At 38.3% G+C, this 144,179-nt stretch overlaps 3 protein-coding genes across 6 annotated transcripts; all 3 read right to left on the reverse strand.

Moving 5' to 3' along the window:
• Positions 1-205: 205 nt before the first annotated feature.
• SLC35E3 (solute carrier family 35 member E3) lies at positions 206-17,086 on the reverse strand. 3 transcript variants are annotated; one of them, XM_084876989.1, is made up of 6 exons: positions 16,462-17,086; positions 15,499-15,609; positions 10,788-10,946; positions 5,475-5,557; positions 1,464-2,935; positions 206-1,391 (listed from the first exon to the last, which is right to left on the reverse strand). In XM_084876989.1, the coding sequence occupies exons 1-5, from the start codon at positions 16,861-16,863 to the stop codon at positions 2,749-2,751; spliced, it is 942 nt and encodes a 313-aa protein (XP_084733115.1). In that variant the 5' UTR covers positions 16,864-17,086; the 3' UTR covers positions 206-1,391; positions 1,464-2,748. The 3 variants fall into 3 exon arrangements, with proteins under 3 accessions (XP_084733115.1, XP_084733114.1, XP_084733116.1); XM_084876988.1 differs by having other exon boundaries at positions 206-1,395; XM_084876990.1 differs by lacking the exon at positions 10,788-10,946 and having other exon boundaries at positions 206-1,395; positions 16,462-17,079.
• A 4,713-nt stretch (positions 17,087-21,799) lies between these two features.
• On the reverse strand, positions 21,800-69,722 carry NUP107 (nucleoporin 107). The gene is made up of 28 exons (XM_084878879.1): positions 69,602-69,722; positions 67,864-67,955; positions 67,038-67,124; positions 66,298-66,413; positions 62,445-62,589; positions 59,776-59,879; positions 55,901-56,028; positions 52,040-52,088; positions 44,622-44,693; positions 44,130-44,218; positions 42,135-42,210; positions 39,762-39,875; positions 36,606-36,696; positions 36,380-36,456; positions 34,800-34,859; positions 33,470-33,615; positions 33,306-33,354; positions 31,139-31,208; positions 30,705-30,823; positions 30,004-30,042; positions 29,543-29,693; positions 29,116-29,228; positions 28,185-28,287; positions 27,558-27,718; positions 26,414-26,539; positions 24,269-24,382; positions 22,480-22,647; positions 21,800-22,159 (listed from the first exon to the last, which is right to left on the reverse strand). The coding sequence occupies exons 1-28, from the start codon at positions 69,607-69,609 to the stop codon at positions 22,052-22,054; spliced, it is 2,775 nt and encodes a 924-aa protein (XP_084735005.1). The 5' UTR covers positions 69,610-69,722; the 3' UTR covers positions 21,800-22,051.
• Positions 69,723-86,260: 16,538 nt separating this feature from the next.
• On the reverse strand, positions 86,261-132,130 carry RAP1B (RAP1B, member of RAS oncogene family). Of its 2 annotated transcripts, none has more exons than XM_084878929.1 (8): positions 131,933-132,130; positions 95,891-95,973; positions 94,822-94,890; positions 93,557-93,613; positions 92,726-92,866; positions 90,883-91,026; positions 89,078-89,194; positions 86,261-86,706 (listed from the first exon to the last, which is right to left on the reverse strand). In XM_084878929.1, exons 2-7 carry the CDS (start codon positions 95,945-95,947, stop codon positions 89,108-89,110), a joined length of 555 nt encoding a protein of 184 aa, XP_084735055.1. In that variant the 5' UTR covers positions 95,948-95,973; positions 131,933-132,130; the 3' UTR covers positions 86,261-86,706; positions 89,078-89,107. The 2 variants fall into 2 exon arrangements, with proteins under 2 accessions (XP_084735055.1, XP_084735056.1); XM_084878930.1 differs by lacking the exon at positions 131,933-132,130 and adding an exon at positions 121,740-121,762.
• Positions 132,131-144,179: the final 12,049 nt, after the last annotated feature.

The raw sequence follows: 144,179 nt of genomic DNA on the forward strand, positions 1-144,179 counted from the left end.
AAAAAATGAAACAAGAGAAAGCTTGGCTCACTTTAGAGAGAGATTCCTCCTTTCAGTTATTTTAAAAGGGACAAGGGGATTTTTTGCTTCATTACATTCTGAATATTTGGGAGCTGGACTGGTCAGCGTTCCCACTGCACGAACACAGTGTGCGATGCTATCGTTCTTCCACTGGTTCTAATAGGCAAAATAGGCAACATGAAAGTAAAAGCATCAGGTTCTCTTTATTTTACAGGTAAAAACGGAACTTCAGTCATGTAACAGAGGATAAGAAACAAGTGCAATTATATCTGTAACAGGACGGGGGGTGAACTCCACAGCACCGAGCTTCCGGCGTGCCTCTGGGCTGGTCCTGGGCATCTGGAACATTTCCCCCGGAATTTCCTTCCTTGTCGATGGGAAGACATCCTCAGGGTCAAACCTGTTTACCAGCCTTTAGGTCCAGGAGCACATATTTTATTCAATTACATACTAGTATATGGACCCCACCCTGTCTTGCTCCAACTTTCTCACTGCATTCCTCCTGACACCAGTCATTCATTATAACCCTCCCCCAGCATTTACTATACCTCCCGCCCCAACGTGTATTTACAATTTTGGAGAATGTGTACATGGCACAGGTTAACTCAGCTGCTAGTGCACAGACATCACATGATCCTCACTGTGCTGGGATATTTTCCTCCAGCTTTGGGGAAATAATTATGTACACTGAGAACCGCAGTAGACAAACAATGCTTGACGCTCATCTGCTAAGACAAATTGTTCTGTACTTCTTAGCACAGTAAGATATGTTTTTAGAAACTGAGAACCAAAGATCATTTAAAACACAAGCGGAAAAATCACACATACCAATCATACAACAGATTGACCGATACACTGAAATTCTGTCAAAAATAGATTTTCCTCGAGGCTTTCATTTCAAACAAGTCAGGAAAAAAATCCTAAAAAACCCACATGGCTCTTTGTCCTCTTAAGAGTTGCTTTCTTATTTAAAGTTTAAAAATAGTATTTAGAAAAAGAATTATTTATTACAAGAGGGTTTAGCTGTCTCAGTCAACTTATTGTGAGATGTTAACAACAATTGCTTTTAATGTACTAATGTCAAGAAGTTGGGAGGCAGAAATAAATTTTGCAAGTAAATACATGGCACTATGTATCTCCTAGGGTGGGACTTTTGTATTTCCCGTATAGTCTAAGAAAAAACAATTATTCCTGTTCTGGCTGGTATGGCTCAGTTAGTTAAGCATTGTCCTGTGCACCAAAAAAGTGGCAGTTCGATTCCTGGTCAGGGCACATATCAAGGTTCTGGGTTCGACCCCTGGACAGGGTGTGTATGGAAAGCAACTGATCAATGTTTCTCTGTCACAATGTTTCTCTCTCTCTCCCTCTCCCTCTCTCTCTCTCTCTCTCTCTCTCTCTCTCTCTCTCTCTCTCTCTCTCTCTCTCTCTCTCTCTCTCCCCACCCCCCATTCCTCTCTTTAAAAGTCAATAACATTTAAGGAAAAAAAATTAAAGTTAAAAATTGATTCCTTTAAAAACTCATAGATCTAAACATTGATCCTTTTTCTACTTCTCTTTCAAATATTTCCTAACAATTCACTCAAATCCTCAATGCCAAAGAAAGGCCCGCTAATGCCTCCAATGGGGGCGGGGTGATCGGGGCAGTAGGGAGTAATAGCAGAGGGGTGGTATTAAGAAATTACTAACATGAGCCCTGGCCGGGTCGCTCAGCTGGCTGGAGCATCATTCTGTACAGAGGAAGGCTGTGGGTTTGATTCCTGGTTAGGGTACATACCTGGGTTGTAGGTTTGGTCCCTGGGGTGCATATGGGAGGCAACCAATTGATGTTTATCTTGTACATCAATGTCCCCCCCCCCCCCCCTCTCTCCTTCCTCTCTAAAATCAATGAAAACCATATCCTTAGGTGAGGATTTAAAAAGAAGAAAAAAGAAATTGCCAACATGAAAGGCTCAAAGAGACCAGGAGAACAGTTACCAAGATAATAAGAAACCTGTCCAGTTCCAACTATAGTCTTTTTTTGGGGCCATTTGAACATGGAACTATTTTGTTCTTTAACTTCACATATATTGGTAGAGTTCACTGAGAGCTCAAAAACAAGAGACTGCAGGGTTTTTTGGATAATGTATAACTTTTTACATCAATTTTCCACTGGAAAAACAGTACACTGGAATTCAATTTTGTTTTATGGTTTTCTGTCCTACACTTTGTTTTATATAAATTATATTTCATTTCTACAAATGAATTAAGCAGGAAGTTACACTAAACCAACTAAAACAGAAATGATAGATTTAAATTCTGACTTGAATGCTGGCCAAAATGATAAGAGAGCTCACACTGGAGACCATCCACAAGCAAGGAGAGAAGTCCTATGTGTCTTCTTCGGAAGAGTATGAACACTTCAATACCAGGACACACCTGTAGTTTAGTGACATGAAGTCCTCTGTCACTATTACAAAACTTTAATTCATTTCATGTACTTCATTTGGTATAACCAAACCATCCTACATACTTCATACAAGTGTGACCTTTCAAAAGAGTCATGAGTTGAGTTCTTAAAAATAAAAGTACTCTAACTGAAAAAGCCATATAAAATTCCCTTTGTGTTACTTCTTGTAAACCATCATTCAATGAATTCTGCAGTGTAATTCTTTTTCTTCTTTGAAAGCAACTTGCAGGTTTGACATTTTTTAATCTTGGGATGGTTTTCTTTTCTCCACAAAAACCCAATTAAGGACGTTGTACCAATTTACTCTTACTTCCTTCCTGTTCACTGAGCTTAAAGTGGGTATAGGCGAGGATGCCAAATAATGTACACAACATGCCAAGACACTGATTAACTGACAGCGGGTCCTTAAATAAAACATAGCCTCCAAATAAAGTGATGCAGAACTTGAAGTGTCCAAACATGTTGTAGCTGAGGTTTTGGGATAAGGATAAAAAGGAGTAACAAGCTAGGAGCTATATTCACTCACACACACACACACACACACACACACACACACACACGTGTGCGGAGCAACAGCTTCCTTTCTCAGTTGGTTGGGCGTCTTCCTGCGCACTGAAAGGTCAATGGTTCAATTCCCAGTGAGGACACATGCCCTGGTTAAGGGCTCAATGCCTGGTAGGGGTTGTGCAGGAGGCAGTCAATTGGTATTCTGCTCTCACATCAATATTTCTCTCTCTCCCTCTCCTTTCCTCTCTCTCTAAGGAAAAAAAAAAAAATGTTTTAAGAAATACCCAGAATCCAATACCTTCTCACTGTACCCACTGCTACCATCTTGGAACCAAACCACTGCTATTTCCAAATTAGAATATTACAATGGCCTTGGCAATTTCCTTTCCTGCCTTGCTTCATGTAGTCCAGTGGTTTGGCTGCAGGATGGAAGCAGTGGATCTAGTGAGGGGTGGATTCTGCCACCTAGACAAGGTCTGATACATGACTGGGGACAGGGAGTGCTACTGGTATCTACAGAGGTCAGGGATGCTGCCAAACATTTTATGATGCCTAGGATGGGCCCCTGCAACAAAGAACTGTCTGGCCAAAAAGGTCAATAGCACTGATTTGGGAAACCCTGCTTTATTCTTGACACAGTGGACCAGAGTGACTCTATCTATCTATCTATCTATCTATCTATCTATCTATCTATCAAAGCCTAATATGCTAAGTGTCCTCTGACCATTCGACCAGTTGCTCTGATGTGCACTGACCACCAGGGAGCAGACGTTCCGACCAGTAGGTTAGCTTGCTGCTGGGGTCCAGCTGATCGGGATTGGGCGAGACAGGCTGGACATGCCCTGGCGCCCTCTCACTGTCTCTCCCCTGTTGGCCAATCTCTTACAGTCCCTCCCCAGCCTCTAAAATATTTCTTCTAATTAACTTCCTTTCAATGTGCATGAATCTGTGCACTGGGCCTCTAGCTAGAACATAAGTAAAATCATGTCATTTCTCTGCTCAAAACTCCAGCGGCTTCCCTTCTCACTCAGAGGAACAGTCCTCTGTAAGAGCTCTGCCCACCTGGCTCCCTGGCTCCTCTCAGTCCTACTCCACATCTCCCCCTGCACTTCCTGCTCCAACCACGAGAGCTCCCTTGTTCCTTAGGGCTCCTCACCTACCCTTCTTTCGTTCCCTCGCCTGGAATGCTATTCATCCTGATCTGCCTGGAGTTATTCTTTCCCTCAGGTCTTTACTCAAAAGTCCCCTTCTTACAGAGGCCTTCCTGACTTCTCTCCCTAAAATTTCACTCTGTCCACAACATTTCATATCCTCATCCCTGCTTTATTTTTCCTCCCTGGCACTTAACACAAATCTGTATATTTTCTTTTTGTGTTTTGTTGATAGCCTGTTTAAGCCCATGAGAACCAAGTTGGGTTTTTTTTTGTCTATTTCATTATAGCTCCAGTAGATATTCAATATGTAAATATTAAGTCATTGAACAGTTTACAGTGGGTGTTCAATAAATGTCTGTTGAATGCATAAGGGCACACACTGGATGCCTTGACGTGGCAGCATGGTGCATGAGTTTGGGGACCAGGCTGCATGGTTTGAAATCTAGATGCAACACTTCTCAGTTACTCGACCTCGGGTTATTGACATTCTCTGCACCTCAACTTCCTCCTCTGCAAAATAAAGTTAACAGAATTTACCTCACAGAGCTGCTGTGGGAACTAAATGCCTAACATACCCAAGGTGACTGGAAAAGTACCTGGCACAAAAAAACATTTCTCTATTTTTTTTAAAATTATTATTATTGCTGTTATTTATTGATAGTTGGCTAGTAGGATGCTTTTTTACTTTGATGACATCAGTATATGATGACATGACATTACTAAACTACCTCTCTGATATAAAAAAAAATCCATTCTTTGCATTTGCCTAAGAGTGGAATAAAGTGAAATGAGAAAAGAAACAGAATGACAAGCAGAATGTTAAGAGTTTGATTCAGACATTCAGGGTATGACTTCATTTCTTAAATACTGAGAAAAACAGGCACACCCATATCCACATAAGGTTAAAAACATATGATGAAATTCAGAGGTCACATGCCAATTTCAGAAGCCTGGTTATATTTTGTTATATGTATAACCCCACCTCTACTTTATTACTATAGATAACTGAGAATTGACTGACCACCCAAGCATCCATCCCATATTCAACCGCAAATATTCATTTAACCCCTCTGTGCAAAAAATGGTTTTTCTATGCTAATTTTTACAAGGGAAATGGTCATCTATGACTTGAGAAAATGAAAAAATGTTCATGATACAGAAGGCTAATCCATTTTCCCAGATTACATTTCTTTAAATTTCTATAGACTTTAGTGTGGAATGAGATAATTAAAGATTAAAATAACTCACTCTACTCAATTCAGGCCATGCAGTAAAGGAAGTTAATGTGATGGTGTATTAGAAAATATAAAAGACTATGCATTTGTAAGTCATTAGGAAAAGGATACGTGACTGGTGAAGTGTTCCCAATGATCCAATAAATTGATAAGTTCACCATGAAAGCTATTACTCCAGATAGAAGCACCATAAGCTACAAATAAAACAAAAGAATCATTAATGCAGCTTCAATCATTATAATCTTCCAGGGAAAATACATTTCATTAGGCATTTCTAAAAACTCAAATATCAACCATTATAAACCAAATTTTTAAAAAGAATCAATTTATACCCTGGCTGATGTGGCTCAGTTGGTTGGGCATTGTCCCTTCACCAGGAAGTTGCCGGTTTGATTCCTCGTCAAGGGCACATGCTTAGATTTGGGGCTCGATCCCCAGTAGGGGGTGTGTAAGAGGCAGCTGATCATCGATGTTGTGCTCTCACATTGATGTTTCTCTCTATCTCCCTCTCCCTTCCTCTCTCTAAAAATCAATAAACTATTCTTTAAAAAAAAAAAAAAAAGAATTAATTTGAAAGACAACAAGAATTGAAGGTAAAAGAATAAAATGAATAATGTTCAGAAATGTAATTTTGTCTAGAAAACTCAAAGGAAAATTCTCCAATAATATCCTGCCTCTGAATGTGAATATCCAGGTTCATTTTCTTATCCATCTAAAGAAAAATTACTTTTAAAAAATTTATTATTATTAAAAAATCAGAAAATAAATATAAACATAAAATAATTCTTATAACCCCAACCATCAACCACTATTAATACTTTAGCATACATCCTTCCAGATCTCTCTTCTATTGAATTGATCATATTTGTTCTTATTTACAATAAATCAATATGTATTCATTGGATATCTACAAAACAAGGCTATGCCTTGTGAGGAACACAGTATGTTCTTGTTCTCAAAGAGCTTAGAAAACACTTAAGGACACAAAGTCATGGTAATCATAGCTTATACTTACATAGACATTATTACGTGCCAAGAATCGTTCTAAATGTTTGACATATATTAATTCACTTAATCCTCACAAACCACACAAGGTAGTAACATATTATCCCTTTTTATCGATGAGAAAACAGAACACAGTGAAATGAAGTGATCTGCCTGAGATCACAGAGCCAAGAAGTGGCAGGGCTGAGATTAAAATCCGGCAATCTGCAGGCCCAGAACAGCAGTAGCCAAGCCCGGAGCATCCAGGCTGGGAGCGGCCAGACTCGGAGCGGCCAGGCCCGGGGCAGCCGGGCCCAGAGCAGCAGGGTCTGGTGCGGCCAGACCCGGAGCAGCAGCTGCCAGGCTGAGAGCGGCCAGCCCCAGAGCAGCGGCTGCCAGGCTGGGAGTAGCCAGGCCCGGAGCGGCCGGGCCCGGAGCAGCAGCAGCCAGGTCCAGAGCAACTAGGTAGGGAGCGGCAGTGACCAGACCCGGAGCAGCTGGTTGTGGAACGAACCAGAGCAACAGAGGCCAGGCCCGGAGCAGCCAGGCCCCGAACAGCTCGCTCCTCGCCTGCCCCTGCCCCACGGCTGCCTCTCAGACATGGCTGGAAACTTTTGTGGGAACTTGAGGGTCTGCTGAATCAAGTGATGAAGGCTTAGATCTGGATGTGTTGAGTTAGTATAGGGCTGGGGTGTTGATCTGTGAGTGCCTTGGGTGGGGCCTGGATGAGGCTGGTTGACCTATTTGGAAATGTCTTTTGTGTGAAATGTATCATTGGGCATGTGATGGTATTATTGATATGAGAAAATGCTAAGTAACTGATTTACTATCTAAAAAGGGATTTACTATCGGGGAAAGAGAGGGAGGAAGAGACTGAACATAAGCTGCACCTATGGATGAGGACAATGGGGGATGGGGAGGGGGCGGAGGGTGGGGTGGGAACCTGGTGGAGGGGGGAAGAAATGAGGAACCTTTGTAACAATATGAACAATAAAGATTGATTTAAAATAAATAAATAAATAAATAAAAATATTTTTATTAAAAAAATAAATAAATAAATAAAATAAAATCCGGCAATCTGGTAATGGAAATCCTGCTCTTAGCCCACTCTGCTACGCTACCTCTTAGCCACATGACAGTGAGAGTGCAACGCAAGATTTCTGGCTCAGGCAATAAAAGAATATGAGCTACCTCATTTATAGGCAAACAGATAATATATGATCTATATGAATCTCTAGGTAAGACATGCCGTTTGGATCTGGAATAATGAGAAAAGTCTTTGGATTTCAAATATATGTGTCCATTAAAGAAAAAAGAGGGGGCAGGGTTTCAAGCAGAGAGAACAGTATGGGCCAAAGCATGGATGCAGGAAAACAAAAGGTACAGACATAGGACAGTGAATAAGACAAACTTGGCTGAGGACTGGGGAACAAAGTGAGCTGAACCACTGTGTACATACACAACATTCTGTTCAAACCTACCTCACAATTTTACTTTAAAAGTTATAAAGTTATTTGCTATTTCTAAAATAAGAGAGTTTAGATAAAATATCAGTTATGATTTTAATTAGTAAGAAGTTTACATTCCAAAGAGATGAGTAAGTCATATTTGAAGATTCTTTTGTCCCATGTGGGTTTTTTCAGTTTCAGATCAGCACAGCCATAAGAGGCCTAGTGGAGTTGGATTTGTGTCTTATTTAGGTAAAGAGAGTAAGCCATCATTTGTTTTACAAAAGTGAGGCCCCTTACATTTTCTTTCTTTATTTTATCTTATTTTTTTAAATTAAATTGATTGGGATGACACTGGTCATAAATTTTTAATTAAGGGAAACTTGATCCTTAAATATTTAAAAAATATATATATTTTATTGACTTTTACAGAGAGAAAGGGAGAGGAATAGAGAGTTAAAAACATTGATGACAAACATCAATCAGCTGCCTCCTATACGCCCCCTACTGGGGATCGAGCCAGCAACTAAGGTACATGCCCTTGACCAGAATAGAACCCTGGACTTTTCAGTCTAAGGGCCGACATTCTATACTCTGAGCCAAACTGGTTAGGGCAACTCCTTGAAGGTTTTAAAAACTGCTAGTAGAAATATATCATTGTTAATTTTATTGAGTTCACAGAATATTACATACCTATTTTTGATGACTTAGCATTAAAAATACAATTACAAGCTCTACTTTGAGGCAATGATGCCCTCTAGGGACATTAAAGAAGGAAGGTGACTTTAATTTAAATGGCCTTAGACCTGCTGTGCACTGTTTCTTTGACTTGCCCTTATGGCCTTTCTGCTGGGATAATGCCCTCTTCTTTCAAATCTGTCAGAGGACCTATGGCAAAAAACCTCTCCCTTTCTAATGTAAGATGTCTAAGCTGCAATGGTTTGAAGACCAGATCATTATTTATCACTTTTGTAAAATTAATAGAAAATATCTGACAGAGGGGACAGCCATTTCTACTTTGGAAAAAAGGGTTTAATGTCGGTGGGGCTTACTCGGGGTGGGAATGGCTGGGGAGGGGGGAGTCAAGCGGGGCAAAAAGGAGACATGTAAAATTTTAGATAATAAAAAAAAAAAAAAGGGTTTATGTCTAAGCACATGAATTTAAGACAACTATCAATCTGCTTACAGGCAGCATAGTGGATTGGTTAAGAATATGGACTTTGGAGCCAGAAAACATCGATTCAAATTCTAGCTCTGCTTTCTAGCATAGGATCTCAAGTCAGTTACTTAACTCTGTCCGTTTCCTCATCAGTCAATATAGGGAGAAAATAGCATGGATCCGCACAATAACATTGTTGTAAGTAAGTTAATATTTGCAAAATGCTTAGAAAAGAGCCTAAAATAGACTAAGGGTTAAGTAAGTTTGATAAGTTAACACCACTAACAAAAATCATTCCTACTGACTGTGTTCCAAAGGTTACATGGGAAGCAGACATTCCTTCCCTAAGTGGGGATTATACTTTCTAGCTTAAAATGTCACCAAAGTACATATCCCTTTGATCTGCAATTCTACTCTTAGGATTCTAACTTAATTAAAAGAGGTACCAGTTCACCCTAGCCAGTTTGGCTCAGTGGCTAGAGCATCGGCCTATGGACTGAAGGGTCGCCGGTTCTGATTCTGGTCAAGGGCACATGCCTGGGTTGCAGGCTTGATCCCCAGTAGGGGGCGTGCAGGAGGCAGCCAATCAATGATTCCCAATTATCATTGATGTTTTTGTCTCTCTCTCTCTTCCCCTTCCTCTCTGAAATTAATAAAATATATATACATTTTTTTTTTAAAAAAGAATTGCTTTAAAAAAAAAGATACTTTCATGAGATATTACGTGAGAAAAGTTATATACAGAAAATCATGTGATATAATGCCATTTCTGTAACAAAACAAATGTTTATTTCATATAAATACATGTGTGCTTTGTGTATGTTGATATATGGGTGTGTATACCAAGGAGAAAAATATGAAAGAACAAATACTAAATGTTGACATGACTTACTTCAAGGAACAGGAATAGGATAATGAGATGTGGAAGTGTGCATGGGTAGGAGTACTAGGGAAAAGGAATCTATGATTTTTAAAAAAAAGCATATATAGTAAGGATCCATGCATATAAAATTATACATCCACACATACCAACACACATACGTGTGTGTTTATGTATCTGAAAAATAGATACATGAAATAATCACAAAAATAATAAATGTGATTATCTTAGTTCTAGAGGACCTTTACTTTCTTTATATTTTTATGTATGTTCAAAACCTATACAATGACCGTGTACTATTTTATATTATCAAAACAAAGCCAAGCAGCAAGTGAAAGTTAACTATAAGGGAGCTCCCATAAGAGTGTCAGCTGATTTCTCAACAGAAACATTTCAGGCCAGAAGAGAATGGCATGAAATATTCAAAGTGATGAAAAGCAAGGATCTACAACCAAGTCTACTCCAACCAAGGCTATTGTTTAAAATTGAAGGAGAAATAAAGAGCTTTCCAAATAAGAAAAAGTTAAAGGAGTTCATTATCACTAAACCAACCTTATAAGAAATGTTAATGGACTTCTTTAAGAAGAAAGAAGATAACAAAAACAAAATCAGTAAGCCTATATTTTCACTGTAAAAAAGTAAAATAAAAATAGATGCCTGAATTATTTGTGGGCTATGGCTTTGAGTGGTCAGAACGGTAATCAGGAATCAGCAGACCTGAATTTTAGGCCTGGTTTTGTCACTATCTGTCTGACCCTAAGCAAATCCCTTAACCTTCATGCCTCAGCTTCTTCATCTAAAAAAATAATCCTTAGTTTGCTTCCCTGAGAGGATAATGAATATTAAATGTGAGAATGGATCTGAAATAGTGCTCTGAACATTAAAATTGCATTAATAATAGAGGGATTGTTATCATCTTGTTTCTTTGACACAGAAAAACCATCAGAACTCACCAAAGCAGAGACTGACCAGGGGCTGAAGAGTCCTCCTTCTCCAAACAGGGGCTCAAAGAAGGGCACAGCGACCAGCAGCATGCCCGATGACATGGGAGCCTGGTAGTACAGCAGCTGCATCGAGTTAACTTGCAATTCATGCTGTTTGGCTCCTACCCACTGAAAATTAGGAGATAAAACCAGTTAGGCAGAAAAAAAATAGCATTACTCACTATAAAGCAAAGATGCAACTCTAGCCACAAAGATGGGAATGTGGGGCACAGGGGAAGAGGAAATGCCTGATCATTCTACAAGATTTTAAAGGTCAATAACATATACAAATGTTCTTAAAGCACCTTGGATGGGAGGAACTTTATTAATTCAGTGTCTGATCATGTATTTTTTTCCTGGAGAAAGCAAGTCCCTTACTTTCTCGTCTATTAACACAAGTGGACTCCGGGAATTATTTTCTTCTTTTTCTCATTTTAGTTTTTCTTTGCTTTCTTTCTTTTGATCACCTATTTTCTTCTGAATTATAGAGAAGAAGAAAAAGATCCTCTCTCCCCTTCTTATTCTAGTAAATGGGGAAGTCCATGCATACATGAGCTCACAAGCATAAGAAATCTCAGGAAAATATGGTAGGAATGGAAATTTTAGTCATTAGTAGGAATACAGATGCAGTGTCTGACTTCATTTCTTTCTAAAAAAAAAAAAAAAAACAACAACTGGGGGACAGGGAAAACTAATTAGAGACAGACAGGAACCTCAGTTACCCCATGTGGCTGCCAATGTAATGTGACTAGAAAGGTGTGTGAGGTCTTTCAATTCACGTTAAAAAGCCTAGTCAATGGGAAAAGGAATCTTTCTCTTTATGGATGACTTTTCTGTGGGTAATCTCCCAATAATACATGTCAAGAAATGAGATGGATCACAAACCCTAAACTATATCATTCAGCAGAACCAACGCTTCAAAGCCAAATCCCACCAGTCCTCTAAATGCTTCGCAATTATAACTGTTTAAGAAAGCTTGATAGGACCATTTGAATAAGATTTGGCAAAAACCGCCGAAACCAGTTTGGCTCAGTGGATAGAGAGTCAGCCTGTGGACTGAAGGGTCCCGGATTCAATTCTGGTCAAAGACATGTACCTTGGTTATGGGCACATCCCCAGTAGGGGGTGTGCAAGAGGCAGCTGATGGATGATTCTCTCTCATCGATGTTTCTAACTCTCTATTCCTCTCTCTTTCTCTCTGTAAAAAAAATCAATTATATATATATAAAAGATTTGGCAAAAACAGCCAGGCCTTTGAAAACCACTCCTACATAATTCTTTTTCCTGTTGGTCTGGGTATCCTATTACATACACTCTAAGTCTTTAGAAATTCACCAACACAAAAATAAAAGAGCAGGAAATCCAACACATACTCCTGCCAGCCTTAACTAACAGTCTTCTGTGACGATGAAGGACAAAGAATTGATTCTGCAGCTGCTGGCTCCTTGGGGCACCGCAGTGGGCAAAACGAATGCAGAGTGTACGCTGTCCTGCTGGCAGCCTCGCCAGGCAGCTGGGCATCTCTGGCACAGAACCGCCTGGTGAGTCAGGGCCTCTACTTCCTCTTCTTGAAACTGCTCCCTCAAAGGGCACCATCACTCCAACAGCTACATCCAAAGGGCTCCCTTCCAGTCTCCTCCTGCTGGAGCTCTCTGCAGAACCTGAAAAGTTCTCTTGGAAGAACCTGACCTCTGGTTCGCACTGCTTCCTTCCTCACCTCTTCCTTCACTTACTGTTTTTAAGGTTGGTGTCTGGCCTTCCTCTTTGAACTCCCTAACTGATTTCTATTACTATCTGCTGACATCTATAGCTCTGACCTCTTTCCTAGAGCATCCTTACACTTACATCTTCAATGGTTTATGAGTCATCTTCACCCACAAGCTTGTCAAACTCACGGCTGGTGGGCCGCATGCCTCATTTATTTAAAGAGGAAAATTCCTTTTACCATTGCCTGGGCTTTTTAAAGTGAACTGAAAGACCTCACACACCTTTCTAGCCACATTTATTTAAAAGAGGCATGAGGCCCGCCTGTCGCGAGTTTGACATGCTTGAGTCAGGACTTGTTTAAGATCAAGCTCATTTCTTCCTTCCCTAAATCAATTCCTCTTGTGTTGCTCCAATAATTGATATAATCTCCTCCGAGAATCAGCCTCCTTGCTTTCCTTACTCTTCAGATTCAATCAGGTCCCACTAATTCTTTCTTTAAAAGGTTTCTGGAGTGTTTTTCCTGACCTATTATTCTACCACCACTATGCTTGTTCAGCGCCCTCCTGTCTTCGCCTTGAACCACGGAGAGCTATGAACTGTCACCCTTCCTTCCCTCTCTTATTCATTCTTCACTACCACGAGTTATTTTTCTAAAACACAGGGAATGATCAAGTGACTCTCCTCTCCACACTCCGCTCCCAGTGCCTGCAGGATGAAGAGCACACTTCCTTCTCAGGACAGCTAAGACTCTGCCTCTGTTCCCACCCACCCCTCAGCCTCGTCCTTCCTCAAGGCCACTACAGTCTCACCAAACAAATCAAGTCCTCCAAGAATGCCCCCATCATCGCAAAGAAAGACCTCTGCTATACTTATTTGCTAAGCAAACTGTTCACTTTTCCATGAAGACTTAACTCACCACCTTCTGGGTAGAACTGCCACTTCCTCCCTGGTGTACCTCAGAACTTTCCTCATCCCCTGAGCTATCCTACTTGTGATTAGCTGTGCACACGTGTTTCTACCATACTGAATTGTAGCTGCTTTTCATCTTTGTATCCTCAAGGCGAAGCATAAAGCAGAGGAAATGTCTACTGAAGGAATGAATGACAGTCTTTCTACAACCGTCTTTCTATAAAGCTCATCACTCATCTTTTAACTCCTTTTAATGCTCCAGCAGAAAATAACTGAGAAATTACACCTGGTTACAATTTTCTTTAAAATGAATTTCTGGGAAACACATCTATTTTGTAACAGTACTTTTACCACCTACTAATAATGGAGAACTCTGCCCATTTGTTAGTCTACAATCATTCCTTGGTCAAGCTCATTTCAAATATCCACCTAAGGGATATCGAACCCTTTGATTTTAATCTATAACATGTTGGGACTTGTGTGAACAAAAATGTTCGTATTGGCATGAACAGTCAGTGCTCTGAATTTAAATGATATATAATGCATATAAAAAAGCATAATGTCCAACAAATAAAAGTTCTTGCCATAACTAATAAATATTTAATCCACACTGGGCTAAAAAAAAAAAAAAAAGTTCATTTAGCAGAAAAGAATGCTCATTTATTTTATCTAAAACAAAATTTAAACTCTCTGAAGTACACCCGGTATGATTTTCTTAAAGCACAAAGCTGAGCTTCCTCTGGTTATTCTCTGCAGGAAAAGACAATTTCTGGGAGCCAAGTGACAAGACTGAGTGGGTGCTCATCCTTTCATGCCTGTGGTGTACTTTTTTTTTTTTTTTTTTATAGTATTGCCTTTAAAAAAAAAAAAAAAAAAATATATATATATATATATATATATATATATATATATATATATATATTATTGATTTTTTACAGAGAGGAAGAGAGAGGGATAGAGAGTTAGAAACATTGATGAGAGAGAATCATTGATCAGCTGCCTCTTGCACACCCCCTACTGGGTATGTGCCCGCAACCAAGGCACATGCCTTTGACCGGAACAGAACCCGGGACCTTTCAGTCCACAGGCCGACGCTCTATCCACTGAGCCAAACCGGTTTCGGCTGGTGTCTTTTTTATATACTGCTTCTCTATCACTAAAATACGTATTCAACCCCAGAATGTTTACATAACAATGTTTCTGAGTGATCAGTTTTATAAAGTTTAAGATGCTAAGGCTGTCTCATTAAACTCCTAACACTCAGTAAGAATGCCTTAGTTTATAACTAGTGGATGCTTGCAAGAAAAGTAAAATTGGTTACGCATTTTTTACTCTAATTTCCCCATGCAGGCACACCCAGAATTTTCAGTCCAAGGTTTTCAGTATAGAGAAAATACTGTTTCACTGTCTCCTACACCAAGTTACTTCCCGCCCAATATGAAAAACAAAAAATATGCTTGTTCAGATTTTATGGTAATGAAGTAAGTGGATCCCTGAACAAATTTTTAATGAATGCCTTGCTATATAGGCAAGACACTGTGCCAGTACAAGAAGTGAAATACCCATTGCTATAAAACATTATATAGATAAATTATTCGAAGCCAATATACAAGTTGTAACCGTAGCATATTTTTTGAGGCAAAGATTTATAAATCTGCAATTTTCCTTTTCCATTCAAATTTTTGAAAGTGTACTCACTCCTTTCATAATGTTATAATTAAAGAGTAAATGATACATGTAACCAATGAACTCAGTCCTCAAGCAAAAAGTCTTATTACTTGTTTTGTGGAGACTTCCCAGAAAATAGTGTAACACCACCCCAAACTCAAACTGTTAAGCATGGGTATCATACACTTACAAACAGGTGGGTAGGTATTTGGTGAGCATCACACACCCAAGTTTCTCTGTCTCCTTTCTTCTCTTCACCTTGAGTCAGACAATTTAGGCAATGATGCTTTCTTCCTAACAGTCTATTGTCTCTATACTGTATTTTATAAACCTTGGGATACAGCTTCAATTATGAAATCTGCTAAAAAGGCACATAAAGAAAAAGAAAATTACCAACCACTTGGTAAAGGGATGTAACTAAAACACCAAGAGCAGCAAACACCATTCCAAGGAAATTAAACTTCACATCGTAATAAGAATTTAGGATTACACCTAAAGTTATAGGAATCTGTAAAGAAAAAGAGGTAAATGTTGTTCAGATTAAGTTCAAGAGTATTCCTTTCATGGTGTCTTACAAAGTTAACTTTTTTTTAAAAAAACATCCCTAGGAAACAATGAACCTCTATACATTTTTCTTTTCTATTTGAAAACATTGTTAATCCTGTTTCCTCAAAGTTAAATATGATAGTTCTCATTGTGTTACCTTTAATTCTATTTAAAGATTTGGGTAATGAGTTCATGCATTGACTTTGTAAGAAATGGAAACCAAATGCAGGGACACAGGTGGAAAAGAACCCCCAAATTGGTGTCTAAACAACATATAAACATAAACATATAAAAACAGCATTTGGATCTTAAATATTGTAAATTATTAAGTGTTAAAATTATTTTAGTCTATTTCCTTATATGTATAGATGCAGAAATCAATGCAGAATGTGGCTGCTGACATAGTCTGAGACATATTTTATCTTAAACCTTTAACGTTTATCGTACATGGTTTGGTTCCCCTGGGGGAGATGGGCAGTTTCTGGTTTGAGATTTTGCAAATATCTGATTCACTGACTTGCATTACCCAATACAGCTTTCCTTTCTTACCGATCCCAGCATTTAAGGATATTAACAAACAGTAGTTATTAAAATGCAGAAGCACACTTCTAGGCTAAGAGCCCAATGGAGTGTCAGGATGGCTTTTTTTCCATCTCCCCCAAATCAGCCTTAAACTGACATGCTCACACCTGTGTGGATTTCAAGATGATGGAAAAAAGCGTGGCCAGAGTTTAACATTCAAAATTCCCGGTGAAAAGGACAGTCCAGGAGGTGGGATGTTGGAGGAGCGCCTTGCGACGTTGAAGCTACTCACCAGCGTGAGCTGTATTTTGGTGGAAAAGGTTTTCTTGTAGCAGAGGGTCTGGATCACTATGATCACCGGCGTGGTCATGGCCTTGGCCAGCTGGTAGGTGCCTATGGTGTTGTTCTGCAGAGAAAGGTTGGTGAAGACCACGAAACCACAGAAGCTGAGGGCCAGGAGGAGGAGCTTGGAGGGCGGCAGGCTCTTGGGGGCAAAGATGTTCAGCTTCTGGCAGAGGTACAAGCCCAGCCAGGTGACCACAAAGTGCACCAGGGTCAGGCTCATGTTGGGGAAGCCGTGGTGCACGTAGATCCATTTGTTGAGGAACACGATGCAGATGGACACCAGCAGGTTGAGCAGGAGCCCGGCGGCGATGCGCCCGTTGCCCCTCACTCTCTCCGCCAGCGATGCCATGACCCCCGCGAAGCCGGGGCCCTTCGGTCCCCGAGAGGGACGCCCGGCCTGCCTCCGGCTGCCCTGGCCCTCCTCCTCCGCGGCCGTGGTCCCGCAGCCGCCGGCTTCAGCTTCTGGCCGCCTAGAGGGTCTCCGGCGAGCCACAGCAGAGTACACATGCTCCGCCGCCGCCCATGGAGCCCGAGGCGACGCGACAGCACGTCCCGCGCGACCCGCCCCCTGCCACGTGACTCGGGGCGCCGGCGATTCCGCCCCCAGCTGGGAGCCGAGCAGCCGCTACCCTGCGCAGCCGCATTGGGCTCTGGGTGCGCAGAGCTGCTTTCTTCGTTCTCTGTTCCTTCTTAGTCGCCTAATCTGGACCCATCTGAGTTTCTTAAGATGTTTGGTATTTTCTGTGTGTCAGTTAACTCCACTTGCTTGAGACTGCTACTCTCAAGCTGAGGGAATGGGCTGTGCACACGGTTGGTCAGCTTTATGTCTGAGACAGATGCTGAGCAATTTTAGTCCTCCAACTATACAGATTAGTCAGTATGATGAAACTTCATATATTCATCATGGTTCGTAAACAATGCAGGTTTTCTTTTTGTTTGCCCTTTTATCATTCTAGAAAAGTGTCCATTTTACTTAAGTGTTTTAATATACTTGGTTAAAGTAGTAGATAATATTCTATCATATTTTAAATTTATTTAATCTGTTGTTATATCACTTTACTTATTCTAAACATTATGCATTTGGGATTTCTCTATCCCTTGAATAGCCTTGTCAGTGATCTGTCTATTTATGGGTCTTTTCAAAAATTACTTCTACTGATTTTGTTTCAACACACTACAAATTCCAACTTTCCTCCCCTAATCTCTTGAATATGAATGTTCAGTTTGTTTAAAGGATTCAAAGCTGTGTGTTTTCCCCTAAAGAATAGCTTTGCCTGCAGTCCTCCGGATAATGTAATATTCTCACTGTCCTTATTTCCTAAGTCTGAATTTTAATTTAAGAATTATTCAGATATTGAGCACCTGCTTTGTGCCAAGCACTGTATTTGGCACTTGGAGATAATGGAGAGTAAAACCAATCCAGACCCTTTCTTACAGAACTTAGGGAGAGAAACCTGGTACCAACAATTATAAGCCATAATAAATGAATGTTGTGAACAAAATATGGTCCTATGAATGTATGAGAATTTGATCTAAACTTGGGGAGGCAAAGGTGGTCAAAGTCTTCCCCCAAGAAATGACTCAAACTAACATTTGAGAATGAGCGTAGTTAATTAGGCAAAGTCTAAAGTATAGCTTTCTTAACATGATTTTTCTGATATGCTTTTTTCCCTATCAAATCACCAAACTCTGTCATCATACTGTGTTATGTGCTTTTCCATTGTATATTTATATTGCCATCCTCCCTTCCGGTTTGGACCTACAGACCACTACCTGATCAAGGATTTATCATGTTTACCCTCACCTGCTTTCCAATTAAAAGCCTAGGCTTTAATTAGCCTATCTTGGTTGTCTCCTAGTGATTATAGATTTGGACTGATAATCTTAGCAGGATGGTAAGTTATATTTTTATCATTCTTCTGTTTCTCTTATACTGTATTTTAAAAAGTTTATGAACTCATAGTTTAACATATCCAGTTAACCCAATTTGACACATTCAATGAGTTCCATGCCCTTTTCACTCCCCCAAAAATGATAGTTTATAAGAACCAGAGTGTTGTTTCCCAGGGAAATCATGTGTCATCAGGCTAAAAATAATAACAGTAATTTTTAAAGTCCACTTATTTGTTCTGTCCTTAGTGAAATTTTATTATATGTTTCTAAGTTAACTATTAACAATATAAGTAACTCGACATCATTAAATAAAGTTAAAAATATCTTGCAGATTCCAGCTGCCTGTCAAGGCCTCCCTTAGTCTGATGCCATCTTTGACCTCCATCCAGTTTCCCACTATTTCAGACTTGTTCTCCAGGCTGGTTTAGTTGGTTAAGTGGCTTTCTTTATTTCCTTCAGCAAAGCACAGACCCCCTAACTCTTATCAACCTGACATGTGATTATTTTACTCTCATTTTTACATGTTGAAAATAGAGGTTCATGGATGTTTCCTTGCAGCTAAAATGGGATGAGGATAAGGTCCAAACCCAAATTTCTCTGGCTCCCTAACCCATTTTCTTCCTTTTTGTTATGGAAAAACTTGTGCAAAGTTAAAACAGTATGGTAAGCTCCCCTACCGGCTGATTGCCCCTAACTGCTCCTTTGCTGACCTGATCGCCGCTAACCGCCTCTGCCTCGCCCTGCACCCAGAACCCAGGATTCCCTCCTCTGGCTGGCCATAGGCACCCAGGACCCAGGCCGGTCTCACTAGGGCTGGCCACAGCCACAGGGGACCATCTGTGGATGGCTTCACCTGGGCTGCAGCCACAGGTGCTGGTGCCCAGGATCGTGGGATGGGTGGCTTGTCCCTCTCCTTGGCCGCAGCCTGGCTGGCTCCCATTCCTCTCCCCAGTGTTGAGTGTATGAGTCATTATGGCATGAGGGCGTGACAACTATTTGCATATTAGCTCGCAATTATTTAGGATACCACAATTTGTTTAGTCATTCTCCTAGGGACAGTTATGGTATAAAGTGGGGGTCAAGTTTATTTTCCATATAGATATTCTATTCTGTCACAATTTCTCAAACTCCACCCAAATTTTTCATTTAGAAAAATTTTAAATCTATAGGAAAGTTAAGACTAGTATAATAAACATTCTTGTGCCCTTTCTGTAGATTCACTAGTAAGCATTTGGCTGTATTTGTTTTATCTTTGTAAACTTATATATTACAGCCTAAACCATTTAGAATTAAAGTGCAGACTTCATGACCTTTCATTGATATTTCAGCATGTATCTCTCCTACTTAGCTACAATACCATTATTATACCTAAGAAAATTAATATTAATTGAATCATCCCAACTAATATGCACTCTATTTTCTTGCTGGACTATTGATGGGAATTATGTTAAATCTGAATGTCAACTTGAGAAGGGATATCTTTACCATGTTGTCTTCTAGTTAATGAACATGGCATGTCTCTCCATTTATTTTACACTTCTTTGGTTTCGTTCATCAGTATTTTGTAGTTTTCAACATACAAATCCTATACATGTTTTGTTAGATTTACTCTTGCTTATCATTTCATATGGCTCTACCTCATTTTATTTATTTTTTAAAAATATATTTTTTATTGATTTTTTACAGAGAGGAAGGGAGAGAGAGAGCTAGAAACGTCGATGAGAGAGAAACATCGACCAGCTGCCTCTTGCACACCCCCTACCGGGGATGTGCCCACAACCAACGTACATGCCCCTGACCAGAATCAAACCCGGGACCTTTCAGTCCACAGGCCGACGCTCTACCACTGAGCCAAACCGGTTTTGGCTCTACCTCATTTTAAAATGGATAAATAGTAAGATATAAAAATTAAAGAGGTTTGGATAAGTAAATATTTCATCTTTGAATCGCTTTAGCTAGATAATGAGGCAGAGGCCATGCCTCTATTATAATCAACAGTATACTGCTGTCTGCTTTAGGCTCAGGAGGACCAATACCCATTTCTGATGTAAGCCAGTGTGACTCAAACTTAACTATTTAGAAATCACCCATAGCTTATTACAAAATACAAATTCTATGACGCCATTCCAGGCCTCCCAAGCAGGCCCCCCATCTCTAGAGGTGGCATCAATAAATACATATTTAACAATTCCAATTATTATATAATAGCCAGTTTGGGGAGTTATTGACCTGGACCATGTTTCCTATTAGATTCCTATTGTCTCTTCCCATTTATAAATCCTACACTATAGTCAATGTGGCATATTTGCTGATTCATAAACATACAGTACTATTTTGTGGCCTTGCTCACCCTTCTTGTGCTTTAACTTTGCTTTCGCAAATTGAGTGCATTACTCAAATCCCAGCACAAATTCAACTTCCTCAGAGACCTTTTAGCTGGAAATAGTTTCTTCCTGCTCAGACTGATGGCATTTACAATATATATTGACTAAAGTCTGATGCATGAAGATTCGTGCTAGAACGGGCTTTTCATTCCCTGGCTGCCAGCACCCTTTCCACTCCGGCCCAGCCCCTTTCTGCTCCAGCCTGGAACTTCCTCTTTCTGCTCTGGGGACCCGTCTTCCCACTCTGCCCAGAGGCCCTGAGAGACCTGCCCACCTGCCCCATCATTTGGCACCTGTGTATGCAAATTAACTGCCATCTTTGTTGGGTTAATTTGTATATCACTCCTGATTGCCTGTGGGCATAGCAGAGGTACAATTTACATGTTTGGCTATTATTATTATTATTATTTTTTAAATATATTTTATTGATTTTTTACAGAGAGGATGAGAGAGAATCATCGACCAGCTGCCTCTTGCACACACCCTACTGGGGATATGCCCGCAACCAAGGTACATGCCCCTGACCAGAATTGAACTTGGGACCTTCCAGTCCACAGGCTGACGTGCTATCCACTGAGCCAAACCGGTTTTGGCAACATGTTTGTCTATTATTAGGTAAGATAGTATTTCCCCTCCTAAAAGGATGGATTAGATTTCACTTGTTTTGCATTCCTAAAGTTATTCAGTTTACTCTGTGTCGGGTCTCACACCTAGTCTGCATACGTGCCATTTCAGTGGCAGGTTTGCTGAGAGTTAATAAACTAGAAATGCTTCAAAATAAAGAAAATAATAGCTTAATGTTATTTTAGAAAACATTCTTCCTATATTCATCTTCTTATCTGTAATATTTTTAAAAATACTAAATTTTATTATGAGAAATTACATACCTGGCTTAAATCTACTTTCCATTCTCTTCATAATTTTAAGGTACCAGAGTACTTATGATCATAGGAAAAAAGTGAAATAATAGGAATTTTAATTACTTATTACATAACAGAAACAATCTTGGAATTTGTAAGAAAAGAAAATTTTTATTTTTATATAATTTTATTAATAAACACAGAGAAATACTGATATAATACACTAGAATTCAGTGTCACCATAATATTGTGAAAAGTACAAAATTCAAATGTGTACATTTTAAAAACATTTCTCACCATGATAATGCAAAAGAAAACCCCCAGTAATTACAAAAATGTATATTTTACAAAAAACTCCCATTTATGATGGAAATTAGTAATATTACACAGAATAGATTAATTATGACTGAATTTCATATCCCAATGGATCAAGTCCCTGATCAAGAAGCATCAAAGAGGATTCTCTTAACTTCTGTAGCAATTTCCTTAATTCTTCCTTAGAAAATACCTGATTTTTAAAAAAGAGAAAAATGTTAAAAATGAGAACAAAGAAGAGTAGGAACTTATAGTTAACTAATCAACCTGATTAGGTTAATACAAGAATAAATTATTTTTTAATATTTATGTAGCCAGAGACCAATATGTTAGCATGGTTAGGAATTTTCAAAGCTATTTCTCTGAGCCAGTATATATACTTCTACCTGCTTAGGAATGTATACATATTTTGAAAAACAAAACAAAAATCATTAAAATGAGATTATTTAAGAAAATCTAAGTATAGCTGACCAAATTACTAAAACATAAAAGCGCAAATGCAATAGAACTTACCAGATACAGTTTGTGGCGCTCAGAGGATACCATATCGGCTAACTGCAAGCATTCCTGATATTGACCCGTATTATGCAAAATGGTGTGAAGCAGAAAACACAACATTGGCAGACAAAGCTTTCTCAGTAGAACCATCTGATGTGTTCTTTCATGGTCTTCTTCAGCATCCTACAGACAGACATAAATATAGCCACAAAGTTGTTAAAAATGATTACCTTTCAAGCATCCTGTCCAGATATCTTCCAGGTAGAAGTAACCTTTTTATTTCTGGAATTTACAGAATACTCAATATGTGTGTTTCTCATGGCATTTAGTACTTTCATAACTGATTCTCAACCCCGCCTACACATTAAAACTCTAGGCAGTTAAAAAAACAAAACGAAACAAAAACCCAGCCCTACCTTAGACTAATCAAACTAGAAACTGTGGGTGTAGAACTGAGTATTTTTTAAAAGCTTCCCAGGTCATTTAAATGGACAGCTCAGAGGTGAGAGTCACTGCTTTATATATGTACTAGAGGCCAGGTGCACAAAAATAGTGCACTGCAGAGGAGTGGAGGGGTGGAGAGTGTGGTGGAGGGGTGGAGAGTGTGGTGGTGGAGGGGTGGAGAGTGTGGTCCCCTCAGCCAGGCCTGCACCCTCTAGCAGTCTGGGAGCCTGGCTTCTGGCTGAGCAGCACTCCCCCTGTGGGAGCTCACTGACCACCAGGGAGCAACTCCTGTGTTGAGCATCTGCCCCCGGTGGTCAGTGTGAGTCATAGCACTGGTCATTCCAACGTTTGGTTGATTTGCATGTTAGCATTTTATTATATAGGGTTATTCATGCTACTAAAACTTATCTTCATATCCCTAAACTGAGTTGAACACATGTGTAATTAAAAATTTAGGTGCAGGCCCTGGCCAGGTGGCTCAGTTGGTTAGAGTGTTATCCTGATATGCCAAGTTTTGGGTTCAATCCCTAGTCAGGACATATAAAAGAATCAACCAATGAATGCATAAATAAGGTGAACAACAAATCAAAGTTTTTCTCTTCCCTACCCCTTCCTCTCTCTCTCAAAAACCAGTAAATTAAATAAAAAAAATTTAAAAAAAATTTAGGTATAGAATTTTTAAAAGTTAGATTTTAGTATCCTGAGTGAACATATTAAATCTAAAGAAATACACTGAGTGGTCAGATTATTATAATCTCTGAATGCATAATAATCTGGCCACTCAGTGTACATTCTATATAATAAAAGGCTAATGTGCAAATTGTCCCCAACCGCCCTTGTCCCCTCCCCCTGGCCATGCACGAATTCATGCACCGAGTCTCTAAAACACACACACACACACACACACACACACAGAGTAGCTAGATTATTATGCGTTCAGAGATCATAATAATCTGGCCACTCAGTGTAGTTTACCCAAGAGTCGAATATTTTCATTTTCTAGCTAATTTAAATTATGGGATGTTCAGTTATAAGAATAAAGGTTATATCAGAAGTATAGATGCTCCTATTCAGAAAAAAAACAAAAAAACAAAAACCAACCCTAAGAAAAAACCTAAAAAAACCCCCAACCAGGATGGCTCAGTGGTTGAACGTTAACCTATGAACGAGGAGATCATGATTCCATTCCTGGTCAGGGCACATGCCTGAGTTGCAGGCTCAATCCAGGAGGTAGGCAATTAAGGATTCTCTCTATTATTCATGTTTCTATCTCTCTCTCCCTCTCTGAAATTAATAAAAATGTATTTTAAAAAACAAACTTGTTTTTTGCTTTTAGCTACAAACAATACATACAGCTTACCTCTCTAACATCTACCATCCAGCCTCCATCAACAAATAACAGGACATTATACATTTTTTCCTTCACATCCGCAGTTAGGGCGTCCAAATGCCCTTTCCAAATACTATAATCCATCTGCAAAACAAACATAAGGCAAATATATCATGGATGAAAACCGCTAAATAATGTATTTGTATAGACAGGAACATATATGTGGATCATTTTTTTTTTTTTTTTTAAATAAGGTATTATATGTGTACATATCTTTCCATTGCCCCCCCTGGAACATCATTTTTAAGCAGCGATTTTCAACCTTTTCATCTCATGGCACACATAAACCAATTACTAAAATCCTATAGCACACCAAAACTATAGTTTTGCCCATCTGACAAAAAAAGAGTACAACTTTTATTGATTTACCAAAAAAGAAAGTTATTACTACTTTTTAAAATTTTTTAAATATATTTTTTATTGATTTTTCACAGAGAGGAAGAGAGAGGGATAGAGAGTTAGAAACATCGATGAGAGAGAATCATCGATCAGCTGCCTCTTGCACACCCCCTACTGGGGATGTACCCACAACCACGGTACATGCCCTTGACTGGAATTGAACCCGGGACCTTTCAGTCCGCAGGCCGACGCTCTATCCATTGAGCCAAACCAGTCCCGGCAGTTATTACTATTTTTGCTCCAAAGTGACTTTTAAAAAAATCAAGTGCCTAGCCTGGCCAGCGTGCTCAGTTGTTGACTGTCGACCTAGGAACTAGGTCACCACTCTAGTCCCGGTCAGGGCACATGCAGGCTTGATTCCCTGCCTCCTGTAGGGTGTGCAGGAGGTAGCCAATCAATGATTCTCTCTCATCATTGAAATTTCTAGCTCTCTCTCCCTCTCTATATTTTATTTTTATTTTTTATTTTTTTAAAAATATTTTATTGATTTTTTACAGAGAGGAAGGGAGAGAGCGAGCTAGAAACGTCGATGAGAGAGAAACATCCGACCAGCTGCCTCCTGCACACTCCCCACCAGGGATGTGCCCGCAACCACAGTACATGCCCTTGACCGGAATCGAACCCGGGACCTTCCAGTCCGCAGGCCAACACTCTATCCACTGAGCCAAACCGGTTTCGGCTCCCTCTCTATATTTTAAAGAAGTCAGATGCCTATACTTGTATAAGAGGATTTCTGATACCAAGTATTAACCAATCAGTCTGAGCTGGTGTGGCTCAGTTGGTTGGAACATCATCTTGTATACCAAAAATGGCTTCAGGTTTGATTCATGGTCAAGGCCCATACCTAGGTTGTGGATTCTGTCTCTTGTTGGGGCACGTACAAGAGACAACCAATCGATGTTTCTCTCTCTCTCTCTCTCAAATTAATAAACATATCCTCAGGATGAGATTAAAAAAAAAGAATTATCCAATCAGATGCAACCTTATTATGCAACATGATCAATAAGATACAACTCTATTATATGATCTATATTAGGGGTGTCGAACTCAATCAGAGAAGGGGCCAAAATCTAAAATCCAGCCTAAATCGAGGGCCGAATGGTTCACTGAACCATAAACTGACAATGTCATAAACTGACAGCGGAGTGCAGTGATGACAGCGCGGTGCGGGCCACATTGCAAGGCCTGGCGGGCTGGATTTGGCCCGCGGGCCTTGTGTTTGACACATGTGATCTATATGATTCAAGATAGGGCATTCACACCTCATGGCCATTGTTGTGTTGGCTGTTGTCATTTTTTTATTTGACAATTTAAGGAAAAAGAGGTCAGTGCCCCTGACTAAATAGTCAGGTATTACATGTTTTTAAAATTCTTGTGGCACACCTGTTGAAAAATCACTGTTTTAAAGTGTGGATATTCAGTTAGCCAAATATAAAAATAAACATCAACAGACTATATTTACTAACTGCAATAAACACTAAAATATTAGCTTTGTACATGAATATTACTATCACCTGAAGGCAGATTTTAGGTCTAATTAATTCTCTACAGAAAAATAACTAATGAACAGAAAGTTGTTTTTTCTTTTTCAAAGTAGAACACAAACAGCAAGATCACCTGTTATAATAGGAATATAGCTGCTGAAAAATGACCTCTTAAAGTATACAGCATGTATGTTAAGGTGCAATACACAGGTTTTAGCTAAATTCAACTTACTTCATATTTCTTTTCTTTGTGTTCATGAGCTACTTTCTCAGTAAAGGTTGCTTGAGGTATCAAACTAGGTTTTTGTGGAGCTGAATTCATATGTTTGAACCACTCATTAAAGGTTTCATGGGCTTCCTAAAAATGAAATAAAATAGAAAAATACAAAAAAAGAAAAGTTTTCACATATGTTCAACAGTTTTTCAAATTTGGTTCTTAGAAATAATTTTGTAGCATCAAGAAATAAAACTTTAATATTTTGTTTTTATGCAAAATAATCATTGGAATAAATGTTTTGTTGAGTGACAAACACCAGTAAGGTTTATATTATATAGTAGAGGCCTGGTGCACGAATTCATACACCGGAGAGGGGGGGTGGTGGTGGTGATGGTGATGGTGGTGGTGGTGGTGGTGTCTCTCAGCCTGGCTGGTGATTGGAGCCGATCAAAACCTCGGGAAGTTGGCTGGGAGTGGGTGGGAAGTTGGCTGTGGGAGCGCACTGACCTGCATTGAGCATCTACCCCTGGTGGCCAGTTTGCGTTATAGCTACTGGCCTGTCATCTGGTCAGAATGGTAACACGTATGCTTTTATATATATATAGATATGTATTTTCTGGCACTTATTCCTATCTTAGCATCCTGATCACATGTGTACTTACATTTGTCACTCTGTAATGTTATTACTCGGTGATGTATATATGCTTACTGTCTTTTTTATTGGTTTATTAGTTTTTAGAAGCAAGGACAGAAAGTCATCCATAGATTTAGCCCTAGAACATAGCCCACTGTAATCAGTTCATTATTTGTTGAATGGATTTTGAATGAGCTTGTTATTATTTTAGTCATAACAAATAGAGAATATATTGCTTTCCTCAGTTATTGCCAAAAACAGAAATATTAAAGTCAAGACAAAACATTCAAAGAATCTTAAGAAAACTTAAGTTACAGATATCACATACACTATGTGCTATGTGAGATGTTCTTAATTAGCAGCTCATGCTAATGAAAACAAGGTCATGACTTCAATGCCCATGTGGGTCAGTCAGTACCACAGTCTCAAGAGCCAATTACCATTTCTGGAAACAGTTCAAAGTCTGAGAGTAAATCAGAAAAATCATCATGAAGATAGGCACATTTGTCTTCTTTACAAACTCACCAAATAAGCTCTAATGCACAAATATTCTCTGATAGCATTATCATCTTCAGGGGGAAGTGGACTTTCCATTCCTTGTTCTTCCCACTGATTATAGATTTCTGCTATAGAATCCTGAGGAATTTTCACAAATACTTCTTTTGCAGCTTCATGCTTTTTTGATGCTGTGAAAAAGATACAAACATTTTCAATATATGTAGATTTCTGTACAATGGTTTATAAAAGGAAGTCTAAAAATTAGTTTTCAGCTTTTACAGTGAGCTGTAACTATTGTATTTCAGGTACCAACATATTTAAAGGTCTGGGTGATCTTTCTATCTAATGGCAGGAATTTTTCCTTACTTCAATGACATAATTACAAAAGGATTTATTAAATACAGTTATTTTTACATACTTCTGTGTCTTAAAAAAAAGGATTACATTTTTCAAAGCCTTGAGATTATATGCAGAATTGAGTAGGATGTTGAAATTCACTGTAAACATTTTGTTTCATAACATCAGGTACAGGAGAGGCTGTTTTGTACCCTCCCTTATTGGAAGGGTTAGAAAAATAAAACACAAAATTCAAGAATATATAAATTTAAACAAATACTTCAAAAATAAAAAAAGAATATAAAAAATATAGCATACCCAAGAATTTTCTCATTATTGCATTGCCTTGTTTTAATGCCTCTGCCCTTTGTGCTGGGTCAAATACCAACCAGTCAATTACATCAATTTTTAAACGGTCCTCCTATTCATTTAATTGAAAAAGAAAAAACAAAACATCAACTTTATTATTTTCTAAGATATTCTGCAAATTAGTAAAATTAACTTATACCTGCACTTTAGTGAACATCATTTTCCCTCCTGTTATACAAAAATGTATATTTTCACATTTAATAGCTTTTTATTAAATTACAGAAAAAATTACTGGACTGAGAACCTGGAATTATATATTATATAACCCACCAACTTGACAGTGATTCCTTTACATATTACTCTAAACTTATTTTCTTTCCTAGACAAAACTTTCATTCCTTTCTGAAAATAGTAATAAGAAAGCTACATAAGGGTTAGTATCTAGAATAGCCTGATGAGCAAAAATTCAATGCTCAGCTGAAACCGGTTTGGCTCAGTGGATAGAGCATCAGCCTGCGGACTGAAAGGTCCCAGGTTCGATTCCGGTCAAGGGTATGTACCTTGGTTGCGGGCATATCCCCAGTAGCAGGTGTGCAAGAGGCAGCTGATTGATGATTCTCTCTCATCGATGTTTCTAACTCTCTATCTCTCTCTCTTCCTCTCTGTAAAAAAAATCAATAATATATATATATATATATATATATATATATATATATATATATATATCTCCAATGCTGAGGTTTTTTCTATTAAGCTTCCTGTAATATACTAATAATACAAGTAAGCCCTTACATAAGACCTTAAGCTTGCTCCCAATTTTTATAATTTAAAAGGCTTGGCTGACAAAACAAAATTCTTTAGGAAAAAAAAAAAAAAAAGCCAGAATATTTTAAGGTAGAAGTTCACCAAAGCACAGCACTTCCCTTCCACCTCATATTACCTCAGTAGTGCCAGTATCCAGGGCTGGGGCCAGGTCATGATGACTAAATTCACCATTATCTTTCTTTCGAATATTCTCAACTACAGTTTTTGTTATAGTAGCAATATCCAGATCTAAAGAATTTTTTGAAGAAACAAAAGCAAGAATTAATTATTCTCACTAACATTCTCTAAACAGATACATTAATTTGGTAAATTTGGGATAACAATTTTTAAAAAATATAACATAAAATGAAACATATTATTTTTAAAATGCCAAAATTAAAAGATGTTTTATACATGAGTTACAATGTATCTTATTCCTAAAAAAGAATTTCACTGAAATTCTCTCAAGAGAAATAAAATTTTAAAGTAGAAGGATAAATGTTACTAAAATCAAAATAATTTGCCTACAAAGTCCAATACATGAAGTTCTCAATCATTCTTACCTGCTTCTTTAGCCAGCTCCAGGCAATGATGGCGCTGCTCAAATTCTGTAACTCCTTCCAAAAATAATGCATACTGGGCAACAGCGAGGTCTTGAGGCAAATGACTGGTATAAAATGCTACAAGATTTGTATGTTTCTCATTTATTAAAAGCTAAAAAACAGAAAAAGATCAAAGTTTGTAACCAGTTAAACAAAAGTTTTAGGATCAATTGTACTTTTCTTAAAAGTTCGTTTCAAACAAACAAACAAACAAGTTCGTTTCAGAATTTCAAACATATTTAGGAGAAATTCATACAAACATAGATTTGTGCTGCTAAACATAATAATTTTGAACTCTAATTTCTTATGGATTCTAATGAATTTCCTGCGACTGGGTATTAAAATATTGTCATTCTTTTTCATTAAAATAGTAAAAAGTAAAAATAAAAAAAGAACCATATTGTGGATTTTTAAAGTTTTACCTGTATGTATGTCTTTAAGACCTCAATGGAAACTTCTTCCTTCATAGGAAAAAAAGATATAATTCAATTATAAACATAACTGCCTATGTGTATCAGCAATATATCTAATAAAAATTCTGCTACTTCATGACTTAATGATTCAATAGTGCTTAGTAAAGCTCATTGCCTGACTTAACCATACCATATTCTTTGTGAGTAGTTACTATTATTCACATTTTACAGAGGAAGAAACTAATACCTATGGAGGTTTTATTTTCTCAGAATTATAAAACTGTAAGCTGCTGGGTAAGGCTGTAAACCCGGGATTCTTACTCTAAAACCCAAGCTTTTAACTACTGTATCATTCTGCCTCCTACATGTACTCTAACCAAAATGTTATTAATCTTTTAGGAAAAGAGAAAAAGAAAACAAAGTTTACAGTCTCATGTAGAATTTAGTCTGGTTCAGCTAGCTTAGCTGGTTGATTCAGAGCTGGGTATTCCTGAGGATTAAAGTTCCGAATTTACCAGAAACCAGATGAACATCAGCATCCTGCGCCACAGATTAGAACCCTAAGGGGTCACCCACAGGGAGACTGTACAGAAGACTCTGGCACCCCCATCACCAATTCTAGAAAACCACAACAAAAAGCAGTGTTTTCCTGATGACAGGTGTAAAGCGTCAGCCTTCCAGAGAAGGGTAAGTGGTTCACTTTTACTTACTTTTGTCTGCAGTCCCAGCGAGCGAAAAAACAAAATGAGATGAGTCATGAAGCGGAGGAGGTGTCCAGGTAGATTATTTCTGCTTTTGGTAAGCCATTTGCTAAACTCATCCATCAAACCTACAAACCATCAAAGCAAAGATTCAAAAATAGGCATAAAAACAAAACAAAAAATAATGCTAAGAACATTTACCACATCCCTCTAGTACTATGAAGTCACAATCTCATTGTTAATAACCATCACATAACACAGTCACTGTATGAAATCCAAACTTGATCTTATAACAATTAAGTAGATAGTTGCATTTAAATAGACTGACATTTCTACAGATTAAAAGATGAGGTAAGTCATATGCATTGCTTTGACAACTTTTAAAACATTATTGTAAGAAAACAAGAAATTCATACAAAGTAAAATAAATTATATTATCTTACCATCAATGTCTCCCAGAATAAGGAATTTTTGAACTATATGGTAATGCTCTTGATTCTCTTCCAGAACTCTCTGAAAAAATTTTTACATTTTTCATAAATCTTCTAGTGGTCATTCTGTAGTATGTACTCAATGTTAAACTAAAAATGTCAAACTTCTGAAGATAGATATATTAAGAAAAAGTTGGAAATGAAAGATTTTAGGAAATTAAAACAAAATAAGATATGGGATGAATTCTGCCTTTGAATATATTTAAGACTTATAAATCTAGAACTGAACAGTATTTCTGAAAGCAGAGAACTATGATAAAACAACTTAATCTCTGTGAATGCTATTATTAAACTTTTATTTTTATATTTTACTACTATTTTCCTTGGCACTCCATGGTGGACCAGAAAGGAAGGGCCTTAGTGAAATAAATTATAAAAGATTTCTATCAACATGAACAGCATTCTTTGGGTAGTCTCTTCAGCACATGGCATTAAGAGTAATTAAAAAACAAACAAACATCAAAATAGTGATTAGAAAACAGAGGAGGAAAAAACATTTACAGATCACTGGGAGATGGATTTCTTATAGTAAATAGTTATTTTTTTGTCAAATATCTAAAATTTTTATTTAGTTGTCCACATTTTCTTTCAGTATTTATTCTTTTTACATTTGAACTACTGTTTCATCTAGAATTTATTTTAATACGTGGCATTAGGTAGGGATCTTTCTTTGTTTTCTGTTTGGATGGAAAGTCAATCATGCCCATACTGTGAATCTAAATAAACTATCCATTTTTCTCTAATATGAAAGGACACCAATATCATTTAAGTTCTCATCTACACTTGGATTTCATATGAACTTTTATGTTCCTGTGTCAATGCTATACGGTTTTCCTTTTAAAAAAAATCTTTATTGTTGAAAGTATTACATATGTCCCCCTTTCTTTCCTCATTGACCCCCTCCAGCCTGTCCCTGCACCCCACACCACTATTGTCTGTTTTGCTGTTATCTCTACATTTTTATTATGAAGAAAACTATCCCATAACTATTGTTCTTTTCTAATCTTTCTTCTTTTTCTTATTCTTCTATTTGGAAAATTTCTGTCTGGAAATAATCTCCTAAAACAATAGCTTTCTATTTTGGAATGAATGACATTTATTAATGATTAAGTCTTCTCTAGGAATGTGGTATATCTATTTATCTGTGTTTTTTTTTTAAATTTCTATTTACTTATTTCATAGGGGTGTTTGGGGGGGCGGGGGAGAGAGAACAGGGAGCAACACTGATCTATTGTTCCACTTATTTATGCATTCATTGGCTGCTTTATATATGTGCCCTGACTGGGGACTGAACCTGCAACCTTGGCATATTGGGATGACGCTCTAATCATGTTTTTCAATCAGATTCTATAGTTGTCTTTAGGAAGGTTCTCAAACCTTTGGTTAACTTTTATTTTTAGGTATCTTATAGTTTCAGTCAATAATTTAAATGGCACTATTGGGAAGGAAAGCTATATCCTTTTCTAACTAGTTGTAACTAGTATAGAAAGGCTATGATTTTTTTGTAAGTTTTTCTTGAATTTTAGATGAACAAATTTTTATTTTATTAATTATATGGAGTTTTGAGTTTCTATATTAACCCTTTTATCCATGAAAAATTTCCCTCCTTTCCAATATTTAAATCTATTTGTTGACTTTTTTGTTTTATTTTCATTTAGCTGGTATCTCCAAAATAATAAACTGGCAATAATCCTTTGACAGAAAAAGCATTAATTTTCTTACTAACTATACAAAGAACTCATTATACAATAAGGAAAAGACAAAACACAATAGAAAATAGGTAAAACATCTGAGCAGGAAATTCACAGATGGTCAATAAACAGGAAAACTGAGCACAGCAGTTATTGTTTCCTATTTTAGTTAATGTAAACTATTCATATTTTTTTAAAAATATATTTTATTGATTTTGTAAAGAGAGGAAGGGAGAGAGATAGAGAGCCAGAAACATCGATGAGAGAGAGTCATCGATCAGCTGCCTCTTGCACACCCCCTACTGGGGATATGCCCGCAACCAAGGTACATGCCCTTGACTGGAATCAAACCCGGGACCCTTCAGTCCCCAAGCTGACGCTCTATCCATTGAGCCAAACCGGTCCCGGCTATTCATATTAATATTTACCTTTTTATCAGTAGCCTGAAGTTCTTCAAAAACCTTTTCTAAGGTCCAACTTCAAGAGAAAGAACAGGAAAGGGATAAAATAATATTAATATGAACAAGGAATACAAAATAAAACTTTAGAATATACTAAAAATCACCATGACTACAACAAACCAACAACTCACTTTGCTTCCAAATATTCTCTAGGGAGTTCTTCTGTTTCATCCAGAGTTATTACTGATGTCCGGATCTCCTGTTCCACCAGACTGTCCACCATCACTCGAAAGTAGGCCCACACTGTGTCTTCCCAGGTATCACAGACAGGAAGAAGCTTTTCCCCCAATCCAAAACAAAAACATGTAGACATAGTCAACACAAAAAGCAAGGAAAGCACAAGAAACTAGAAACACCAATCAGAAAGGATATATGCACCCCTATGTTTATAGCAGCACAATCTACAATAGCTAGAATCTGGAAACACCCTAGATGCCCATCAGCAGATGATTGGATCCAAAAACTATGGTACATCTACACAATGGAATACTATGCTGCCATAAAAAAGAAGGAATTCTCATCATTTGCAGCAACCTGGATAGAACTAGAGAACATCATGCTGAGTGAAATAAGCCAGTCAATGAAAGAGAAATACCACATGGCCTCACTCATTTATGGATATTAAAAAACATTATAAACTGACAAACCAAAAGATAGATATAAAGACAGTAAAGCAACAAGCAGACTGTAAAATTACAGCAGGGAGAGTAGGGAGATCTGGGGGAGATAAGAGATCAACCGAAGGACTTGTATACATGCACATAAGTACAACCAATGGTCACAAAACTCTGAGGAGGAAGGGTATGTATGGGGGGGGGGGCCAATGTTAAAATACGTACACAGATAATAATTTAATAAATAAAAAAATAGGAAAAAAAAAAAAAAAGCAAGGAAAGCAGTTACATCCATTGATATGGACTATAAGGTCACTACAGTCACAAAATATTGTAGATTGTAATATAAAATAGCATAACAAACAACCCACCCACTCCCTGCCAAACCACTTCTTCTAAGTTTGAACTATTAAGATTTTTCCATACTGAGTTCACCATTTCCCATACTGCTATATGACAGAATTCCCACTAATATAGCATAGCTCAAAATGGCTGTAAAATGCATGGGGTAATGGGGTTACACACAGGATTGTTAGACAATTCAGTCACTGTGCCTCAGCGGTACATTCTGCATAAAGCTATGCATACTATAAGTCATCAGTAAATGTAGATTGTAATCAAACTTATAATTCTTAGAAACTGAAATCTGATTTCATGTATTAAAGCATTATTTAGAGTATGGGATACATCATATCAAGCAGCTTGAGTCATTCTACTGCATGATTATTTTTATCATTGCTACTCTTAAAAAAGTAGCTTAAGTTTATAATTTATTAATATAATTATTAGAATATTTCATATATCTGATTTCATTAGATAGGAAAAAAAATTAAAATAGATTGCATACCTGTTTGAGATTCCCACTTAAAGCAGCATAAATTGCTCTCTCATATCTATTAAAAAGCTCCTGAAATACAATAGAAATAAATTTGGAAAACTTATTTTTCTTAACATGTCAGTTTCTTTCATAATCAAGTATGGCAATGTCTTCTAAACTGAACTTACTTGATAGTTTCTAAACTTCAGTGAAAGATCTGATGGGGTAATAAGAGAAAGGATCCTGCCCAGGTGTGCCTCAGTGGTTGAGCGTCGACATGTGAACCAGGAGGTCACAGTTCGATTCCCAGTCAGGACACATGCCTGGGTGCAGACTCAATGCTTGGGGGCCTACAAGAGGCAGCCAATCAATGATTCTGTCTCATCATTGATATTTCTATCTCTCTCCCTCTCCTTTCTTCTCTGAAATCAATAAAAAAAATATATATATATATTAAAAAAAAGAGAGGATCCCTTAGTCTAATGATATAGTCAATGCTGAAATCTTCAAGAAAAGACAAACATCTGAACTTTCAAATACAGGGTAAAAGCAGAACCAAGTCTAATGGATTCCAAATTTAATCCAAATAGAATGTGTATAAGTGTTGTCAGCTAGAAAGTTTCTAAATATCTAATACTACCTGATACTGACCTAAGAACATCAAAACAAAGCACTTGGAACCTCATCAGTTTGTATCAAATTTCTAAACAGAATTCATTATATTCATTAAATGATTCCATTTTACTTCCAGAATCTATTAATGGCACTTCCAGTTTTATCATCCACACAAGAGACTTTAGAGACTCACTATCTGAGTCCTCCTTTGCCTCTGTCTCCAATTACTTGTCCTGACCATTTTTGCTCCCTCCTTTTCCACTTTCAATATTATTCTAGGACAGGTCCTTATTACTGAGTACCCGAATAATTCTGACAGGCTCCTAACTAGTTTCTTGGCCTTTAGTCCAACCAATTATAAACATATTTTCTCACTGCCAAACTACCTTAAAACTGCTGCCATTTGTCCTCAAGGTTTCAATGGTTCACCACTCTCTATAAAAGGGTAATATGCAAATTGATTAGGGCTCCCTCACAGTAATGACTGAACAACAGGCTGAGTGGGGAGACAAGGCTGGCAGGGGGGTTAGTGAGGGATGACCAAACAACTGAACAGCAGGCTGAGTGGGGTGATCAGGCCAGCAGGGGGGGGCAGTGAGGGGTGACCAGGCCAGCAGAGGGGGGCAGTGAGGGGTAACCTGGACAGTAGGATGGGGGGGACAGTTGGGGGCAACCAGGCTGGCAGGTGGGCAGTTGGGGGCGATAAGGTTGGTAGGCAGGTGAGCAGTTAGGAGCCAGTGGTCCCAGATTGTGAGAGAGACGTCAAGCTGCCAGTTTAGTCCCGATCCCTCGCCTACAAATAGATGAATTATATCTATTTTTAATCCTTATTACTTAGTGCCTGAATAATTCTAATTAGTACTTAATTCTGCCAATTCCTCAATATGAGTGGGAGTTCTTGAAAGCAAGAACCTTACACTATTGTGAGCATATCACAGCACCTTCGATTGATTAGAGTAAAAAGCAGTAAGAGTAAATGTTTTATTATATCTTACATCTTCTGCCATTCTCCAACAGCTTATTTTCCAAATACATCTATATGGATTCCCTTCAACAGGCTCTAATTCTGTTCCTGTAAAACAGTTAAAGAAATAAAACACATAGTTTAAAATTAAATCTTTCTGTGATTTCTAAAAACAAAAGCTATATTTCACAAAGAATGGCATTTAGAGCTAAGAAACTGTATGTCCCCACCTCTTAGAATAAAATCTACTAAAATACCTCCATTAACATTAGGGTCGTGATAGAGCTTCCAGCCTTCAAGCGTTGCAGCTCTCCATGCCTGACCACAACGCTTACAGAGCCGCTGTGCCTTCAGAAACAAGAAGAGCAGTTAGTCATATAACCAGTGCAGTGCTGGCACAGTCCTAATGCTTCATAGAAAAGTGTAAGCTATGTATGATAAGTTTAAGTAACTTATGACATGTTACAAAGGATAATGTGGATCTCATTTTATCACCATATGCATGACTTACTATTTTCTCTGCCTTTCTTTTCTTAATTATCCCTTTGCTCTGATTTTGGACTTATCAACAGGTTTCCATGGAGCCCTTGGTTTATGTAAAAGTATTATAAAAACATTGTTTCTAGAATGACAGGGTGCTATTGTTCATTCACCCTATTGACAATATTTCTTTATGTTAAATGTGGCCAAATGAGCTTACAATGACAGGAGGATAGATAGGTGTTTGTTGTTCCATCACCTCTTTAGGAACTTTCTCTTCCCCATTCTAACTTAGCTTATACGGTTTGAGCAGGCCTAATCCCATGTCTGAACTCTTTGGTTAGGCATGTGATCTAACAAGAACCACCCAGGGCTCTTGCTTAAGATATTGAGAAAAAGATACACTCCTTCTGCTGGATTGCTAGCTGGCAGGAAGATGTAAACTGCTGGCGGCCATCAGAGATGCTAGGAGTGACTTCTTGGAATGAGGTCAGAGAAGAAGGCAGAGCCAAGAGACAGTATCCTCATGACATCTTCTGAGTCCCTGAATCCTGCTTAAGCCAGACTTAACCCTCTGTACCTCCCTGTCCTGTGAGCCAATTAATTTCCCTCTTGTAAGTAACTGAGTTGGGTTTCTTGAACCTAAAAAACCCAATGAATACAACCCATTAAAGAAAATCTCAAACATTACTCTGGATTGGTGACTTTAAAAGATTATGAAATAAATACTAATAAATTATAAAAGCTATGTAGAAACATAGAAAAATGTTTTGATATGCTATATAAAAATGAGATTAAAAATTGAATCTAAAACCTTGAAAACATTCTAAATGAAATAGGCCAAACATAAAAGGGCAAATATTACATGATTCCACTTATATGTAACTAGAGGCCTGATGCACGAAATTTGTGCAAGAGTAAACCTTCCTTCCCCCAGCTGCTGGCACTGGCTTCCCTCGCAGTCCCAGCTTCTTCCGGAAGGATGTCCAATCTAATTAGCATATTACACTTTTATTATTATAGATATCTAGATGAGGTAAATTCATAGAGACAGAAAGTGGGTTAGAGATTACCAGGCACTGGGGGAAGAGGGAAATGGGGAGTTATTGCATAATAGTTAATAGAGTTTCTGCTTAGGGTGATGAAAACTTTTGGGTATAGAGGCAATGGTTTCACAATGTTGTGAATGTAATTAATGCCACTGAAATGCACACTTAAAAATAGTTAAAAGGACAAATTTTGTTATATATATATATATATTGTATATATTATATATATATATACAATATATATATATATTATATATAGCCTCAATAAAAAAAATATTATACTAAAATCATTCAAGTGTGTACCTTAAATGGGTGAATTATATCTCAATAAAGATGTTAAAAGAAAAACAAACGCTGAATGTATACTATGATTACAATTATGTTAAACAGAGTTATACAGCCCTGATCAGTTTGGCTCAGTGGATAGAGCATAGGCCTGCAGACTCAAGGGTCCCGGTTCAATTCCAATCAAGGGCATGTACCTTGGTTGTGGAAATATCCCCAGTGGGGGGTGTGCAGGAGGCAGCTGATCGATATTTCTCTCTCATCGATGTTTCTAACTCTCTATCCCTCTCCCTTTCTCTCTGTAAAAAATCAATAATATATATATAAAAAAACAAAAAAAACCTTTGGGGAAAAAAAAAGTTATACAGAAAAAGAGCTTTAAGTAAATACAAAAACCTATGAACTGGGGTAATATGAATGCAGAGGGGCCTGAAAAGTTTTTGTTTCTCATGCCTTCAGTAATGTGATCATTTTCTGTTTTCTGCTTTTTGTTTGCCCTTACATTTCCTAGTATCTTACACACCCCTGGCAGAATGGCTGGGACTTAAATATTTTCTGAGTAAATGATGTATGATATCACCTTTTATTAATTAAAAAAATAATGCTTAATAACCCAAGACTACTAATATAAGAAGTTAATATATGCTAATGATTTATAACCCAGAACAAATAACAATATGAATTCAAAAAGGCCATCACCAAGAGTGCTGCAAAAGATACACAACATAATATCTAAAGCTTGAAGCTCCCATGCATCAGACTGCCTCATCTAGTAAGCTGTCTGATTAGATACTTAACATTCTACACGCATACCTCATTATACTGTGCTTCACTTTACCACACACTTCATAGATGTCACATCTTTTACAAATTGAAGGCAAGACCCTCTAACAGCAATAAGATTACCACTCGCTTTATTGTCGGTTCTGGAATGGAACCTGCAATCTCTCAGAGGTATGCCTATACATACAAGATCTTAAAAAGCACAAGAGAGATCGATTTTAAAGAGGTGAGATTAAAAGGAGGAAGTCTGAGGGTCGTGGTGGTCTTCAAATGCATAAACAGTATCCCTGAAAGAGCAATTTTGGTCAGACTTGTTCTCAACTCTTAAAAATCAGAACTGGAAATATGCCTAGGGAGGCGAAGGCTGACTTTTTAAAAATTTTTTCTATTAAGACCTGTGGCCGGGACCGGTTTGGCTCAACGGATAGAGCGTCGGCTTGGGGACTGAAGGGTCCCGGGTTCGATTCCGGTCAAGGGCATGTACCTTGGTTGCGGGCATATCCCCAGTAGGGGGTGTGCAAGAGGCAGCTGATCGATGACTCTCTCTCATCGATGTTTCTGGCTCTCTATCTCTCTCCCTTCCTCTCTGTACAAAATCAATAAAATATATTAAAAAAAAAAAAAAAAAAAAAAAAAAAAAAGACCTGTGCAAACTAAGAGTGCAGTGTCCGCTGAGGCAATGTGTTTCCTATCACTGAAAATGTTCAATAGCAGTTAGATCTAGATACACTGACTAGGTGGTCACAAAGTTCCCTTTCAACTTAAGAAGAGTCTATGCCTTTTTACAATTGGACAAGCACAGAGTACACAACGTACCTCTTCTGTCATTCCAGCACGGATTAGAGTGAAAAGATATTTGAGTAATCTAACTTCATCTTCTCTATCCAGATCATCAAGGGGCATTTTCTGTCTTATGGGAGCATCAGGGTCCTATAAAAAAAAAAAATCACCAACTGTAAGTCCTTTGTAGACACATACATTTAAACACATCAAAAAATGATAAGCCAAAACCGGTTTGGCTCAGTGGATAGACCGCAGGCCTGTGGACTGAAAGGTCCCAGGTTCGATTCCGGTCAAGGGCATGTACCTTGGTTGCGGGCACATCCCCAGTAGGAGGCGTGCAGGAAGCACCTGATTGATGTTTCTCTCTCATAGATGTTTCTAACTCTCTATCCCTCTCCCTTCCTCTCTGTGAAAAATCAATAATATATATATATGTGTGTGTGTGTGTGTGTGTGTGTGTGTGTGTGTGTGTGTGTATATATATATATATATATATATATATATATATATGTATATATATATGTGAGAGATGATAAATCTTTCCTGAATATATTACTGAAATGAAATAAATTTACTTACAATTTAGTTAATTAACAACAGGAATGAAAGTGTCACAAGTATTCCAAATGGCCACACAACTGCCTACTGCCCATTTCAAATAGACTCCTTTGGCCCACAAAGGTGTATGCCTAGGTCAGGAAAAGAGGAAATACCACTAGCTTAACCCAGCCCAAACAAGTAACTCTAGGATGATACTCATAACTCAAAATGACTTGATCTTTACCTTGATATAGTAGCAACTACATGGACAAGTTAATTCTAAAAAATGGGCACAGAGGAGAAACTGAAGGAATCTCAATCTATTTTGTGACTAGAAAAGGCTAGTTGGTAGTTTCTAATAACCTATGTGAAGAGAGCCCATAATGGGGCTCGTTCTAGATAAAATACACCAACACCGAAAGAAACAGATTTTGAATAAATAACCACCCCCCCCAAAAAAACACCACACAATCCATCAGTTATTCCTTTCACAGATAGAAAAAAATGTACTTTTTAACATTTGAAATAATATAATCTCACTTTTAAGCAAAGAGCACTATGATCTGCAGGTTGAATTTTAAATAAAAATTATTTTAATGTGACTTAAAAAAGGAAATAATTCTTATTCCAATGCTACTGTTTATGGCGATATAAATATATAGAAAATGGAATGCATAAGTTTGGCTATTTTCACAAATATTTTGCAGACAGATATAATCATTCAATTTTGGAATATAGTCTCCTTCTAGAAAAAGGTAACCACTACTTTCCAGACAAGAGGAAATGACTTTCAGTTGCCTGCTACTAACTAGTTCAGCTATAATTTATTCCAAACTCTTCTAATAGTTTCCAAACAATTTTCGTTAAAAATCACTTTTGTGCCTGACTGATGTGGCTCCGTGGTTGAGCGTTAACTATGAATCAGTGGTCATGGTTCGATTCCTGGTCAGGGCACATGTTGGGGTTACAGGCTTGATCTCTAGTTGGGGATAGAGGGAGAAAGTTGATCAATGATTCTCTCTCATCGACACTTCTTTCTCTCCCTCTCCCTCCCTTTTGTTACCAAGTACAATGTTAACAATTTTTTCAACTGTTACTTATTTCTCCAACTGTTCACTATCAATATTTATCACATGCTGCCTCTTGTCACAAAGCTCTATTCCTTTATTTCTATGGTCTCCTGTTCTTTTAAATCTAGTTATTCATGTCCAAGAATGACCTTTCTAACCTCAAGCTAACTCACGAAGTTTTATTTTTCCTCCTGCTTTCTATACGAAAGAACTTTCATAGGTCACCATCAAATAGTTCAAGAGTCAAACCTTGCTATCAGATCAAAATTAATTTATTTTTTATTTATTTATTTTAAAATATATTTTATTGATATTTTACAGAGAGGAAGAGAGAGGGATAGAGAGTTAGAAATATCGATGAGAGAGAATCATCAATCAGCTGCCTCTTGCACACCCCCTACTGGGGATGTGCCCGCAACCAAAATACATGCCCTTGACCAGAATTGAACCCGGGACCTTTCAAAGTCCGCAGACCAACGCTCTATCCATTGAGACAAACCGGTTTTGGCCAAAATTAATTTATTTTTAATGCTCAAAAATCAGGAACACTTTCTATACCTTCTTTTAAAATTTATAATTCATAGGTCAGAGAAATGTTCAAATACATGTCATCAAATTTAAAAGCAACTTAGTAGTTTTAGAGTTAAATAGTTTGTGCAAATCTTCTGGAAACAAAAACAAAGTTCCAAGTCTTAAAAAAAAATCATCTAATTTTGAAAACAAATTTTCTTGCTTTTTTTTGTTTTGTTTTTTTTGTTATTTTTTGAAGAGAACTTTCATTTCAAAGAGCACTTACCAATTCAGTGACAAGAGTACGGACACTTCCTATATAAGACAGCTGCCGCTGTTTCAAGGTGTGCAGAGTATTTTCCCTGACAGAAAAAGAACAATTTTTTTTAAAGGAGCAATTCTCATAGTAGGTTTATTTAAAAAACAAATCAAGTCAAAGTTAAAAAGAGTATAAACTCAGAAAAACAAGCAAAAATGCTAAGTATGAAAGGGCATTTTATATTTTAGCACAGATTACTAATGATAGTGAGCATTTTCATGTCTTTATTGGCCATTCATCTATATGCTTTTGTGAGGTATCCAACCAAATCTTTACTCTTTTTATTACTGGGTTATCATTTATTACTGTTACAGTTCTTTATGAACTATGGGTTCTATGTTTCTTCCAGTCTGTGGCTTACCACTAATTCATTTTCTCAATGATGTTTTTTAGTGAGAAGTTTTAGTTGATGAAGTCAAATCAATTTTTGACCCCTGATTATTGCTTTCTATGACCTAAGGAACACTTGCCTATCCCTTAGTCATAAAGATGTCCTATATTTTCTTCTAAAAGCTTTATGGTTTTGATTTTTACATTTAGTACTCTGATCCATCTTGAATTAATAGTTCAGTATGATGCAAGAGAAGTGTCAATATCAATCTTTTTTTCACACAGATATTCAAATTTTTCTCAGTTTGTTGAACAGACAGTCCTTTCCTTATCTGACTGTTTTGTTGAAAACAAAATGACCTTATAAGTGTGTCTATTTTGGGGTTTTCTATTCTGTATTTATTTAAAACTTGTGAAGACCTTAACAGGGCATTTTAACATTTTTTTTTTTCTTTTCTGAGAATGAAAATTCCAGTTTTGCTCAGAAAAATCACAAATATTGAAGATTTAATTTTAAATAAACATTCAGTAACACTAATTTCCTAGTTAACCAGAGAAAAGATATAATTGACTTGCAGACTTTGTACATATAATATTACTGAATTCAAAGGCAATCTGAACTTTTTCTTTAAATCTTGAAATAAAATGTACCTTTAACCTAATGGTGCTTTCTGGTTTCAAGGGCATACAATAACTTAAAAGTATTGAAGAATATGGGGGAAAGAAAATTTAAAAAAAAATTACACATAGCTAGAAACATGGTACAAAGTGACTTAAGAAAACACACAAAACACTTGTTTAAAATTGATTTCAGAGAGGAAGGTAGAGGGAGAGATAAAAACATGAGAGAGAATCATTGATTGGCTGCCCCCTGCACGCCCGCTTCTGGGGATCGAGCCTGCAATCCCGGTATGTGTCCTTGACCGGAATGGAGGAATGAAGTCAGAACCTTGCAGTCAGTAGACTGACAATCTACCCACTGAGCAAACCTAGCTAGGGCCAAAGTGTCTTTTGATCAAATTATGATTATTAAGAAAATACAGCAGGTGATTGCTTGAAAACGTGAATCAAACCATGTCACATTTTTTTATTCTCAAGTTTTCTTATCACATTTAAAAGTTCCAAACACTTACCTTTGCCTGCCTGTAAAAGTCCTACGTGAGCTGGCTCTCTTCTATCTCATTTATTATTCTTTTCTTTGCCATGTTCATACTGGCCTCCTTGTGAACAAACATTTTATCTTCCCAGGGTCTTGGCAGTTTCTGTTCTCAACCAGGATGCTTGGCCCCCATATTTTTGCATAGCTCACCACCTTTATTTCTTAAAAGCCTCTTGCTCTTAACTACCTGTTTCTTCCTCAGAAAGGCCATCCCTGATCACTTCTACTTAAAAGTAGAACCCACTATTATCCTTTATCCAGCAACTCTTGATTCTTTTTTTCCAAAGCTCTTAATACCTAACGTGATACGCATCTGCTTTTCCTCTTAAACAATTACAAATCCCATAAAAGGGTTTTTATCTACTTTGCTCACTGATTAAAGAAGTAATAAGTGAATATTCATCCTTCAGTTTTACTGAAAGAATAAACAAAACCAACTTTACTATTTTGGAATAAAAGTTTTAATAACTTACCAATATACTGATTTTGCATAAAACTCAATATTATCAGAAAAATCTCCAATCTCATCTTTGGCAATGCTCTCTAACCAATCCACCACCAACTAGGAAAGTTAAAAAAAAAAAAAAAAAAAGAGTATTAACTATAAAATCTGTTAGTATTTTATTTGTAGTACTCTTACTCTTAATTCAAAAAACATTTGATACAAAATACAAGTAACAATTTTTCTAATTGCTATTTTTACTTTTTAAAGACATATAAATTTATGGCAAAAGAATGAAATTTTCCACAGGAATAATACAGTTTTTAATAGGTTTTCCTGGAAATACTAGGGTTATTATTTGAAAACCAAAAATAAGGTTCTTAATTCCTGTTAATTAAAAATAAAAAGATCAAAAAGAAAAAAATTAAGAAATAAAAATTTTAAATTAAAATACCTTCATTTATTTTATCATTTACCTTTCTTTCTATGTTTCATAAAATATATTTAAAAATTTTAGTCATACCTGACATTGTCGGACAAGTGAATCTCTCTGAAATAACGCCTCCACAACTGCTTTTTCACTAGCATTAAGAGCCTATTAAAAAAGTATTAAAGGAAAGGGAAAAAAAAGATGATCTAAGAATATTATTTCAACAGGAAGGTAAAAACATACCTGAAATAAGAATATTCAACCACTACAAACATCTTACTATATAGCAAACTGGTATATTTTTCTAAGAAAAGTTCTTGTAAATAAATTTCAAACTGTTATATCAATATGTGATTGCTTTTACTTGATATTTTAGTTCTTTAGCTTTACTTGGAGTTTAAAATATCTATTTTTCCCCAGAGATATTGTTTTAGGGGAAAATAAAATATAGAACAAAATGAAACAAACAATAAAGCATAATAAAGAGGATTCAGTTATGTAACATGTTAGAAAATTAACATCTAGAAACTTAAAAATCTACTACTCTACACAGCAGAAATTGACAGGTGATAACTTAACAATCCAAAGCTCTTAAGACCAACTTTAAGAGCAACTTGAAAAAAATATGAGTAAGTTATATTAAACACTATATTAAAAGAATAATAGTCCAACTGATGTGGCTCAGTGTTTGAGCACCAACCCATGCACCAAGAGGTCGCTGGTTCGATTCCCAGTCAGGGCACATGCCAGGATTTTGGGCTCTATCCCTAGCAGAGGACAAGCAGGAGGCAGCTGACCGATGATTTCTCTCTCTCTCATTGATGTTTCTATCCCTCCCTCCCTCTCTCTTCCTCTCTCTCTAAAACACCAATAAAAAAAAAAAACATACTTTTTAGAAAAGGATAATATGTAGTGATGGAAACTATTATCAATCTTATTCAAAGATTCAAGGAGAAAAGCCATAGGAATATCTGGATAGATGACAAAATGTCATTTGATAAAGATTATTTTCATAAATTACAAATAGAAGAATATTTTCCAACATGATAGACTACTATCTAGCTAAAGCCTAGAGCAATTTTTACACTTATCTCTAAAACCAGAAAAAAACAACCCACAAAAACCTAAATAGTAGTAAATACAGAAGAACACAAGTTGTCACTATTTTTAGTTAATAGGATTGCCTACCAGAAAACCAAGACAATCAGTGGAGAACTATTAAAACTAATAAGTTCATTAAATAGCCACAAGTAAGATAAATAATCTTCCTAGACATGTATACCATTTCATTGGCATAAAATAAGTATCTGCAGAAAAAAATAAATTAAAAGATTGAGAGAGCAACAAATGAAAAAATAAATAAACAAAAATTCATAAACAGACAACAGTATAGTGGTTACGAGAGGGAAGGGGGTGGGGAATAGTAAAAGGTAAAGGGGTTAAGTAAATGGAGACTGAAGATGATGACTTTGGATGGTGGACACACAATGCAGTATCAGATGATGTATCACAGAAATATACACTTGAAACCTCACCCAATAATTGTCACCCAATAATTTTAGTTTAAAAAGTTAAATTAAAATGAAGGGTCCTGGGTTCAATTCCAGTCAAGGACATATGCCCAGGTTGAAGGCTCAATCCCTAGTAGGGGGTGTGCAGAAGGCAGCCGATCAATGATTCTCTCTCATCATCGATGTTTCTCCCTTCCTCTCTGAAATCAATAAAAACAGATTTAAAATATATTTTTTAAACCTTAATAACAAAAAAAAGAGTGCTTGAAAGCCAAAAAATAAGTAAGTAAATAAGCAAATAATAAACAGAGTGAAAAGATAGTAAAAAATATTTTAGGTGAAAAGGCACATTAACAGGCATGAAAGAATCCTATCTAATAAAGAGGAAATATATTAATTGACCCTCTCGCCATTGCAAAGGTGGTGGCGCCCACAGCCAATAAGGAGGGGATATGCTAATTGACTGACCCACCCTCAAAGATGGTGGAACCCACAGCCAATAAGGAGGGAATATGCTAATTGACTGCCATGCCTTCAAAGATGGCGGTGCCCAGTCCCTCAGCTCCGCCGGGGCATTTGCCTCCGGAGTCCCCCAATCCCCTCAGATCCCCAGCTGTCCAGGGCTGGCCCAAGGCACAGGCAAGCCTCAGCTGTCGGCTGCCCAGCCACCCAGGGCTGGCCTGAGGCACAGGCAAGGCTGGGATGATGGCCACCCAGCTGCCCAGGGCCACCCAAGGCTCAGGTAACCAGGGATGGCCAAGGCTTGCGCAGCTGGCAGTGGCAGCAGCAAAGGTATGATGGAGGCGTCAACTTTCCCTGATCACCAGGTCACCTCCTACCCCTGAGGGCTCCTGGACAGCTGACAGGGAGAGGGCAGGCCGGGCTGAGGGACCACCCCCACTTCCAATGCGTGAATTTTCATGTAACAGGCCTCTAGTTTATTATAAAAATGTGTACTTATTTTCTCCTTTTTTCATTATAGTTGCTTCAAACATGAATTACTTTTGTAATCAGAAAATAAAACGTAATTAAACCCACAGAGAGCATCTTGTCTTTATGGTTTTAAAGGCATATTTTTACTAAGCCTTCAAAGAACAGGTAATTCCTACATTCCTTAATCAGTACAAAAAATGATAGAAGATTTATGCACTTGTCTTGGAGAGCTAACACAATCCTAGATACCAAAAAATGAATCAGGCAAGTCTCAAAATAAAGACAATATGTTTGGGAAAGTTCTAAATAAAATATTAACTAAGAAAATGTAGTAGTATATTAAGGAATATATCATGCCTCTTTTTATTCTATTTGAGGATAATTCAATATTAGGAAAATTGTTAGTGCAAGCTATTACAATTAAAAATTAAAATATAACTATAGAAGCTAAAAATTAGCTATAGAAGCTAATAAATTAAAGCAGATATTATAGAAGCTAAAGAAAACATTTGGCTGAAACCAGTTTGGCTCAGTGGTAGAGCGTCGGTCTGCGGACTGAAAGGTCCCAGGTTCGATTCTAGTCAAGGGCATGTACGTTGGTTGCAGGCACATTCCCGGAAGGGAGTGTGCAAGAGGCAGCTGTTCGATGTTTCTCTCTCATTGACGTTTCTAGCTTTCTATCTCTCTCCCTTCCTCTCTGTAAAAAAATCAATAAAATATATATAAAAAAAAATTAAAAAAAAAAACATTTGACTGCATTCAACATCTATCCTAACTCTTAGCTAGTTAGGAAAAAAAAAAAAATCCTTAATCTGTAGTAAAAAAAACTCAGTCAAACTAACTGATATAATTTTATGGATGCTCCTAGTCAATGGACTAAAGAAGGAAAAGAAGTAAGAGATTAGGAAGGATTAAGGAAAACTATTTGTAAATTACTGCCAACATAGAAAGTCCAATAAAATCAATGAAAAATTGACTAGAGCTAATAAAAGCTCCAAAAAATGGCCAATTGCAAGTTTTACACATAAACCACTGAGCTATTTGACAATTATAACTAATTATAAGATGTAATAGGAAAGAGAATCCACTTACAATAGGATTTATATACTTCCATAAAGAGCACAAATCTATGTAAACTATATAAGGTCTAAATAAATGGGGAGACATGCAATGATCATAAACAGGAAAATTCAACATAAAATGTCATATCTCCTCAAATTAATTTACAAATTCAATATTACTGCAATAAATATCCAAATTAACTTTAAAAAAAATGGAAATTGTAATGTTCACCTGAAAAAAAAGTGTGCAAAAACAACCAAACATGTTTTTTAAAATGAAGGAAACTAACCATTTGAGATACAAAAATTTCTAGCTGGAGTGACTCAGGTGAGTAGTACCATCTTTCAAATGAATCATTTAATAAAACAGGAAAGATCCATGCATAAATATGACAAATATATTTGTTTGATAAATAGTGTTGGGATAAATGACTTTCCATATGAAAAAGTTAAATCCCTTACTTCTTTTTTTTTTTTTTTAAATATTTTTATGATTTCAGAGAGGAAAGGAGGATCATTGATGGGCTCTCCTGCACGCCTCCACTGGAGATTGAGTCCACAACCTGGGCATGTGCCCTGACTGGGAATTGAACCAGGACCTCCTGGTTCTTAGGTCAATGCTCAACCACTAAGCCATGCCAGCTGGGCTAAATCCTTTGCTTTTTCAGAGACAAACTTATTCCAGATGAATTCAAGAGCTTATTATATAGAAAATAAGATTTAGATCTGGAAGAAAACATTGGAGAAAATATATATATATATATATATATATATATATATATATATATATATGTATTTTTATATTGATTTTGGAAGAAAACATTGGAGAATATATATATATATATTTATATTGATTTTGTACAGAGAGGAAGGGAGAGAGAGATAGAGAGCTAGAAACATCGATGAGAGAGAGTCATTGATCAGCTGCCTCTTGCACACCCCCTACTGGGGATGTGCCCGCAACCAAGGTACATGCCCTTGACCGGAATCGAACCCGGGTCCCTTCAGTCCCCAAGCCGAAGCTCTATCCATTGAGCCAAACCGGTTTCGGCGGAAAATATTTTTTTAAGTAGATAGCAGAGGCCTTCTTTAACAAGACAAAAGATAGTGAATGACAAGGAAAATATGACAAATGTGATCAGTTAGATATGGAAATGTCAGCTTCACAAAGACCCCTTAAACAAAGTTGAAAGACAAGTGACAGAAGGAGATGATTATCTTTAATATATATAAGAAAAGAATTTCTAGGAAAACAAGTTAAGGATATGAATATAGAATTTATATAATATAAATCCTTAAGAATGACAAATATCCCACCTCACCACTAATGGTCAATGATTAGGTATCTTAAAATAATGAGGTACCGTCCCTCCAATTGGCAAATTGAAATGATTACTATCAGAGTAAACATTTTCACACACTGCAAGAGTGTATGTAAATTGGTACATTCCATTATGAAGGTAATATAACAATTTCTACCAAACTCTGACCCAACAATTTCACTTCTAGAAATATAGAAAATACTCAAATACATAAGTATGTAGAAGAATGTTCATTGCATTATTGATTGCTATGGCAAAAAATACTGAAAACAACATATATGTCTGAAAAAAATTATGGTACATTTGTGCTCTGATATACTATAAAAAGCATATAAATTTAAGTAAATGAACATGAAAAGCAACTAAAAATACTGATAAATAAAAACTCCCAGTATAATATACAAATTCAATCATACCATATGTTAAAAAAAAAACATCTGTGTGAATAGAATCTGGGAGACTAGATGAAAGCTACTGCCATAATCCCTGCAAAAAATCATGATGGCTTCAGGCTGAAGTGGTGGCAACAGAAACAGAGATGAGTGGTCACAGTTGGGACTGAAGAGATAGAAGAGAGTCAACACGACTTGATAATGGATCACATTTTGGAGAGGTGACAGAGACCAGGATCTACACTCTTGCTACTCCTAGTGTAGTATATAGAACAGCAGCATCAGCATCACCTGGGAGCTTATTAAAAATGCATATCTGCTCTAGCCAGTTTGGCTCTGTGAATAGAGCATCGATGTGCAGAATGAAGGGTCCCGGGTTCGATTCCAGTCAAGGGCACATGCCCGGGTTGCGGGCTTGATCCCCTGAAGGGGGGTTGCAGGAGGCAGCTGATCAATGATTCTCTCTCACCACTAATGTTTCTCTCTCTCTCCCTCTCCCTCTCCCTTCTTCTCTGAAATCAATAAAAAAATATTTTTTTAAAGAAATGCAGAATGTATGCCCTGACAGGTGTGGCTCAGTTGGTTGGAGGTCCCGAGCACCAAAAGGTTGCCAGTTCAATTCCCAGTCAGGGCACAAGCCTGGGGTTGCAGGCTCAATCCCTGGTAGAGAGTTGTGCAGGAGGCAACTGATCCATATTTCTTTCTTTCCCTCTCCCTTATTCTCTAAAAAAATAAAATCATTAAAAAAAAAAATCCTTTAAAAAAAAAAATGCAGAACTTAGGCCCCACACCAGAACTAGTCAATCAGAATCTACATTTTAACAAGATACCCAGGTGACTCATGTGCAGAAAACAGTTTGAGAAATACTGATTTAGAGAACATTCAGGTTCCTTGGAAAACTGGCTATGGTGCTGTCCAGTGAAAGACAAAATTGGGCCCTAACCGGTTTGGCTCAGTGGATAGAGCATCAGCCTGTGGACTGAAAGGTCCCGGGTTCAATTCCAATCAAGGGCATGTACCTTGGTTGCTGGCACATCCCCGGTAGGAGGTGTGCAAGAGGCAGCTGATCAATGTCTCTCTCATTGATGTTTCTAACTCTCTATCCCTCTCCCTTCCTCTCTGTAAAAAATAAAAATATATTTAAAAAAAAAAACAAACAAAAAACGACAAAATTGGGCTTGACTTTTGGCAAGTTTGAGTAATAATGCTTGAATAGAAAAGACTAGACTAGACTAAAGTAGAATTTTAAAAACGGTGCTTGCTCTTGAAGGGAGCAGTTTATAAGTTCCTCTGAGTCTACTAGGAGGCAGAAAAGAAAAATATGGGGAAACTATTTCTAGAATGAAACAGAGCTAGGGGACACATTCCTTTCAGGCTCTATCTTCTTTCTGCTTGGAGTCAAGAAAGGAATACATTCCAGCACTGCTGAGGAATCTGCACAATTTAACTTAATACCCTTCCTAGGAACCAAGTCAAGACACTGAATCCTGCAACACTTTACCCAGATTGTATAAGAAATAAGCCCTTGAGCTTCTGCTAAACAGCCTGAGGGGCAACCCCCCTTAAATTTTCTAGAGGTTCAATGTTTGATAGAGAAGAAAGTGAAACATGCCTCTCTTCACCTTTGAGGGCCCTGTCTGAAGGAAGAGATCTCTAGAGCATCACAGTGGCTCTTTTCAAGAGTTAACCAAGCATTTCACAGCGAAACTCTCATCTTTGTCTTTTAAAAAATCCCAAAACAATCACAACAAAAAAGCAAACTATGTTTGTATATATCCTATTTAATAAAAGAGTAATATGCAAATCAACTGAACAGTGGAACGGCTGGTGGCTATGGCACGCAACTGTACAGGCAGGCAGGCAGAGCAGTTAGGGGTTATCAGGCAGGTGAGTGGTTAGGAGCCAGCGGTCCCAGATTTCAAGAGGGATCCCTGACTGCCAGTTCAGGCCTGATCCCCGAGGGGTCCCAGACTGTGAGAATGCGCAGGCTGGGCTGAGGATCCCCTACCCCCACGTACAAACTTGGTGCACTGGGCCTCTAGTGTATGTATAAAAATGCATAGAAAAATATCTGGTAGGCTACAATACCATACTCTTAGACTGAACAGTAAAAAAAATAAAGTGGACTTTTACCTTTTATTCTATAATATAAGTAAATATTTGATTATTTTTATCTTTTACTATATCTTTTATTTACTTGAAAAAAATTTTAAAGAAACTCAAAAATCAAATTCTACTAAAAACATTTTAATTTTAAGCATATATGAAGAAAAAATTAATATAAAACTTACAGTAACTGCAAACATATTTTCATCTTCTAAGGCAGACTGTATCCTGTCTCTGGGGGAAAATAACACAAAATTTCACATACGTATACAAAATCACCTTTTAAGCTATATGCATGCACAAACCTACAATCTAAAAAGTGGGTTTCAATTACCTTAGCCATCATGCTTTAAACACAAGATGCAAGTAGTAAATGCCTTCTGAATTTTACCTGAATAAAACTGATATTTCTTAAAAATACACCCCACAGCAAGCATATCAAATTCGCAGCCCAATAAATATTTTTTGCAGCCCAGCCAATATAACGGTATGTAAGAAACATTTTAATAAAAATTTCATAACTTAATTTTTACAATATCCTGTTATACATAATTATTAATAACAAACTACAATGTTTGCTAATGACAATTACTATAATCGTGTTGCATTCACTTCCCTTACATGCCTTATGTGCAGGCACACCATATCTCTCCACTAATACCAGCAGCGAATATTTTAGCAGCCGACTGCCACATCATTAGTTTGACTTGTTGGTTGTGCGCAACAAAAAATATTTCGCTTTCAGAGAACAAGAAAAATAGGTTTATTTGTGTTATGTTTATTAATTTGTGCAGTTATTCAGTGTCTGGTAAGTTAATGTTCAAGAAAAATATTAAGAGAGAATCCAAGATGGCGGCATAGGTAACACCTAACTGCAGCCTCACACAACAATTTCAATAAAATACAACTAAAATATAAAATAGACATTACCCAGAACTACAGGAAAGTAGACTGACTGGAAATTCTACAACAAGAAGGAAAGAGAAAACCAGAAGGAAAATCAGAGCAGCTGTAAAAGCCTAAGGTACAGAGATACACTGGGTGTGCTGAGAGAACACAGCTGGCTAAGTGCCTGGCTGGTGTTCCCTAGCGGGAAGGAGATAAAAGCTCTGGACTGTGCTGAACCCCAGATCCGACAGCACTGAACCCCAGTTCTAGGCCAGACGTGGGGACCCAGACACATAAGGAGGGAGTCTGGGCTGTAAGGCGGCATCTCAGGGGAGCGGCGAAAGGCAGTCCTGGAGGCGCACACATTTCAAGCAGAGGACGGACTGTCAACTCTGCTGCTAGATTGCCCTAGCGGGAAGGAGATAAAAGCTCCGGACTGTGCTGAACCCCAGTTCCGACAGCACTGAACCCCAGTTCTAGGCCAGACCCTGGGGACCCAGGCTCATACAGAGGAAGGTGGGCTGTAAGGCGGAAACCCAGGGGAGCGGCGAAAGGAAGTCCCAGAGGCGCACACATTGCCCGCAGAGAATGGGCGGTTTACTGTGCCGCTGGATTGCCCTGGCGGGAGGGAGACAGGAGCTCCAGACTGCTTTGAACTCCACTTCCAACTCCATTGCCAACTGAACTGAACCCCAGATCCAGGCTCATTGAGGGAGAGCCTAGACTGTTTGATAGCAGGCGAAACTCGAGGGCACCTTTCTCTCAGAGGTGCTTGCAATGAATACTGAAGGACCCTGAGGAACACTGAGACTCAGGAGCCTCCTAGGGCATGGCTGATGGAAGCCAAAGCTGTAGGCTCCACCCTGAAACTCCACCCCATCCAAGCTGAACACAGAAACTTTTAAGGCTACCAACTCAGGGACGTTGCGAAAATGCTGAAGACAAGGAAACAGATCACAAACGAAAAAAATGGAGGACAAAAAGCGACTGGATATAGAGTTCAAAAGCATGCTTATAAGGTTTTTCAAGAATTTCCTAGAAAAGGTTGATAAGACCTATGAGGATATGAAAAGGGATCAACTAGAAATAATAAAGGATCAACAAGAAATAATAAGGGATCAACAAGAAATAAAGAATACATTGTCTGAAATAAAAAATATTATATAGAGTCCTAAAAACAGAATAGAAGATCGCAAGAATCAAGTCAAAGATTTGGAACATAAAGAGCCAGAAGACACTCCTCCGCAGAAGCAAGAAGGCAAGAGAATCCAGAAAGTTGAAGATAATATGAGAAACCTCTGGGACAACTTCAAGCGAACCAACATCAGAATTATGGGGGTCCCAGAAGAAGAAAGAGAGCAAGATACCAAAAACATACTGAAATAAATAGTGACAGAAAACTTCCCCCCCTGGTGAAAGAATTAGACTTACAAGTTCAGGAAGCACACAGAACTCCAAACAAAAGGAATCCAAAGAAGACCACACCAAGACAAATCATAATTAAAATTCCAAGAGCAAAAGACAAAGAGAAAATTAAAAGCAGTAAGAGCAAAGCAGGTAGTTACCTATAAAGGAGCATCCATATGATTGTCAGCTGATTTCTCACCAGAAACCATGCAGGCCAGACGGGAATGGCAAGAAATATTCAAGGTGATGAATAGTAAGAACCTACAGCCAAAAATAATCTATCTAGCAAAACTATCACTCAGAATTGAAGGCCAGATAAAGAGCTTCACTAATAAAAAAAAGCTAAAGGAGTTCATCACCACCAAACCAGAATTATATGAATTGCTGAAGGGGGTTCTTTCGGCAGAGAAAGTAAATAAAGATAAAAATTATGAACAACAAATACGTAACTATCAACAAGTGAATCTAAAAACCAAGGAAATTAAAAAAAAAAAATCTGATAAACAATATTAACTGGTGAATGTAATAAAATCAGAGGTATGGAAGGGGAGTGAACTGACAATTATTGGGGATAAAGGGAGAGGGGAGTGGGGGAAGAGACTGAACATAAACTGTGCACCTATGGATGAGGACAATGGAGGGAAGGGAAAGGGCAGAGGGTGGGGTGGGAACCTGGTGGAGGAGAGCAACGGAGAGGAGGAAAAAAAGAGGAACATTTGTAATAATATGAATAAAGATTTATTAAAAAAATAATAATAAAAAAATTAAGATAAAAATTATGAACAACAAATACCTAACTATCAACAAGTGAATCTAAAAACCAAGGGAATTAAAAAACCTGATGAACAATATTAACTGTTGAATATAATAGAATCAGAGGTATGAAAGGGGAGTGGACTGATGATTCTCAGGGAAAAGAGGAGTGGGGTATGCGGGAAGAGATTGAACATAAACTGTGCACCTATGGATGAGGACAATGGGGGGTGGGGAAAGGGCAGAGAGTGGGGTAGGAACCTGGTGAGGGCGGGGAAATGAGGAACTTTTGTAATAATATGAACAATAAAGGTTTATTAAAAAATATATATATATTAATTTTTATTAAAATGTTCTATTATTTTATGTTAAGAAGTACTCATTTATTTCAGCCGTTTGTATTCAGCATGTCTCTGTCGAAATAAACATACATTTCTATGAAAATTGAAGCTTTAGTTTTTTTGCAGGCCACATAAACTTAAACCTTGTTTATTTGGCCCATGTTAGCTTTTGAGTTTGACATGCTTACCCTATAGTCTTTAACAACCTGCTAATGCATATACCTAACTTTTAAATATAATGTTTTCACATGATAAAAATAATGATTTTCTTTCAAGATTTTCTCACAAGGATGAGAAAGTAACAGAATGAATTGAAAGCAATGAGCACTGAGGGAAGGAAAATTTGGTTTACTTCTTTCAAACATCCACATTACATAAATCCTCTTTCAGTTTTTTCTTTTAATCTATTCTCTCCCAAGTTTTACAGTATTTTTTAGCACTTTCCTTAAGTCTTTATAAATATCCAATATTTAGTAGCCACCAGCTTTCCGACCTCATATTCACCTCCTCCCTAACTCCCTCCTAACAACTAAGGCATCAGAAACGATAAGCATAAAAATAGCAGAACCTATTTCCAAACACATCCTACTCTAACTTTTAAATTAATATTCCAGTTGGTTTGTGTTTATTTTATTCACGACTTGTACACCACTTTACCTGTACAAAGAAGCCAGCAGCCTCCACGTGACCATCTCCTGTTGAAGAAGCCAGAGCATACTTGCCGTTTTTGAAAATTTTTGAAGACCAGGTGTTGCTCGGTTCACTATTTTACTCAGCATATTCACCTGGATTATAAACACAGACATAAGGAAGTTTTCTATAATCCTGAGTAACAACTTTGTATTCTTCAAGTACATTGTGCTAAAACTCATTACATAACTAGTATGTATGTACATAACTATATTATAAATGTGTCCTGCCTATCTACAGTCTTTTTTAACTGAATGTAATACAACATTTCCACTAGAAATGGCCTTAAAGTAAGGTGTGTTTATGTGAGTTACATGTAAAATTTTAACATAACCTACACTCAACAAGAACAGCTTGGGGTACATTTTTCTCTCTCTGTATACTACCCAGAAGATAAGCTAAATTTAACCTACACCTGACAAAATTATAACTTGAACCAATGAGTAGCAATAAGATATCTTCAAATTATGTTTGATAAATTTATACCATATAACAAATCAAGAAAAATGTTTTCTTAAGGTTGGCACCAAAACAATGCCTTTTCTAGCCAAAACTTCAAAGTAAGTCCCTCCTTGTTCTAAACAGTTCTTAACCTTCTGGGACTGAGGCATGTGTGAAAAACTAATGAAAAATATGCATGTTCTGTCCAGAAACACACACAAAATTTGTTTATCAGGAGGTTTAAGTACTCTGGGCGAAGGAAATTTTTCTCAAAGGTATTGATGAGCTGGCACAATAAGAATACCCCCTTATCTTATCAAGGGGAATAAAGAAACATGATTATTCTCATTCAAAACTTGAAGAACCACTACCATAACAGGTTTCCCTCCCTTTGAAAAGTATTCACAAGGTAATGTTACTTCCGTCTTAAGGCCAGTTTTTAATAAAAGTGTTATCTATACTCTCATTCATTAAATTCTTTTTTTCATTTTCATGAATTTATTGGGGTGACACTGGTTAACAAAATTATACAGGTTTCAGGTGTACAATTCCACAATATATCATCTGTTCACTATAGTGTGTGTTCACAAGCAAGTCTCCTTCCATTACCATTTATTTCCTCTACTAGAGGCCTGGTACATAAAATTCGTGCACTTGAGGGGGTAGGGGGTCTCCTCAGCCTGGCCTGCACCCTCTCACAGTCCGGGAGCCCTCAGGGGATGTCTGACTGATGGTTAGGCCTGCCCCACAGGGATGTCAGTTGGACATCCTTAGTGCTGCTGCAGAGGCAGGAGAGGCTCCCACCACTGCCACTGTGCTTGCCAGCCATGAGCCCAGCTTCTGGCTGAACAGCACTTCCCCAGTGGGAGTGCAGTGACCACCAGGGGGCAGCTCCTGTGTTGAGCATCTGCCCCTGATGGTCAGTGCATGTCATAGCAACCATTTGTTCCACCATTCGGTCTATTTGCATATTAGCCTTTTATTATATAGGATAATAAAGAAGTAACCTGCAAATTGACCCTCACACCCTTGCACCAGATGGCCACCCCTATGTGGTCAAAGATGGCTGCTACAAAATGGCCTGCAGGGAGGACAATTGGGGACAACTGGGCCTCCAGGAGAGGGCAGTTGTGAGGGACCAGGCCTACAGGGGAGGGCAGTTGGGGGCAACCAGACCTCCAAGGGGGGGTAGGTGGGGGCGACCAGGTTGGTAGGGGAAGGCAATAAGGGGTAACCAGGCCAGGAGGGAAGTTGGGGCGTTTGGGCTGGCAGGGGAGGGCAGCTGGGGGCAATCAGGTTGTCAGGGGAGCAGTTAGGTGTCCACCAGGCTGACAGGTGAGCGGTTAGGGGGTGGTCAGGCAGGTAAGCAGTTGGGAGCCAGCAGTCCCAGATTGTGAGAGGGATCTCCCCTGAGGGGACCCAGATTGAAGAGAATACAGGTTGGGCTGAAGGATAACCCCCTCAGTGCATGAATTTTTGTGCATCAGGCCTCTAGTATAGGATAACACCCTCCACCTCCCCCAACCCCTACCCTCAGCAATCACCACTGTTGTCCATCAGTGTTCTTGAGTTTTCTTTTTCTTAATCCTCCCAACGCTCTTGTCTCTTTATGGCATGATAGGCTTTTAACACTGAATACTACTCTATTGTTTGGATGTACCACAGTTGATTTATCCATTCATCTACCTATTGCAGGGGTGGGGAATGTCCTGCCTGCTATGGACCATATAAGGCCCACAAAATTATTTGGTCTGGTCTTACCAAGGCAACTTCAGGTGGGACTCAAAATTCAACAAATCTAGGAGTTTTGCCAAAACCGGTTTAGCTCAGTAGATATCGAGCGTCGGCCTGCGGACTGAAAGGTCCCGGGTTCAATTCCGGTCAAGGGCATGTACCTTGGTTGTGGGCACATCCCCAGTAGGGGGTGTGCAGGAGGCAGCTGATCGATGATTCTGTCTCATCGATGTTTCTAACTCTCTATTCCTCTCTTCCTCTCTGTAAAAAATCAATAAAATATATTTAAAAAAAAAATAAATAAATAAATCTAGGAGTTTTCATAGCAGCATAAATTTATATTAAGTGAATGATGTTATAAATATCCAATTAGCCCTTGGCAGAAAAAAGGTTCCCTATTCCTAACATACTGAATGGCATCTTGCTTGATTCCAAATTAAGCCAATCCTATATAATAAAACCCTAAAATGCAAATAGACCAAACCACGGAAACGACCAGTCACTATGACGTGCACTGACCACCAGGGGGCAGATACTCAACGCAGGAGCTGCCCCCTAGTGGTCAGTGCACTCCCACAGGAGGAACGCCGCTCAGCCAGAAGCTGGACTCATAGCTGGCAAGCACAGCAGCAATGGCGGGAGCCTCTCCTGCCTCCATGGCAGCGCCAAGGACCCCGATCTGCGAAAGGGCTTAGGCCAGGCTCAGGCGGCTCCCCACAAGTGCATGAATGTCGTGCACCGGGCCTCTACTTATAAATAAAGCTGCTGCAAACATTTATATGCAGGTTTTTGTATAAATATAAATTTGTAACTTATTTGAGTAAATACCGGAGTATGAACATTGGATCGTATGCTAACAGTATGTTTAGATTTATAAGAAACTATCTTCTAAAGTGGCTGTACTGTTTTGCATTCCCACTATCAATGAATGAGAGTTCCTGCTGCTTCGCATCCTTGCCAGCATCTGGTAGTTGTTAGCATTTTGGATTCTTGCCATACCAATAATATTGTGCTATCTCATTGTTTTAATTTGCAATTTCCTAGTGACATCTAATGTTGAGTATCTTTCAATATGCTATTTGCCACCTATATATGTTCTCTGATGAGGTGTCTATTAACATGTTTTGTCTATTTTTAATTGGATTGCTCATTTTCTTATTATTTCATTTTAAGAATTCTTTATATATTTTATTATTTTCTTTTTGCTAATCATCACCTTGGGATATTTTTTCCATTGATTTTCAGAAAGAGTGGAAGGGAGAGGGAGACACACACAGAGAGAAACATCAATGTGAGAAAAGCACATTGACTGGTTGCCAGGGATCGAACCTGCAATTGAGGTACATACCTTTGACCAGAATCAAACCCTTCGCTGATTGCTCTATCCACTGAGCCAAACTGGCTAGGGCTAAGAGTTCTTTATTTTAGATTTTCCTTTTTGAAAGCATCAGAATCCTTTTGTCTCCAAAATAAAATGTATATGCACCCTCAGTAGGTAAAAAGCAGAGCTACTTTGGCTATGTGTCCACCATGCCATCCCTGCCATTATACCTAAAACATCTCCTTTAAATACCATATAGAAATACACAAGTTGATTCTGTTCATTAAACAAAGACAAAAAACTAAGCATACTGAAGTTTGACCAACAATGAAGTAAATTAACATACCTGAACACTACAAATGTTTTCATATTCTTCTATGAGGTCAAACACTGTAGTTGAAGAGTGCTTCAAAAAAGACTGCAGGAAATCAGAAAACATACTCATGGATGCTAGAACACATTAAAAAGAAAAGGAATAAAAAACATTAAATGACATACTTCTAGGTAATTGTTTGAAAACTTAAAAACATAGCTATGAGTCTTCTTTTGTTTTTACTGCAATATGTTTTAAAAAATTATAATTGCAGTAAAATACACATAAAATTTACCATCATAACCATTTTTAAGTGTATAGTTCAGTGGCACTAAGTTCATTCACACTGATGTGCTACCATCATCACCGTCCATTCACAGAACTCTTTTCATCTTGTAAAATTAAATAACTCAGAATAGTCAAAACAACCCTAACAAAGAAGAACAAAGCTGGCGGCATCACACTTCCTGATTTCAAACTATTCTACAAGGCTAGAATAATCAAAACAGTGTGGTTCTGGCATAAAAACAGACACACAGACCAATGGAACAGAATAGAAACTCCAGAAATAAACTCCCACGTATATAATTAACTAATATTTGACAAAGGAGCCAAGAATACTCAATGGGAAAAGGACAGTCTTTTCAATAAATGGTATTGGGAAAACTAGATATCCATAAGCAGAAAAATAATATTGGACCCCTATTCATACAAATTGGACACCACTCATACAAATGATTAAAAAATAAAGATTTAAACATAAGACATGAAAATGTACATCTTCTGGAAAAAATATAGGGAAAAACCTTCTTGTCATTAGTTTTGAAAGTAATTTTTTGGATATGACACCAAAAGCATAAGCAACAAAAGCAAAAATCAAGTGAGACTATATATATATCAAACTAAAAATTTCTGTACAACAAAAGAAACAACCCTATATAATAAAGAGGTATGCAAATTAACCCTCACATCTTCACAAGATGGCTGCCTATGACAAGTCGGCAGTGGGGGTTAGTGAGGGACAACCAAACAACTGGTCAAGCAGGCTGTGTGGAGCAACTAGGCCAGCAGTGGAGTTAGTGAGGGATAACCAAACAACTGAATAAGCAGGCTGCATGGGGTGACCAGGTTGGTGGGGGGACCGTGAGAGGCAACCAGGCCAGAATGGCAGGCAGTAAGAGGTGACCAGGCTGGTGGGGGGGGGGGGGGAGTAATAGGGGGGATGGGAGAGGAAAAGGGACAGTTAGGAGCATCCTGGCCTGCAGAGGGGGGCAGTTGGTGGCAAGCAGGCCGGCAGGGGAGGGGCAGTAAGAGGTGACCATGTTGACGGGGGCGGGGAGGGGCCAGTTGAGGGCGACCTGGTCATCAGTGGGGGACAGTTAGAGGCGACCATGCAGGCAGACAGGCAGGTGATCGATTAGGAGCCAGTGGTCCAAGATTGTGAGAGGGATGTCCGACATCCCTAATTGGGCCTAAACCGGCAGTCGGACATCCCCCAAAGGGTCCTGGATTGGAGAGGGTGCAGGCTGAGCTGAGGGACCATGCCCCCCTCCCCGCCCCATGCACGAATTTCATGCACCCAGCCTCTAGTTAATAAAATCAAAAGGCAACCTATGGAGTGGGATAAAATATTTATAAACCATATACCTAATAAGGAGTTAATCTCCAAAAATATATAGCATTTGCATGCTGGCTTATGATGATGATAAAATTGCAAAGAACTTATAGGATAATGTGTAGATACAGAGACACTAAAAGCAAAAAATTTCCCCAAAAGGGAATGGTAATAACTAACCTAAAACTAGAAAGGTCTCGCCTTAACCGGTTTGGTTCAGTGGATAGAGCGTCGGCCTGCGGACTGAAAGGTCCCAGGTTCGATTCCGGTCAAGGGCATGTACCTTGGTTGCAGGCACATCCCCAATAAGAGGTGTGCAGGAGGCAGCTGATTGGTGTTTCTCATCAATGTTTCTAACTTTCTATCCTTCTCCCTTCCTCTCAGTAAAAAAATCAATAATATATATTAAAAAAAAAAACACACTAAAAAACAAAAAAAAACACAAAACTAGGAAGGTATCAATACTATTTGAAAAAACAAGATCAACATCCAGGTGAAAGCAAGACATGTCAGCAGTGTTAGATAAAACTAAACCTAAAGAAAAAGAGAAGTTCTTTCAACAGTACAAATAAGAAAAAGAATAAAAATAGCAGAAATCTGCCAAAACCGGTTTGGCTCAATGGATAGAGCGTCGAACTGCAGACTGAAAGGTCCCGGGTTCGATTCCAGTCAAGGGCATGTACCTTAGTTGCAGGCACATCCCCAGTGGGGGTGGTGCAAGAAGCAGCTGATCGATGATTCTCTCTCATCGATGTTTCTAACTCTCAATCCCTCTCTCTTCCTCTCTGTAAAAAATCAATAAAATATATTTTTTTAAAAATAGCAGAAATCTGTCTACTAATAAGCTAACAGGTTGCTCTTTACGCTGAAGGATAAAATGGCAAGATGCTGCTCCAACTAAGAACTAATGTGAAGTTCTCAAACTTCTAGAGCTACTGTATCAATTGGTTTAGCCAATATCAGAGCTAATTAGCTCAACAAAGAAAATATTTAATGATGACATTCAAGAACAGGAGGGGATAGCCTCCTTGACCTTAGGAACGTGACAAGCTACCAACTGTTTCAAACAAAGCTCAAAGCCATTTACCAGCTTCTCCAGGATCATCCTCACGTAACATCACAGCACTAAGAGTAACGTCCTCTGTTACACCATGGGGTTCTACGTTTGTGAAGAGCCCTGAACGCTGAGCTGAGAATGCAGCGGTCCAATTACTGTCGTCCAGATTAGTTACCTTATAAAAAAGGAAGATAAAAAAAAAAGTTATTGCCATTGAGTGAATAAAGACATTAATACTGCTACATTTTTTTAAATATATTTTATTGAGTTTTTACAAAGGTGAAGAGAAAGGGATAGAAAGCTAGAAACATCGATCAGCTGCCTCCTGCACACCCCCTACCGGGGATGTGCCCGCAACCAAGGTTCATGTCCTTGACCAGAATCGAAACTGAGACCCTTCAGTCTGCAGGCCGACGCTCTATCCACTGAGCCAAACCGGTTTTGGCTTGTTACATTTTTTAAAACATTATGTATATTTTCCATTTTTAAAAGATAGCCATGGGGCTATTTTGTTAAGGAAAGTGTGGCTTTTTAAAATTGCTTTCTTCTTTGTACTATTCCAGCTTAAAAAAAAGAAAAGAAAAGAAAAAAGCCAATAGAGTCTACATCTTGCAATATTTAAGCTGATATAAGTAGGTAAGTAAGGAATTCCTACCGCTCTAAATTCACATCAATTTTCCACTTTGGGGAAATTGTACTGGACCAATGACCCAGCTTCTTCAACAAATAAATGGTAATTAAAAAAAAAAAAAAGATGAGGGAGATGCCCAGCCAGCATGGCTCAATGGTTGAGTTTCAACCTATGAATCAGGAGGTTAAGCTTCAATTCCCAGTCAGAGCACATGCCTGGGTTGCTGGCTCAATCCCCAGTGTGGGGTGTACAGGAGGCAGCCAATTAATGATTCTCTCTCATCATTGATGTTTCTACCTCTTTCTCCCTGTCCCTTTCTCTCTGAAACAAAAGAAAAAAGAAAAAAAAAGATGAGGGAGAAACTCAAGAGATTTAAAAGACATATCAAGCAAATGCAATATGGTGACCTTGTATGGTTCCTAATTTGAACCAACCAACTTAAAAAAAAATTGACACAACTGAATAAATGTGAACACTTAACGAATATATAATAAAAATATAAAGTAGATATGTGAAATGACAAAGGAATTAGTCTCCATATGTTTGGGGGAAATTTAAATGTTAGAAATATTGTAGGTTTAGTTCCAGACTACTGCAATAAAGTGAGTCACATAAATTTTGAGGTTCTCAGTATATATAAATCATGTTTACACATGTCTATTAAGTATTCAACAGCAACATGTCTAAAAAATAATGCACATACTTAACAAAAAATACTTTATTGCTAAAATATGCTAATCATCATCTGTGCTTTCAGTGAGTTATAATTTTTTGCTGGTGGAGGGTCTTGCCTTCAATTTGTAAAAAAATGCAGTATCTGTGAAGCACAATACAGGATGTATGACCTGTATGTATTGTGATGATGTTACAGAAAGTGTTCTCTGTCTCAAAGGCGTGTACTTAAGTATTTATGAATGAAATTCCCAGTCAGGCCACAACACCTTTTAGTGCACAGGACAATGGTTATGAAATTTGAGAGTTATAAAGTAATTTAGGGGAAATGCCATGGGTATAAATGAAACAAGATCAGCCACATATTGTTAACTGTTGAAACTGAGGAATGAGCGCATGGGGGCTTATGCTACTACTAGTGACCTGGTGCACAAAATTTGTGCACATTAAAAAGAAATTAGAGGAAATAATTTAATATTGCTATTTGCCTTTTCTCTATAACAGAAGTGTCAGAGATGAAAGAAAATTAGTAAAATGTATATGAAACCTTCTTCCTGTCAGAGACTGAGGCTCACCACAGGATCCAGAGTCAAGTCCCAGCCCATCCACATGCACCTCAAAATTGCATGAGACCCAGATCCAGCTGGTCCCACCCCACTCAGTGGGCTAGATCCAGACCTGGCCGGCCCCACCCCCATCAATCACTGCTGGTTGGGGGTGCAGCCTCAGGTCACCTGGCATGGGGCCAGAGCAAGGGGTGCAGCCTCAGGTCTCCCATCAAGCCCTGCTGGGCAGGGGGCACAGCCTCAGGTCCCCTGTCAAGCACCGCCAGGCAAGGGGTACAGCCTCAGGTTCCCTGCCTGACCCAGTGCCACACAACCTCAGGTCCCTGCTGATTGCTCATTAAGGCTCATTAAAGGAACTTGGCCTCCGCTATGGGCGCAGCCATCTTGTGTTACAGGATCCCTGCCTTTGTTGTGGGCACAGCCATCTTGTTATGGTATGATGATCAATTTGCATATTCCCTCTTTATTAGATAGGAAGATTCTATTTTTGAATATATATTAAAAGATCCATAATAAAGTATTTTTTTAATTCTCATCTCAGAACATTTCCATTGATTTTTAGAGAGAGAGAAACACCAATGTGAGAGAGAAACATCTACTGATTGCCTCCTGCACTCACCTGGACCAGGATTGGGATTGAACCCGAGACCTTTCAGTGTACAGGATGATGCTCCTACCAACTGAGTCACACTGGCCAGGTCCATAGAAAGGCTTTTAAAAATTCACCTTTATTTAAAATCCAGGCATAAGCAACAATAAAACTATACATTTAAATCAGTCTCCCAAGGAAAATGCTAAAGATGGGTGGTGAAAACGTATATATTCATGAGATAGTAACTATGGGCTGAGGAGAACTCAGTTTTAGCTATTAGAGACTGATTAATAGTTCACTCCCTTCTGGGTATTTATCATCATTAGTGTAAAGATCAAGCGAAATCTTACACAGCAATGACATTTTGCATTCAGAAAAATACTTTGCTCCGCAATCAAATCTTGAGAAGCAGATATATGGTAACATTAATGTAGAAATTTTACTTCCTTCAGGCAACCTACATACACAAGGCCACCTCTTATAGCTAATATTACAACTGGCAAAACAAATCAAGAGAGATGTTTGACTGCACAATAATTCCTAAACATTTTATAATAATCAATACATACCTTATTCTACCCTTGCCTTTGAGAGTAACAATTTTACTATTAATATTTCAGCTCTGAAGCCAGTAAATAATAAAAGTCATCTTTTGTTTAAATAAAGAGGCAATCAATTCATTAATTTTTTTTTAATCCTCATCTGAGGAAATGGTTAGAGAGAGGAAGGGGGACAGGCGGGGAAACATTGACATGAGAGAAAAACATCTACCCCTGAATGTGCCCCAACTGGGGAGCAAACACACAACCCAGGTATGTGTCCTGACTGCAAATCAACCAGCAACTTTTTGGTGCACAAGACGATGCTCAACCACCTGAGACACTCCATCTGGGTCACTCGTGTTTTTAAGTACAACAAGCTAAGTATTGCTAAAATAAACCAGTTTCATAAGCAGAGTAAACTGTTCAAAGACCAGATCATTGTTCACTCTATAAATCTACAGGGACTATAATAAACATTTTAAAGATCAAGTTAGCCTTCTAAGTCAAAGACAGGTTTAACAAGCAAAACCGCTCTTCAGAAAACACCAAATTTAGACAATTTCAAGCGTGTGTAAAATTTGTGCCTTCTTAATAAGCACAGAGCCAAATACACAAGAATTGTATTTATCTTATTTTTGGAATTAAATGTGCCTACTAAGTCCTTTACTCTCCCAACAAAACTCTTCTGTTTTTATCTTTCTTCCTAATGAGATATAATTCTTTCTTTTTCTGTAGTATTTTAAACTAGGTCAAGTCATTCTATATCACAGTTTATATGACATTTCTTCTGCTATTTTAAATCCTGTACTATAGTGATTCCTAAAGAGCACATCATATTTTTATGAAAAGGAGAAAATTTCAGTCTTATTTTTCAACATACCATAGATAGATTTCCCAATAATCCTGAAGACTGTGTAAACCGGGGAGACCGCCCTCCCGTTCCAAGAATGCAGGAAACATCTGGCTGCCTGAGAAAGCTTCGGTTTGGTGGAGTAACTACAAACAAGAAGTTAGTATAGAAAATCCAGATGCATAAACATTGGTCATGAAAACAGAACAAGCAAACAATAAAGAACAAATAATATTCAGTTTTCAATTACTTCAATTATAACCAAGTAAATACTTTACATATTCATTTCCATATGAAGAATTTAACTTATTTTGGTAATATTGAGTCCATCAAGAAAAATTTTATTGCAAACAAGATGCTTCATTATAGCATAACTGAGCAATAAAAAAAAGAACACTAATGACTCAATGGATTCTTCATATACTAATTTTATAAAATAGCGCACCGAAGAGGCAGTACAGTGTAGAGGGCATGACCTTTGGAGTAAGCAGATCATTATTTGAATTTTGGTTCTGTTACTTACATACTTACTTGGCTACGTTATCAGCATTCATTAACTTCTCCAAGTCTCACTTTCGGTTGTGGCAAAATAGAAATAATACCTACATCATAGTTATTGTGTATTTATGTAAACAGAGTTACAAATAGCAACTGCAATCATTATTTGTTCTTAATTATTGCTCTTTCAACCAAATATAATTTATGTGTATCATAAGTTAGCTACTACTACTACCACTACTATTAAATGTTTTATAAGCAGAAAATCTTACAAGGCGGTCGAAATGAGCTGGGAGTTCGAGGGGTAACCTGGTTTCTTGGAGTGGTATTGGCAAAATTTTCATCTTGGGATGCCCGAACTATAGGAAGTTAAGAAAAATTTTCCACGTACAAAATACACCATTAAAGTGAGAATTAACCATATTTACACTATACAAAATATATGAATACATTTTTCAAGGACAAGGGATTTATCTCTATCATGTTTTCTATGCAAAAAGTATATAATTCTTTCTACCATTTAAGTTCTCAGATATCAGTCTTAGATTACTGCACACTGAACTAAGAGTTCTTAGTCACATTTCAAATTTTAAAAAAAGATATCTGCTGACACCGGTTTGGCTCAATGGATAGAGCGTTGGCTTGGGGACTGAAAGGTCCTGGGTTCGATTCCGGTCAAGGGCATGTACATTGGTTGCGGGCACATCCCCGGTAGGGAGTGTGCAGGAGGCAGCTGATTGATGATTCTCTCTCATCGATGTTTCTAATTCTCTATCCCTCTCTTCCTCTCCATAAAAAATCAATAATATATAAAAAAATAAAAATAAAAAAAAGATATCTAATCTCAGCAGAAGCAAATCACAATATGACAGTTAGCAGTAAAATGGAATATCCTTATTTTCAGGGAGACATAAATCTTAATATCACTGAATTTCAGCATATTAATCAAATAACATATCTGAGGAGGCAAAAAACTAATTTCTGCAGCATTTTATTATTACAATTATTGTTTAATATCTCTTATAATAAGAAAATTCTATAATCCTGATCCCAAACATGCGGCAATTTTTATAATGATACTTAAAATGCAAAGGATACTTAAAACTCTTTTTTGAGCACTCTGTTTCCATGCAGTCCGTGTCACCTCTGCCTCCCGGATCACGGGGGATGGCATCTCTCCATAGCCACTCCTAGAACAGCAGAACCAAGCTCATGTGAGTGAAATGAGAATGTAGCATTTGCACAGAACTTTATCATCACGACTGGAGCAAAGGATCCTGAACCAGTCAAGGTATATAAATCATCACAGTAGCTACATCTTTGCTTTTTGTTATTGTTAATTCTCACCTGAGGACATATATTTCCCCCACTGATTTTTAGAGAGGGGAAGGGAGGAAGGGAGCGGGAAGAGAGAAACATTGATGTGTGAAAGACACAGTGATTGTTGCCTCCCACACATGTCCCAACCGGGGCCAGGGACTGAACCTGCAACCGAGGTAGGTGCTCTTGACTGAACCCATGACCCTTCGGTGCACAAGGACTGAACCTGCAACCACGGGAATTGACCCCTTGGAAGCACAGGTCAATGCTTTAACCATTTAGCAATCTTGGCCAGAGCTCGTCTTTGCTCTTTTTGTTGACAATGCCCTTCTAGTTCTAAATCCTGCTTATCCCTCAAAGTCCTGCTAAAATTTTACCTGCACAGACTTCTTGGCTTTCTAGCACGCAGCATATTTTCTCCTTTGCAATTATTTCAACAATTGGAATGAGCTTTTTCCTCCACTTAAAACCTTCAGGTAACTACTGCTGGCTTACAGAATCAAGTCCACATTTCCTCCCATGGTGTTTACAATCTGACCCCAATTTCAACCTTATATTCGGCGACAAACATCACCCCCATACAAATATCCACACACCTTTGTACGTGCTTCTTTTACAGAGGTGGCCCTCTTGGTCTACCTGGTTCACACTCACACACCAAACAGCCACCGGGAGTCTGTTTAATAGCTTCCTAACTTTGACCACGTTCCTTAACCTCTTTTAGTCCAGTGTCATCTATGAGAAGAGGATCACAGCATCTCTCCTCACAGGGCTGTTATGAAAATTACATGAGCCAATAACATATGTGAAGTGCTTAAGGCATTCAACCTTTGGCAACTATTATTATTATTATTCAGAGATCCGCTAGAAGGTTACCTCCATTGAAAGGTCTTCACGACACCGCCCGTGACAAGGGAGACTTAACTGCTGCATTTCTTTTCCCACAGAGCAGTGCAAAACTGCCTGTACTGCTCGGTTGTCTCCTCCACCACAGCCCTAATTCCCGGAAGGCCAAAACCTTGAACAACATCTTTATCAAGGCGGCTGGCTTGGTGTCAGGGTCAGAGGCAAAACGCAAGTCAATCACTACCTGCTGCTGTAACTTGTAATCTGAAAGTCTGGGATGGGATTCCTAGTTCTGCCATTGACTGACTGGCTTTGTGATCTCGGGCCGGTCACTGGGCATCTCGCATACAAGGCCACCTTCTACCCCGCCCACCCCGGGAGCCGAAAAGTGCTCGGCCAAGGCGCAGAGAGGACGGCAGAGCCGCCGCGGGATCAGCTTCCTCCGCGGGATCAGCTTCCTCCGCGGGATCAGCCTCCTCCGCATCCCTCTCCCACCCCAGCGGGCCTTCCTCCATCAGCCGCAGTCCCCCAGCCCGGGAGAGTCCCGGCTCAGCCCGGGCCCTGCTTGGTTTCGTCCCGCCAACAAGCAGGAGGGACGGGTCTCCGAGCCCTGCTTGGTTTCGTCCCGCCAACAAGCAGATGGTGACAAGCGGTCACCACCGGAACTGACCTGTCCATGGGTACAACCTTCTCCACCCAGAACCTTGTTAATTGTATTTCAGCTCGGCCACCGCGTTTCAGCCTTCCCGCTCTCCGGAAGCAAACCCTTCGACCCGGAAGAATATTCTGCCTGCGTCGCCTCCCAGAAGAGAGGGGGCGGGGCGGAAAGGATGCGAACTCCGAGGCAACTTCCGCCTACAGGCTCAGGCCGGGATCTGCGCAGGCGCTAAGTGTGCCCGTGGGGGCGGGGCGATCCGGGCAGGGGCGGGGCTAGTCCGTCAGGGGCGGGGCCTGGCGGGGTCAGACTGGCGTTGGTGGGCGTGATGGAGGCGCCAGGTTATCCTACTGGGAAATTTGACTTATACTGATAGTTTAGAAAAGACATGAAGTCATTTCCTGGTATTTCCTGCGAGAGAGAGCCTGGAGTTGGAATACAGATGTGCGGGCTCTGCCCTACACCTCAGTGGTCTCTGTCTCTCTCTCACTGTACTCACTTTGAACTGTAGTGTAAACCCCTACAGGTTTTGAAATCTTTTTCTTTTTTTTAAAATACATTTTATTGATTTTTTTTTTTTTTTTTTTTTTTACAGAGAGGAAGGGAGAGGGATAAAGAGTTAGGAACATTGATCAGCTGCATCCTGCATACTCCCTACTGGGGATGTCTCTCACTTTGAACTGTAGTGTAAACTGAAATAGGATGAATTCAAATTCTAAGCAAGGTTACAGGCAGAACTTCCTTTTTTTAAAATTAAAGAGCCAGCTATGTGCACTTAGTGGTTATCTCGATGCTGGCCTTGAAAAACAATGCTGTTCTATCCAATTGAGAAAGTGCACCTGGTATGGTATTGAGATTGTGGGCATGTCTGGTCTCTGGCCTGCAACGTCAGACAGCTAAGTTTATCTTCATCATTCTTCAAACGGGCTAAAGCAAACAAGAAAGCAACATTTTATCTAGGAAGAACAGCAGAAAATTCCAAACAACAATTTGTTGCAGAATGGGGGTTTTCCTTCTCAGAACCTTTAAAAATAACTACCTGCCCCTAAAGCCTTGCAGTCGTTTGGAGTCCGCCTGCATGTGGTACTCTTGCGGCTGCCCTGGCCAGTTCAATAAATTCTTGCCTGCTTTTTTTTAAAAAAATAAATCATCAGCCTCCGGTGGTCTTCTTTTGAACCCAGGGTTCGACCCCACACCATAAACCCCTACAGTTTTCGAAAAAAACAATTTAAAAATATATTTTATTGATTTTTTTACAGAGAGGAAGGGAGAGGGATAGAGAGTTAGGAACATTGATCAGTTGCATCCTGTACACCCCCTACTGGGGATGTGCCCACAACCAAGGTACATGCTCTTGACTGGAATCAAACCTGTGACCCTTCAGTCCACAGGCCGATGCTCTGTCCACTGAGCCAAACCAGTTAAGGTGAAATTGTTTTCCATAATGGCTATTTGTTCTTTACTTGGTATGTCTCCCTATGAAGGAGAAAAGGCTTATCTGCCTTAAAAAGCATAAAAGTACTTCAAGGAGCAATGTAGGTAAACGCAGTGTATCCTGGCCCCGAGGGACGCAGTGGAAGGGTTGTCCTAGGTATTTATTTCCATTCTGCTCTCATCCTGGGAAAGCCATTCCTGGGAAGGCCTCTTCACACCTGTTCCCTCTGAGACAACTGAGCATTCTGGAAAAAACACCCGATCGGCCCGCTGCAATCGCCCATTTCTCATCGGTGGAATGGAGATAAGGCCTTTACGTTAGAGTTCTTCTGAGAATTAAAAATGAGATGTCAAATGTACACTGCATGCAGTCGTCATCGAAATGGTAATTTTCTTCTCCGCTCTCTCCTTCTTCCCATCTCCTCCTTTTCCTGGACAAAAATGCACTTCTTCTCTTTTGGAAAGTGGATTTTGTGACCCTTGTGATTTTTGTCAGTGTCATGGCAAGTTTACTCAAAGTGTGAGCCAGGGGCTCAGGTTCTTGCCATGGTTTCCCAGGCATGCAATTCCAGTGTGTTTTATTCCCATAATGTACTTGAAGCGATTGGCTGTAAGGCACACAATGAAAAAGGAAGAGCAGTGTTGGGCAAAGGATTAGCCCAATGTTCTGTTCATAGGCAAAGAGTGGACACTTGTTGAAAAGTGCCCTGGAGTTCATTTTTTTTTTTTTTTTTTTTTTGACACAGCTAGTAGATTTAAGTACCATACTATTCTAACATATTTCAAAATATGTTCATTTGAATTCTTTAAAACGACTTGAAATAAATCCTTGTGTGGTGCATATTGTATACACTAGGTTTATTTTGAGGGTTTTTGGTTTCAGTGACAGAAATTCACTGCAGCCAACTGAAGGGGATTTTACTAGGAGCCCATCAGGAGCTCACAGAATTGTGAAGAAGCTGGAGAAAAGGCTTGGGAAAGAGCAGCTGCTCAGGAACTCGGGCCCAGTAAGTAAGCAGCCATCCTCAAAACACTCAAACCTGAACTGCCTGACAGGGAGCACCATTTCCTCTCCCTCACCCCCAACACCTGAGAAGATCAAACATCATTGCCCCCCCTACCCCACCGAGTTTTTATTTTGAAAAATTTCAGAACTACAGAAAAGCTGTAAAATAGTATAATAGGCATCAATGGACATTATGATTCATAACAATAGCAAAATTACAGTTATGGAGTAGCAAAGGAAATAAGATATAAGTTTGATCCAGACACATCAGGCAGCCAAAAAAAAAAGGTAGATTTCAAGAAGTTTATGAATCAGGGGAGGAAGAAAAACAGATAAATTACTTCGAACAGCGTTTGGTATATAATAACCACTCAGAGAACATTGACTGTTATAACACATCACATAAAGTGAATATTCAGTACAAGTGTTTGTGCTTTTGTTCAGCGCCAAGAAGGCAGGGACCCTGTCTGTTTCGTTCGCCCCCACCTTTGTCACTTGGTAGATGCTCAAGTTTTTTGTGAGCGAGTGGGTCACTTCCAGTCAGTACAGATGCATTCAATTTCTCAAAAAATATTCTAGAAAGAGTATCTACATTTGTATAATCAGATTGAATGTATTCTTATTGATATTAAATTCTATGACACTTCACAGTATTCTCTACCATTTCAAAAGGTTTCTTTATCATCTTAATCTTGTAGATCTTAAAAACAGAAAGAACCCTGGAGTAATTTATGTGTTATAGCTTCTCTTAATTCTTTCAAACTGGGTTCAATTTGAAGAGGAAAATAGAATGGTGAAATGTAAAACTTTGCAATTTCAAGTTACTCCTTTACTGCTGGATTGTGATTTAAACACTGATGTCTGGAAGATTTTTAAACATGAAATCATAAATATATTATTGCTTCATAGAATTCTAACGATAAGGGTTAGCCTAATATAGGTTTCATTGTGGCTTGTGCTTCTAGTGCAGACGTTAACAATCTTTTTTTTGGCCAAGCACCACCTAAACATTACTAAAATCCTGATGCTCCCCCCTATGAGATATAATTCTTATTATTCAAAAAGTGAACTCCTATTCATGTGGAAGAAGCCTAAAAGGCCATTCACTTTGTCCAAACAAGCTTCCAAAGAACCTGGCATCCATGAAAGAGAAAAATAAAAGAATGAAAGGACAGTTAAAGTACTGAGGAAGAAATTGTTTAAAAAAATAACAACATGAAGTGATATGAAAAAAATAGCAATAGCCGAGACCGGTTTGGCTCAGTGGATAGAGCATCGGTCTTTGGACGGAAAGGTCCCATGTTTGATTCTGGTCAAGGGCATGTACATTGGTTGCGGGCACATCCCTGGTGCGGGGTGTGCAGGAGGCAGCTGGTCGATGTTTCTCTCTCATCAATGTTTCTAGCTCTCTACCCCTCTCCCTTCCTCTCTGTGAAAAATTAACAAAATGTATTTTAAAAAAATAGCAATAAAGTTTCAAAACATATAATAGATAACTCGAATGTATAAATTTGTCACAATATATATTTATATACTGTATATTGAGCTCCTAGAACCATAAGAAATGCAAAAAATTCACTGTTAGTAACCCATTCTCAAATTGCCCCCATTAAAAGCCAAATTGCCCCCCTATGGGGTGTGTGCCCCACGTTGGGAACCACTTTTCTAATGTCTTAAGCGAAGAGTAATTAGTGACATTTTCAAGGTAGTGGGGATTTGCTGACAAAAAGTTTGCCAGACAAATACATTAATTGCAATGACTCCTCTTTACAGACATCTTAGGCCTCATCAATGGTGAAGATGACCTTGGAGGCCATTGAAAAACTAAAATCATGATTCCCTCTTGATATGGCATTCCCCAGCTAAACCACAAATTTTTATCGCAGCTTGCACATTTTACCTTGCTGTTTTCACATACTTCTCTGCTTGGCATAGAAATCTTTGAATCAAACACACATTTGCATTTCTGAAGAATGACTTATTACATCTCTGCCTTCTCTAAGTAGTACGATTTATGTTGTTTAGACTTTATGATGAAAAGAAGGTAGCTAGTATGAACCTTACCTCATAAATTTGACTGGGTAAGAAAAACACGTTAACATTTTAATATGTGGTCTTAGTTTTGACTGAGCCCTCCTCAACCTGCAAGGTTTGGTGGGGTGAAGGCAGGAAATTCAACCCCATCTAGCATGGGGGTTGTCTCCTCTTCTGAGGTTTGCAGAGGAATCCAGAGGATGGCTGTTGTGTTCTTAGCAAAGAACACAGATGAAGACATGTAGACTTCAGTCCACTTCATCTAATGGGGGTCATGTCCAGACCTCATGGCTTGGCTCCAGGGGGAGGCATGTGCTGATTGCATGCTGAGATAGTTGGAAGAGGGCAGGGAGGGGGAAAACATACATCATCATCTGACTAATGATAACCTTTTAAGAAACAATGTAACAAATAGCCAAAACCCGTTTGGCTCAGTGGATAGAGCGTCGGCCTGAGGACGGAAAGGTCCCGGGTTCGATTCCGGTCGAGGGCATGTGCCTTGGTTGTGGGCACATCCCCAGTGGGGGGAGGGTGCAGGAGGCAGCTGGTCGGTGTTTCTCTCATCATCGATGTTTCTAGCTCTCTATCCCTCTCCCTTCCTCTCTGTGAGAAATCAATAAAATATATTTTTTTAAAAAGAAACAATGCAACAAATAATTAAATTTTTGAATAGATAATTACCATATATGTACAGCTTTCTTTGTCTTTAAGTAAAGATCTCACAGCATGCATGATCCTGTGAATCTATTCTTTAACAACAACAAAATTTTCAAGGTGTTATTTTAATGAATAAAAGTGTAATATATTGCCGGGACCGGTTTGGCTCAATGGATGGAGCGTCGGCTTGGGGACTGAAGGGTCCCGGGTTCGATTCCGGTCAAGGGCATGTACCTTGGTTGCGGGCATATCCCCAGTAGGGGGTGTTCAAGAGGCAGCTGATCAATTACTCTCTCTCATCGATGTGTCTAACTATCTCTCTCCCTTCCTCTCTGTATAAAAATCAATAAAATATATTTAAAAATAAATAAATAAAAGTGTAATATATTTATTACACAAATCAAGACCAGGAACTGACTTTTTAAAATACTTGGAGTATATTTTGAGCTATAAACATATTGACATATAAGAACAAACCAGACAGATTCTATTAATAGAAGTGCATTAAAAAGCATAAAATGATAGAATGTAAATATTGGCAGCGCAATATAATGCCAAGGAAAAGCTGTGCCTGTCTTGAACATTGCCCTTGAAACTTGAGCCTGTGCTGCCAAAGGGGAGTAGGTAAATCTGTGCTTCAAACTCCATCCCGGCTTCCTATTTGCAATTTTTAAATGGTTGGGTTTAATCTTTAGGAAACTGCTTGCCACCCGAGGGGAGCCCTTCTGCTTCACAAGACCAAGGGAAGATTTTCAGCTGTGCACCAAGGTTGAATTTCAGGTAGTAAAATAAAGCTAAACTCTTTTGACTTTTTGAATTATGATTACCTCCCTCTCCCCCAATTTAAGTATGAAGTTATGATGATGACTTAATGACAAAATTTTTAAAATTTATTTGTATGTAAAGGTAGCAAAACAATGTTAGGGCAAAGTAGTTCAAAAGTCATCCATATTATTACTGCTAGCACAATTTTTATAATTATCCATTAGTCTCCTCACATGCTTACATTCGTATTTTTCTCATAACGTTCATATAGCTTTTAATATTTATATTCCAAAAACTTATTTAGTTGCTACTGACAAGGAAGATTCTCTATACCTTTGTCCTCCTGTTCTTCCCCCATCACTGTATTTTTGCTTTTCTTCTCTCACCTACTGAGATCTCCTTAACTTGCTCACCCTCCCCTCCTTTAGTAATTTAGTTTATGTAAACTACTTTAATTTTAAAATAGCTTCCAAGTTTCTTAAATTGGGCTAAGGTGTCTCCTAGCTCTAGATTACACTCCGGTCTCTTAGATTTTCTTCTAAAATTTTTGTTTTACTTAGAGCTTGAAAATTTTCAATATATCTACAATGTGCTTTTGGTGTGATATAGGGGTCAAACTTTTTTTCATTTTTATTTTTTAAATATATTTTATTGATTTTTTTTTTTTTAATAGAGAGGAAGAGAGAGGGATAGAGAGTTAGAAACATCGATGAGAGAGAATCATTGAGCAGCTGCCTCTTGCACACCCCCTACTGGGGATGTGCCTGCAACCAAGGTACATGCCCTTGACCGGAATTGAACCCGGGACCCTTCTGTCCACAGGCCAACGCTCTATCCACTGAGCCAAACGGGTTTTGGCAAACTTTTTTCTTAATAAATATTTTCTAGCTTGAATATTTACTTCAAACTAGTTGTGCCAGCATCATTTACAAAATATTCTTTCTTATTGAAATGTTTTTGTTATATGTTAATTTTTGTTATGTACTGGAATCTGCTTCTGGACTCAATTCTAATCTACTGGTCATTGCTATTTCCTCTTTCCCTTGAACTTTAAGATCATTAAGTTCAATTTCAATCTTAAAATCTTACCCAGTTGAAATTCAAATTAGAATCATATTACATTAAATGTTAACTTGGGGGAATTGGTGTTTTATGACATTGTCATGGCATTAAAAATATTTATTCAGATTTTGATTTATGTCATTTAATAAAACTTTATAATAGCTCTTTCTTGTTAGCTTTATTCCTTTAGACATTTATAGTTTTTATCTGCCATAAATATTTCCTCCTGTATCAACTTCTAAGTGCTTATTGTGACTATAGAAAAAAACACACAACTATTTGTCTTTGGCATATTTATCTTGTATACAGCCACATTTCAACTTCCTGAGTAGTTCTTAGATTTTTTGAATGTTGAAGTATTCATTTGGATCAGCAAAACTAATCTCATTTCCAGTGTTTATAATGAATATTTTATTCTAGTGATTTGATGCACCATTAGTACTATAATAGCCCCTATTTCATGGCATTGTTTTGTGGGCTAAGACAAACACAGTCCTTAGAGTAGTGGGAGGCACATAGTAGGGGTCCAAGAGATAACTAATATTATTATTTTTTAACTATCAGAGCTTGTGAGTTCTTCATAGAAACATCATGCTGAAGAACCAAGAATTAAGCTGTCATTTGCTGTTTTTTCTTATTCTTTCACTATTCTCCTTTTGTGATTCTCTCAAAATAGGTTAGCCAGAAAGAAGAGCAGAGAAACAGTCCATGTTTGGAAATGGTACTGCAAATTGTTCTCAATATAACAACCTCAGCCGAAACCGGTTTGGCTCAGTGGTAGAGTGTTGGTCTGCGAACTGAAAGGTCCCAGGTTCGATTCCGGTCAAGGGCATGTACCTTGGTTTCGGGCACATCCCCGGTAGGGGGTGTGCAAGAGGCAGCTGGTTGATATTTCTCTCTCATCAACGTTTCTAGCTCTCTATCTCTCTCCCTTCCTTTCTGTAAAATATCAATAAAATATATATAAAAAATATAACAACCTCAGATTATTTTCTTTTGGGAAAGAAAAGTTATAGTCTAACTAAGATTAAGGCTAGATATTGAATATATTTTGGTTTAACTCAAAAGGTGTTTTATGGTTCATTTGTGCAGGTCAAGACCTGTTAAAATTTTTTGCTTCCTAGAATTTACTTTTCTTCTTCAAAGTGATAAAGCAGTTGAGCCAATTGTGACAAATTCTATGGCTCCTCTCAGTAAGTTTTACCAATAACTGATTTAAAAATTCCTTCCTGATGATGTAATGGCCTTGGGTAGTTGAACTCTTGGGGAGATGCAGCGGACAGACAGCGGGGGAGGTAACACTGTAAACTGTCTTCACTTTCCAGGGCTGACAAGTTACATTTATTTTGTTTGGATGACTTTCTGAGACCTGTTCTCTTTACTGTCACTAAACAAGGAGACCCTTGGCAGAGGGCCTAGGGCAACAAAATCATTAATTCTGTATCCGGCATTAGACACATCCTGCTAAGGGGAGAGTGCCCCGATAACAGGAGTATCCTGTACTGACTCAGCGTGGGAGGATAAGGGGAGAGATAGTGGGTGCCACTCTTCCTTAGGGACATCCTCCATGACAGCATTGGAGGAATCAGTAAGGGTCACGGTGGTGGCTGTTTCTGAAAAATTAGGAGCTGGCTGAAAAATCAAGTCAGGAATTTGCTAAATAAGAACTACCAGCTGGTTCAGTTTCTACAAGGAGCCCAAGATGTTGTTCAGGTATTGTCTTTCAGTCTAATAAAATACACTCTATAACTCTTCAGTTAAAATCTTTATTTTAATGAATTCAGAAAACTCAAATGAAAGAATGAGTGATGAAAACTATTTCCAGAATAGTTCTAGGAAAAGATGATTGGATCAACTTCTGGGAACGTGTGTCTTACATATGTAAACCGCACAGATAATAACCATCTCCTCACACCATTGCTTCAAATAATTAATAAATAAGGCCTATTTGGAGAAGGTCCAGTGACAGAAACCTCACCCCTGTGCATGGTGTGTACTAATAAATATTTAAAAAAAAAAACCCCAAACACATTGCATTGAATTTATCCCTAATTCGTTTGAATGTTCAATGTACTTCATCTAACCATATGACTTTTATCATTTAATTCTTGTGCCTGCACACTCCTCTCATTTCCAAAAAACAAAAACAACACATAAACAAAACATAAATTCAGGCAGAAATTGACTACAATCTTCTAAATCAGTGTTTCCCAAAGTGTGGTACGCTTACCCCCAGGGGTACGGGAAGAGTTTGGTGGGGGTACGCGTTGCACCGGAGTTTGGTGGGGATATGCACTGCACCGTGCTTAGCTGCGCCTAATTCTACGTTCTCATGAGTACGAAGGGGTACTCAGCGTTACGAAAATTATAGAAGGGGTACACATATGTCAAAAGTTTGGGAAACACTGTTTATGACACTGGTTTCAGCAGCACTCATTGTCTTCTAATATGAATCATGTATGTCTGAATAAAGGTGGGGGTGAAGTGGAGGAAAAGCTCTCTTGTGGCTGAAAATAATAAAGAAAATCAAGTTTGCTATTTACATCACTCAGTGAAAGGGGGAAATTTCTGTCATTACTGAAAAATATTAAAATATTTGTGGTACACAGGATGTACGCTAACACCAGTAGAAGGTAATTCAGTGGAAAAATGCTTTCTACAACATTCTATAGACACTATATTGATTCTTGAATTGCAAAACTAGCCCAGACTAGACCTCTCACTGACACCTGCAAGTTTTGTCTGATTCTAGCTTCCTTCAGAAGAATCACTGCAGAGTAGCTTGATTCTGGAGCTTTCCTAGGTCTGATTTAATTCAACATATTTTGGGTAATTCTAGAGTAGACCCATGCTAGTCTCTGTTATTGCAAAATTAGTAAAACACTGTGGTGAGCTGATGTCTCCCAAAGATATGTCTGCCTCATAATGCCCAAACTTATGCATGTTGCTTTTATTTTAAAAAGGTGTTTTTTGGGGGATGATCACTTAGGAAGTTTTATAATGTCTAGTTACTGAGGTATCTGAAATTAATGTCAACTGTAATAATAATAAAATATACACACACACACACAGGTCTTTGCAGATGTGGTTAAGACTCTTGAGAATATCCTGGATTGTGCTGAGGGGCCCTAAATGCCATCACAAATGTCCTTAGAAGTGAGAGATAAAACACATAGATATGAAGATGGAGGCATAGTTTGGGTTGTGGCCTAATGACAAGGAACACCAGCAGCAAAGAATGGATTCTCTTCTGGAGCCGCTAGAGGGAGCAAGGCCTGCTGACACTGATTTTGAACCTTTGGCCTCCAGAAGTGTGAGCAAGTTTGTTTTAAGCCACCAGATTTGTGGTAATTTGTTATAGTAGCCCTAGGAACTAATACATACTATTTAGAGCATTCATCTTTTTAGAAAATAATAGATCAACATGAGAACCTAGTTAATAAGAATTAGTAAGAATCCCATAACACATTTTTGTGGGTAAAGCACCAAAGTGGCATTTAAGAAAAATGAGAGGAACAAAAATGTTTGTATTATTGGAAAGGTATATGGAGAAATATTTCAATGACATGTATTTGAAAGATGCTGTGTGGCCTTGCTGCTGCTCAATTTGAAGTTTATCAACATCGGCTCTGAAACAGACTTTAATTTAATCATTGCACTCACATCCACAGCCCTGGTACTAATTTATTAGAGGACGATATTTCCAAAACTATCTTATCATCCCCTTAGATCAGTAGCCAGTTCTCCCCTAATAAGTATATATAGACAGATACAAATTATGACATGTCCAAAGGATGGAATTACTGCTGACTTATAGCATAGGAGGGAGGACAGGATCTTGCTTAGGCCATAGGAGGCTATCTTATCTGTAAGAGCAGCCCTTTGTACTCCAACCCTCCCCTTTCCATCCCCAGCCCCTTTAGGTCAGGATGTCCTATTTTTCTTTCTCATGCTTAATCCTTATGAAAATAGTTTCATTCACATTCATGGTTTCAGTTGCCTCCTGTATGTCAGTGACTTCAAGGTTCAACTGTTACATTCGCCTCTCCTTAGAAGATGCTCATGACAATATTTCGTTTAACTTAAAAAGTTTCTTAACAAAAAATTCTTTTGCTCATACACTAAAAACCACTTCCTTCTTGGTTTCTTCAATTTATCTTCATTGGTGCTCACTCTGGTTCTGCTAATACAATCAGATATTTTACTTTCCTTCAGCCCCTGCATCTAAGCCATTAACCAATTTTCCAGTTATTCCTTTAAAAATTTTCTTGGGCTCCCTTTCTCATCAGAGCTCCAACCATATTTACTTCATGCTTCCAGACCCAAGCAGCCTACAAGCTGGCTACTGGGTTAACTCCAACTCTATCATTACTCCTCTCCGGCTATCTTTCACACGGCTGTCAAAATGTTAGTCGTAGTACTCACTTAGAACAATAGAGTGGCTCCTGGTAACCACTCACTATACCAATTTGATTGCACTCCATTCCAGTATGTAGATACTCTTTTTTTTTCTTTCTGTCAGCCATGCAGTTCTCCACCACTGGTTGATTTGCTCAGAGAATCTAACATTGACTTGAGTAAAACTAGTAATTATACATTTGAAAGAAATTTTTACTTTTATGTCACTTGTACCCACCATTGATGTATTAAGCATCTTGCAGGGACTGGGGTTTAGCATTCCCCCCCCCCCCCTTTTTTTTTTTTAAACATTATTGATTTCAGAGGAAGGGAGAGGGAGAAACATCAATGATGACAGAGAATCACTGATTGGCTGCCTCCTGAGGCCCCTCACTGGGAATTGAACCTACAACCCAGCCCTGTGCTCTGATGGTGGAACTGAATCATGACCTCATGGTTCATAGGTCCATGCTCAACAACTGAGTCACAGTGGCTGGGCTAGCATTTACTCTTTGTTACTTCCCTCTGCCCCAAGCACAGAAAGGTGCACACTCAAAAGTTGGATAATAAAGTCATGAGCAGCATAACAACATGCTCCGAGAAATCCTTTGTTAGACGATTTGTCACGTGAACACCAGATTGCACTTACACAAACCTAGATGGCTTAGCCTACTACCCACACCTCCCCTATAAGGTATACCACTGTACATGCAGGCCATCATTGATGGAAACATTATGCAGCACATGACTGTAAGTTTCCTATTCTGAACGTAGTGCTTATAGGGAACATCAACTACCGCACTATATACAGAAATTTGAAGGACTAATAATGGCAAGTGACAAAAACATGAAAGGCTTTGATCACTGCCTATTTAAAAACTGCTGAAAACTTTTTGACATAATGAATATATTGTTCACATAAAAATTCTGTAAAGGTCTGTGCTCATTTTCCGAAAACAAAAAACTGTGCATTTTGACCCAAATACTGAACCTGTATTATCTCATTTATGTAACTGTATAAGAAAAATCATGTCAAACTAGGTTCAGAATATAAAATAGTAGAAATTGTCTTCACCCCCTTTCAGACAAATCAAGAGATATTATTGATTGCCTATAAATGATAAAACAAGGTAGACATGCAACACTGAATGTTTGTTCTTTTTTTCTTTATTTTTATTTTATTTTTTTGTTTGTTGATTCTTAGATTAAAAAAATCAGGTAGCTATTCCTAATTTTGGTCAAAATTTTTAATTCTTAAAGTCAGTAATCTACAGGCCACCAAGAAGGATGTTTTAAGGGAGTAAGTTCAAAGTATGTACAACATGTGGAATATTTTTTTAAAATCTGAAAAAACACTGCAGCACTTAGAAAACAGACTTCCAGAGATAAATATCAAACCTACAAACTTAGTTGTTCCATTAATAGGTTAAGTAGCCAATATTGACAAGTACCAATATCCCAACAAACTCATACTTACCTCCCTTAAAATCAGTTAAGAGAACATAAATTTAGTTCTATTCTCAATTTATTACTTTTCTCATGCATTCATAACATACCATTGCATTAATGCACTGAAACAAATTACAGAACTAATTTTAAAAATAATTTGAGTCCCATAAATCTCAATTTGTTAAGGCTCACTGACAGGTTAAGAGATATAAACCCTGGCCAGTGTGGTTCAATTGGCTGGAGCATCCTTCAACAAACGCACAGAGAGGTTGCAGGTTTGATTCCAGGTTTCAGGCTTGATGCCCAGTAGGGGGCATACAGGAGGTAGCTGATTGATGTTGCACTCTCATGAATGTTTCTTTCTCCCTCTTCCTTCCAATCTCCAAAAATCAATAAAAACATGTTAAAAAGAGAGAGAAGCCTGTAAACACTTGAGATTTCTAAGATAAGGTCATAGAAATATTAATTATAAAATACATTAACTCTGCCCCAGCTGGTTTGGCTCAATGGATAGAGCATTGGCCTGTAGACCAAAGAGTCCTGGGGTCAATTCCAGTAAAGGGCACACCTTGGTTGCAGGCTCCTCCCCAGCCTGGGCCTTGGTTAGGGCTTGGGCAGGGGGCAACCAATCTTTGTGTTTCTCTCACATAGATGTTTCTCTGTCTTCCCCTCTCTTCCACTCTCCCTAAAAAATCAATGGAAAAATATCCTCTGGTGAGGATTAACAAAAAATAAAAATAAAATAAAAATACAATACTATAACTCCTTCCTATATTTCCAAGATTTAATAGAGAGGAGACGGAACAACATATGGGGATTAAATTCAATGAAGACACAGATTGAGGTTAACAAAAACCAGGTTGCACTGATTCTAAGTTTGCTGCCCCACATCTAAAGTAAAGATTAAAAAGGCAAAGCAAAACTTACTTTCAAAAATAGGTTTTAAAACTTTCTATTTGTAAAAAAAAGCTGAGCCAACATTAAAGTCAAAATAGGGTTTTCTATATTTTTCAGAAAAATTAAGTGAAATACTCTTCTGGTTTTCTCCTAAAATTCAAGTTTCTACAAGTATCCTTAGGGACATTAAAAGGAACTTGAGTTTTCTGACTGAATTACTTTAGCATTTTTCCATTTAAGCACATAAGTCTTTCTACATATGATTTGCATTCCTTAGGTGCAGTTACTATTTTGTATGAGAGATAATGGTGTTTTCTGTGTAACTATAGCCCTCTATCAGCAAAATACAAATATATATATTAGTATACATTTGCCTAGAGGGTGGTATTGGCATTTATTTCACTTTTTAACTCCTATGAAGTAGGTGCTATCATCATTCCCATTTTACAGATAAGGAAATAGAGGGATCTAACCAGGGTCACATGCTAGGAAGTGGCAGAACTGGGATTAGAAACCCTGGAAATCTGGTTCCAGAGGCTACATTCTTATTCATAAGCTGTCCATTTTGTACCCCTCACACTCACTGGAGTGTATTTTTACTTTTAAATAAATTAATGTATTTCCTACCAGATCAGTGGTTCTCAATCAGGGTGATTTCGCCCTTGAACACCTGCTCTCCTCCCCCTTCCCTAAATCTAAGTGGAAGACAGCTGGCAATGGCATTACTGGCATCTGGTGGGTGGAGACCACGGATGCTACAAGAATCCTGTAATGCACAGGGCAGCCTCCCACACTCCTTCATTATCCAGCACAAAACATCCATGGCGCTGGCTGAGAAACTCTACAACAGAATATAAATTCTAGGTCAGGGTACCAAGTTAACCTCATTACTGCTCTATTGTCAGACCTAGAACAGTGCTTAAAATGGAAGTACTTAAATTTTATCTGTTGAATTTCTGTTAAGAACCTAGAACAGAGCCTGATATACAGATGGTAGGTAACAAACATTTGAATTAATGAGGGTTCTCCTAGCTGGTTTGGCTCAGTGGATAGAGTGTTGGCCTGTGGACTGAAGGGTCCTCGAATCAGGACAAGGGCATATGTCTGGGTTGTGGGCTCCATCCCCAGTAGGGGGTGTGCGGGAGGCAGCAGATCAATGATTCTCTCTCATTGATGTTTTTCTCTCTCCCTCTCCCTCCTCTCTGAAATCAATAAAAATATAAATATTATTTAAAAAAAAAGAGGGAGTGCCTCAAATAGGGTCAAATGGATGCAACAGGACACAGTAAATTGAAGTGACTTTAGGGCTCCACAATCCCATGTCTTTTGGGTTTAATTTTCTCCCAATGACTATAAGTAAAACCAATTCTACCAAAATAAGTCTTTTTAGTTAAGTGGGGCTACTGCAAGGACAAACATTTATTTTTTATTTTTTTTATAGATCCATGGAACCTTTAAATATATGGAATTTTGTGAGCTAAATATGTAAGGAGTAAGACTTCTTTAAATGAAAGCCTTTAAGTATCCCATTCAAATAGCATCTATTTAGGGGACTGGCAGACATCCCTAAATTAGATGGTAGCAGTAATTAATTGATGATATACTTCAGTGGCTGACAAACACTTCAAGAAAGTTTGAGTTAACATTTGTTTTCAAGTGTCACCCCCCCCCCCGCCAAAAAAAACCAAAACTGAATTATAGTACACATAAGACAAAGACAGATCTATTATTTAAAAAGAAAGTAGTACTTTAGTCCACTTCATTCAAAAATTTTTATAACCATAATATTCTAACTTCGTCCTATATTTTTAAAAAATCCAAATGTGTAACATCTGTGAATGTATTTTCAATTTTTCCTCTTACACCTCAAAGAGCTATTAAATATTATGTAGAAGGCATATGTTCATATGTAATATTGCTTGATTTACAAAATTCTTTCCCAAGGAAAAATTCAAAAGGTTGTTATATGGATATTCAAATAATATACTAGGGGGGGAAAATGACATATTTCACTTATCAGTTCTGTATGCAATGAATGAATCTGCTTGCCCAAATGTTAAATTATGAAACCACACTATGTAAAATACACCTATTAGATTTAAAAAGAAGTTAAATCTATATTTATTTACTAGCACTGTTAAACATTACACAAAACACATTCAAGTGGCAAGTAATTATAATGCAAGCCCTTGCATGGCAATCCAAATTTATTGAACTACTGATGCTAAGTTATACAAAATTGCACCACTTTAATTAAGGCTTTTAGTTTACATTTGGCCACCTCTAAGTAGTTGTAACATTAGGTTGGTCAATTTAAATACTGTGGCTCCCTCTTGGATAGACACACAATCTTTACACCCAAACATTAATGCATACAAAGCAACAAGGCATTGTTAAATAAAACAGCAATAGTTACTGCAACTTGGGCCTTGTGACCAATTATACATGATTAAAATTACTTCCCACATTCACATCCACAGTACTCGTCCACCATTTAACATCTCAACCAAAACGTTACACATGTGAAACAATCACTAACAGGCAAAAATACTAAACCTGTATATTTGGTATTGCAAATACACTTATGCATGAGCAAGCAAGGGATTCACAGTGAGAATCTACAGCTGCAGAAGCCTGAAAATGATTTACAAAAATTGTTAAATCATTAAAAAATTGTTTGAAAATATACACTTCTTGTTGTAGACCCCCACTGTACACACAACTATAAACATTGTTCCCTATGTAAACAAAAAAGGAAACATATAAGAGATTTGAAAAATCTGGACATTTCCTTCCCAACAGATATTAAAGGCAACGTCTTTAATCTAAGACATTATACTGAAAGGACTATTGTATTTTTAAAGACAAGATCACTGTCTCCACAGGTTTTTTAAAAATTAAAAAAACTATATAGCTGTGTTAATCAAAGCGCTTATTTGTACAATACAATGATAATGACCTTGATTTTCTTAAAAAAAAATTACAATAAGCTACAAGTATCAAAGAAGCGAAGTTATCTGGAGTAGTCTATATAGGAGCTCTTTGGACTTTCTTTTATTATGCTAAAATAGTGGTGCTTTTAGGATTTACATCATTGTACTCTCCAAAACAAAGTATGGGGCGTGTTATAGTATACAGTACACCATTTTCATACATGTACAACATTGGTGGATGAAAATGTCTCTTAGCAGTAATACTGGATTGTAGCTTCTGGTTTTACCAGATGCTTACACTAGGGCTATTATATAAGTAAAAATCTCTCTTGTGATACTGGAAAGTGATTAGAATGTGCAAACTGATGTAGTAGCTTTCATCCGCCTCTTAAAGGGTACCACCACAGAAAGTCCATTTAAGATGTTGGTAGGTTTAACAAAGTTGGAATGCTGGCACTGTTGAATTGGGCAACAGTTCTTCAGACCTGTCAAAAGAAAAAAATAAATTGTAAACATGGGATTAAAATAGCACACAAAAGAGCCAAAGGAACACATTAAGACAACAGTGTTCAAGGTTTAAAAATGAATAGAATGCAGGCTCTTGTCTTCATTACATTAATGACAATGTACCACAACTCATAGCAAAGCAAAGCAAAGCAAAGCAAAGCAAGGGTAGATATTTCGATCTTTTTAGAATGACTTCATCTAACCTGCTGCCATCTTGAAAGTCAGTCAAATGAAAGTCTTAGATAAAAAAGGGAGTATCCCTTAATGCAAATCTCTGTGTATTACCTTCCAAAGATTAAAAGCGGGCGGAGGTGGGAGAAAATCACATTAAATTTTACGTCAGTTCAACTTTATTAGAATTAAGATGAAAAGACAGCAATATTAACAAAATTGGTGACTCTACAAGTGTTAACAATCCTAGAATTACATCTTAAAGTGTGGAATTCACAGCTCACTAAGGGTCCCAGTATCAGAAAACAAAGGCCTTTCTTCCCCACTCTTCCAATAAGAGTGGCTAAAAAGCTGGTTCAGAGTAGACAAGAAATTACTTCATGATGGCTCTTTAAGTTGAGTTATATATACTTTCTAATTCCATATTTATACACATTCTATCAATTTTTAGATGAATGTCAGAAAAAGGCTGGTATTACACTAAAATTATGTAAACTTAAAAAATGGTGAGTGATGTAAATAAAAGAAATAAAGTCAAAACACATTGCCAAATATCTATTTACTTTGGATGATTTTCTCCATACATGTCTGGGCTAAAAAAATGTTTCCTTTTTTTTACTGTTTTTGTTGCGAGCTCCAGAAATGCTGTTAATATGTATGTGTTTGCTGATTTCCCAAATGCTTCAAACTTTAAGCCCTCCTTTAGAGTCTGAGTTTGCTAAGTTTTCCTAGCAGACTGAAAGTAGCAAATTGGAAGGGACAGGTGGGAATGTGTGAGTTCAAGCACATGTGTGCAGCGAATGGGCATGTATGTAGTCAAGAAAGAGAATACCAGATGTGAGAGGATATGTCTCTAAAACAGAAAGCCTTAAACAGAGAGTAGGTCAAAATCCCCCAAAAGATACAGAACCAGAGTGCTATGGTAGTACAGGGCCATTTAACATAGGAAGAAGCAGAACCACAAACATATAAAGTGCCCAACGATAAGAGTACAATACAATATGATTTAATTAACCCTGAGCAGGAAATCATTATTATTGGCAAACAACAGTAGCTAAAATGGTTGAGGATTTATCATGTGCCAGGCACTGATCACCTGCTTTATAAGGTTTAACTCATTTAATATAGTTATTTTCAAAAACTATATAAAAATGTTATATGCTCAGTTTTCCTTTGCTCCCTCCTCTGTGGGCTAAATTTTTGGTTCTCTCTGGCTGAATTCTCTATCCCCTACACCAATGTTTCCTAAAGTGTGGTACACGTACCACCAGGGGTACGGGAAGAGTTTGGTGGGGGTACACGTTGCACCGGAGTTTGGTGGGGATATGCACTGCACCGTGCTTAGCTGCGCCTAATTCTACATTCTCATGAGTACGAAGGGGTACTCAGCGTTACGAAAATTATAGAAGGGGTACACATATGTCAAAAGTTTGGGAAACACTGCACACAATTCTACTTGACTTTCATATCTCAGCTTAGATGTCTCTTAGACTTTTCCTGAATCCACAGTTCGTGTGACATACCTGGTTTGGTGTCTGTTACATGCTCCTATAGTACTCATTAATAACTAAGCATGGACTTGGCAGCCAGTCTATGGCTCAAATTATGTACTCCAGATCACTGGATTCAAATCCTGGCTTCGTACTTATTAACTGCAGGACTTGAACAAGGAACAATTTTTTTTGTGTCTCAGTTCACTTATTTGTAACATAGTATTTAAAGAGTGCCTGGCACATGATAAATGTGTCATGGATTCTTATTATCAGTACTAGGCTGGATTTATTCTATAACAGCATTTATCATATTTTGCAATTATTTGTCCAACTCTATCACTAGACTTCAATTAAGGCAATGAAGAGGCAAAGAGAGGTCAGTATTGTTCATCACTGTATTGTCAGCAAGAACCAGTGTCTCACTGGGGCATAAATATATATTAAATGAAATAGCATATTCACTTATGTATAATACTTTACTTCAGATGATATGTAAATGAAATAATTATTTTAATCACTAAGATATTATACTAACTCATGAATATCTTAAAAGAGAAGCAATTATTTCTTTTTTAGAACAACAAAAAATTCTATACTTGCTGTCTTAACAAGAGTGCCCAAAATGAAGTTGAGATTACAAGTGAAAGGAAAGTATTTTTAAAAGGAGGAAAAGAAATGAACATACCTGGCTCAGAGCTACAATGCATTTAGTATATTAAAGCAGCTGACACGATGACTTTTTGCGGGCCTTCCCAGGCACTGGAGTTTTTCTGTTAATTTGCCGCACTAGGTCATAAAAGATCTGCAAACATATATATACATATTTTTAATTTACAGGAGACAAAAAAACTAAAACAAACAAACAAACAAACAAAAAAGAAAGGAAAACAAACAAAATAATCACCAAAAAATGAAAAAGTAAAATTAAAAAGTTGAACTTTCCATGGATATAAATGAACCCAAGAAAGCAATTTTTTTTTTGCCAGTTAAGAAATAAAGAGTAAAACCAGGTATTCTTATAAATGCTAAATTCTTTTCTGTTTATTTTTTGGGAGGGTTAAAATTGTTCTCCTTAAAATAAGCACTGAGTTGAAGGAACTGTGGAGATCTTAACCTTAGTTCGGTTAGAACTGTGGTTGGCAAACTATGGCTCGCAAGCCACATGCAGCTCTTTGGCCTCTTGAGTGTGGCTCTTCCACAAAATACCACGCCTGGGTGAGTATTTTGAAGAAGTGGCGTTAGAAGACATTTAAAAAATTTGGCTCTCAAAAGAAATTTCAATCATTAAACTGTTGATATTTGGCTCTGTTGATTAATGAGTTTGCCGACCACTGATAGAACATTTACTCTTTTTCAGATCCTTCCAAGTAATTTTACAATATGACTTTAAGACCCTTCAAGGCAAGAATCGTGTATGCTTTTTTAAATTTGCTCTCTTTTACATAACACATCTTTCATATACCCAAAGACTTAATTTATCTTCCCCACTCTATCATTTTTTTTCAGCCTTTTTTTTTTTCATGGTTTATTCCACTTTAATGAAGAGGTTAAAATACACTGTTGCTTATTAACATGCATATTATTTAATATCAGGAGCCCAATGCACTAAGATTCGTGTAGAATGGGCCTTCCTTTGCCTGGCTGCCAGCACCATCTTTCTGCTATGGCCCTACTTTCCCATGCTGCCCAGAGGCCTTGAGTGGGGCGGTGTGAAATGCCTGGGTTGCTGTAAGTGTCCCACCCCCCAAGCTGCTCAGTGTCTGCGTATGCAAATTACCAGCCATCTTTGTTGAGTTAATTTGCATATTCACTCCTGATTGGCTGGTGGACACCGTACGGGTACAGTCATTTTGTATCTTTCTCTTTTATTAGTGTAGATAAGATTTTTTGCCTACAAGAATTAACAAAGCACGCTAAGCCCTAGCTGGTTTGGCTCAGTGGATAATCGGCCTGCAGACTGAAGGGTTCTGGATTCGATTCTGGTCAAGGGCACATGCCTGGGTTGCGAGCTTGATCCCCACCCAAGTAGGGGGAGTGCAAGAGGCAGCCAATCAACGATTTTCTTTCGATGTTTCTATCTCTCTCTACCTCTCCCTTCCTTTCTGAAGTCAATAAAAAATATTAAAGGAAAAAAGAAGTCCTAGCTGGTTTGGCTCAGTGGATAGAGCATCAGCCTGTGAACTGAAAGGTCCACATTTGATTATGGTCAAGGTCACATGCCTAGGTTGTGGGCTCGATCCCCAGTGGGGAACTTGCAAGAGGCAGCTGATCCATGATTCTCTCTCATCATGGATGTTTTTATCTCTCTCTCCCTCTTCCTTCCTCTCTGAAATCAATAAAAATATATTGGGGGGGGGGGGGGGGGGCGGGAAACAACAAAAAAAGCACCCCGAGTACACATTAACTTGGGGTTGTGTTAATACACATACATTATTTTCCATTCTGCATGTTGAATTCCAAATAGAGTTTTTAACGTATATTTCACCATACCTCATTAACATTTATTTTTGATTTTGCAGAGGATTCTAAGAATGCACAGTTGTTCCATTGTCTTGCTAGATTTTGACCTTGTTCCTTTCCTACAACTCTTTCATCTTCCAAGTCACACTTATTACCAACCAGAATCATTGGAACCTAAAAATATATTTGTGAAGGTAAAAAGAAGTAAGTAAATAAATATATGCTATAAATTCAAAGAGTTCTTAGAGTCAACGCTAAGGATTATTTTTTACATTATATCAGAGAAATATATTAAATTAATGATTTGTAATAAAATTTACAGTTAAATATGAAGCCTTAATGTTAATTTAAGAACCTTTCACATGAAAATTTTATAAAACAAGCTAGAATCTGTTTATGAAAGGGGAAAATAACCCTTAAGATTATATAACAATGGACTTATAACTGATTATAATAAGCAAAATACAAAACTTTTTTCAAAAAGGAAGTACCAAAGGTGTTGCTGTAAAAAGCCAGTATATCTCAAAAATTTTAAATATTTCTCTTAGAGATGTGAATCAACTTCAAGTTTTCTGACACACATTTATCAAATGATTATTCTCAATTTTACAACTTAAAAAGGAGAAATTTGGAAAGTCTCTAAAATAAAATTTTTATTTAGAATCTGTAATTAAAATGCTATAAAGTTACAATCATCTTTATTTGCTAAAATCTAGACCTCATTATTCATGTGTTTGGATGCATGTGATATTGTAATTTTAAAAGGACACCATGGAAAAATAATACTTACTCTTCAAAACTCCCTTTAATCATTTAGAAATTGACTTTCTAAAGAATTTTTTTTTTAAAAATCCAAATTAGAAAATCAAGAATTTTGGCTTTTTAGGAAGATGTATAGTATTGTATTAATAAATACTTGTTTAATGCAACTTTTAGAAGAAAAATACAGTAGTTACTATGGATAAAACAAAATAGATTTACTAATTAAGAAGTGCTTCACTGAGGTCACTATAAATATATAGGGTGCCCTATAGTTTTTATTTCAGAAGTCCAAGAAACAACAGCATTTCCTAGAAGTCTGACAATATTTATCATAATTTAATTATAGATATTATAGTAGTTCTTGAAAGCGTTGGGCCAGACCAGCAACATCAACACCATCTAGAAACTTGTTAGAAATACAAATTCTTGAGCTCAATCCCAGACCTACTGAATCAGAAACTCTGAGAATGGGGCAGTTGGGGCTTGGCAATCTGTCTTAACCAGTTTCAACTAGTGATTTACAGAAAGATCAACTTTGAGAATCACTGCTATATAGAGTAAAATGAAGAATTAAAAGAATCCTTTTGAAGTTTTTGGAATACAGGGATTAAACTCCATATGGTACACTTTGAAGGGGCATGTAAATTAACATTAGAATCTAATATGTTTGTTGGTTTCCTGAAAAATAATTACTATTATGCTCTTTTTCTGTCATAGTTTCTTTAGGTGTGTTTACATGTTAAAGTCTCTTAAATCTACCAGTAATGTGGTCAGAACATAATTCACTCTATTAGTTAACATTTGTCACCCACATCTGTCTTTCCTCCCCATCAAATGGATGATTTAAAAATGGAGAGGATATAAATTTTATTTTACACAGGTTAAGGGGAGAGGAGTGTTTTCACTTTCCACGTTATATATTTATATATATATTTGAAATAGGTATGAGGGTTAAAGATATATTTTGGCCTCTCAAGGAAAAAGCTTTTGAAATACAAGCCTCCCCTCCCCCCAATAAATACATCAACTTTAAATTCTTAGTTTTAAATTGGATATCACAACAATAAGAGCTCAAAATAAAGTACATTTATTTATTAGGATGTCAGCTTACATCATCAGTGTCTTTCACTCGAAGAATCTGTTCTCTCAGATCTTGTAAATCATTAAATGTGGATTGTGCTGTGATGGAATAAACTAATGCAAAGCCTTGTCCATTTTTCATGTACAAATCCCTCATTGCTGTAAATTGTTCCTACAATAGAAAGAATCATTAAAGAATAATGTTGTGACAGTTAATTTGACAATTTTCAAAGACTATAATTAGAGCTCAATGAAGAATATTGTAATATTATGTAACATATCTTTAAATTACAATCTGTGGCACGATGCTATTTGAAAAGTTGATATTTCAAAAAATAAGCTTTTAATTTAAAAGTGATACACCAAAGCAGAATTATGTGCAATAACTATACTCAAGAGGAATAGAAATATCCTCTCTAAAAGCTACTTAAAGGAAGCTTTTTAATATTTTATAACTTGTAGGGCACCCAAATAAGTCCCCAAGTTACAGCTACCTCACAATGCTCTAGTTCTATGGGGTCCACCAGCATGCTTACCTACATCTTGCCGTTTCCCATACGTTTTCTCTTCCATTAGGGTCAGAACACAGTCCATGGCACATATCAGATACTCAAACATTAATTGAATGAATACCATATAGCCAGAATAAATCTTCCAGATACCAACAAATTTAGTTGGTTCGTAAATACTTTAAAGGAGGAACAATATCATTCAAAATATTTCACACAGCCACAGAGGAATAAATATATCTTATAGAAATAAATAAGTATACCCAAGTATTTTCCACATTATAGAATATTAGCATTTACAAGGAGAATACTGCATAAGGTGTGCATATACTTTGGTACTTCATTTTACATACCGTTCCTGCAGTATCCAAGATTTCAAGCATACACTGTTGTGCATCAACTTCAACTTGCTGGCGGAAAAATGTCAAAATAGACCTTTATTATTTTTTATATATAAACAACATATTTTAATATACACAAAAGCTAATGATATTTAAAACAGTGACAGATTATAGCAACTCTAATCTCAAGCAATACTTTAACAGAAGAAAAAAAAGCTAGATAATTAAGGTCCACCAACTTTGTATTAGGTGGAAAAACCGTGTGTTCTGACTCAATATAGATACTGACAAGATCCAAGCTCAATATGAATCACTAAACACTTAATTCTGGAAAGGAAATTATTTCAGCCCTAGCTGGTTTGGCTCAGTGGATAGAGCATCGGCCTGTGAACTGAAGCGTCCCGGGTTCGATGCCAGTCAAGGGCACATGCCTGGATTGTGGGCTCGGAGCCCAGTGGGGAGCATGCAGGAGGCAGCTGATCAATGATACTCTCTCATTATTGATGTTTCTATCTCTCTCTCCCTCTCTTTTCCTCCTCTCTGAAATCAATAAAAATATATTAAAAAAACAAAACAAAACAAAAACCCTTCATTAAAAAAAGGAAATTATTTAAAAAAAAAAAAAAGGTTTAAAAATTGAAACCAGTTGTAGTATGAATGATATCAGAAGTGATTCTGTCTACCCCAAAAATCTCTGGTAGCAAGAAAGCAGAGGACAGCTATAAAATAAATTGTGTTTCTCTGTTAACACCTTTCACCCAACATTTTCTAGGGAAAAGTTCTAGTGTTGTATGCTGTGTTAGCGAACACAAAATAAACTTTCTTTTATGAGCAGTGACACTTTCTCAGAGAGTTATTAGTAGAAAGGTTAGGGATATTCCTGTACTCACATCTTTAGTTTAAAAAAAAAAGGGTGGGGGGACTAGAGAGTATATTTTCATCTTTGGGGTGGGGTTTGAATGGAACATGAAGCTTGGATGGAACACTTGAAATGGATGGCCTACCTCTTAAGTATATTTGTCAAATTAAAATGGTGGGGTCATGATAAACTTAAAATTCTGAGAGAGAGAGAGAGAGAGAGAGAGAGAGAGAGAGAGAGAGAGGAGACAGTGAGAGCCAAGTCTTTAAGATCCTCATAGAGTGGTAGACATGCAATGCCAAGAAATAATCAAGTGTAAATTTTTCCCACTATGTAAATAACATTCAATAATTATAAAGCTAAAACCAATAATTTATAGTAAAGTCAAAGGCAAAAGGCATTTTAAAGTAATATATACCTTTCTGTAAGAATCTTCTATCGTAGGATCATATTTTTCAACAAAAATTCCTTGAACAAACTGTACAGTCTGAAAAAAATTAACATACCATTATACTTCTAATGGAAAGAACAAATCCAAATCTGTACATTTCAAGCTACTGATTTCACATAGTAGTTATGCCACTGGTAAAAAACACAATCACATTTGAATGCATGCATTTGGTGAGATTACCTTAGAAAGTTTTTTTTTGTTTTTTTTTTAAAGTAATCACTATGCTCTTTTTAGGTAATTCTAAATTTAGAAATCATACAATATTTAAACATTTTTAAATATTTCCAGTTTATCTTAATTGATTTTAATTAGAAAGTGGCTAATTGTTTTTGTGTATACACATGTGTGTGCACACACACTTCCCCATTACTCTGGATATAATTACACATGAAAAAGCAGCTCATGCTCTGTTATACACATTTCTCAGTTTGATTTCAGTATGTCAAGTTCTGTGCTAAGTGGTCAAATAGATAATCAATCTATCTTGTTGTGGAACTTTGCTAAACGCTCAACTACTCATCAAGTTATTTTCTCTAAGCTTCTTCCCTTTCCCAACCACCATCAAGCTGCGTCTTTTTTCTTACTATACTTTTCCCGGATACAGGGGGAAAATATGAATGTCAAAATAATGTAGAAACTGTATAGTCAGAGGTGCTATTTGAAAAAGATTTTTATAAGCTTTATTTAATATTTTCTAACATAAAAAAAAATATATATATATATAATGACAAAGACCAAAATTAACTCCCATGTGGCTCTGAAATGCACACTTTTATATGCTCTCACCTTCTGTGCTGAACTCAAACTGTATTCTGGCATATTTCATGTTGGTCTGGAACCAGTGTTTCAGAGAAAATATGATCTACCCAGATACAACTAAAAGTTGACTAAAATTGTAAGAAAAATATTACATTGCTTCTAAAATTAGTGAGATTTTTACCTTAATATGTAAACGAAAACAAATAATCAAAACCTAAAATTCAACAGAAAAACATGTCTTGGAGTGAATAGTTTAGGTATAGTGAGAATGACTTACCAGAGCAGATTTTCCAACACCTCCTGAGCCAAGAACGACTAGCTTATATTCACGCATGGTGCAAACCTGTCAAAAGCTAGTACCTATTAAAGAAAAGACAAAAAATTCTTAAGTAATATATCTGTAATCAGGTGGTCCTTATATGAATAAGACCTTCAAGCAAATAGATTTATTTAAAAATAATTACTATACCACACTAATATGGAGCATCCCATAAACAGAATTACTAAAGAATGGGCTCTTTTAACATATCAGAGGTAGAAACTGCAGAATTACCATATGACTTTCAGTACTTCTTAAGTTCAATTAGAATAAAATATTTACTCTATTAAGAAAAAAAAAAAAAAGAAGGGGGGAAGAGGCTGAAGAAAAGCTTGAAAGGATATTCTATTGGTTAAGATGGCAGCAGTAGACATGTTTACCTTCCTTTCTATCCTGAGTCACAAGTAGCTGAATGACTACTAAGTACAGGAATATACCAAATTGGGGGGTGGGGTGAGGGGAGGGAAAATCATGCCTTCACTGAGCTAATATTCTAGAAAGATAAATAGGATAGGGCAGAAGTCTATAGACAAATCCAGCCCACAATCTGTTTTTGTACATAAAGTTTTATTAAAATAAACCATGCCTATTCATTTGTGTATTGACTGTGGTTGCTATCTTGCTATGATGGCAGTTAATAAGTTATAGCAGAGACCATCTGGTCTGCAAAGCCTAAAATATTTACTTTGCCATTTTTAGGAAAAAAAATTGCTGACACCTGAGATACACGAGTGGTAAATTGAGCTAGCAGAGAAAGCAGACCAAATATTCATTGCTGAAATGGGAGGGGTACAAGGTGTCTGAAAATGGTCAGGAATCAGTGGCAGAATTGAATATCAATGGCCAGACTCTGTTCAATATGATGAAATACTAAGTATCAATAACAATAAAACAAAAAGAAGCAAACCATACTAAGGCTTATCACTATAAAATTTCAGAGAAAGAAGACCCTAAAAGATTCCATGATAGGGGAGAAAATGAGAATACAAAGCTCCCACATTCCTAGGGGGGGAAAATTTTGGTCAGTGGCCAGGATACAAAAGTAGCCACTAGAACAGATTTTAAACTTTCTTCTCAATCAAGAAATAATAGTTCTTTAGTTATAACAACAAGTAACTACCAGAACTGGTTTAAAAACATTTAATCAACCAATAATCATTTGCTTTAGTGAATATAATTTTGTAAACTAGTCACTATCTGATAGCCCCTTTTGAAAGTCAGTCAATCACAAATGGACTCACTTTGGTATATTTCTTTGTGTTAAATCTCTTTATATGTTTTTTTCCTTCCAGCCTATATTCTTAGAAAAAATATCCTTTGTTTAACCTGTCTATGACATTCCTTTATTTTTCAAGATGCCAGGTCTATTGTCATGGACTTCCTTTCAAAACTTTCTCCTTCACTTCTACCTATCTAATATACATTCTGGAGGCCTGGTGCATGATCAGGGCCATCTTCCCCAGCTGCCTGTGGGCTGGACAGCTCCTGCGTTGAGCGTCTGCATATATATTTTTCTGTTCTTGAATGAGGAACCCCTCCTATAACCTCACAAAAAATTAGCTGTAAACTTTCCCATTTACTAGTCCCTATACTTTATTTCTAAACTTGAACCCATCATTCCTCTAGACTTTTTTCCAGTTCCTGAATATAGTATCCTTAACTTTTATGAGCTGTATAGTTCTTACCAGATTATAATTTTAGGAAAGAGGATATAAAGTTGAGCCAACTTTCAGCTTTAAGGATATTCTATCCCAGGGGTCCTCAAACTTTTTAAAGTGGGGGCCATATCACGGTCCCTCAGAGAGCTGGAGGGCCGGACTATATGAACTACTAATTCCTACTGTAACACCTCGGCTGCGCTCACTGCCCAAAAAACCTGGCGGGCAGGATCAGACTCCTCTGCGGGCCACATGTGGCCCGCGGGCTGTAGTTTGAAGACCCCTGTATCCAGTGGTCAGCAAACTCATTAGTCAACAGAGCCAAATTTAAAGTACAACGATTGAAATTTCTTTTGAGAGCCAAATTTTTTAAACTTAAAACTTCTTCTAATGCATAGACTTGCCCAGTTGTGGTATTTTGCCAACCACGGTTCTATACTATAGCACACATAAATTTTGGGCCAATACAAAGCCAGGTTTATTTAACATAAAAAAGCAGTTAAAAATAGAATTCCAGCCCTTAGAAGTCTAATGATAGATGCCTCCAATTTTGTGTTTCTGAATCCAATTAAAAGGAATGTGGTAACTCTGGGGACAAGAATTTCCTAAACATCACAAAGAACAAACTAACTACATAATACAAATAAGACTGATCTCCAGCACTCCTCTATCCATTAAGTAGGAGGGCTATATCACTCTTTAATGACTTCTCTGCCATTTTTCTTTATCTACAACTTGAAAAAACCTCACTTCAATGAACACACATCAAAATGCAAACCACTCAACAACTGTCTCACTCGAGTGACAGTGCTTCTAAAGTTAACATTAATTCACTCCTGCCTTTGAAAGTGTGTTGATCTTTAAACTCTAATTCCCTAAAACCATATAAACTAGCAGTCTGCTCTGTTCAGGGAAGACTGTGTCTGACTAGGATAGCTGTTTCTGAAAGTACTCAATAACTTCAGCTTTGTTTTTTGTTTCAGATATGAATGGTCACTCTTATTCTTTGACAGTTGACCTAAGACCCTCATTTGGCATCATTCCAAATGAAGCCCTTAGACAAACAAGTGTATTAAATAAATAGGCTGCTTATGACCCACTGCTGTTTGTTCTTTGAACTTACTGCCAGATGAGTCTATCTTAACAATGATGGGAGCTCCAACTGGTTCCTTGAGTTTTCATTGCTAAATTTATTTTATCCTAGGACTTGCACCAAATTGATCTTTGTGCAAGGCAATTACGCCTTTAGGTTTTGGCTTAGAGGTATATTGTTTGATAAATATTTTTTTTGCTATTAGTTTGATTGATTTGCTTTTGTCTATTTATTTGTGAAAAATGTGTTTTGTTTTGTCTTGGACTGTCTAGTTTCATTCACTGAATAGAGGATGCTCTGTTTGGAATGGATGGAGGCACAGGCCTAATAAGCTTCCAATTCAATTCAAACTAGCCAGAGACCAAGCAAAGGTGAACAACTGTCAAACTTCACATTGAGTCACTTTCAAAACCTTCATGATGGCATATTATTAAGGTCATTATCGTAGAATTGTTGATTATGTGGCTTTTTCCTAATCTCTACTTGGTTAAGGAACCTGAGAATCTATTTGCAAGGACACATCTATTAAAAATATTTTTTTAAAGCACTCTAATCATTTTTATAATATTTAGGAATAATTTACATCCAATGAAACAAGTAGATCTTGCCGAAACCGGTTTGTATCAATGGATAGAGCGTCAACCTGCGGACTGAAAAGTCCCGGGTTCAATTCTGGTCAAGGGCATGTACCTTGGTTGCAGGCACATCCTCAGTAGGGGGCGTGCAAGAGGCAGCTGATCGGTGATCCTCTCATCAATGTTTCTAACTCTCTATCCCCCTCTCTTCCTCTCTGTAAAAAAATCAATAAAATATATTAAAAAAAAAAAAAAGAAAAAAAGAAAGAAAAAGAAACAAGTAGACCTTAGGCATTGCAGTTAAATTAGTGTTGACATTTTCTAGTACTGGCAACCACAAACACAGCCCTCATTAAGATTTAAAAGACTTTTATCACCCAGAAAGTCCCCAATGTGCCTCTTTTAAGTAATTATCATGACACCATTTTTCTTGTCTTTAGTGATTTCTTTCTTATTTGTCAAAACCAAAACCTTTTCTAGGTGGAATTTGTGTCTTTTATAAACTTCCAATATAATCTTGTTTCTTGCACTTAATTGGTAAATGATAAAAACTGTGACTAACAATTGTGACTTAACAATTAGACCGATGGTCAACTTTTGGAATGTCAAAATTAATACCTTAATAGGAACTAAAATTATATGAAGAACTTTGGGACAAAAATAAAACCGAATAATTAACTTCTTTAATTGGTACTCTGGAGCTTCAAAATACGACTAAAATAGTCTCTCTTTTCTTCTCTACTGCTCAAACCGTTGGAAACCTACCCTTCCTGATTCATTCTATTTATACTACCCACAAAAACCTATTTCTTCTGCTCCCCTTCCCTTTACCTCTGATAACAAACTACCTACCTGAGGGTTTCTCAGTAAAGGAACAATTACACTAAACAATGAACAGCCCCTTTAATTGTCTAAGTAGAAAGCAGAGCTATAAAAATTGAAGTTAAACACTGGCCTAGAATTTAGTTGAAATGATGTTTAAGGATTTTCCTAAATCTCAGGAAGAATGACAGAAATTTGGTGCAGAATTCCAACTTAATTACTAATTATTTAATTTCCCATAAAAGAAAAAGGTTAAAACAGCAGGATAAAAAAAGACCAGATTCAAATATCTTTTAAAAAAGTGACGTAGAGAGAACAATATCCTATTTAGTTTCTATTTTGAAAGTCTTTCGTAGGGGTAGGTTGGTCAAGATTTAAAGTTGCAAACAAAATAATTTTGATAGAAAAAAAATTGACTTCAGGAAATTTAAAAAAATATTTTGTGGTAGACCCTGGCTGAGGTACAGGGAGACAAGTCCCTTCTCTCTGATTGGCTAGAAAACTTAAAATGGAAAATTGTAACTTAGAAAATATACAACGGCTAAGCATTTTCAGAGACCCTCACAAAGTAAACAAGCTAGAAAGAAAAACTGAACCAAATTTGTTTTCTAAGAAATGGGAGCCTATGGAATAGGATACCTGTACATACTACAAGTAGAGCCATTGGAAGAACCAATGTTCCATGCTAACTTAAGAAACAAAAGTAGAAAGATCCCATATCTGTCCCATAATGCTGCTCCAAGGGTAACTTGAGAATGCAATACTACTAATTCCTGGACCTTTCCTCACTAGAGGTAGGACTAGACTGACTACACATAAAGTTTTAAGGGAATATTTTGGGGTGATGGAAGTGTTGTAAAACTGGTTGTAGTGGTGACTACACAACTATAAAGTTACTAAACCCAAAAATAAAAACAGTGACACAACCGAAAAACAAAAATACTGACTGAATCAACATAAAAATTACCATTTAAAAAACATTGACTATTGCTCTAAGCTGGTTTGGCTTGGTGGTTAGAACATCAGCCCACAGAGGAAGGGTCAGGGGTTCAATTCCCAGTCAAGGGTATGCATCTTAGTTGCAGGCTGCATCCCCGGCCCAGGTGGGCATGTGTGGGTGGCAACCAATTGATGTGTCTCTCTCACATCAATGTTTCTCTCTTCCCCCTCCATGGAAAAATGTCCTCAGGTGAGGATTTAAAAAAAAAAAAAAAAAAAAAAAGGCGACATTGACTATAAAACATTTATGGAAACTACATTTCTCTCTTTTAAAAAATATTTTTATTACCGAAACTGGTTTGGCTCAATGGATAGAGCGTCGGCCTGCGGACTGAAAGGTCCCAGGTTCGATTCCGGTCAAGGGCATGTACCTTGGTTGAGGGCATATCCCCAGTAGGGGGTGTGCAAGAGGCAGCTGATCGATGTCTCTCTCTCATCGATGTTTCTAACTCTCTATCCCTCTCTCTTTCTCTCTGTACAAAATCAATAAAATATATATTAAAATTTTATTTATTTATTTAATCCTCATCCAAGGACATGCTTCTATTGATTTTAGAGAGAGAGGAAGGGAGAAGGGGGTAGGAGGGGGCTGAGAGATATGGGTGCGTGAGGCAAAACATTGGGTTGCCTCCCGCACCCATCCCTACCTGGGATTGAACACACAAACCAGAGATGTGCCCTGACTGAGAATTGAACCCACAATCTTTCAGTGCATTTGATGATGTTCCAATCAACTGAGCCACACTGGCCAGGGCAGAACTACGTCCTATATAATAAAAGGGTAATATGCAAACTGACCCTATCGGTAGAACGACCAGAGCAGCTGCTGACCCAGTCACTATGAGGCATACTGACTATCTCTTGGTCTTTTTCTCTGGCCAGCAGGCTCAGATCACCTGATGATGGCCACCCATGGCAGGGGTGGAGCCAGAGAGCAGGCAGGAACAGCCTACCTCTTGGTCCCTTCCCCGGATGGCAAATGGGGAACTGGGGCGGGTGGCGGTAGGGACGGCTGCGGGCAGCTGGGGAAAATGACCCTGATCGCAGGCCAGGCCTAGCGACCGTACCCATGCACAAATTTTGTGTGCCAGGCCTCTAGTTTCTTTCTTACTTTCTTTTAAAAAATATATTTTATTGATTTTTTTCAGAGAGGAAGGGAGAGATAGTTAGAAGCATTGATGGGAGAGTCATTAATCAGCTACCTCTTGCACGCCCCCTACTGGGGATGTGCCTGCAAACAAGGTATCATACATGCTCTTGACTGGAATCGAACCCAGGACCCTTCACTCCGCAGGCTGACTCTCTATCCACTGAGCCAAACTGGTTTTGGCAGGCCTCTAGTTTCTTAATGAGATGGTTGGGACTCTTTTTCCCAGTTGCTTCATTTATCCATAAATATCATTTATTGCCAGAATGAATCATGTTCACCCATATTAGTACTTCTATAAGTAATTTGTTCTTCCTGTGTTTTTTTAAAAATTTTTATTGTTGTTAATCCTCACCTGATTTTTTACAGAGGATGGGAGGGAAGGGGAGAGAAAGAGAGAGAAACAGAGGAACTTGCAACTGAGGTACGTGCCCTTGATCAGAACTGAACTGGAGTGTTCTGTCCACAGGCCAGCACTCTTAACCACTTAGCAAAACTGGCCAGGGCCCTTGTATTTTTTTATTACTGACAAAAAAGATCCTTTGCATGGGTATAGGACATTTTCTTTATCCATTCACCAGCTGGTGGACATTTGGATTGCTTCCAGCTTGTTTTAATTTTAGTAACTCAACCAAGAAGAATTTTTACCACAGAGCCCTATGGTCATAGGAAATTGAAAGTGATTCAAATTTTTAAGTAGAGAAATGTGATTGAAGTCAGCAATATACTTCCAAATCTAAAATTATAGTGACAAAACATGTCTAACTTACTAATAAGTTGTGTGTGTTTTTTGTTTTTGTTTTTAACAAGGAACACCAATAAGAAGAAAATACAACTAAACATAGTCATTATCTTTAATTTTTTTCAACACTTCCTTATATGGACCCAGCAACCATAATATTTTAATTTAAATCCTGCTAAATACCAATGCTAGAAGTATTTTTTCCTTAAAAATAAAACCTAACAGTACAATAGCCAAAATTTATTATTTTTTCAAATCTGTGCTTTTTAGTACACCAGTTCTGAACAATTGTTTCCAGATTCTAAGAATGATTTAAAAAAACCTGATTTAATTGTGAATACCAACTCCAAAAACTGACCATTAGTTTTCAGCAGAAAAGATAATGCTGATCAATAAGTAATGTCTGTCATTGGCTTGTTGGGGGAAGAGGAATAGGAAAGAAAGTGGTGGTACCCATGTATTTGTGAACCATAGGCAGAACCTTCCTGTACTAGTGTTCTTAATTTCAATGCCATGAACGAGCACTTGAGAACCTGTGAATTCCTAAAATTTCATGATGGGAAGAGTTATATCAGAATTTCAAGGCGATCTGTGATAAAAGTAATGTTTAAGACATTGAGAATTATTGTTCTTTCACAGATCTTCAAAGAGGGACAATTTTGACAGCATAGCATAGTGTTCATGGCACCGAAGTTTTAAATCCTAGTTTTGTATAACCTCAGGCAAGTCATGAAAACTTTCGGAGCTTCACTTTCCTTATTGGGTAAATGGAGATAGTAACAGACATAAGGTTGTAAGGCAAACATACAAATTGTAAACTCCACAAAAACTAGGATATTGATCTGTTTATTCATCACTGCTATATCCTCAGAATCTAAAACAGTGCCTTAGTATAATGTGCTCAATAAACTACTAGCTATGATATGTTCTGACCACCAGTGGGCAGTGTGGAACATGTTGGGCATTGGTGATGTGGTGCCAGCAGCGGGTACTCATGTGCCAGGTGCCCACAAGGAACTTGCCCTGCACCCATACGGCCTCTTCTGGGTGAGTTGGGCTGCAGCTGCAGGGACCACAGGGGCCAATCAGCTCCCTGTGGGTTCACGCAAGAGCTTGTCTGCAAGGCCAGCTGGAGAGAGCATGCTGCCCACTGGCTTCTGTGTGGCACCATGGACGGCTCAGAGGACAACGCTGCAGTGTCAGGCCGCATTCACCGCATCTCCACAGGGGGACTTGGGCGCTGTGACTCAGATAGAGGGGGGTGCACAGGGGGGACCCAGAGGTTAGCTGGGATGCACCCTTCCACTGTCCTCACGCTTCAGTAGCCGGCCAGGGACTGCACCCGTGAATGAATTTCATGCACCAGGCCTCTAGTCTATAATAATAAAAGTGTAATATGCTAATTAAACCAAACAGGTGGACATTCTTCTGGAAGAAGCTGCAGCAGGAGTGAGGCAGAGGTGGTTAGGGGCAATGAGGTAGGCAGCCAAGTGGTTAGGGGTGATGAGGCAGGCAGGCAGAGGTGGGTAGGGGTGATGAGGCAGGTAGAGGTGAGTATGGGCGATGAGGCAGGCAGGCAGAGGCGGTAAGGGGCAATCAGGCAGGCAGGTGAGTAATTAGGAGTGATCAGGCAGAAGGATTAAGGGCGATCAGGCAGGCAGAGAGGCAGGCGAGCGGTTAGGAGCCAGTGGTCCTGGATGGCCAGAGGGATGTCTGACTTCTAGTTTAGGCCCGATCAATCGGACCCCCAGTCCCCCACCCAGTACATGCAGGAATTTCGTGCACAGGGCCTCTAGTAAATATATATTTTAAAACTCTTTGGCTATTTACTTGGTGTTGACATGTACTAAGGACCTACTCTGATCTAAGAAATGTCTAGAACCTGAGGATTAAAAAATAAATTCTAAGAAATTATAAATTTTATCATAATTACTGTAATATAGCATTGAATATTCAACACCAATATATAAGGAATGCCTACTACATGTTCTAGGCAATGGGATAATAAAGCAGTGAACAAAAGACCCTGTTCTGAAAATTCATATAATCCAGAGGGGCAGGGGAAACAAAATCAACACAAAGTATGTTAGATGTGATAAACACTATGGAGAGAAAAAAAATAAAGCAAGGTAAGGGAGAGAGTGTGGGAATGTGGGGATTGTTTTATAAAGGGTGGTAATAAAGAACCTCTGTTAAGAAGAAAGTAATATATAGCTTATTGCCAAAGAGTCCTTTCAATGGATTGCTATTAAATCCTGTTTTTAACAAAAGGCTCTGTCATTAGGCTTTGTTCTGTTTAGTATTTTTAAATCAACATCTTTGGTAGGATGACATGTCAATTAATTTGTTGCTGAAGTTAAATTTGGATTTTGTTGAGCTCATGGCTTTAATGCCCCTTCTTCCTCTACTAATAGGGACACAAATGAGATTTCTGGAGGAGTCTAAATGTAGTTGTTCTTATGAGGGACTGTTATTCAGTAAAAATGTCACTCAGTATTTTTCTTTGCCAGCTCTAAACCAGATATTCAACACCCCCCTCCTCCGCCCCCTGCAATCAGTTTGAAATTCTTTTATCTTAAATGATAAGGGCTAAGTAAAAACACTTAATTACTGGTTCCTAAAGTCAAGTGACATTACTTTTCCCACTAAACACTTTCTGCAAAAGACGATACCTGATTTCTTCTTTTTGTCTCCAATTCCCAAAGTAGTTTGTTAGCAGTTAAAGAGAATTACTGTGTTCTCTTCTCACTCCCAAATAAACTTAACCACTTCAAATATCAGAAGAACCTGGTTATCTGTTAGACACAATGATAGAAATTAAAATGTCTGACCAGATTTAAAAATTATTTTTAGAGGAGGAAATAAGAGGTCTAAACATTACCTCTCATAACCTCCTTTAAACATAAAACATCTAACAGGGAACTACAAAACAAAGCTGTAAAAGAGTATTGCTTACCATATTTACAATACTTTCTGAGTTGTCTGACTCTCATTCTGAGGACAAAGGGGAAATGTTTCCAATTTTATATTCAGCTGAGAAAGGTCTTCTCTAAAATTTAAAATCTAATCAAGTGCAGAATTTGTAGACTGTCAAACTATTTATAGCAATTTCTCTATTTTGATCACATTTATAATACCTCAGGTAAGGGAAAAATTATTCCCTTGCACTTTCCATGATTAACATTGCCAGTAAATAAAAATTATTCCATGCCGAACCAGTTTGGCTCAGTGGATAAAGCGTCGGCCTTCGTCCTGGGTTCAATTCTGGTCAAAGGCAAGTTAATGTTCGTATTCAGGTTACCTAAATTATGGTTGGAACACACAGTAGATCTTTGAGTCACTCTGTATGCTTATAGAATTTACAGTTATATCAGATTTGGGGGGGGGGAGGGGGAACTGACAGTTTAATATTTAGGTCATGTCCAAGTTAGTCTTGGGAGCTGGGAGAGTTCTACACAAATCCAACTTGCGTGAGAGAAGATCTTCTAGAATCCAATAAAGTGATCTTTTGAGCCCACATTATTTCTTCTTGCCTGTTTGAAACATTGTTGAAATCTTTATTTTTTTTTAACTTTTGTCACTTAACTACCTTGCTAACCTATTGACTTGGCTGAGAAATTTATAAAGAAACTGGTTCTTCTGCATTTGTCACATTTCTGATAAATTATTATACTGTAGTTAATAAAGTCTCAGAGATGTGATCAAGTACTGAACTGAAAGCTAACTACAGTTAAAACTCCAGAGATAAAACTGGAAAACATGACCTTCAATTGCATGTCACAGTATATGTTGGAATAATCTTTTAAAAAATATATATTTTATTGATATTTTACAGAGAGGAAGGGAGATAGAGAGCTAGAAACACCAATGAGAGAGAAACATCGACTAGCTGCCTCTTGCACGCCCCCCACCGGGGATGTGCCCGCAACCAATGTACATGCCCTTGACCGGAATCGAACCTGGGACCTTTCAGTTTGCAGACCAACGTTCTACCACTGAGCCAAACTGGTTTCAGCCCACTACTTAAAGTTTTAAAGATTCAAATGAAATAACTTATTCTACACAAAATGTTTAACACCAGTGAGTAGCATATAAAGTCTATTTTTAAAATAAATATTTATATTTTTAAAAGACTATTAATAAGTTACCTATCATAGGTAAACTGCCACTTAAGTTCATATCAATGAACTTAACTGCAGGTGATTGGCCAGTGGGCCCTGCCCTCAATTGGGGTTAGGGTGCTGTACTGTACTATACTATACTTCACTATGCTATACTATACTATACTATATGAAACTGTACACCTGATTCATTCTACCTTAGTGTCTTTGGAATCAATTTCATTCTCTCCACTTTACTTTATAAGGGCCCACATTATTTCTCACACAAGGGAGATAGAGGAGGCAAGTATGAAGAAAAGACATTTTTAAGGGAATAATGATCACATGAAGATGAGGATTTTACTGGGCAAAAGCATTAACATGAGAGAATTCATCAGATCATCAATGCAGGGATAGGTGGAAGAGGAAGAAAGGCCTTCCTTTGATTAAAAGTTTGGCCTGTATTTTATAAGAAATGGAGACAAGAGTTTGCAAGCTGGGAAATCATCTATATATATAAAAAAATCAACAACCATAATGGCCATAACAACCCTAATGACCAGTCAACTATGAAGCCCACTGTGGCCAGCAAACCAGCCCGATCAGAGGGTGGGCTCAGTGGCCAACCTTGTGGTTCCTCCCCCTGCCAGCCTGCCACTAATCAAAACTCTGCCACCCTAATCAAGAGCGAGCTGCCAGCCAAACGCCACCTACCTCCCCCTACTCCCCGGGCCAGCTCTACCCCCAATCAGCCAGCCCCACCACGATTGACCCGCAACCCCTCCCCCTGGCTGGCCAGCCCCTGATCTCACTCCCCCCCCCCCCCCCCCCCATAGGGCCAACCTCCTGCAGCCCTTCCTCCTGACTGGCCAGGCTCCCGATGGCCCCCCACATTGATTGCCCCCCCCCGCTCCCCCCCCCTCCCCTCCCCAGCAACCCCCATTTCAATAGGGAGAGGGGCTGAATGGCCAACTTCCAGCAGCCCTTCTCCCTGACCAGCCCCCCTTCCAGGTCACCCTCCCCATCCTGAACAGGGACAGGGCTGGCCAGCCAACCACCCATGGCCCCTCCCCCAGGCCCCCAACATCGCCCCAACCCCAATTGAGGGCAGGCCCACTGGCCAATCACCTGCAGCTCTTTCCTCCAGTTGCCTGGCCCTGATCAACCTCCCATCTCCTCTTCCGAAAAGGCCCAGCCCAATCCAGCTGGACTCCACACATGCATGGATTTGTGCACTGGGACTCTAGTATAAACATAACTGTTTTAGAATGATCATAGAAGCTAAGTTTTAATTTTCTGAATTTTAGAAATTCAGTAATAAGTTTACCACAGGTGAGACATGATGATCCTCATCAAGGCAGTGACAGAAGGAATAGAGAAGGTATATTTGAGAAATGTATAAGTCATAATTAGGGGGGACATGGTGAATGACTAAATGGGTGTGAACAGAACAATAAGATGTACCATGATCAAACAGATGGATAATGAGGCCATTAAACCAGACAGCTCACCTGGTTAGTAGATATTTTTTATCTTTTGGAATAGGTCTCAAAGACAGTGGAGTAAAAGCTGACAATGTTATGGACATGACAGCAGAATATTTTATTACTAAAGAGATTTAGAAGGAAGATGCTCATTGCCTATGTTCAAAAGGCTTCAGTCACGGAACAATGGCTTGTTTAGTGAGATTATAAATGCAACATATGTAATTTTGTTTCAAATATCTAAGATCTTATAGTTTTAGTTGTAAGGCTTCAAATAAACTGATGGATTCTTTTGCCAGTTTATGAGAAGTAAAATCATGAAAATAAATAATATTGTATAAGACCAAAAGCCTTTCTAGTCTTAATGAGTCCTCCACTGGGGACTGAGCCAAACCCAGGCATGTGCCCTTGACTGAAATTGAACCAGGGACTCTTCTGTTCACAGGCTGATGTTCTACACACTGAGCCAAACCAGGTAGGGCACTATTCACATTCTTAAAACAAGAAAAATAATGAAACAAAAGCAAAAAAACAAACAAACAAAAAAAAAAAACCCACAAAAAAACACACAAAACAAACCATCTCAGAAGAGCCTATTTTAGTCAACAGATTAGAGCCTATTTTAGTCAACAGATTAATCAAATTAAGGGCACTATTATTATTATTGCACATAGCCCAAGGGGCATGTTAAAGTGTAATCATTACAAAGCAGGAGGAAACATTGATGTGAGAGAAACACATGGATTGGTTGCCTTCTTCATGCACCCTGATCAGGGGCAGGGATTGGAGCCTGCAACCGAGGTACATACCCTTAGCTGGAATTGAACAAAGGACCCTTAAGTCCTAGGTTGATACTCTAATCATTGAGCAAACCGGCCAGGGCAGGAATTAGGTCTTTAAAGTACTTTTAGGTATAGAGTATCGATATTCTTAATAGCTCTTTTCCAGCAATACCACCAGGCACAGTGTTTGTCCCAAAATAGTTTATGTCCTAATAGGGCTTAACTGATAAAATTTGCAAGGGTTTTTAGTAGACACTTTATTTCCTGCTATTAGATCTAAACCATAGAATTCATGGATTTATATAACACTAGATGCCCCTTGCAGAAAGATTCCTGCAATAGGGCTTCCTGCTGCGGTCTCTGCTGCCTTGCCTGCTTCTCTCCTTTCTCCCTCGCCCTGCTGGCTTCTCTCCTTTCTCCCCACCCCACCTGCTTCCCTACCTTCTCCGCTGCCCCGCTTGCTTCTCTATAGCTTTGAGCCCTTCTGCAGTGCTTGGCTTCTTTCTACACTGTCTTCAGTCTTCGCTCAGGCCTGGATATGCAAACCAACCACAATCTTGGTTGGGTTAATTTGCATAGTCGCCCTGATTGGCTGGTGGGCGTGGCTTGTGAGTGTAGCGAAGGTATGGCCAATTTGCATGTTTCTCTTTTATTAGAGAGGATTATCACGTACTAATGCTAATTCCAGCAAAACAATGACAAGGATAGACCATCCTAGACATTTCTTTAGAAACTGTCTCCAAATCTATTACCAAAACTTAAACCCCTTTAAAGGCAATGAAGAAAACTTTAAGGTTGCCTCAGACCTTGCTATAGCTAATAAAACACATTTAAATAAAGTATTAGTGTCCCAGCATGTTTGGCTCAGTGGATAGAGTGTCAGACTGTTGATTGAAGGATCCCAGGTTTGATTCCGGTCAAAGGAACATGCCTAGGTTGTCGGCTTGATCCCCAGTAGGGGGCATGCGGGAGGCAGCCAATCAATGATTCTCTCTCATTATTGATGTTTTCATCTCTCTTTCTTCTTCTCTGAAATCAACAATATTAAAAAAAATATTTGTGTTGAATTAAAAAAAAGAATAAAAGTACTATTATCTAACAGTATGAAATTATTAGTTAAAAATTAATTATGCCATATCATAAACATATCCTTAAATAGATGAATAAAATATTTTCATATTTCTATTTGAACATTAAAGAATGTCTGTCTAAAATAATATTCAGAAACTTAATTAATAAAAGCCCCAATGCCCCAATAATCCCCCCCTACCAAGTCAATCACCTAGTTACCAGGCATTCATTACATTTCCTTTGAACTATAGCACAGTGATACGTAAAGGAGATGGCTACATTAAGTGAAATCAGGGTAACCAACAGGTCCTGGTTTTAGTACTGAAAAGTCTTGTGTCCCACAAAATCCTCAGTCCAGGGCAAAACAACCTAGTTGGTTATTTTGGGTGGATACATCTTGATAGAAACTTAGAGCACGTTTGAGTGTTTATAGAAACAGACAATACCTGGATAGCCTTTACACTTTGGACATGCATTTTCTCATTTAGATAAAATCCAAGGACACTTATGCCAAGAAACACTTGCTTAATTAGAAAAGTGTACCTTTCATCTACTCAGTATTTGAATATGCATTAAGTGAAGTCACCATGAAAGTTACAAAGATAAAATATACTTGCTCTCAAGAAGCTTAGAATTTTGTAGAAAAGATGAGACCTACAAATATGGAAACTACCAAGAGTAACACAAAAATATTAAGGAAATTCAGAAGAAAGGCCAGATAGATTGATGAAGAAGGTGGCAAATGAATGAAAGTTACAGCATTTGAATAGGAAAGAACATACCATGGAAAAGAAAGGCGACAGCAAAGGCATAAAAGGCAGCAAAATGTAGGAATAAGATTAGACAACAATAGAAAGTAGGGTGTGACTGCATCTCAATGTGCAAAGGAACAGAAAAATAAAAACAGCGGGAGTTTAAAATTAATAGAGATCTCTGAGTATTGGTCAAGAGCCTTGACTCATTTGGTAAGCAATAGTACTTACTACACATTTTGAAGAAAAACACACCAACTCTGAGAAAACTAAAAGTACTTAAAAAATGAATTTACAAAGTTCTGCCTGGCTGGCATGGCTCAGTGGTTGAGCGTCAACCTACAAACCAGGAGGTCACAGTTCAATTCCTTGGTTTGTGGGCTTGACCCCAGTAGTGGGCCTACAGGAGGCAGCCAATCAGTGATTCTCATCATTAATGTTTTTATCTCTCTCTCCCTCATTGAAATCAATAAAAAAATATATATTTTTAGAAAGTTCTGAGAGAAGTTTTGACAATACATCTAGAAATGTTCATTTAACATTTTATTAAAACATGATCAGCCGAAACCAGTTTGGCTCACTGGTAGAGCGTCGGTCTGCGGACTGAAAAGTACCAGGTTCGATTCCGGTCAAGGGCATGTACATTGGTTGCAGGCACATCCCCGGTTGGGGGTGTGCAAGAAGCAGCTGGTCGATGTTTCTCTCTCATCGACGTTTCTAGCTCTCTATCCCTTTCTCCTCCTCTCTGTAAAAAATCAATAAAATATATATTTAAAATCACTTAAAAACAAACAAACAAAAAAACATGATCAGTATGCTATACTCTTAAAGTACATAAATTGGTTTACAACAAAAACCTACAAAAAGGTGATGAAAACCAAAATTAAGAGGTCAGAATCATGCACTGCATAGATCTGAAGAAAACTATAAGAAACTGACAAAAGACAGTTAAGGTAACTGGTAATTTCAGCTTTATTCTACAACATTGTGTGAATATTAAATAGATACTATGTGTGCAAGAGTGCAGACACGAAATGCACATATCTTATGCTCCCTATTTTTCACAACAGGATGCTAACTGATACCACAGCATCTGGTATCTAAAGCATACTGAGATTACTTTTAGTTAATATGACTACCATAGAACATGGCACTTAGGGTATTTACCTAAGATCTCACAAATAAGGCAGATGTTTGGCCATATTTTTCCTCAACCTGCTTTGGATCTGCAATGTGCATAAAAAAATACTCAGGGCTTAAATACCTCACTGTGTATGCTAACTGCTGTACAACTAAAACTTAACACAGTGCGTGGAATACAGAAGCAATTATTATGAGTGAATCAAAACCAGTTTCTTGCCCTAGAGGAAGGGTTGGCAAACTCCAGCCCTCAAAGTCAACTCCCATCCGCTGCCTATCTTTTTGTAAATAAAGTTATGTCAAAACACAGCCATTCAATTGCATATTGTCCGTGGTTTACTCAAAACAGCATTAGCAGAGTTGAGTGGTTGTGACAGAGACTTGTATGGTCCACAAAGCCTATTTGCTGATACTACCTGCCCTATAGGCTAGACAGCCTGGAAGAGATAAGGAGAGATTTTGCCCATTAATTCACTGGTAGCCGGTGGGTTTTAGCTCAAACACCAACTCAAAACATTATGTTACCTGGACAACAAAATTAAGAACTGTGGATAAAAAGGGTCCACATACTAAACATGACAGGCTCAGGGAAGGCCTGAATGGTAGCCTTACACACTTGGAGACCTAAAATAATCACAAAGGATGGTCTGATATGAAAACTTTTTAACTAAAAGCAATTTATGGCAGGTAATCATGTTCTAGGCTAGAATTTTCCCTGACAGTCAATTTTCACCTTATCAATTAAGCCTGTCTATTGTCTTTGTGCATCTACAATAATGTAACCTTTGAAATGTCAAAGTAATTTCTCTTTTTAGACCCCTCAAAGTACAGGGACCACATCAGAGATGAGACCACAAACTCCCTGATTGTTATTAATTGCTGACTTCAACCACCCTATACAAACCTATGTAAAAAAATGTCTTATCATTTTACTTTCTATCCAATCCCAAAAGTTTCTTTACTTTGCTTTCTCCCAATTTCCTAATCTATCACCAATAGATCTTATGTATTATAACTCACTATCCCACTATGTCTTCTTTTCTCTCTTTTTTTTTGTTCTTTCTCTCTCTCTCTCTCTCTCACTAGAGGCCCAGTATGTATGGGTAGGGTCCCTAGGCCTGGCCAGGGATCAGGGCCTTCCTTCATTCCACGCTGCCCCTTGGTGGCCAGCGCAATCATAGTGAGCAACTGAACTCTGGTCTCTGGTCGAATTCCCAAGGATACACTATGCATATTAGCCAACTATAATAATAAAAGCGTAATATGCTAATTAGATCAGATGACCTTGGGTCAACCTTCTAGACAAAGCTGCAGCTGCAAGGGCTGAGCACGAATTTCATGCACTGGGCCTCTAGTGTGTGTGTGTGTGTGTGTGTGTGTGTGTGTGTGTGTGTGTATTTCAGAGAGGTAGGGAGAGGGGGAGAGAAACTTCAATGATGAGAATCACTGATCAGCTCCCCTAACTGGGGATCAAGCCTGCAACCCAGACATGTGCCCTTATCAGGAATCTGAACTGTGATCTTCTGGGTCATAGGTTGACACTCAACCACTGAACCATGGCTGGCTGGACTTACGTCTCCTCTTTTGATGGAATATATAAAGTAAGATATAAAACTGCCATTCTCTGGCCTTGGCTAGTGGGGCTCAGTAATTAGAATGTCACACCAAGGGGTCCTGGGTTTGATTTTGGAAAAAGGCACATAACTAGGTGACAGGTTTGATGCCTGGTCCCATTTGGGGTATGTGTGGGAAGCAACCAATCCATGTCTCACATCAATGTTTCTCTTTCCTTACCTACATATTTTCCACTTTCTGGAAAAATCAATGGGAAAAATATCCCTGTGTGAGGATTAGCAAACAAACACTTGTCATTCTCTAGAGCATTTTCTCATTTCACTGAGATTTTGCTTCCTGGCAATTGTTGACAGTTTGGCTCAAATAAACTAAAATATTATATACAGGTTTTGCCATTGTAATTAGCTAGCTATTAATAATAAGAAGGAGCAAAAGGGAAGCCAGATATTATAAGCATGGCCATCTGGACAGCTACACTAGGAAGCTGCAAGTCTACACTCCCCTGGGAACCAACAAAGGGGAGATGGAGGCAAGCACAGTGACGCAATGAGGTAGGGAAGGTGCCTGCCTGTCAAACCTGGGAAGAGAGATCATTGGCTAGGGGGAACAGAGCCACAGCAAGCCCATGAAAATTTGGGACTATATAATCCCCCAAAGGAGTTTGCTCTCTTACATTCGCCCATGTTCCCTCCATAGCCATGGGACTGGCCTTAGAGGCTGCATGGCCTATGGCCATGTAATGGATTGAAGGACTGCAGTTGGGAACACAAGCTAAGCTAGCCTGATGCTGACTGGACTGTGCAGACATGGGATGGAATCTCGGGACAACGCCTTTAATCCTAGCTGGACTTCTTCCTTGGCGGACAAAGGGAAATGGGACCTTGTAACTCAGGGGTTTGATTCCACAGAAAGCTTTCTGCAGTATCTCATTCTCCTGTGCGAATCTCAGAAAATTCTTTTGCTTATGACATCGCAAGAAGCCCATGTCCTCTGGCAACAAGTGGGGACAAGGAGAGTTCCCCAACTGGTAACAAAAGTTTGAATGTTTCCTATGTTGACAGAATGATTCTGAGTCCAACTCTGGACTCAAAGGGAAAGAATTCAGTTCTCAATTATCAATATCAACTGTGGTTTAGGGGAAGGAGAATCAGGGTTGTAACTCTAAAAATATTTCAAAATGTCTAGTGCTATCTAGAATGTAGAATACTTCATTTTTAACAGCTAGTACTGTTGTCTGAATATTACAAACATGAATTACCTGCAAATTAATATGAAAACAACAACAATAACCCAAAAAACCTCCACAAAAGAACTCTGAAAAAAACCACTGAGAATAGTTCACTTGAATGCTTGGAGAATGTCTACCAAAAACAATGATTGGGTTCCAGCACAGCGATGTTGCTTGTTTTTACAACATTCATTCATTCAAAAGGCACCTATTCACCAGTGAATAGATTTAGTTGTTTAAGGCCATTCATGAAGACGATAAAGTAGTAGTATTAGGAGAACCTATGGCAAAAGGTAAGCCCCCAACATATTAAAAAATTCCATCAACTTTACAGATAACATAAAGGATATTTTTGCATATGAAGCTAAATCTAACCTATTGAATCTGCCCACTTTAATTCTGGAAATAGTTAATAAATAGTATAACATTAAAGCATTAATGCCATTAGGGCAGTTTCTCTTCAGATTATTCCTTTGTTTGCTAGACCTAAATCAAGTACTTGCACTCCAGCTACAAGAGAAACTGAAAGCTAGGACCTGACACTTTCATTTTTATAAAGTTAGGTTGCTCACCAAGTTTCATTTAAGTCTGTCTTTTCAGACACTGTGAGTCTCTAAAGATAAGTGTGAACACTATATAATTTTCTGGAAGATGTAGTCTGGTCCATATGGAGTCACACCGAGGCATGACAGGAAGGAACCATGAATGGGGTACTTGAAGAGTTGGCAAAACAGTCACTACTGGGAATGAGTGGCAGGGGATGTGTCAAGGTCATATCAAATTTAAATCTGAAGAACCAGAAGCCTAGTTCAATGATTTAATTATGAGAGCAGTGGTCATTAGTAACATTTCTCATTATAGTAGGGAGTGTGTGTGTTTGCTTTTTAAAAAAATATATATTTTAATTATTTTTTACAGAGAGGAAGGAAGAGGGAGAGTCAGAAACATGGATGAGAGAGAAACATCAGTCAGCCGCCTCCTGCACACCCCCCTATTAGGGATGTGCCTGCAACCAGGTACGTGCCCTTGACCATAATCGAACCAGAGACCCTTGAGTCCGCAGACCGACGCTCTATCTATCCACTGAGCCAAACGGGTTAGGGCTGTGCTTGCTTTCTTATAACTGATTTTTAGAGAGGGAGAGAGAGAGAGAAACATCGATCAGCTGGCTTCTGCATGCCCCTTACCAGGATAGAGTCTGTAATTCGGACACATGACCTGACTGGGAATCAAACTGGCAACCTATTGGTGCATAGGAAGGTGCCTAATTAACTGAACCACATGGGCGGGGGCAGATTCTTCAGTAATTTAAATAGCCTGCTGTTAATGTGTTAGTTTCCATAATCACAGAAAAAAGAAAAGAGATCCCACCACTGCAAAGGGATAACCATTATTGGGAGTAAGAAGACTAGATGTCTATGTTCCTACTGAAGCCACTTTTCCAAGTCTCCTGAATTTGTGATTCCAGAATTCAACACTACACAAAGTGCTCAATGACTATGTTTGCTGAATAGGTTCAGAATAAGATAATGACATCAATCTCAGAGATATCCCCATTCATTAGGGAACTTAATTTGTTTTCCTGTATTTTAAGCAAAAACATACAAAGTATAGTTTATGAGCTATTGGAGCAGAAGTATAAGAAATCATAGGTGAAGCACTTTAGTGCTAACAGATTAATTAGAACTTTCATGAATGGAAGAATGCCACAAATAATTCTTTTTTTTTAAAAATTGATTTCAGAGAGAGAGAAAGTGATAGAAACATCAATGATAAGAATCATCGAATGGCTACCTCCAACACGCCACCCCACTGAGCCCGAAATCTGGGCAAGTGCCCTGACTCTGAATTGAACTATGATCTCCTGGTTCATGGGTCAACATTCAACCACTGAGCCATACTGCCCGGGCAAAATATGTCTTTTAATATAAATTCTCAGATTTTACAATATATCTCTCCCCACAAGGATGGGAAAACTTTTAAAACATAATTTTACAGTCTGTTTCAACATAAGGCTAAATTCAGAAATAAATGCAATTAGTGTCTTCTAATAGAGAAGGAACAAATGACTACAAAAATATTTTATTTCATTTTACTTTTAACCTTACCAGAATGAAATGACAAAGCTTAACATGACTGCCCCCAAATGCATTTGAAACCATAATAAAAACGCCATTATTTTAGGTTGTGGGTTTATCATTTGCATGACTAAATTACATTCTAAATAAAATTTCAGGATCAGGACATTCTTAATGGAAAATTCCCCAGTAAACATGCCAAAGGTTCAGAGGAGAAAAATTAACCAACTTAAAAAAAAAACACGAGTGGAAGCCCAGGTACTTTCCATAACTATCTTGAATAATTTAAAATATCTCAATCCAAGCAGTTTATGCTAGCTGCTTAATGCCCATACTGGCTTGTGCAACTCATTTTTTTTATGAAGTTGTTTTAACTAATTTAACAATTCTTCTTTTTATACTCTACCCTCTTCAGTTTATTTAAAATTGCAGTTAATATCCAGGAAAATAAAGATCACTTAGAAAAATAAAAAACATGCCACACATTATGTCATAAATAATGCTTATATTTAGCTTTCAATACACTATTTCACTTACTTGATAGTTGTTAGTTCAGCAAGTACTTTTTTAAAAGTAGCTTTGGCCCTAACTGGTTTGGCTTAGTGGATAGAGCATCAGCTTGAGGACTGAAAGGTCCCAGGTTCGATTCCGGTCAAGGGCATATACATTGGTTGCAGGCACATCCCCAATAGGAGGTGTGCAGGAGGCAGTTGATCGATGTTTCTCATCGATGTTTCTAACTCTCTATCCCTCTCTTCCTCTCTGTAAAAAAAAAATAAAATATATATATATTTAAAAAGTAGCTTTGAAAAATGCCTGTCTTTGCAATTTAATGAGATATGCAAAAAACAGCATAAAAAAAAAACTACCACACACAAAAAAAACAAACAAAACAGCAGCACATACGCTTTTGCAATCTTGGACATTAGTGACATCAAATGAATGGTGAAGGGCAATGAGAACTAAAGTTTGGATGTTAATTAGGCTGTTAGAATAAGCAGAGCATATGGAGAAAACACAAAAAGTAGGCAGGCACTTCTTGCAATCCTGTTTCAGAAGTGTATTTTCAGTTATTTAACTTCTTTTCTGTCAATACCAAGTGATTTATTCCATCATAGATTTATAAATAGAGATTATGTTAGTCCTGTAATATTCCCATTCTAATATCCTATTGAAGTAAAAATTTAATTTTACTTCACAATTAAATGTATCATATAATCCTTAGAAAACTTATCAATTAAGAGAAAAATGGCACAGAATATTATAAGACTTTAAAAATCTATCAAGAAGAAATTGTAGCCCTAACTGGTTTGGCTTAGTGGATAGAGTGTCGGCCTGCAGACTCAAGGGTCCCAGGTTCGATTTCTAGTCAAGGGCATGTACCTTGGTTGTGAGCACATCCCCAGTAGTGGGTGTGCAGGAGGCAGCTGACTGATGTTTCTCTCTCATCCATGTTTCTAATTTTCCCTTTCCCTTACACTGTGTAAAAAAAAAAAAATAATAATAATAATAAAAAATAAATCAATATATATATATATATATATATATATATATATATATATATATATATATATATATATATATTTTTTCCCCCCAAGAAATTGTGGCTAAAATATGAGGTAATCACTGAACATTAAAAAAACAAAACAAAAAACTTTCTATTTTCCAGGCATTTATATACACAAATGCATCTCCACTATTTCCAAACATTTAATTGGTATATAACTATGGAATTAAGAGGTTCCCCCATTCCCTTAAATGCTCATCACCCTAGTAGTACACTCCACCTCCCCTCCCCCAGTATAAAAAATAATTCCTTGGTAGAGACTGTTTCTTAGCTAAAAGCAATGTTGCTTTAAAGTAACAGAAGTGTATGGTCTTCATGTCCTCCCCAAAGCCACAAAGTAATGATTTTGGACTTCAGGGATCCTAAAATCTTGGAAACCTGAAAGTTTCTCAATTAATTTGGTGACAAAACCTGACCTGATATAAAGTTTATACACAGCAAAACTTCACCTAAGCACTGGTATGAGACTATTTAATGTATCCTATTTAGTGTGACTATTCATATTTCACTTTAGAAATATTAAATGCTTAATTATAATCTTACCAAAATTCAAAACAAATCTTTCCCCAAAATTCTGAATTCCAAAATACCTGGCACCAAGATTATGGACCTATAATCCATTTGACGGATATCTTACTACAGAAACACATTCCCTTGAACATACTTTGTGAGATTCACAGTTAGCCTAAAATTTACATATCCTTTAATATCATGTAAGATTCCACCTTATTTTTAAAGTCTTCTTGGACTGTGAGAACCTAAGAGTTTTTAGTTCTTTTCTCTGACTCTATAAGAAATCATCAAAATTACTCATGTGGGGACTTATTTTAAACTGCTATTTACATTTCACATGAACTTCTCATGCCCTTGCTAAAAACCCTTTGTGCCTAAATTTTCAATTTAATCCTATAATAGTAACTGAGAACTAGCTCTTAATAACATTCAGTCAGATGAAAGAGTCCTCAAGAGATAGAATCTCTAAATGAGGAATTATAGTTGGAAATAGGCATAACACTTTAAAATTATATAAAGGTAGCCTATGATGGGAAATTGGTAAAAACAAACCACCGAACACTTTATGTATTTTTTTAAAATATATTTTATTGATATTTTACAGAGAGGAGAAAGGGAGAGAGATAGAGAGCTAGAAATGTCGATGAGAGAGAAACATTGACCAGCTGCCTCTTGCACACCCCCTACCGCAACCAATGCACATGCCCTTGACCGGAATCGAACCCGGGACCCTTCAGTCCGCAGACCGACGCTCTACCACTGAGCCAAACCGGTTTCGGCGACTTTATGTATTATTTCAATTAAAATAATTTTTGTGCATTTACTATGTGCCAGTAACTGGGTAACCATTTGAGATTGTGTCGTACTAGTAAAAGTGACAAGGTATTCCTGTCCCGCTGACATAAATAATTTAGAGGGAAAGAGAGGATAAATTGACAAATAATTATTTTAAGTATATTTTTTATTGATCTCAGAAAGGGAGAGGGAGAGAGAGATAGAAACATCAGTGGTGAAAGAATTAATTGATCCGGTGCCTCCTGCATGCTCCACCAGGGATCGGCCCCAAAACTCCGGCCTGTGCCCTGACAGGGATTTGAACAGGGACCTCCTGAATTATATGTTGATGCTCAACCACTGAGCCACACCAGCCAGGCAGACAAATAAAATTATTGAGTGTGATAAGAACTATGAAAGTAACAAAGGGGAATGCGTCTTTATATAAGGTAGTCAGGAAAAACTTTGTAGATATGACATCTGAACTGAAATCAAATGTTGAGACTGAGGCAGAATTGCAGACAACGGAAAGAAAGATTATGATAGAAAGTAGGTGTAAGCACCCAAACTAAAAAGGCCATAAAGGACCCCAGTCAAGATCAGAAAGAAGTCCAGTATTGTATGTCAACTATACTTAATTAAAAATGATAGTGCATTATATCTAGAGCTTACTGAAAGGAGGTAAACTAGTGAAATAATAGGTAAGAACTGAATCTGATTTTTATTTTAAGTCACTGGGGGGAAACTGGGACTGGCATGCATTACATGATCTGATTTACATTTTTAAAAAGAGGACTGTCTTCTGGATGGAGACTGAGGTAAAAGGAGGACAAGAATGTAAACAAGTTAGAAAGCTCCTGTAGGAGTCCAGACAACAGATGACTGCCTGCTTTATCAAAGGCAACATCACAGTAATACAGGATTTTAGTGCTCCGAAAGGCCTTAAAAGCCATTCATTTAAACTTTTTCTACCTGTTCAAGGTTTCACAGCCAGTGCCAGAAAGAGAAGGGAAGTTTAGGGCACCCAGATCAAAGTTATTACCACTAACCATGCTATATTGAAGACAACAGGGTGGAATCAAAGGTCTAGCAACTAATCAAAATTAGCACATCACTTTTCAGATTTACCCCTCATGCTCAAAAAAAAAAAAAAAAAAAATCAGCTAAAACTATGACTAAAATGAAATGTGTACAAAGTACATAAGCACCTGTTGCAAAGTTAAAAAAAAAAGAAAAGTATGGTACTTTCAACTCACTCTGCTTAGTAATGAAACTTTAACACCATAATCTCTAAGATAGATAATATCAATTTGTCATATACATGGGGCCCTCTGGAGGAAAAGATCTATCACAAAAGCTTTCCTTTTCCCCCCTCAGCTTGTTCTTCTTTTTACTAAAAAAACAAACAAAACACAAACAAACAAATAAAAACCCAAAAACTTATTGTTGAAAGTATTAGGTACTCCTTCTAGCCCCCCACCCACAAGTGCTTTCCAAAGTTTTTATCCTTCCTGTTCAACCAGAACTCTAAACTAAACGGTGATAGCCCTGTTCACTTAGAATGAGACCCTCCTACTCACTATCCTCACTCTTTTCTGCTCTACTTACTGCCCTTTCCACCTCTTCATGATCTATTATTCACCATCATCACTTTCATGTAAACAATAGAAAAATGTTATAAATGCTCTTCTATCTTGAAAAGCTTACAAACTTGTCTGCTCTTTACTTAAGGCGATGAAGTAAGGTGACTGGGCTCTTGGAAGACAGCAACAACCACCACCCTTAAGTATAAAAAAATCTGAAATAAGACAAAATTTCATAAAAATATGTTTTTTAAACTAGCAACTAAAGCTGCATAAGCAATAGCCAGGGGTAATCTTGTGACTAATACAGATGCCCCGGACATAAAATATCATTTCAGTATGTTCCCTAATTCAGAAGGGATAGAACAGCTGACCAGTTGATTATTTAATACCAGAAGCACGATGCACGGAGATTCGTGCTGGAATGGGCCTTCCTTTCCCTGCTGCCAGCACCGCCTTTCCCTCCGGCCCACCCCGGGAGCTGCCTCTTTCCACTCAGGCCCTGCCTTCCCACACTGCCCAGAGGTCCTGAGACTGGGGGTGGAATGCCTGCATTGTGTCATGGTGACAAAAGCATCCGGCCCTATCGCTTGGTGCTTGTGTATGCAAATTAACTGCCATCTTTGATGGTTAATTTGTATATTCACTCTGATCAGTTGGTGGGCGTAGCAGAGGTATGGTCAATTTACATGTTTGTCTATTATTAAGTAAGAGAAGGAGAACTAAAGCTCCTTATTAAATTCCCCCCTTCCTGTGGGATCAAGCTCCAGTACTCAGGCAGGAGTACTATGATGTTTATTGCCTGAAGAGACCCTTAATACACTTATTCCTCTCTATACCACTCTACGCCCCCTCCTTTTCCTCTGAAGTCAACCATAATCAAATAGTGATGCTCAGATTCAATACCCTCGTTCTTCACAGAACACACTAATTTTATTATCTCCAGGGAAATAAATGGCACTAAATTTCCAAGAAATTTGAGTGTAAACTATAATTTACCTTTCTTCTTTCATAATCTGCAATTTATTACTTGACCCAAATGCAGTTTAGCCTAAAATTTGGAATTGTCCTATGACATGAGGTTTATAAAAAGTTGTTTAACAAAAATTGCTACAACTCTTAAATAAACATTAAAAGAAACAGTTATCTCCCAGAAGGTAAGAACATTATCCATTATCACTTCTTTTGGAAAAGGATCTACTGAAAGTAGACAAGACACCAAATTCTCAGGTCAAACAGAGACATTATTAAACTTCAATAGGAAAAAGGCCATAAGCTTCACTTATAAAAAAAGCTGTCACATATCCTAAAATTGTGCAAGTCAACTATTATCTTAAAAATCCGCTGGCGTGGTGGCTTGGTTGGAATATCATCCCCTACTTTCCAAAGGTTCCATTCTTGGTTGGAGCACATATCTGGGTTTAGGGATTGATCCTGTTCAAAATCTGGGAGTGTTTGGGACACAACCGATCACCGATTTTTCTCTCCCCCTCTTTCCCTTCCCCTCTCTCTAAAATCAACAAACATATAACTGGGTGAGGATAAAACAAAACAAAACAAAACTGCTCTTTTAAGATTATGCCAAAACCTGGACAAACATACAATCTATCTATGAGTAACCAGGTGTACAAAACAAGAATGAAAACAAAAAAAGGCTTAAAAATATCAATTACATAATCTACTACTGTGTGATTAAAAGGTGAATGGACAATCAAAAGATTGCAAAGAAATTAAACTTAATATGTTTCTATGTTAATAAGATTTCAAGATAAAAGCACATGAAAACACTGCCTCGCATATATGCATGGTTTCTATTCTTCTCTTCCTCTCAAAATAATAAACAAATAAAATAAAATTTAAAAAAATGATGTTAGACATTCAGCATAGCATGGAAAAAATGAGTAATATAAAAAGAAAAAAGTGAATAACCAGATAGACAGTGAGAATCTTTTATTAGCCTTTCCAGATAATTGTGAATGTTTTCCTTTACTACTACACCAAAACTTGACAACTGGTTGCAATATATTGAACTAAGAAACGGTATCAATAAACTTGATATTCTCTTTAACATTAAAATCCACTGGTCTAGGTAGAACTGTGGAAAAATTTCTAATCTAAGCATGATTTTGTAATATTACGTTTAGTCGCTTGGAAAATACTGGTTCACAGAGTTACATAGATCTTCCAATACTGATACACCTCATTACATTTTGTTAAAAACAAAAACATACTCATTAACATCACCATCATCAAAAGAATCTTTTAAATAACGAGAAGCTGTCAAGAGCATAGTGGCCTCTAATTTTATCACTGGCCATAAATACTATCCATCTTTTCCTGAAAGCAACAGGCTCACTTTATTTTTGAGAAAAATGTCAGCCTAATACCCAAATCCAAATAACTATAGTTTGTCAGGGATTCTTTCAAGTAAAAATAGTGTTCATTAAAAAAATGGCCAGTCCAACTTGCAATTCAAATAATCACATAAATGCTTTTCCTGGAGACAACAATGACAACAAAAAGTGTTTTAAGCATACTCTGAATTTTGTCAAGTGTTGAGATTTAATTTAAAAAATGTTTACTTCTTCCCCCTGGCTGGTTAGTGTTGGCCCAAGCATCAAAGGGTCTGGGGTTTGAGTCCCAGTCAAGGGCACATACCTGGGTTGCAAGTTCAATCCCTGGCCTGGCCAGGACACATGGGGGAGGAAATCAATTAATGTCTTTCTCTCACATCAATGTTTCTCTTGCTCACTCACTTTCTCTCCTCTCCTTTTCCTTTCCCCTATCATCTACTCTCTGAAAAGCAGTGGAAAATATATCCTCAGGTGAAGAATTTTTTTTTTTTAAACTGCATTTAGGCAAAAATTTTAAGTTTTGTTCTTGCTTCTAATTTTTTAAAATACATTTTTATTGACTTCAGACAGGGAGAGGGAGCTAGAGATAGAAACATCAATGATGGGAGAGAATTATTGATGGTTGCTTTCTGCCCACCTCCCACTGGGGATTAAGCCCCAAACCCCAAGCATGTCCACAGGGTGAAGCTCTATTCACTGAGCCAAACCAGTGAGAGCTGTTTTTGCTTTTTAAATTGTGAGTGCATGGTAGTGAAGAATATAATGATTACTCACAGTGTGGTGCTCTGACCTGACTTATTCTAAGGTGTCAGAAATTTTACCCACCATTGCTTTTGTACCATTGGTACAAATGTCAACACATGGAAAAGGCAAAGAACATCTCAGTATTATTATTTTTTAAATATATTTTTATTGATTTCAAAGAGAAAGGGTGAGGGGAGAGATTAAAATTATCTTCAATGAGAGAGAATCATTGATTGGTTGCCTCCAGCACACGCTACTTGGGGTATTGAGACTATAACCCAGGAATGTGCCCCTGATTGGAATCCAACTGTGATCCTCTGGTTCATAAGTTGACATTCAACCACTGAACTATAACCAACTGGTCTCAGTATTATTGTAAAAATAGTTTTGTACTTGCAGACTTCCTGAAAATGTCTAGGCAATCTCCAGGATTCCTTCCACCTTTGAAAATCACTGAGCTAGATAATTTATTTGTTAAACTTTTCACAATCATAATTTTTTTCATTCATATCTTAATGGGAATCTTAAAATCAAATAACCAAATAAACTTCAACTGGGAGTAGCAATGCTACAGGGCAATAAGAACATTATAATAAAAAGTAATATTATATTAGTATATTCTTTTGTAAACATCCATCTATCTACCTACCTACCATCTATATAAAAGCCTAAGTGACTGTTATGACCAGCTGATGGAACAACTGGTCAACAGGTCAATATGATGCGCACTGACCACCAGGGGGCAGGCGCCCAACACAGGAGTTGCACCCTGGTGGTCAGTGCGCTCCCACAGCCAACCTCCCTTGGCTGGCTAACCTCCCACAAGTCTGCTCCCCCCACCACCCACCAAACTGGGCAAGACAGGCCCAATTGCTGGCCGGGTTGAGGGACCCCACCCATCCACGAATTCATGCATTGGGCCTCTAGTTTGTGAATAATACTCCATTTAATCTTCAACAACTCTAGTATGTGTCTTCTTTCCCACTGAGGAAGCAAGGAGGTAGGAAAGATTCAGAAAGGGAAGTACAAATTGGCCTAAAAATTCATTGTACTGGTAGTATTACAAGTGATATTAATTTTCTTTATACTTCTTCATATTCTAAACACTTTAATAAGAAAACTAGAAAGACAAACATATTTAAAAACTCAACCAGTTTTACCAATACAAATTCAAAATTTCAAGAGCTGAAGAAAATAATACACACATTTATATACTCCATCCCTATCCTTCCTTACTATCTATATAGTACAAAATTCAAGATTCTTGAAAGGTTCCTGAGTTTTGCTATTGTTGCTAAGGTGCTTATTATCACTAATAACTTATAATCTTAGAAGCAGTAACTATGTAGTAACAGTAATATTCTCACTGTAATCTAAAAGCATAGGTAACAGTTGGATGCAATATAGATATAATTTTGACACCTAAAATCTATTAACTAAATGAAAAGATTTATTAATCATCACTAGTAGTTTTTATTAGTCATCTCAGTCCCATTAACTAAAACTTTTACAAAGTCACATAAGTCCCCGCCCCCCCCCCACCCTTTAGGATAAAGTTACTTCAAAAAATATAAAAATGAGGATAAATTTTAGAAGCTATAGATAATTGGAATTTTATTTTACATAACATTTTCCATTTCCTCTCCAGAAGCGTTGGCCAAAAACTGCTATTAATGAACAAAACAGATTTTCTTTCATCTTTTTTCCCTTCCCACAAGATTAAGAAGCAACAGATACAGCTAATCCACCAATGAATTACCAATGGGGCAATCAGCTCACTGGTAAAAATGACGATTCAAAGACAGCAATTTAGTGATCAAAATAATTTAAAACTGCTTTTAATAGATGCTCTCTTCCTTTATCATCTTTATTCAGTATACTTGTACATTAAAACCCATTTAATCCCCCAACACTGAAAAAGATTACCTAACAAGTTATTTCATAAGATCAGAATCCAGTTTAAATTCAAAAAGTCTCACTGACAGAGTGTGTATGTAGTAACAGGACTACAAAATGATAAAATAGCATAACTACAAAGATAACCTTAAGGAACCAGCTCAATGTAAAATTCAAATAAGAACATCAGAAAATTACTCTCTAATAGAAAGACTAAAATTTCTTAATTTAAAAGTGAATATATTCCCAGTACTCAAGCACATCATATAAATCAAACAATTTAAAGCATGGTAATACTCTAGAATATTGTTCTGACCAGACTGAAATTCTGCAATTCATGTTGTATGTATTCTATTTTTGATAAATAATTTAAATATTATTTAAAAACCTGGTATATTCATTCCCCTGAATTTTCACTTCTTTCTTTTATAAGTTTTTAGGTTCCTGGGAAACAGAGTTTAAAATGTTTTGATACTCTACTGATGCAAAGTTCTTTCTAAATTGCTACTGAAATAATAATCAGTTGCTGTGTACCCTTAATTTGACTAACATCAGGAATAAACAACCATTGTTAGGATGTATCCTTTTTTTAGAGGTACATTTTAAAAAGTGACTTCAAATTTTTTAAAGGCAGCACGAAAGTTACTCATAACGTTTCTTCTTTATAATAGAAATCTATGACTAAAGGGACTGGTTTTACAAATCAGTGCTCAGCTAGGTTCAATAAAATATGTCACAGATTATACAGGATAGGGGCAAAAGGAGGTTTACAGTTGAAATGAAAATACAATCCTTTCTAATATATAAAAGCCCAGGGTCCATAACGATTGACCGAAGGCGTGACTGAACACTGGGGGTCAGTCCTGCAGTCAGTGCTGGGTTGCCTGTTGTGGGGGCTGAGGATCAGGCCCAGAGAGGCCTGAAGAGAGAGGCAGGGTCTGATCCGCAGCCTTCGGTGCAGCTGTTGATCAGCCATTGCCTCTTTTTCCTTCTGGGCTTCGCCAGCAGCTGCGCCTGTTTCTCTCTGGGACTGCTTCTGTGGGGGTGGGGGAGAGACCCTGCTAGTGATCAGCCCCGGAGACAGTGACTGGCATAGAAACCAACCAATCAGAACCAAATCTGGGTGAGCTGTGAGGTGAAATGGTTGCCAAGGAGGTGAAGCTTTTGACGATGACTGGCATAAAAACCAACTAATCAGAACCAAACTGGCCAGTAGGGGAGGACAATTAGAGGTGAGATCAGCCAGGCAGGGGAGGCCAGTTGGGGGCAAGATCAGGCCGGCAGGGGATAGTAGTTGGGAGTGAGATCAGGCTGGCAGGGAGGTCAGTTAGGGGCGATGAGGCAGGCAGAGAGGTTAGGAGTGATGAGGCAGGCAGGCAGATGAGCAGTTAGGAGCCAGTGGTCCCAGATTGTGAGATTGGGCCTAAACTGGCAGTTGGACATCCCCTAAGGGGTCCCCGGTTGGAGAGGGTGTAGGCTGGGCTGAGGGAATCCCCTCCTCTGTGCATGAATTTCGTGCATATATAAAAGGCTGATATGCAAAGTGTCCCCTCGGGAGTTCAACCAGGAGTTTTATCACTTGCTATGATGTACCTCCAGGGGGCATGCGGGATGAAAGAAGGCCCCAGTGGGCAGCTGCAAGGCCCTAATAGGCCCTGACTGCCAGCAGGGGGTGGCACAAATTTCATGTACCAAGCTTCTAGTAATAAATAATGATACAAGAATAAACATGGTGTTTCGAATATTCACAACTGTACACCCATTTTTGCCCCACTCTGTATATATATCAAGTCAACCTTAATTGCAAATGTATAAGTTCATCCTGTGTAGCTACTGCTTCCATTTTGTTCAAGAAATTTCCAGAGAATTAATAAAAGGTTTAAGCCCTCAAAAGGTAATTAATCCCCTTTCAATAAATGTGCAAAATATCAAAGACAGGAAAAACATTAGGCTTTCAGCACAAGGGTAAGTCATGGTAAGTACTCCTATTTATTGGAAAACTTGTCCAATGTTACAATGAAACATTACATTAGCCAAATGTCTGTTTCTTAAGTTCTAAAAGAAATTCAATTTGAAAGGTAAACAGTAAAACTTGACTCTAATCTCTAAGACCTAGCACAGAGTCCTATAAATGATAGTGGGGGGGAAATCAAGGCATTATTTAGTCACAACCTTATACAGCCTTACAAAGTTTAAGGTCAACATTTTTTTCTAGACTGGACATGTGACATCATTGTCATAATGGGAAAAAAAACAGCTTTTTTTTGAATATTTATTTCATAAATACTAAACTATTCCTGGTGCCAGTTAAATCTAGACATTATAGATCAATATCCACCCTTCTACCAATACACACTCAGGAAAACATTAAGTCTTAAGGAAAATGATGAGTGCATATCAGTAAGATCTTGATATTCAATAATAAATTTGTTTATTTAAACTACACTTTGGGGGAAGGGGTATAGAAATGACACCTTTGTAAAATCAGCCAAATCCTCTTTGTATCAGATCCAGTTTCACTGATTAATTTTACTCCCTTTACAGATATTTATCAAGCACCTACAACTAAAAGACAAAGAAAACTGAACATGAGCAGTTTCTCATCCAAATCTTAAGACTTAATATTTAAAACAACATGTATAATTAGTTAGCTTGTTTTCAATCTATGCACAGGCCTACCAACCAGGAATTAAATTGGAAGATACATTTAGTAAGATTCTTATGTACATGGATCAAGGTTTTTTTTTACGACCACTTCTTTATTACACTTGGCAAGGCCCTCCTACACAGACAGGTCCTTACTATGGGGGCCTCCTTCTCCTTATATATCTAAGAGAAAATATCGAAATTCTATAGTAAAGAACTGTTTTCCAAAGCCATTGTGGAAATGTTTCTTTTTGAAGGAATACAAGGTTCTCTTTCAAATATCCTCTCCTGAAGTTCATTACAATTAATCCCTAAATCTAAATGCTAAGTAGTATGTGCACAGCAAGGTTACAGGAACTAAGAATACAGTGGAGAATGAAAGGAATGAAGTTCCTACCCTCATGGTGCTTACATTTAACAAACTGGTATTCTCTATGTGCAAGGTATCATGCCAGTACTTTGGGGCATACAAGAAACACATCCTGTCCTTGGACTTCACAATTTAGTGGAATACGTAACAAAAATACATATAAAGATAACAGACGATAGGAAGTGATATGTGTCATAGACAGGAAAAGAGATGACTTTTTTAGGTGGGGGTGGGGGGAGCAAAAGATAAGAGCTTTCCTTTTTATGTCCCATACCACATTTAAAAATTATGCCAATTTCTTACTAGGCTTTTTGGTTGTATCCTGGTACATGACATGCCAAAGTCAAACTAGCTATATGTATTTCCAAGATTTACTTTGGGGACTCCTCAGATAGGGCAGCCTCACAATTTATTGTGAATGCCAAACAAGAAATGGCAGGAGAAAACACTGTATAGTGCAGAGATTTAAAGCGCGGATGGGTTCAAATAAAACTATCACTCAGGGCTCTGTGCCCTTAAACTAATTTCATTTCCTGAGTAGCAATGTCCTCTCTTAATACGTGGGAATTAAATCACCCAAGTGGTGCTCCCACACCCTTTGACTGAGGCACCCACCTTTCCTTGGGTGTGATGGGAATGCCATCCTCTGTAAAAGGTCCCCTTTCTTCCTCTAGGTTCCCTATTAGGGATAGACTCCTGTCCTAAAAGTCAGCAGGACCACTGACTAGTTCTGTTTCCTAGGCCTCAGTTTCCTCCTCCATAAAATGAGAGGGTGGGACTGGATGATCTCAATAGCTTTTTTCCGGGCCTTAAGAAAAAAGTCCCATGACTCTATAATGACTCAAGTACTATTCAAAGAGTCAGCTTTTGGGAGTGATGCGAACTTGAAGTTAAATGCTCGGCTTCCCTTTTTATAAGTTACTCCTTACTAAGATAAGGTTCTGTTGAGCAAGTCCAAACAGCATTTTAATTACAAACAAAACAAAACAAAACAAAAGAAAGAGGGTTAAAAATAAATTTACAAGAAGCTTTAAGTTGTAACACTCCATCAATGTTACATACCACTGGCAAAACTAAAATCCAGTTCGACTGAGTTAATTCTAAAACATTAAAGTCAACCTTCAGGGTACACTTTCTACCCGTTTTTTGTTTTGTTTTTTTAAAGCGATTTCCCGTTACTGTAAAACAGAACTGCTGATGCTCATGAGAAACAGGGCAAAAAAATATATATATATATTTTTCAAACTAATAGAGAGAATGGGAAAGCAAATCATCTGCCTCAACTAGCAGGGCTTCTCCGAAAGCCATCAGGTTTGTATTTTTTTTTTCTCCCCCCCCATAGGAAATATCCTGAAGGCCCGATTCACGGCGGGGGTAGCTTTAACATAAAATTCAAGGCGCTGACAGTCCGTTTTTAGGATCAGACACTTGGAGATGGCGTAAAAAGACAAACTTCCTGGATTTCCTCCCTCCACTGTGAGAGAGAGAGAGAGAGAGAGATTTCCTCTTGCTGACGAAGGGAAAGGCCCCTTTAACAGCTTTTCCCCCAACTCGGCGGCGGCTGCCAGACTAGGTGGGGCTCCCTCCGCCGCCGCCCTCCTGCCACTTCCCGCAACAAACGGAGCAGAGCAGCCCCGGTCCAGGCAAACTTTTCCCCGGTCAGGCTCGAGCCCGCGGGGCGCCGGGGAGTGGTTTCCCCCCCGGAACGTCCCCCGTCCGGGCTCCGGGCTGGGGAGGGGGAAGCGGAGTCTTCGCAAAAGACAACTTTCTGGTTTCCGCTCTAACTTCCACCCACACCCGGGAGGGACCGCGGCGGCCCGCGAGGGGGCCCGGGGGCGGGGACGAGTCCTCCGGGAGCCGGCGGCGGGGGAGCCCGGCCGGGGGAGCGAGCGGCTGCGGCGGCAGCCCCGCGGGCAGGAGGGATCGGGCGCGGTAAAGGGGGAGGGGGGGGGTCCTCGGGCTCTCTCTGGGCTCTCCCTTCCTCCGCCATATTTCAGACATTTGACCCCTTCCGCAAAGCGCGCTGCTCCCCCGCGGCGGCGGCGGCGGCGGCGGCGGCGGCAGCAGCGACTCGCCCCCGCCGGCCCGAGAGGCAGGCGCGCCGGCCCGCCGGGCGCCGGGCCCCCCGCACACCTGCCGCGCTCCGGGCGACAGCGATCGCCGCCGGCCGCGGGCCCCTGACCGCCCCGCCCGGCCCGCGCCGCACCCCACTCGCTCCCCTCCTCAGCCGGCGCCCGGGCCCCCGCCCCGCGGGGCTGCCGCGCCGCCGCTCCCCTGCCTCGGCGGCCGCGCACGCCCTCCGCGCACCTCTCACGCTGTCAGTCAGCGGGTCCCCGTGGCCAGCGTCGCCCCACACGTCGCGCTCCCTCCGGGTCGCTGCTCCCGGCGCCACGGCGGTCCTGCGCTGCCGCCGCCGCTCCGGCTGGTGTCCACGCCTGGCTCTGGGCGAGGTTTGGCTGTGTCGCCCTGACGTCAGGCGTTCAGTCTCGTTCTCGCTTCCGTCCGCGGGCGGGGCGCGCGGGTACGCGGCCCGGGAAGGGGCGGGGCCGAGGGGCGGGGCCAAGGGAGCCGGGGGCGGGGCTTCCGCGCCTCCGCGGCGCCGGCCGGACACGCTGCTTGGGCGCCCCTCGCGCCGTTTCCTGCGCGGTGTTTCCCTCCTTCGCCTGTTGGCTTCCGGGCCCCAGCGCTTCAGTGTAAGGCGATGGGCTAAGGACAGGAGCCCTGCAAAACGCAAAAGGTGTCTTTGGTGCAAACTGGAGTTCAGTCACCTACGTCACCCAGCAGTGGGTGCCCGCTTTGTGCTGGGGAGGGAGGCTGGAGAAGTCACGGAGAGCGCAGTGTCACACGCCTCTAGAGCTCCCTGCAGGCGCCCAGGCCAGGGGCACAGTCTTTGTCATTCTGGAAATGGGGTTTCCTTTGAGTTGGCAAGTATGTTATCCACGGGTGTCTCAACCTGGGTGAACTCTTTCCAAATCACTTTGCTGAACTCAAGTTAACAAGTCGATGATCCCAAACAACTTGGTGCTCTGTACCTAAATCACTGTTTATGGGAATAAGATAAATTGCATACTTGGATGCAATTTAAAGGATTACCCACAGGTAGGTTTTATGATCTGACTACAGTACTGGGCAACAGAAGGCACTTTCTGTTCCAGAAATGTCTTGTTCCAAAAAGGGCGGGGACTTATTTAGGCTTTCTCAGAGAAAAGCCTAAAATACAACTACTCTTAGTGCAAGGTTTTAGGAAGCAAGGTGTTGTTGATGGACGAAGAGATGCAAAGAGCAAGAGAGCAGGGATAGTAGGAGTTGGGGGTGTCATTGAAGACTTAACTTTTGCTTAGTTCATAGTTCATGAGCTCGGTGTTATTCTTTTTTTATTTAAGTATATTTTACTGATTTTTTAACAGAGAGGAAGGAAGAGTGATAGAGAGTTAGAAACATTGATGAGAGAGAAACAATGATCAACTGCCTTCTGCATACCCCCAACCGGGGATGTCCCTGGACGTTTTTTTGCCCTTAGGCAAGACATTTTTTTTTAATTTTTTTTCCTCTCAGAGTCAATTTTAAAAGATTGAAGCCAGGATTATTTAGAATTTGAGAGAGAGTGTAAAGTAGTTTGTTTTAATTTAATATAAATTTGTTTTCCTCTGTTACACTGAAAATCATTACACTTGTATGAAACTATTAATCTGCATCTCTTAGCATTGAATCACTTTTGGGTTTGAGCCCCTTGTTCCTATCTCCTTGAAATCTTGACCAGGATATTGCACTGGCAACCTGAACTGGTCATGTGCTAACTGAACTCATCATTTTGTCACCAAACCAGTTTCCTGTCCTTTCTTTTGTTAATCGTATTACCATATTTGAGATTACCCAGTTTTCCAGCTTGATACTGTTCTCTGCCTTTTCTTAAACAATCAGTCAGTTGGCCCATCTGTTAAATAATAACTAATTCCTATTAAGATCACACTTGCTTAGGTTGGCACTACTTCTCAACTCCTAGACTTAAGCCCTACCTTCCAACCTTGCCATTGGGTCTCTGCTCTGGTCCTGGCTCTGTTCCTACTGTGATCCCTTCTATACACACCATTGCCAGATTCATTATATTCAAGTTTACTGGGCTCTTTCTCAAAGAGCTTTCAATTACTTCCTGCTCTACCAAAATAACGTTAAAATTCTTGTGTCTTACTTTTCTCTTTCGCTTAAAACTGTCTTTCAGAGAGAGTGGACTTTTTTTTTTTATAAATATATTTTATTGATTTTTTTACAGAGAGGAAGAGAGAGGGATAGAGAGTTAGAAACATCGATAAGAGAGAAACAATGATCAGCTGCCTCCTGCACACCTCCCACTGGGGATGGGCCCGCAACCAAGGTTCATGCCCTTGACCGGAATCGAACCCAGGACCCTTCAGTCCACAGGCCGACACTCTATCCACTGAGCCAAACCGGTTTCGGCAAGAGTGGACATTTCATCTTGCCCAGATATATAGTGTTTTCCCACTTGTCTGGTGTGCAGAGGTGATTTCCTCTGCCTGGGATGCCTCTCCCACCCCTGCCTATTATTTAGTTACTTTACTTTCTCCAAGAAAGAGCATCTTTTCTGCTATTTCCAATCTAACGTGGCTTCTTCTGTTTACCATCCCCATACCACTCTAGGGCTCCTTTTCTTTGTTACTTGTTTTCTACCTGAACAGGGGTTTGCAAACTTTTTCTGTAAAGAGCCAGATCGTAAATATGTAAGGCTTTGTGGGCCAGCAAAATGGTCTTTGTTGCAAATATTCAACTCTGCCTTTCTTGTGCAAGAACAGCCATAGGCTTCATAAAGAATGAGTGTAGCTGTATTCTAATAACATTTCATTTGTGGACACTAAAATTTGAATTTTATATCGTCTTCACATGTCACAAATATTCTTCTTTTAGAAAACCACTGCTTAAAAATGGGAAAAGTGTTCTTAGCTCATGGCGGAACCAATAGAGGCAGCAGGCTGGATTTGGCGAGGAGGCCATTGTTTGCCCTCCAGCACTCAGGGCTAACCTCATGGGCCTGTGACAAGGCTCTGGGCTTAGGAAGGCTCCATGACCAGTTTAATGCTCTGATGTCAGCATCTTGAAATTTTTAATGATTTTGAAAAGAGGCCTGCTTTTTCATTTTGCCCTGGGTCTCTCAAATGATATAGCTGGTGTTGCTGGTACTAAAAAAATCCATGAGATTAGGATGATAGTTTTCATGTTTGGCCTGGTGCTTTTCACCTAATAGGCACCCAAAATGGGTTCGTTGAATTTTCTGTTTCTAAGGTACTTTGAAATAGTGAACACTAGAGCCGGTCTTCAGCTCCACCACATATTAGCTGTGTGCTATCAGGCAAATTCTTTAATCATGTGGAAACTTAGTTTTCTCAAATATAACATGGGATAATAACCTCTGCCTTACAAAACTGTTTTAAGATAAAATATAGAACATAGCCACGTCTTAGCCCCTGGGACTAGAATAAGCTCAACAGTAGTTTTTCCCCTTTAGGGGAAGTGAATTAATAGTGTGCTCACCCAGAATTCTTGATGTATTTAACCTGATACAGTATTTCTGATTATTCATGTTATTTGCCTCCTTAATAGTTTTATTTCAAATAACATCTATACCACATTTGTTTCATTTGAAAAGTCCATTTAAGCAAAGATCTTATTGCAAATCCAAAATTAGATTAAAAGAACCCAAATTTATAATTTTTCTAATTAACAATGTTTATTGGCATTAATGAGAGTCATGCTATTTAGCATCCATTTAAGCATGGTTATCAGTAGGATTGATAGTTATTAACCTTAAACAATTTGTTATTTCATTCATAAAAAATATTGAAAATTGATTCTTTCAAGACATTTTCTTACTGGTTTTCCCTCTGTTGTGTGTCTATGCATATGTGTGTATTCATATATATGTGTATGTGTATACACTAGCTATATTTGTCATGATATACATGCATATGTGTGTATATCTAGTATATAGTATGAAATATAATTCTATTCCTTTGCAGCACCCTGCATAGCTAGACTTGGAAGTTGAGAAGGATAAGAAGACTGCTTGTTTATGCAAAAAAAAAAAAAAAAAAAAAAAAAAAGGAAAAATCATGGCTTAAATCCCCAGTTAAATACATTCTGTTTTCTTGGTCAGAGTCTTTGGTCAAATTCTTGCAGTTATTTAAAAAATTCTAGCACTTAATCATTCGAGGGACCAGGTAAGATCATAATTATATTACTACTATTATAGGAAAGGAACTCAGAACTCATATGTTACTAGGCTATTTTGTTTTCCTTTAAGATTTCTGTCTTGGGAAAACCAACTCCTTATATATATATATAAGAAAAATGAGGCAACATAGTATGTTTTCTACTGAGTATAATAACTGCCTACTTGTCTCAAGATATATTTCAAATTCTCGCTGTACTCTATTTCAGCAGCTGTAGGCTTGGCCACCAGACCTGCCTAAACCACATTAAATAAATCTAGCAGTTCTGTAATTTTGTCATTGCTAATGTCTATGATATAAGGAACAGTTAATACTTAAAATGTCCCCCTTTCTTAAGCTGTAGCTGAGAAAAACCATACAAATGAAAATGACGTTTCCAAAAACATCATGTAAAAGAGGGTCAAAGCAGAACACCCCTGGAAGAACCAACTTAACAAAAATACCCCTTGTCATGACATAGTCAAAGGAAATTTAAATTAAGGAAATCTTCAAAAGCTACATAAAAGTATTTCCAGAATCTGGCCTGTCCCTAAATCAAACAGCCAATAAAACTTTGCCAAAGATTCTCCAGGTTTGGCATCCCCTCAAACCTCACCATGATGATAGTATTTAGCTTCTAGTCCCAGTTACCCCTTCCAAGTCCTGTGTGTGAATCACATACTTCAATAATAATTACCAAATTCTAAGAGGTAAGTTTCCGTGAGAACGCTAAAATGTAGGAAGGCTAATTGACCAAGGCAATATATAAATATGTGGGCAGAGTTGAAATTTGTATTAAGATACCCTGTTGCCCTATTATTCCTTTATAAATGCTAACTGGCAGGCAGACATTTATCCTCTCTTTTGTATTTATTTAAATGTTAGTAATTGTTCCAGACACTGGTTTCTCGCTTCTCAAAATTTCCCTAATAGTAATTGTTTGTACCACTCATTTGATACTTAGCAAACTTGTCTTATTTAAGCTGCTTTTGTCTTCCCTCCATCCTGAGATCCTTGAGAACAAAAACCATATTTTATACTATCTGGCATATGAGACATAAAATGCAGTTTGGGAAGGTTTTGCTAATCTTGATTAGGATTCTCCAAACTGATTACAGTGAATTTGGGACCTCTGGCAGTTTTTTGTGTTTTTTTTTTTTTTTTTTTTTTAACCTTTCCAAGTTTCTTTAGAAATCTTTAAAATAAATGCACATAATATCTATAGGGTAGGGCTTTACATTAAAAAAAGAGAGAGAGAGGGAGAGAGACCGGTTGTAAAAATTGGAAGTCATCAGAGTAGCTATTAAGGGGATTGGCTCTGGAATTAGATTACAAGTGTTCAAATACAGGCTCCATTTATTTTAGGTAATTTACTTCTGGCTCCATTGTTTGCTCATTTGTAAAATGAATACAATAATATAACCTACAAGATGGGATTATTGTGAGGATTAAAATAGGATAGTGCCCACCACAACGTAAACACTCTGCAAACGTTAGCTATCATCGTCTAAAAAGTTCTCAGTAAATGTTGGCTCCATAAAACTTTGTGCAAATATCGTAAGCATTCAACAAATGTTTGTTAACCTTTCCTTTTAGCTTGCTTATGTCAGCCCTCAAAGTTTGGTTATGTTCTGAAGTAGCTTGTAATTTGAAAATATTTATGCAATGGAAACAATGCTATACAGTTTATAGCATGGGTATTTTAAAACATGGGCTGATTATTAGGGAAGCTGAAAAATGCCTATTGTAATCCATTGATACTAAAAAGTACGATTTCAACTACTACTAATTAGCATTTATAACACTGTTCCCTCAGTTTTCATAGCACCTTGTTCTTGTGATTTTCTTCTCGCTGGCTGTTTTTTTTTCCTACGGTCTTCGTACTTCTCTTCTTCCTCCTCACCTGTAAGGGTGGGAGTCCCACAGAGCCTGATCCTGGTCCCTTTCCTTGTTGCATACTTTCTTCTGGGCTATTCTAGTCTTTCCCCAGGCTCTTATATGTCATCCAAATGCCAAGAGCTCACAGATCTCTATCTGCAGTTTAGACTTCTCTGCGAGCTCCAGATGCTTAGAGCCAACGGCCTCCTGGAAAGCTTTCCTGGGCTGGCCTCCTTCAAACCTGCTCTTCCCTAGAAACCCTCACCTCAGTGAATGGCACCAGCTCTTTAAAACAGAAATCGACACTTCCCCTTATGCCACATAGCTTTACCAAATCCTATTGATTCTATTTATAAAAAATCACTGAAATATGACCACTTCTTCATTTCCATTGTCTAGTTGGTTTATGTACTTTTACTTTTGCTTCTCCTCCTATCCATTGTATCAATACTGGCCTTAATTTTTTAAAAGAATTTCTTTTATAGTGGAACATTTCAAATATACATAGAAGAATTCAATGAGTCCCCATGCACACATCACTCAGTTTCAACAGGTCTACTAACTTTTGTTAACTCTTGTTTATCTGTCTTTCCTCCCCCCACCACCCCTTTTTTTGGGCTATCTCTTCTTCCAAAAACCTATAGCTTTTACATTACATGTCTTTATACATCCAAGACTGAGAAAGTAAGGACCTCCCTTTCAGATATTTACATTATGTAAAAAAAAATATGGACAGTAGATTGAAAACTATTAATTCATCCCAAAATCCAGGCAAAAAGTGCAGTTATTAAGCATATACTAGGAACTTATCTCATATGATCCATTTAAAATATTATCTGAGTTGGGTATTTTTATCCCAGTTTCCAGGTTAGGGAACAGATTAAGGGAGTATGAAGCTATAAAGTCAGTGTTCGGCAGGGCCAGGATTGAAGCCCAGGTCTCTCTTTCCCAAGGGCTCATGGTCCCTCTCCCCTGCCATGCTACTGGTTTAAATAGGAGAAAAACTACCAAAGGACAATTCGGGTAGACGCTTGATCCAGATAAAAAAATAAAAGAGTCCTACTCAGGTGTATGTCAGGGGCAGTAGGTTATTGTGGCTTAAGGTAATTATTTGAGAAAATAATTACTAAAAGTGACTCTGATAAAAACTGGCAGAAGTTTGATAAAAGTGTAACAGTGGCAGAAGCAGCCTTCTAAGGGCATTTATCTCTCAGTGTCCTGCTCTAGATGACTGACCATTTTTTTTCTTTTTAAATTACATCTTTTTTGCCTTTTTAAAGATGCTTTTCACATCACTAATGTGCATATGCATTTCCTTCCGGCTTCTCAGTAGACCTCAGAACCACAACATTTTAAAAAAACTAGTATTCCTTTCCCCTTCTGTCTCTATCTAAAATTTTCAGTGGCTTTTCATGTCCGTAATGCTTAAAAAAGCATGTCAAAATGCCATGTTAGCCGAGGGAGAGAAATTATATTTAAAATATATTTGGCCTGAAAAATTTTGTCTGCTTTACCAGTCGGCCTGCTTTGTGCCTACATTTACCCAAGCTGTATACGTAGCCAGCCCAACCTCCTCCCGTCGTTCTCCATATACTAGCTTAAGTCTTAAGCCTTAAGAGGACCCAAGCATCTCCCTAAATATTATGCATCTGTAATTGCTTTATGAATAGAGACATTTATAAAAAGCAAACAAAACACAAAGAATAGCTAAGAGAAGAAAAGTATTTAAAATATCTTTGTTAATGGGTATATCCACCAAAGAATTGAAAGCGGGGACTAGAATAGATATTGGTTACACTCATGCTCATAGCATTGTTATTCACAAGGGCCAAAAGGTGGAAGCATCCCAAATCTTCATCGATGAGTAAGTGGATAAACAAAATATTCCATACCTACAATGGAATATTACTCAACCTTAGAGGGGAAAAAAATTCTGTTACATGCTACAACATGGGTGAACCTTGAAATCATTTTACTAACTGAAATAAGCCAGCCACAAAAGGAAACATATTATATTATTTCATTTATATGAAGTACCTAGAGTATTCAAATTCATAGAGACTAAAGTAGAATGGTTGTTGGGAGGGCCTGGGGGCAATGGGAAGTTAGTGTTTAATGGCAACAGTTTTAGTTTGGGAAGAAGAAAATGTTCTGAAGATGAATGATGGGGATGGTTACAGAACAATATAATTGTACTTAATGCCACAAAACTGTATACTTAAAGATCTTTAAATGAGTAAATTTTAGGTTTCGCATATTCTACTACAATTTAAAAATGTCTTGGGTAAGAACTTTGGTTCTGGGTCAAGATGGCAGAGTTCAAATTCCGACTCCATAACTTACTAGCTCTGAGAACCATGTTATTTTCACATCTTAAATTTGAGTTTCTTCACCTAAAAAGATTGGAATAGGAATAGTATGCACCTTATAGACTTGTGATGATTAAATCAAAAAATCTATTTAAAATCCTTTGCACATTGCCTTGTACATAATCAGCACTCAAATGTTAGCCATTATGATCTCATTATTATTTATTTACATCTGGATTTACTTTTAAAGGTTACATTGGTAGATTTTCCTATGGGTTTTTAGAAATTCACTACAAATTTAGATCTCTTTGTAAATATTTCTCTCTTTTCCATGTTCAGTGAGGCTAGACAGCAGGTCCAGTTTCTGAGTAGGGGCGGCTGGGGATTGAGAAAAATGAAAAAGAGACAGACAGAAAGATAGAAGGAAAAAGCTGGGACCGGGTGGGACCACTGCCCTCTTCTGATGGAGAGACAATAACCCAGAGCCATGCAGCAGCGTGTTTATTTCATACCCCAAATACCAGTAAGCTTTCCTATTCGTTCCTGGTGCTTGGCTGGATTTACGTAATAAAACCCACACCCTGGCACCTGAGCTGAAATGAAGGTCCAGCTGATAACACTTCTGCTTTTTGGCAGAATGTGTTTCCAGGGCGTGGCTTTGCCGACCGCCCTGGCTTCAGCTGACAATTTAAAGAAATGCCTATGTGCCTTCCCAGGCGCTCTCCACATCTCTTTATTATGTTATTTCAGTGGGTGATTTCAGTATCCACATCAGCTATGAAGGTAGCAGATTTAGAGATAACTGATGAATGGCATGAAATTCTGTGAGGTTTGGTGGAGAAAAACAAAGGTATTGAAAAAATTAGGAAAGTATCCCTTTATATTTGGAAAGTGAAATTTTCAGCCACTTTTTTTTTTTGTGTGCAACTGTTAGAAAATTAGCGCAAAAAAAAGTGATTTTTTTTTAGTATTCAGAAACTTTAGATAGCTTTCCAATTGTTTGGGAACATTGGCTGCATTGTCCAAGAGATATACACCAAATTGCAACTACAGGAAAATTTCCTCTAGCTTAGATCATGGTTTTTTTTTTAGAAAGCTCTGCACTGAGCATGTATTATCTGATTTGAATAATTACACAAATCTACTTGTGAAACGTCTCAGTTTTATATTCAGAATTATGATTCTTTTGTGAATTATCTTGTGCTTGCGTGTGTGTGTGTGTGTGTGTGTGAGAGAGAGAGAGAGAGAGAGAGAGAGAGAGGGAGAGAGAGAGAGAGAGAGAGAGAGAGAGAGGGAGAGAGAGAGGGAGAGAGAGAGAGAAACAACAGACGGAGCTGTGGAGTTGCTGTTTTTTGAAAAGGGTAAACCTGAATAATATACGGGAGACAGTGTGCCAGGCTTTGTACAAATGAGTCTTCAAATTTCATTGTTGCTACTATCATCAACTGTATTTTAAAGATGAGGAAATGGGCCCAGCAGTTGCTTGATTGTGCAGTGAGCTGGAATTTGAACACAGGTTGATTTGGCTCCAGTGCCCAAGCTCTTTTCTCTCAAACCACATGCCCCAAACAAAACTTGTTGTTACTGTCACTGGAGCTAGTGTCACTTTGGAGCTGCTTCGGGTTCCGAAGTCACTCTCTGGAGCTACGGCTGTCACTGATGGAATTTAGTGATGTTCTTTGCTCACCAGCTCACTCTCTGCTAGGAAGAAAGAAGCTGCTGCTCAGAGGATGTGAATGGAGGGCACAATACAGCCCCTATTACTCCTCTCTTTTCTGTACGAAAATACTCCTCTCTTTTCTGTACGAAAATAGCCAAAATAGCCACTGCTAAAGCCCCTTGGTTTGGAAAACAACAGCGCTATTGTCTTCAGAAATCCCGCGTTACAGTTTACACCTGCTACCTGAGGTTTCTTCCAGCTCTCTCTCATTAGCACAATTTAGTTTATCAGAGAAGCGAGTTGTCTCCCAGAAAGCCTATCCCTCAAAGACACAGCTGACAAGCAAGTGTCACCAGTGCTCAGTGAGGGCTCAGTGAGGCCTGCGGGTGTGGGGAGGGTCCTGAAACCCATGTGGAGATGGGCGGCTTGTGGACACCGGCAGCCAGAGTGAGCCCCACCATGGCCTCCTGTAGTAGTGACTGTTTGCTGGCTGCAAGTAACAGATACCAACCTGAGCTCTTATTAGAAGAATACAGGAGTGTCTCAGGGGGAACCATGGAATTACAGAACAGCCAGGCCTCAGGAAGGGAGAAGCCATGCAAAGTCCTGGGACTGCAGTGGCAGCTGATAGAGATCCCAGCCTCTAGCCATCTAGTGACTTGACTTGTCTCCCAATTCCATTATTTCTTTTTTAAGTCTATTTTTAAATTGATTTCAGAGAGGAAGAGAGAGAGGGATAGAAATATCAAAGATGAGAGGGAACCGTTGATCGGCTGCCTCCTGCATGCCCCTGGGGATTGAGCCCACAACCTGAGCATGTTCTCTGACAGGGAATCAAACCATGGCCTCCTGGTTCATAGGTTGACACTCAACCACTGAGCCACGCCAGCTGGGCAATTCCATTATCTCTTAAGCCTCAAGTGAGAGTGACAACATATGCTCAGCTTACATAGCTCACAAATGGCTTAATCAGCAATGGTTGTGTGTTGTAGGGAGGGAAGAGATAGTGCAGTGGGAAGTTCACACAACAGAAACAGGAACCCTCCCCGGGGACAGATCAGGCAGTTTCCAGAGAAGAGCTGGGATGACATTATGTTAGGGAACTCCCCCTCCCTTCCCACATACACCCACACACAGAAACAGATCTTATTTGGAGAGTCATTCTGTAGGGGAAGTTGCTTAGAGGCAATGATTAAGAGTGCAGGCTTATGAGCTACTACCTTGTTTCTCCGAAAATAAGACATCCTCCGAAAATAAGACCTACTTACAGGTTTCCTTCTGAGTGAAATATAAGGCATCCCCCTGAAAATAAGCACCCCCCCCCCCTCCCAGGCTAAACATGAGAGATTTGGTCCACTGATTCTGAAAGAAATGGAGTCACAAGAAATTCACCAGGAAATTCAGGAATTGGATTGTTATGATGATGTTCCAGAAGATGATGACATGATTGCCATTGAATAAATGAATAAATTCTTGATACTGTAGGATTCACAGTTTGTCTGATTTGTGTTTGACAACTACCGTACTACTGTACCGTATACAGGTAATAAATTTCCTTTATTTTCATTTAACAATAAATGTGTACCGTATTCTTCTTCATGGAAAAATAAGACATCCCCTGAAAATAAGACCTAGCGCATCTTTGGGAGCAAAAATTAATATAAGACACTGTCTTATTTTCGGGGAAACAGGATAGTAGATTGCCTGAGCTCAAATCCCAACTCTGCCACTTTGTGAGCAATTTACTTAAATAATCTGTGTGCCTATTTGTTCACTTCTAGAATGGTAATAATAATAGTACCTACTACAGGAGAGTATTAGTATTGAATGAGTTAATACCAGCAAAGAGCTCAAGATAGTACCTGGCACACAGAAAAGCCCTTGAGAAATCACTATTATTATCTGGCCTTTGAGGCATCATAAGATTTATTGAAATTGTCACATGGGCTCACCTCACTTTAAAAATTCCCAGTAGGGCTCTTTTAACATGTAATTTTATGAAAGAAAGAGGGGCATAATTAGATAAACGCTTTGTTGTGAAATACCGATTATGTTTAATTTAGACATAAATATAGATACAGCAACTTTAGAAATACTAGTATATGAATATAAAATATAAAGAAAAGAAGTAAAACAAAAAATATAAAGCAAATTAAGACCAAACCAAAAAAAGGGAAAAGCATAGATGCAACACGAAAAAGCACAGTTCATGAAAGAAAGAAAAAATTGATAAATTGGGCATTATCAAAATGAAAAATGTTTGCCCTTCAAAAGATGTCATAAGAGAATGAACAGCCCTAGCCAGTTAGTTCAATGGTTAGAGCATAGGCCTGCAGACTGAAGGGTCGTGGGGTTCAATTCTGGTCAAGGGAAAGTACCTCTGTTGCAGGCTTGATCCCTGACCCCCGTCAGGGTGTGTTCAGGAGGCAATCAATTGATGTGTGTCTTTCACATCAATCTTTCTCTCTCTGTGTCTCTCCCCCTCC

This window comes from Pipistrellus hanaki (genome assembly GCF_964339955.1).
Source record: "Pipistrellus hanaki genome assembly, chromosome: 3".
Taxonomy (NCBI): domain Eukaryota; kingdom Metazoa; phylum Chordata; class Mammalia; order Chiroptera; family Vespertilionidae; genus Pipistrellus; species Pipistrellus hanaki.

Excerpts from the sequence above, each read along its gene's own strand:
- SLC35E3 (XM_084876989.1), bottom strand. The coding sequence starts at position 16,863 with ATGGCATCGCTGGCGGAGAGAGTGAGGGGCAACGGGCGCATCGCCGCC. Across the intron at positions 15,610-16,461 it reads CCAAAATACAGCTCACGCTG|ATTCCTATAACTTTAGGTGT; the intron begins GTGAGTAGCTTC and ends TTTTCTTTACAG. Across the intron at positions 2,936-5,474 it reads GGGAACACTTCACCAGTCAC|CTACAACATGTTTGGACACT; the intron begins GTATCCTTTTCC and ends CCAAAACCTCAG.
- NUP107 (XM_084878879.1), bottom strand. Across the intron at positions 59,880-62,444 it reads GGATGATCCTGGAGAAGCTG|CATCCATGAGTATGTTTTCT; the intron begins GTAAATGGCTTT and ends AATGTGTTCTAG. Across the intron at positions 44,694-52,039 it reads AAAATATGTTTGCAGTTACT|GCTCTTAATGCTAGTGAAAA; the intron begins GTAAGTTTTATA and ends CTTTTTTAATAG.
- RAP1B (XM_084878929.1), bottom strand. The coding sequence starts at position 95,947 with ATGCGTGAATATAAGCTAGTCGTTCTTGGCTCAGGAGGTGTTGGAAAA. Across the intron at positions 91,027-92,725 it reads GAGTGAAAGACACTGATGAT|GTTCCAATGATTCTGGTTGG; the intron begins GTAAGCTGACAT and ends ATATATTTTTAG. Across the intron at positions 89,195-90,882 it reads CAAAAATAAATGTTAATGAG|ATCTTTTATGACCTAGTGCG; the intron begins GTATGGTGAAAT and ends ATATGTTTGCAG.